This window comes from Hakea prostrata, chromosome 7 (genome assembly GCF_041222555.1).
Source record: "Hakea prostrata isolate BN-2017 chromosome 7, UWA_Hpros_2, whole genome shotgun sequence".
NCBI classification, from domain to species: domain Eukaryota; kingdom Viridiplantae; phylum Streptophyta; class Magnoliopsida; order Proteales; family Proteaceae; genus Hakea; species Hakea prostrata.
Genome location: NC_142606.1, coordinates 69309781 through 69453959, shown reverse-complemented (window position 1 = coordinate 69453959; position 144179 = coordinate 69309781). Strand labels below are relative to the sequence as shown.

Sequence of the window (144179 nt, the reverse complement as noted above, 5' to 3'; positions counted from 1 at the left end):
TCAACTTATTGATTGAGAAATGCGATCCTGGATTAGTTGGGTACAATACCATGATCAAAGGCTACTGTAAATTTGGAATGATGAAGGATGCAATTTTGTGCATTGATAGGATGAGAGAAAGGCACATACTTCCTGATGAATTCACCTATTCAACTATTATAGATGGGTACATCAAACAGGATGACGTAGATGGGGCACTAAAGGTGTTCAGTAATATGATGCATCTAAAATGCGTGCCCAATGTCGTCACATACTCCTCTCTCATTAATGGCTTTTGCCGGAAGGGAGAGCCTGATACAGCTGTTAAGTTCTTGAGAGAAATGCAATCTCATGGATTAGTCCCTAATGTTGTAACATACAGTACTATTATTGGACACTTCTGCAAAGAAGGAAAACTTGCAAAAGCAACTTCATTTTTTGAAGAAATGCTGATTAACAAGTGTGCACCTAATGATTTTACATATCAATATTTGATAAATGGACTCACGAAAAATATATCTGAAGGAGATGACTATCAAGAGAATCCAAAATCTATAGTGTTGGATTTATTTAAGAAGATGATTTCAGATAGATGGGATCCGAGGATGGCTGCTTATAATGCTATTCTTATTTGCCTTTGTCAACATGGGATGCTCAGAACAGCATTGGAGTTGAGAGATAAGATGGTGGGAAAGGGTTACAGTTTGGATCCTGTTACTTTTGCTGCACTGCTACATGGTCTCTGCATTGAAGAAAGATCAAGGGAGTGGAAGAACTTCCTTTCTTGCAATCTAAGCCAGAGGGAGCTCCAAGTTGCTCTTGAGTACTCATTCTTGTTAGATCAATACCTGCCTCATGGAATGATCTCTGAAGCTTCTCAGGTTTTGCAGTTCTTGATTGAGGACTGCAAGCGTGGTAACCAACAAATGAGCAAAGAAGACGTGAATGTTTTGAAAACATCAATAATTTAAGGAGCTGGATAGTGTCACAGCCAATACAATTGTTGCTTTAACAGGCTATTGAGAAGGTGAACCCAAGATGGTCAGGATCTTCAGCCATTTTTTGCATGAAGTGACCGGCTTCGCATATGAACTTCCATGGTCATGCTGGCAACCTGAGTAATGGGTAGACCCTAATTTTAAGAGATGGGAGAGATCTCACATGAAAATATGCAGGAGCTCCAATATGTTGATGCAACAGTGGAAGTCAGTATCATTTTTTGTTATCTTTCTAAAATTTGGATTAACTTTTTTCTATTATTTTGATTAAATTGCAAATGTGTAATTACAGGTTGTGCAATCACCAAGGTTACCACAACTGCACCAGCGTAAGGAATTAATCTCATCTTTAAGTCCATATCATGCCAAACTTGTGGGAGAACATTATCTAGCATGAAAAAGACCAGTCTATGATTGCAGAAAGTCCAGGTAGGCTCCTGATCAATGCTTGGAGTTCACTTATGGTCTTTTTTTGTTAACATGTACAATAAACTTAAAAGTTGATTCTGTGGGGAGGGTTTCTACAGCGTGAAGGTGCAGTTTTGCACCAGGCAGGGACAAGGGTTATGAATTGGTTGATATGGGTAAGCATTTTATGCGAGAGGTTGTGGGTTCATTGGTGGAATTAAGAGGATGACTGAAAAGAGTCTGCACACTGTCATCATGCAATTTCTTTCCCCTTGATTTAAATCTAGCCGTGAAACTTAAAAAGACGTAATGAGGTAGTGGCAGGTCCAAGGGAAGTGATGGTAGGTAGGGTTTTGAATGGGGCTTCTCCCCCTATTATCTTCTTGCATCTCGTGGACAAACTACATCCACCCTCAAATACCCTGGCTCATTAGGTGTGGGATGAGGGTCGATCCATATGGTTGCCATCCAAGGGATTTTGTCGAGCCTTAAAGAGAATGCTTTGTTCGTCTCCCTCCTTAAGTGACAAGAGCCACTTTTCATAGATTTTGAGAGCTGGTTCCTGCTGTAAGCTGAGTAATTGTTACCAAGAGAATTGTGCTTTATTCAGTCCCCAAGAGGGTATTTATGCTTTGCAATCAATGAGTAATTTGTTATGAATAGGAAAGGGAATACAAGTTCTAGAATAACAAGGAAAAACAGCCTGAACTGAATAGGATTTCAAGTACTAACCAGAAACAACTGAACTAGGGAATCCTAAGTGAAATACGTGAGGGGAAATTCCTCTCATTATCTAGTTCTAGCCCTCGCTAGTGCCAGAACTCAAAGGGGCATTGATTCCCAAAACAACCCTAGACAACACCCCACCTCAAGTTGGGGCATGGATATTGTACATGCCCAACTTGGTCGAAATAGGGTGAAAAACATATGTCTGGTTAATCCTTTGGTGAGACATCTACTACTTGTGATCTTCGAACTTCACAAATGACACAGAGATTACACTGCTCTCCTATTTCATTATAAAATGTTTGCCAATCTCTAGATGTTTTGCCTTGTCATGTTACATCGAATTATGGGCAATGCTTATAGTTGCTTTATTGTTACAACTCACATTAGAGGATCATTGGAGGAGGTATTAACATACCAAATCTTCAAGAGACCACATAACCACAATAATTCACTTTATGCTTGGTTTGACAAGTAAGTTTAAAACTTCAGTTGCCTTGACCCCCCCCCCACAAACCTTCAGTTTATAACAAACGTATTAATGGTACTGTTGGGTACTCTTTTATCATTTACACTCTAGTAATGGTCTAGTAATGGAGGCCTTTTGTACTATTTTTTTTTCCTACTCTACGGGGGGGATTGGGGGGGGGGGGGGGGGGGGGGGGGGGGGGGGGGGGGAGGGGGGGGGACCCAAAAAAAAAAGGGGGGGGGGGGGGGGGGGGGGGGGGGGGGTTTTGGGGGGGGGGGGGGGCCTGGGTTTAGGTTCGGCCCCCTTCCCTTTATGCTTGGTTTGACAAGTAAGTTTATTGCAATCTCGCTAGGTATAGTTTCCTTTTTATTGGACAGATCTATGTAATATCTACTTTCCTTTGGGTAGATTCTGTGCAATATTTTGTTTCCTTTTTGGTGTAACTCAGTTAAGGAAAGTAATCCTAAACTGAGATTGGTTTACTAGATTATAATAAAGTGTTTTATGGAGGAGAGATTCATGGGAACTTTCTCCCCCTTTCTCCCATTCTGTTCTCCTTCTTCCTTCTTCTCCTCATTGTCCGTGCTGATCTGACCTTCTAAATTGCTAAAGTTGCTACAATACAAACAAGTAATGAAATATTGTGTTTAGAAGTGTTAGAGCTCCTCATGGATTGTAGAGTAGGTGTAGGGAGCTTCCCAACACAAGCACTAGACTTCACATAGCATAGGTGTAAGTATTTGAATTCTTATTTAATCTTTTATTTTACAGTTATAATTTGGCTAGAACTTGACTGTGTCTTAGAAGTCCTACTGATTGAGTCTGTATTCAGTTTTGGAATCTTAACTAGATTTTTAAGTTTTTATTTCCTTTGTACAGCCATAAGGCTATACCTATATACATGTAATAGCTCCTAAGGAGCTGCCTTTGATTTTTTGAATAAAAGGTTTGTAGTCGGTACCTTCTGGTGACCATGGGCTTTAGGAGCACCACAGCTGACCAACTGCACTAGGCAGTTGTGGTCTGAAGTATTGATATCTATCCCACTTGTCACGTCCCTAGCTTACAGAGTTCCCTAAATATGCCTTGCCCAAAATTTTGTTGAAGCTCTTTCTTGTTGCTGGAATTTCTTGCAAGATCAAAATGTGTTAAGTCACTTGACCTGTTGTTCTTAGCTATTTTAAGTTGAATCCTTTCCATTGCCAGTTCTGCTAATCCTTTGACTTCCCAAACCCTAGCATCTCCCTCTATGATTTTCGTTTTCCGCAAATGCCAGCTCATTCTAACATCTCCATACTGTAATTCAATCATCAGAATCATTCCAGTCCACAGCAACCTCAGACCACCAGCAACACGCAATCCATACTGTTGCCCTGTCTTACTATGAACAACCCTTAGTTTTTGATTTCATCCCTAAGATTTTATTTTCATAATTTTGCAATTACTTTTCATCCAGACGCCAAAACCCTTCAATCTCCTGATCATGTTACTCACTCCAGCACCTTGACCTTCAATTGAAATCTTGTGCACATCTGCCCAGTAGAAGCCTTAAACTTCCAAATTTATCCCTAACTTGCTAATTCCATAATACCTGAAGTACGCTTTAGCCAACCATATAAACATATTGCAATGACATCGTTCTTGTACCATCCTAACAATACATTTGAATTTAATTGCAATATGACCGTAAAAATTCCTAGATTTTCATCTTTTCACTTTTTCAAAGCCTAGGAAAACCCTAATTTTGCTGAGATTCCAAATTCATTATTCAAATGTTATCGACAACACCCCAAATCTTGACTAGACTCTCTATCACTTACTGGTCATAACCATACCACCAAAGCATAATCCTTTATGTGGCCCTATCCTCTTTCCTGACCTAGTCAAACTAGGTTGGTTCGTTCAAGATCCTGGTTTATTGGCTCCTAGTTCATCTCAAGTCAATTTAGGATTATGTCACCCTGACATGCGTTAAAACTATAATACCAAAATGAGAGAAAACTACACAATTACTGCAGCTGTAATTGAAGATATTTCTGCACTGATATGCAATATTAGAACCTATAATAACTAAAGTTAACCCGAGATATATGCTGTACACCATAGATTTGCATTCATGAGTAACTAATATTAGTGTAGACGTGCTCCGCACAAAGAAGTTGTTGGTTTGGAATGCTAGCCCTGCTGGAACGAAAAATTGAAAAAGGGGGGGGGGGGGAGCCGGAATGGAAGCCAAAATCCTTCTTGTATGAATTTTTGTTCTTTATGGAGCACACAGAGCAAGTTTGCTCCTTAAAGTCAATGATAAAATTTTGAAAGTACAAATCTGTGCTGGTAATAAATTTGTTTAAGTAGTCGGTATGTAACTGTTATTTTATATATTATTTTTATAGATTGTGGAAGCAGACTTAATTTTCTGTTCTTTTTATTGCTAGTGTATGGTTCTGCTAGGAATCTGACTATAGTTCTTGATTTGCATCACTAGGTCTCTTTACTTCCCGAAAGATAGTTTCATTGATTCATTTCCAAGCTGTGACCAGTCATTTATGAAGGTATGCTCTTTGATGGGTTTTAAATTTTAACTTTTGCCATTATTCCTGCCATAGGTAATTTGACCATTTCTGCAGAAATAGTCAAGATATGCAGAAATGCTCTAAAATTCTTGTACTTAATGGGGAAATTCTAGAAATGATAGATGCATAGAAAGCATTGTACACAACCAACTGTAGTAGTTCAGACTTCAGATCCTACTGATTGACTTGCAAGCAGGAGTGTGTGGAGCACATGGTTAAGATCTTAATCTCGAGGGGCCCACCTCGCCAACTCACAGTGAGTTGGCTCAATATCTCACCATGCTGGAAGATTCCAACTCGAGGAGTCTTAGGGGTCATTTGGGGCTGAAATTTGCTGTCCAGCCTATTTCAGCCCTTCTAAACAAATTAGTGACCTCAGATTTATTTTGAAAAGGGCACATTTCAGGGACACCCCAAGATATTAACAAAAAGCAGACCCCCAAAATTATGTCAAATTGGCAGACACCCCAAAGTGTCGTGAATATTGCATAATAGCACACTAATAGCACACTATGTTAGTGTTTTCTGTTAAATCATGGTTACATAGTTTTGATATTCCTACAGTACCCCTATATTCTGGAGTTTTACTTTTAAGTGATTTTTTTTAAGGGTAGAAGATATGGATGAAGGAATACCCTCTTCACCCATCTTCCCACCCCGCCTCAGTTGAAGGTAAACCTCCCTCTCTTATGCAACAAAATTATGACCTCAAATAATGGTTCCATTTCTTAGTCTTACTTAGATAAGAGCACAAAAGTGAAAGCTTGTTTTCTTTTCCCCTGAGCAAAACAGGCTAAAGGAATTAACTAAAATGTAAAATAATTTGTAGAACTGATGTAAAACTAGAATCTAAATCTGAACTGATTGAACAACTAAAACCACATAGCATATCTCTTCCCTTCCAATTTTGTAGTTCTAGTTACTGTTCTGAGTCCACCATTTTTCCTCAAATATTCCCTAACAACTCTACTCCAATTTGTCATGGTTCATCTTGAACAAGTTTCTCCGTTTGACATTTGAAAGCAAACCCACTGCTAGTACCATAAAGTTTTAATAAAAAATAATGAAACTGAGGAATTATTGCAACGATTTCCTTTCTGGGATGATCTGATTCAAGAAAAGGACTATCTGAAATACCCTAAACCGTCAAGTTCAACTGCACTAAATCGTTTTCTTCCAGATTCAAAGATCTCAGTCTACCTCCTTCGTGATGCACACACATTTTCTCTTATTTTAATAAGAATCAAGATGGAAAGGGAAAATGTTAGTTGCAGCCTGATGAATTATTTAAGAGTTTCGAAGGTTTCACGGCTTAATGCCACGGAACAAGAAAAGAACAAGGGTCTCATACTGAAGAAGCAGGGGTTTGCTTTGTAAATTTAAAATCTTCTAGCGTGGGTAAATGTAATTTTAAGAAGATCGTTGTACATTATAAGACACGGTTTTTTTCTTCAAATGTTTTAATTTGGTTTTGAATAGGAAATTAATAAAAATACAGAAAAATAGAAGAGGATAGAAAGGTCTTTTCAAGTTTGAACTTAGCGGTCTCAATTTTGTATACTTGTGGGGTGTTTCTGCTTTTCACTATATATCTTATGGTGTCCCTGAACTTTTTCCTCTTAAAAATAGTGTAAAATGTGAGTTCTGCTTTAGACCCGAGTTGGAAATGACAATGCTGAGTCGAAACTTTAAAATGTCCTATAGTACACATCGTACTCTAATACGTAAAGGCTCAGAGTTCAAGATTCAGACAATTCTAATAAATTGCACATGTTCATAGTTCAAACTACAAAGTTCAAATGATAATCCAATCATCAAAGTTAGAACTCGTGAATTGAGGCTTGAAATCCTATGTGCTAAGCAGTCTTGCCTCATCTCACGAAATGGAAAAAGAGATCATGAGATGATGTGATTTCTCCTGCCATGGTGGATCAGTGAGGTTACTCTGCATTAGAATAAGTAGGATTAAAATTTTCCTCTTAGAAGAAAAATATTGCAAAATAAACCAATGCATAGAAGCGTAGTACATTGACAATTTCCCTTTTTCTTGAGTTGCTACTGTTGATTATTATATAGAAATCTTGAAAAATGCTCCACTAGTTCCATCATTCTGTTCATTCCATTCCTTGAACAAAATCTGTTCTAGGTACATCTAAATTCTTGAAGATGAGCAGAAGTAAGTTAGAAATTGTCTGTTATAGTCTTCATTCTGTGTATAAACAGGATGGTTCACTGTAGATCTTGATATGAGGTGCATAAGTGAAATAGGATCAGAGTTATCATATTTCTGGAGCCATACTGATTCTGTTTTGATATCCTCTTGTCTCTTTTCCCCCTCTTTTTACTTTTTTCATGTTTTGGTGGAAGCCCCATTGCATACTCTCTGTGTTACTTATTTATTTACTTTTTACTTCTTTGGTGTTGGCTGATAACTGGTAGTTCACACATCCTCCATTTTTTATGGTGCAAGCTTTTTGTCGACAGTGGACAGACTACTTCTCTCTGTACATAAGATCTTATTCTCTCCTATTTCCAGAAGGAATAGTATGGCCTTGTAGTTGCACATAAGCATTACAGTAACATAATTCTCAAAAACACTGTAATTTATAGCTTTTGTTTTTAACATTATTTTTATTTATTAGTATCTTTTCTCCAATATCATGATAAAGGGCTTCCTTGGAAGTGCTTCAAGCACCTTTGTTTTTTTGGCTAAGTAAATTATTCTCTGTTACATAGTTTCATCATACATCAGTTGAAAGATCCAGTCTCATTTCATCTAAGCCATCAGCTTTTCAGTAGTTGGCCCATTGAATGGTGAATGATAGAAAGATTAAGTGTGAATCATATTCTACATTTATTTGTCTCTTATAGGCTTGATCTTCTATTACAGACATTTTTACAACACATGCAGTCCTAATTCTGTGCATCAAGTTGACAAGCTCTGGAAATTTCTCCAGGATATATAACATATTATTTTCATGGCTGTTGAATGTGGATGCTATCTCTTGACATGATAGAGGGTGCATCCTTAGATTTCATTGGCATTATGAACTATGCCTGATCTATCGGTTCCAGACTTACAAGTGAAATTGCTGTCCCCAATATACCAATGCACAAGTGATCTAATAGATCAAGAGAACAGGATATGGAGAGAAGATCTACTCAACTCAGTTTGCTCCCTTTTCCCTTTTTTTGGTAAACGTTTGCTCCCCTACTGTCAAGACAGCTATCATGAACACTCCACTCCCAATCTTTTCTACTACTGATATGTTAGGAGTAGGGGGAAAACCTCAAATGGGATTTTCACTGTAAAACTGGCATTCCAGATGTTATGCACTGGGAAGGAGGCAAAATCAGCACTTAATTCTTCAATTTTAAGATAGTTGCCAGCAAGGTTTAAAAAATTGGGATTGAATATTCTATCGGTCAGATGATTTTACGAGACATATTGTTAAGTATTGTATTGTATTGGCCAATGTATTTTAATATAGTTTAATAGAAAAATATATCGCTATATATTGTATTGATTGTATCAATATGGATATGTATAAATTAGTATCGTATCATATCATGAGATATTTTAAACCTTGGTTGCGTAAACTTATTGGAGAAGAAGGTAGGATGCCTTGCTGCAGGCGAAATCCTTTATTTGGAGGGCGGCCAAAAATGCTTTAGCAACATGTAATAATTTATAGAAGCTCCACTCCAAGCTGATTACCATTGTTTGGAGTGGAGACAGCAGAGCATGCTTTCCTGTAATGCCCATTTGTATGGTCGATTTGATTTGAAGCAATCTGACTTCGGAATTTCCCATCGACCAACTAAGAGCACACAATGAATTCTTGATAGCATGGTTTAAAGTATCGTTATAATATTAGTCGATATGCATTCACATTGAATATTATCAGAATGCAGATTCTCTCTACCTAACTGCCTGTGCTTCCATCTTCTCCTTCTCACACGTGGACCTGCCTTGGGTTGACAGTCCATTTGGGTTCAGAGGATTTGCACTCATACTGATAATACGATAAATTACTCTTTTTTTATTTTTTTCGAATGACACGTATTGAATTGCACCAAAATGTACCAGTAATTAGACCTTGCTTGACACTCAACCAAAAATCAATCCACCAAGAAACTGGCCACCCCAAAAGGGGATACTCGATGTTGAAGTCAATAGCAATCCCCACTAGGTGGTACAGTCAAGAATTCAAGATTAGCGTTGATGCCTCTAGAAACCTAACTACTTCAAAGACAGGAATTGGTATTATAACTAGAGATGCAATGGATAAATCATATTAGCAAAATCAGATAACCCAAAAGTTGGGGAGATGGCACTTTAAGAAGCATATGCAATCAGAAGTCTGACTATTTGGAAGTATTGGTTTGGATGAAAATCATCTCACTAATTGAGTTTTTTTGGTTGAGTTGGTGAAATACCTTAGAAAGTGAGACAAGTCCCCACCTTTGCTGCTTAAGTCAATCACTGAGAATATCAGGCAGTTTGTTGACTTTCTTATTTATTATAATTTTACACACATATGTATGAGGTTGATTTATAAAATATATATAAAAAAAAAAAACAATCAAGTTCACTGGCTTGGAGGGTCTGTCTACAGAGTATGTGACAACTTGGCCAATTTTCACTGCATGGCTTCGACACATATAATTCCCCAGCCGAGAGTCTTTCACTTGAATAAATCTTACTTGCCGGAAAAAAAAATAAATAAAGATATGTTATTCACCATGGGAAGAAACTTCACTCTTCACTTCTACAGGACAATGACAAAGCTTTTCAAACTAGGAATGTCCCGAAGATTAAAAGTAAAAGCTTAAGAATTATGTCTACATCAAACTGGTGAATATTTTGGGCTCAATTTCAGTGCGATTGCGTAGCACTGAGTTGCCTACGGTTGGGATTTAAGGTGGAAGTCGACCACTTGTTTTTTTTTTTTTTTTTTCAGTCGGTGTTTCAAAAAGTAGAAAAAAAAAAAAAAAAACCAAACCGGTTGTTGAGATTTGATCTTGACCACCACTTTTGATCCTCTCCATTCGTAGCTCAGTGCTGCACATTAATTGCGCAACACTAAAACACAACTAGAATATTTTGAGATATGTGATTAACTTCACAAAATAAAAACAAAGGGAAAATACTAACACAATAAAACTTATTAACAAGGTCTCATGGGAGGATCCAGATCCTTTTCCCACATGTAGAGAAAATTTCCATGTGTAGGTAGAGGATTTAGACTCCAACATAAGATGAATTCAAATTATGTTGGTTTTACTTTATGAAAGTAATAATTGAATAGCTGTTCATTACTCCATAAGCAGATAGGGCTGCAATAGGGCCATGTTGGGCCGGGCTCTTGCAATCCCAAGCCCAACCCTATATATTTTATTCTAAACCCATTCTTGCCCTGACCCTAATTCAGGGCTAAAGATTATTGTCCCTGACCCTAAGCCCTACAGGACCAAGCCAAGCCCATTCCCGCCCAGATTGGCCATGTCCCTAGCCTTAATTGACCCTATACTTGGCCTTGTCCCTGGCCCTGATTGGTCCTGTCTCTAGCCCTAGCCCTGATTAGCCCTATCGTTGTCCCTGTTTCTAATTCATTGAGATCAAGTATCAGGGACAAAATTATGGCTAAAATTAGGCCAGAATCAGGGTAAAAAAGTTAGGACCAAGATCAGGGCAAAAAATCAGGGACGGGTGGGGATAGGTCCAGCTTGCCAAAGAGTAATTCTAGACCCGCCCTTTGACTAGGGCCATAATTATGGCCCTAACCCACTCTCAAGGCCAAAATCTTGAGCCCAAGCCCTATTTGGGCTTAGGGCTAGCTTAGGGCAGGTCAGGGCCGTCAACGCCAAACTTGCAACCCTATAAGCAGAGAACCGTGAAGTTTGGGAGTTGGGAGTGAGGTTGTCATTCTTTATGAGGATATGGTAATTTGGCTGGTTTTGGAAGTAGCAAATGTTGAATTATTCAGATTCATATTGCACAAGACATGCTAGATTAGTCGAGTCAACTCAACTTGCTTTGATGAAAGCAAACTGCACCTGATGACCTGAGTTAGGTGCTAGTGTGCTACTAGGTTTTTGCCTTGTTATAGGGATCAAGCTTCAATCCTACACATTTAATGCACATGATGCATTTAATGAGAAAACAAGCCGTTGGATTAAGATCTCGGGTGAGATTTCGACCGAGATCTCGATCAAACGGTTCTTTTTTTTTCGTAGACAGTCCTGCACATTAAATGCACAGGACTGAAGCAAAATGCTGCTTGTAGAGAAGTTAAAGTTTAAAGAGCAAATTACAGTGACATCCCAAAACAGAACCCCTAAAACACAGACACCCCATTTTTTGTTTAAAAAACACTCGACTCCCATTTTGTTAGAAGTGTTAGTATTGAAATTGGAAAGACCAATGTACCCTTTATGTAACTTTAAAGGTTAAAGATTAAATGGACTATTTTACCCTTGATGTCTTCCACCATCTTCCCTACCTCACCGATCATGGTGGTTATCGTCTTCTACCAGAAAATAGGGGGAAAAAAAGCTTGGAGAAAGCTTTATCTTCTTCTGCAATTGTAATCATGTATCCAAGAAGAAGCATTTCTAAAATGAGGTTTTAAGAATAAATTTGTCTTCACCATTATAAAATAAGAGGTACCAACACACCTTCATTCTTGATTTGTCAGCTAAAATTAGACACTTTGTCATTTAGAAGGCTTGAATCCAATCGATCAGCCAAGAAAAAAAAAGCTTGTAACGAAACTATACTTGGTTGTTGCAATAGGTGTAAAAGTTTTAAAAGCTAAGGGGGAGTGGAGGATGGATTCATACTCTACCCTCTTCATTCCTCAACCCTCAATGTAGAGATTTATAGTTATTTCTTTCTTTGAAAAGCTCTGTTCTACTCCATATAACCTTGACACAAACTAACATTTTGGAAGGGATACCATTTCTCAGCATCATCACTCAACTTATGTTGCCGTGGATCATTTATTTCGGAACTTTCGTAGTCAAGAAGGTCACTGAGGTTTGGAGAAAGATGCACAATAACGGGCCATAGCAAATACACAGAGGATTCGGGTTCGGCAAACTGCCTTGTCCCCGGGGGGTTTCACAACCTCACACCATTCTCCCCCCGGGTTCCCTGCTTCCCTCTTTTCTGGTTATCTCGAAGACTTTTTAGGGGGAATGAGAGCAACTGGACAAATGGCGACTCAGAGAGGGACAATATCCTGGGGTCTTCTTGTTCACTTCGGAACTATGTCTGAGCAACTTCACTTGGTTCGGGATATCGCTCGGCATCGGTTCTCTCTTGGCCGGGGGGCTTGTGCCGGGTTTTCCCTCGGTCCGTCCATCTGCTCGTTGATTTGTCCGTCGTGGGGTTGGGAAATGGGCGCCATGATGTTACCTATGCCCCGCATGTGGCGCTGCCGTTTGCGCTACCAGCTTGAGGGTGTACTTATGATATTGTGCCCATATGGCGCTCGGGGCTCTTGATCTTCTACCTCGTTCATGTTGAGGATCGAGGACTCCTCGTGTCTCATAATCTTACGTTCGGTCTTGGGGAGCTCTGTGAGTATACCATGTGATGTGTGTTCGTTCGCGGGTCGTGGTTGGTTCTTGTCAACCAAATCGAGGCAACACACCAGGGTTACTTGGGCGGGATTTGATTACTGGCGTGGTCCCCGCACGGGGTTGTTATCGTGCTTGAATGGGACCTTACCAATTTGCAAGGGAGGATGCCCTTGATCATTGGTTAGGATAGTTTGCCAATCAATCCAATGGATCAAGTGGTAGACATATATATATATATATATATATATATATATATATATATATATATATATATATATATATATATTATATTATATATTAATTAGTGCAAGCATAGGTACTGAATCGTTTCCTCCATTCCATCTTACAATTGCTCGCCTCGCGGCTCTTAGTGGTGCTCTTCGTTTCCCGGGGTGGTTCCCACCGGCGGGGTTGGCCCCTCTATGCTTGTTTTGCGGTCTTCGCGGTTGGGCATTCTCGCGTGTTGCTGTTTTCCCTTGTATGTTCCATTGGAGGTCGATCTTGGTTCATGGGCGAGCGGTGGTCTTCCAGGCGATGGCCGCTTCTTCGCTGCTGGAATATGGCTTTTGGCTGGGGTGAGTTACTCATTGTGACTCGGGGATGGATCCTGATGAGACACATTCTATGTTCAATCGCAAGGGTCGATCCCACGAGCTGCTTAGTGTCGTTGGGTTGAGCCCCCAGCCTGATGTCTCTCTCTGGCTTCGTGATTGCCCTTCCCGTTTGGCCTGGGTCCCAGCTTGCCCTGGTGTCAGTTCGCTCTCCTTTTCGTCCTGGGCTACCTCTGATGCAACCATTAGCTTTTAGTTACTCATATTAACTATGATTAATTTTTACCCCCAATATTTTTTTTTAACTGTGATCAATTACAATTAATTCAGTTCACAAGATTATCACTAACGTGTTAAATTTTTAAGAAACCCATAAAATTCACTGAATCAGGTTAACTTCAAGCAAGGTGTAGGCGTCTAGGATTTCCACCACCCCTGAAAAAAAAAAAACTCAAGATTTGTTTCCCTGAAATTTGAACTGAGGATTATGATCTTAATAATTCTCCCAGCGTAAGTCTGCAGATTGCAAGTGACAATACCGTCTGATGTTGATGGAACAATTGGCTCCCAGTCCTAACACATAATTAGTCAAAGGGAGAACTGATGGCATATGTTTTGGCCTTTCAGGATATCCATGGGGTACACTGTGGGTCCTTGTGCAGCACTAGCAGTCTTCAGTCTTTTCTTGGGTTGCTGTTTTATTTGATTCAATTGAACAATCAGAGGCAGTTGGACTATACCTAACAAGAGCACTGCTGTTTTCCAAGTATAGACTCCACATTCCCATTTTACAAGTTGATGCCCATCATGAGTTTATACAACTTTAGTGAAGCAGCTAGCGTTGGAGAGAAGGAAGGAAGGAAACCCAAAAACAAGAATAAGGGGAAGCAGTGAGAATAGAAACAGATTTCAGGAAGTCCTGAAAATAAAGAAGAAAGCTGGAGTTGGTTTGGAAGCCTGAACTAGGGTAGAAATGGGAAAATCTCATTACCCAACTGGGATTGGTGACTGTAAATGGATGATGGAGGACCTTCTTATTTTTGGCAGAGCAGAAGTGATGAATGAATGAAAGCAATGATAGAATAGATTTACACAGATGGCAGGCAGGTGAAGCCAGGCAAAGTATCTCCAAGAAGAGTTTCTGTAAAAATATTTCTAAAATTTTCTTACTTTTCTGTACGTGTATTTCAGTATGTTCTTTAGCATATTTTAACGTTTGCATAGCTTAGAATTCCCGAGTCCCCAACTATATTTCCCTTGATTTTTCTTTTGTTTCCGCATTCAAGTTGAAAGGGTAATTCATTCAGAGTCTGTGCTTAAGCAGAGGTTTCTTTCATGAGAATCTGATGGTTTTCACTAACAGGAAGCAGCCTATTTCGTAAGACAGCACCCAAGATATATATATTTAAAAAACCAATTGGACATCTTCTAGTATAATATTGTGTTCAAGGCCGGCCAGTGAGACGATGCGAGATATGCTTCATCCTTTGAGAAGGAAACAGCCCAGATCACCAGCTAAGTGGGGTTGCAGAGATACCCAAAAGGTTTGCCTAGAAGCAGCAACCCCTAAAAGAGTGTGTAATAGCTTATGCACTATTGGGCAGAAGATGAACATGGCAGAGCGATATTCCAAAGCTATGGAATGTAAAAATGCATCAGTAGAGGAGTGTTCTGCCTTAGGGGGAAGCATCCACACAATCTGGTGTGGACGAACCTCGCGGAATTCTTAGGTTTTCGAGACATTGGATTCTCTCCAATGTTTGCGTTACTCAATCCGACATTTAAAACCAACAAGTGTTTGTCTAGAAAAATACTAGAATTCACAACCAATAATATAACAAATAGTGAATTAGAACTGTTATTTGGTTATGCCTGATATGTTTCTTGGATTCTTGTAACCACATTAAATTAATTAAGATGGGAAATTTTTGGTGCCACCTCTAAGTTACCCCCTATTATAAATGCCACCTCTTGAGTTATCTAATTTATCAATTAGACCCCGTATTACTAACACCATTAGTCTTAGTTAGTTTTTATTTATCAATTTCTAATATTACCCTCACATTCTAAGGAAAAAAGATGACAAAGGAGAGAAAAGAAAGAAAAAAACCATGCAATAATAGAAATCATGAAGATGCAAGAATGGGAGAAGAGGAATGCATAGTTGGAGATGGTTGAGGAAGATGAAGATAAGTTGAGAGTAAGGTTTTTCGTTCAAGGGTATTTTTGTCTTCTTGAAAAATTTAACTTGCTTACGTCAGCATATAACTTTGATTACCTAATAGTACTAGGAGCTATCATCCATATGGATTTGGATTTCCCCACTCAAGTGCAAGGTGCACCCAACTTTTCCCTCTCACAACCCATCTGACATAGGCCACTCCTAGGCCCACCTATGTCAGGTGGGCTGTGAGAGGGAAAGTTGGGTGCACCGTGCACCCGGGTGAGGATCTGGACGTTATTCATATCTTTTTCCCGTACAAGGGGTTATAATTGATAAATTCAGTAACTCGAGGTGGCATTGATATTAGGGGGTAATTCAAGGGGTAACCGTGAAAATTTCTTTTTGAAGATTGACATGCTATGACGTATTTTGGTGGGAACCCAAATGATCAGTTTAACATATTTCGAGTGTCACTTATATGCCTTATCATTCTCTCATTAAGTCACGGTGAAAAGTTCTTGCTAGGAGCTTTGTACGTAACACGGTCTTCTAATGGTGTTTCTGAGAGTTCTCCATAGTGATTTTCTTCCTAGTAATGAAAACTTCTTAAGCTTCGCCCACAGAATGAAGTACAGTTGATTGGAGCTTGACCCACGGTGTATCGCTTGTTATCTGCTTTGGATTGTCTTCGTTATTTCTTTGGTATTGGTTGCAACATTATCAGAATGCTCTTCATACACACGAGTTCCTTATCCATATGCATGACTTCTGGACCATTCTAGTGGGGGTCTCAGGTCATTATTTTGATTTGAAAGGATTATAAACATGGAGTTCTTCGACTACTCCTTGAATAGAACCACAAAAGTGCAGCAATGGCGACAAACAAACAACTAAAGTTCAATGGTTGGAATTGGACGCCCACCCAATTGAATGTGAACCTCTTCTTCTTCTGCGGGATTTATGCTGCAAGTGGCCAGCCAGAAGATACTGAACTGTAGCTGAAGCTTGGGTTTAGATTGTTCAGCCATATGGGATGTCTACGAAGAAAGCTAACCTAATAAATAGAATCCTTTTTTGATGAACCTATCCAAATAGTATTAGCACAGGCGAGAAAAACTTTCTTTTCGTTGCAGACAACCCTAACTTCAGATTACTATCTGTGGGTTACGGATGGGACACATCCCCTGGATCCCCGTGAGAAACGCTTACTGGGTAACTTCTGATTATGATCTTTGTTGTTGGCCACCTTCTTGCAGCCCAAGATTCACAGTTGGAGGAGATAGTAGTGGTCAAATGATGTAAGAGAAAATCACTCTTTGATCCATTCTAGCACTAAACACCAGCAAAGTTGATCTTCAATCCAAAGCATGGTACAGGATCCAACGATGGGATATCCCACTAGGTTTCATAGCATGAGATCAAGAGTTTGTTAATAAAATAAACATAAGAAAATTTTGATGCAATACATCTGTGTGTTTTGTATTGAACTCCAATGAGCAATATATATGGAGGGAGTTTCCTAATATGAATATTACATAAAAGCAATATGAATCATGGGGATAGAATTTCTTAATCTTATTTACAGAAATAAGGATTGTATAATAGGAGATGGGATATACATAATCACATGAGGTGTCATGATAAGACTCTCCCGCAAGTTGGAGCGGGAAGATTATGAATTGCCAACTTGGACGAGATGAAGTAAAATTGGTCAAGTCCAAGAACCTTTATGAATAAGTCATCCAATTGAGCAGATGATGAAATTTTTATTGGTTGAATGAGCACTTGTTGTAACTTTTTGCGAACAAAAAAAATCAATCAATTTCAATATGCTTTGTCTTCTCATGAAAACGGGGTTTTCCGCAATGTGAAGGGCTACTTGATTATCACAATAAAATGGTACTAGTGCCTTGATAGGGAAGTCAAAAGCACGGGGAAGAGAAGTCAACCAAGTGACTTCACAAGTACTCATAATCATAGCATTAATAGTTACTTATTTGGCCACAACGGCAAAAGTGTCATGAAAATCAACCCCATCCACTTGGGTATAGCCGCCCTTTGCAAACAAATACGCTTTGTAACTCTTAATAGTCCCATCATAATTTCCTTTAATTTTATAGACCCATGTAGAACCAATTGCCTTATTGCTAGATGGAAATGGAACCAGAGACCAAGTTTGATTATGAGCCAAGGCTGTGATTTCAGCGTTTATTGCATCACGCCAAACTAGGTGCGCATGGCTTCAGCAAAAGTAGATGGTTTTATATCACTAGATAAAGAGGTGAGGGAAAAGTTAAATATGGAGGTGTAAAGCAATTATAACTCAAAAAATTAGAGAGGGGATAAGGTGTATCTGAACCATTCATTGTCTAGGATTTTTAAAACAAGGTAAGGGAGCACTCATAATCTTGCAAATACCAAGGACGTTAACGAGTTCAATGTGGTGTAGGATTTTCAGAACTAGGTGTAGGGACAACAGAGTCAGCTGGGGTTGGATCTTGCACAATAGGATCAACAATTGGTAGATCAAGATCAAGGTTAGGTGTGTTCACCAGAAGAGGAAGAATAGGTGAACCTGGTGCAAAGGAGTGAAGTAAGAAGGATGAAAAAATGTGCTCATGAAAAATAACATCACAAGAGACATATATACATTTAGATTTAAGATAAGAAACACGTAAGGTAGCCCTTTTGACTATATGGGTAACTCATAAAAACACTAGTAGATGCTCATTTGTCAAACTTTTGTTGAATTGAAGTATTTTCATGGAACACCTAGAAACACGAAAGTGGGAGAGGGAATGAGGCTTCCCATACAAAACCTAACAAGGAGACCAATTATGAAGTAATATGGTTGGAAGAAGGTTAACTAACCAATTATGAGAACGCACTCACCCCAATACTCATTAAGCATATAGAATTGAAAATTTATTGTTGAGGAACATAAGCAAATAACGATGTTTCTGCTCTACCACCTCATTTTATTGTGGAGTGGAGACACAACTTAGATTAATGAATGACCCCTATTGTTATAAGAAATGGTAGGCTGATTAAAAAAATTCAGTCACATTATCATATCGAATGCATCGAATGCATGATTGAAATCGAGTTTCGTTCAGTTAGGCAAAAACAATGTAAGATAAGAGCATTCACATCAATATTTAGAAGACATGAGATGAACCTAAGTGCTCCAAGAAAAATCATCGACAATAGTAAGAAAAAAGGAGCAACAGATAAGTATGTTCGATAGGGACCCCACACATCCAAACAGATCAATTCAGAACAAGATGATGTAGTAACAGTGCATAAAGGAAAATGCAACCGAACTTGCTTAGCCAAAGGACATATGGTGCATATGTATTTATTGGAAGAAAAAAAAATACTATAAAAGTATGTTTCAAATGAGTATTTGAGGTGGTACTTGGATGGCCCAAATGGTGATGCCAGAGATCAAAATGAACACCCAAGGAAGTTGTCGAAACAAAATGAGATGGTGGTACTGAGTCAAGGAAGTAGAGCCCCCCATGCATGCCGCTTACCTGTTGCAACAATCCTTTTCAATTATTGGTCCTGAATAACATAAGAATCAACAAAAAAGTGAATGAACAAAGATAAGAGGTCGTAAGTTTAGTAACATGTTAACAAAACACATTTGGAAGATCAGATTCTGGGCAATATATACATAGGGAATTTTCTAATATGACTATTACATAGATGAAACATACAACCATGGGGATAGAATTTCCTAATCTTATTTACGCAAAGAAAGACTGTACAATAGGAGATGGGATATACCGATCGCATGAAGTGTCATAATAAGAGAGTCTGAATCTTCTTGGGACCAAGGGCTACTGTATACTTAAATTATATATAAAGAAGTTACCTTGAGGATGTAGTCGAGATGTGCATAAACTAGCCTATTAAAAAAAAAAAAAAAAATAAAAAAAAAAAAATAAACCAACCTTCCCTTTATAATCAAAAGAATCACAAGATTCAACCTTAAATTGTTGTAATCAAAAGCAACAATCATAGTGAAATTGTCCGTTCTGTGGATGTCCATTTCAATTTCTTTCATATCTCTTACACTATTAAGACAAATACTACAAGAGGATCAATTGAACAAAAGTGGGGTTCCTGTTCCCTGGAAAAGTAGGTAGCAGATATAGTATCGATTCATCTGCGAAGCTATTTAGGTAGCAAGTCATAACTAATCATGAGAATATTAGTTAAGAATGGCAGATGAGATCATCTGAGTAAAGAAAACTTATTCAAAAGAAAAGTGTAATTTTGCATGCCTCTTTTCTGGGTAAAAGATTGATTATATTATACAAAATAGAAAAGTTATTTATTATTCTAGCATGCCCATTGGTTCTAACCTTTCTCCACCTACTTAGAAAATCTAAATTGAGGATGGCACATTGAATCTTTTTCCAACTCTTGAACAATCCCAAAAGGCCTAATTGAATTGGAGTAGATAGTTGACCAAGGGTCATTGTATACTTAAATTTTATATAAAGAAGCTACCTTGAGGATGTAGTCGAGGTGCAGAAAAACTAGTCTGATGAACCTCAAATCCCCCCAAAAAGAAACCCTACCTTCCCTTTATAGTCAAAAGAATACTACAATATCACAAGATTCAACCTTAAATATGATGATAATCAAAGGCAAAGATCATAGTGAAATTATCCTTCTATGGATGTCCATCTCAATTACATTTCTATCTCTTATACTGTTAAGAGGAGTAATACAAGAGGATTGAGTAAAGAGAAGTGGGGTTCTTGTTGCCTAGGAAAGTAGGTAGTGGATATAGTATCGATTCATCAATGATACTATTTAGGTAGCAAGTCATAATTGATCATGAGAATAGGGATTAGTTGAGAATGCCAAAGGAGATAATTTGATTAAAAGTACTAATTCAAAAGAAAAGAGTAAGAAATGTATGCCTCTTTTTTGGGTAAAAGATCTGTTATATTAAATAAAATATAAAAGTTATTTATTATTCCAGAACACCCATTGGCGCTAACCCTTTTCCACCTACTTAGAAAATCTGAAGCAAGGACGGCACATTGCATCTTTTTCCAAATCTTGAGCAATCCCTAAAAGCCAAATTGAATTGAAGTAGACAGCCAACCATTTGCAGCTGATTTCGTGAAGTAATTTGCAATTGAATTTGTTTCTCTATTAACAGTGCATGATTTTCTGTTTAGTAGCACCTAGGTATGGCTGAAGAGCCCACCATCATTGCAACACAAGCCTTGGAGGTTCACAAGTTCTTTCAAATGGTAGGTACATGAAGCTCTTTATTATGTTTGAAATGAAGGGCAAGGGATGCAAATAGATGTATTACTAGTTGAGTTATGGGCAATCCTGTCCCATTACCAACTTGTACTTGATTTGATCCAGAATATGGTTGAGCCATATGGAGTTTTTCAAGAGCTAGCATTGGTGATGTGATTTTGTAGCCCCAGAGTCGGGATACGGACTCTCATCTATAATGGAACCACCAGAAAATCAAAGACATTCACAGAAGGAGGACCACTGGTTGTGCCTTGATAAGCATGATTGTAACGTTGAAAGCAGTCATGGGCTACATCGCCTGGACGATCACATATCTGACACAAGATGGGAGGCTTCTACTATTGCGGATAACCATCAGTAGAAGGAGAATTTGGTGCAGCAATAGTGGGAGGACGAGTGCCATTGGATCTCCCACGGTATGGTCTACCTCTGTTATTTGGGGGACCCCGAAAAGGAGTATGCGGAGGATGAACATTACCAGGCTGAGCATGAGCCAGATTTGCCATTGGTTAAGGTGAATCATAGGCAAGTTCTTCTTTGAGACAAATCTCTTGTGTGAGCAACATTCCACATAATTTGGCATAAGTCACAGGGAAGCCACAAGTAGTGATGGAAGTAACGAAAGTTGAATATTTAGGGCCCTAATCATTTAAAACATGCAAGCATAGGTCATCATCTGACACGACTTTTCTAGCAGCCACAAGTTGATCAATTGTGGATTTGATGTGAAGGGAGGTAGTCATGAATACTGCTCTTACCTCATTTCATATTCTGAAGTGGAGACAAAGCTGCATAATATTGAGCAAACGAGGTTGTGCCATAGGTTCTTTCAAGCTACTGCCATATATCTTTGGTAGTTGTACAACTGATGATTTGATTAAGAGAGGGAGGCAATGAGCTAGCACATAAGAAGCTGACCTTGACAAATCCACTTCTTATAGTTAGAATCTGGTTGATAGAGAGTTGTTGGAGCACCATTATAAGAAGAGGTAGCTACTAAGATGGTAGCGGGTGGGCATGTTGAGGAGCCATCCATGATGTCATATAGTTCATAAGTCTTCAAGAGAGGTACAAGTTGATATAGCAAGTAATTGTTCTCTGTAAGTTTGATGGAGAGATAATTGTTTAGGGAGGGAAACATATTTGGGGCATGGGAGATAACTTGGTTCTCTAATGTCATGTTAGATACTTGAATTAGGGTTAGTAGGGTACGTTGATGAGTTTGAGAAGAGAGAAGAGAGAGAGAGATGTCACCAAGGTTTTACACGGTTCAGTTGAGTAATGCAACCCATGGGAGAGTTTGAGAAACTTTCCACTATATTCAAATGATGTGTTACATGCTCTTTATAGAGAACTCGGCCAGACTAGAGTCTTTGTTCTTCATTTTTCTAGGACTCGGTAGTTGTGATCTTGTGGAGTCCCTATATTGCAAGTCTTGTAGAGTTTGAGTTTACATGAAGTACTTGATAAGAGTTTGAATTACATAAAATGTTGGCCAGGGTTTTAGAAGAATTATGATTATCTTCAAACACTGCTATGGATGAGGTAGAGTCCATGTCACCTTCATGTGCAGATGTGGATAAGTTTAGAGTCATTGTCACGCTCATGCACTTAAGAGTTGGAGGTGGCTAGGGTTTTACTAATTGTAGGCTACTGAGAGGAAACCCTAGCCGCATAAGCTTGAGGAGTGGCAGCTAGGATTTTGTTTGAATCTCCAGCAATATCCTTTAAGGGTCAAAGATTGATACCATGAACCAAAAATAAAATTTTCTTGAATTGACTTGAATTATTTGTTGATACGGATAAGCTTGACTTAGGCATCAGAGTGTCTTGACCAAGACATTCTAGCTCACACTTTGTTATCTCTACTTTTATCCAAGTCCTTCAGGAGGAGAGCGACCCAACAATTCTCAAACAAAGCAATGACAATTATAGGATTCGTTTTTTTAATGTTTGTATCTATATTTAAGCTTGTTCACATTATTTATGAAATCTAGTTCTTTATTTTAGAGTTATTTATGTTTGAGTCACTTGTTGGACTATAACTCATGTTGAGTCACTTAGGTGCCCAAAATTACATTTGAGTGACAAGTGAAACTAACACCGTTAAGCCTAGTTAACTTCCATTATTAAATAACCAAAATATAGTACTCTAGTAAAATTAAAAGAGAAAATGTACAAAAATACCCTTGTTTCTCATATGATACCCAACCCTTAGGGGAATCCCTTCACCTTGTTGGAGATGACCCACCACCACCATGCACCCCCCACTAGAAACCACCAAACACCAATAAAAAGGCCCCCAAACCCTTTCCACCTCTATCATTGGCACCCACTAATGTTGAAAATCACCCAGCACCATCACTACAAATAGAAAACCCTAATTTATTGAATTTATGTAACTTCACAAGAAGAATTTGTGAAGGAAAATGGCGACCCTCAAGAAACAAAAATTCCCTTCTTGCAAATTTGGATGTGGGCTTGGGATCTCTCTCACCATGCCATCAAAGTTAGTATAAGTGTCATATCCATCCAGCCGGTATCCATTCACCAAAATACCCGGGGTGTGATCCACAACCCTACAAATTAGGTCTCAGACAATCACCAACCATTCCACACAATAATCCAATAATGAGCAAGAATAATTCAATGTTATAATATTAATATAAAACAAATGTCAAGTAATAAGGATCTCAAAATTGAATTAGAGCACGAAAGTGATTTCAAATCTAAAGTAAAAAACTGGAAAGGAATAAAGAAAAGTCAAAATTTCCTAAGTGTTACATTAGATATGAGTCCTCAAGTAAAACATAGTTTCGAAACTCAAATATTTACGTCTCACGAACGGTATAGATCAGCTTATGAGTTGAACTAATTCTGGCACGCACAGTCGAGACACAAACATTCTTCACTGTGACTGTCATAGTCCCCAAAATCTTGTACACCGTATAGATCGGTCTTCGGTGTCATGTATTCTTGAATTTTTGAGACATCTGGATCTGCAACAAATTCTAAACAAAAAAATTCTCCAAAGGGTGAGCTCAAAAGAACTTAGTGAGTAATTCACAAACAAATAATCAATATCACAGTCCAAATCAATACATCATATGGTGCAATATGACATGAGAAAAAAAATGCAAGTAGGCAACTATAATCTAACAGATGCTAGTCTCCAATGGGAGACAATAATAAAATAGAACACCAAACTCCCCTAGGTAGGTCTAGTCACCCTGTTCTCTCACAAGTTGGTTACCGGTCTTGAGATCTTGGGTAGGGGGTCAAAGTCAAACTATCACCATGGCTGGGGTTTAGATCACCACTTTCTCACCACACCATTGGCATGAGTACTGGCGTGTCGTGGATATACCTAATCCAATGCAATTTATCTACTTAGTCACATCATACTAGGTCTAGATGCATCCTCTCATGTTTCTCTCATGTTTCTCTCATGTTTCTCTCCTTCTTGGTTCAATATCATTTCCTATCTAGAGTCAATGTTTCCTTCTCGAACTACGCCTTCCCCTTAACCCTATTGGTCATCCACATATAATGGGTAGGAAGCTCTCATGTCCCCTCATGCTTCTCATCTTCTTGGCACCCATGAGCCCAAGCATATTATAAGCAACCCTACCAATGAATGACCCCCACAGTAATGTTGTGTCCCCTTATGCTTCTTGCATTCTTGGGCGCCCACCAACCAAATACCACTGCCACGGGTCACTTGGCATCAATACCCCGCTGACAGGGTGATGATATGATGGGATACCTAACCATACTCTTCTAGACTTCCTAGTCATGGCATCCAGTAATTGTGAAAAGTGCCAAGGGGCATCATAGGATTGTGTCCCATACCACCTCCACTGATGTCCCAAGATAGAAACACCCAAATGGATATTCCCCAATTCACAATCATAATTTACATTCACATAGCAAAAAGGTTCAATCATGTTTTCAATTCATAAATCAATTTAAGTCCATAAAGTCACATGTTGATCCATATGTCAAAAGCATCGTTAATTAATTATATTTTGTAATTTCAGAGTCATATTAATCATTCTTAAACCCTAAAACAACAACATGTCAACATATAAACAAGTTTCACAACAACCAAGAAAGTAACAATAGTTATGTGCAAGTGAACGTCCTCACCTTGTTATTGATTTGTAACCTTGAAAAAGTCCTATTAACATGTTGGTTCAATGTTAGAAATAACCCTAGAGGTATGGCAGTGAAAAGAGAAACAGACGGCCAACACAGTAGGGTGTGGTTTGTTGGGCTGATTTCCTAGGGCAATAAGGGCAATCAACTAGAGCATGGGCTGATCGCTTGGGCTGGTCATCCGGGGTGACCAGGCCATTCAACCAGCCTTTGTGTATGGACAAATTCAACTAGCCTCTGTGTACGGACAAATTTGGCTCGGAGGACCCACTCCGAAAATACTTTGAAAATTCTGAAATCATACTAATTAAAGCATGACCTATCATACTTTAGAGATAAAAAATAATAATAATAAAAATAAAAAAAGCAAAAAGAATGAAAGCCTAATGAATCCTATATTAGGTCTTCTCCGAAATCGATCCGAAAGATTCACGGATGAGCCAAAGTGAGTGGGGATTTACTCTAGAGTAAAGAAAGTAGAAGAAGTAGGTTGATACAACAACTAGAAGCTTTCAACTAGGTCTTGGTAGTAGGAGGAATCAATCATAGAAGAGAACTAGAACGAAGAAGATACTAACCTTTAAGAAAGCAAATCGCCATTTGAAAACCTTGATGGATGCTCTCCACACTGTCTTTCACCTTGAGAGTTCTCTGATAGCTTTAGATCATAATGACATGTTTTAGAACGAAAACACATTAAACATGGCTTCAAAAATTAAATTTCCAAAATTACCCTTTTTTCTCTTAACCAGGCTAGTCGCCCCAAGGCAGGCAACCAGCCCTTGGAACTTTTGTTCTAGGAGCAAAGCCAAGGCCCTGAATGCCCAATCTATGCTATAGAATAGTTCTACCTAATTTTTTGAGACCTTCTACATGTATAATCACAGTATACTATGATTCATCTACCAAATCTATCAACGTCCAAGTTTGATCTCCTTCCAAACTCTGACAGAACTCCCAATTCAGCATCATCTTTATCTAATTCCATTGGTTTAGAATTCAATCCAATGGTCTCTACTTGGATGGACCACAGTTGCCTTCTTCCCGCACTTCAGGTTAGGATTTTGGGGGATTTCACACTAAGCTTTTGGGTTGCTTGCTTTGGTGATTTATGATTTTAAGTAAGATTCTAAAGAATTACAACTTTTTGGGAGATTTTGGACATGTGATCAGGAGTAGGTGAGGAAATGTGAATGGTTTCTGCAGTGAGCAACACTTGGTGGATGGCATGTCACACCCCACCCACCGGATCTGAACTCACCTGAGTACTCGTGGGGGTGATAACACTACAAGGTCTAGGTTCATAGTCAATCCATATATAACAATAATACAACATAGCACAATCCAAGAGAAGGAAAGGGAAATAAAGTATCAATTGTTTAAAATATTGAATGTTATTACAATCATACATAAATTGTAAAATCAAAGTTAGTTAGAATCAAGGTGCGAAATTTCAGCAAATTTTGCCGGTTCACACCTGGGCAAACTCGACGAAATTAGCCGAGATTTTGCCAATAAAAAAAGTCATTCGACCCATAATAAATTCAATGACTCACATCTTGGAAGATGCATCAAATGGGACCCGCCTCATGTATTGTGGTCATCGACAGCTACAAAACCTCCATTACCTAAGTTCCCACTTCCTTACCCATTGAATATTTGACAGTGACACATGAATACAACAAAGGTTGCATTAAATGTGTAAAAGAATTTGAAAAAAAAAAGAGTGGAATAATGAAAAGTTACTTTTGCGTTGTGTGTGGTGTGAACAATCATATTTCTTCATTTTTTTTTCACGGTGGTTGCAAGGATGAAGGCTGAAGTCATATGTGTGCTGGTAGTTCCGGCTTCATATGTGCGATGGTGGTTCCGGCTAAGCAAATATAAAGTTATGCGTGGCTATTTTCAATGGTAGTTTCAATGAAGAAAAAAAGAGACGAACACAGTTCTGAAGATCATTTCTGTTTTTTTTTTTTTCTTTTTTCTCTCTTCTTGATTTCTTCTACCTCCGGTTGTTAGCGATTCTGGCGAATGGAGGTTTGCTTGCGGCGAAATTTCTCCAGTGTGGCGATAAAAGGGGCGATCTTGCCAGTTCGAGAATCGCTAGTGGGGTTTTGGCTTGCCATGAACCGAAACCGCCGAAATTTGGTGATATATCGCCAAATTTCAGCGATATTGCGTACCCTAGTTAGAATCAAATAAGAGTTTAAAGAAATAATTGTTTAACAATGAAAGTCTACATATTCTTGAAGAAGATTAGGAGTCTAAGTAACGTCCTTGCCTATCAAAAAAGTATAGAATATAAGTGAGGCCACTAAGGCGACTACTCGCTCCCATGATATCTCTATAGCCTCAACAAGGCTGGACTCCGTAGGTACAGTCGGAGTACGGGCTGATTCTCCATGTACCTCTATGTCCTCTCCCGCAGGTCCCTCGAAGGACTCTACCAGCCGCCTTGAAGGACTCTAACGGCTGCGGACCCTCCAAGTAAAAGGAGTCCTCATAACCTGCAGTAGAATCTAAAAAGAAATACACATAAAAGAAATGAGTTCCACAAAACTCAGTAAGGTTAATAAAATCTCACATCGGCAATAGTCAAACGCATTTATACACAATAAAATTATAATGAATGATGATAATGATGCAAATATGATCCTAGACTCTAACAAATGTAGTCTCTATGGTAGACACACTTTAAGTTACAACACATCCTCCTCAGAGGAGGTAGTCTAGTCATTCTCTCTCACATCACTCAAGCATGTCTTTTGGGTTCTTTGCGGCAATTGGGTCAAGTCACATCATTCGTGGCTAAGGTTTAGGGGTCACCATTGTCTCACCAACCATTGGTTTGAGAACTGCTGCGCATCAGGATAAGTCTAGTCCAATGCAAAGTCATCTATGTCTCATACTACATGTGAATTGGATACCTTCCCTCATGCCTAGTGCCCTTTTGGTCCGGGTATCCTTCTCACTTAGGAATGTTGTTCCTCATGCCAATCAAGCCCTCTTTTTGGACTAGCATTCCTTAATCCTATGGTCATCCACATATGTTGGGGTGAATGTCTCTCATGTCCATTCAAGGCACTCAAGCCGTCTTTTGGATGCCCAATGAGCCCAACCCTAACATATGCAACCCAACGACTACATGATAACAGTGTGCCTGCATGATGCTCACAAACCCAACCACTACCATCATGGGTCACTCAGCTTCAATTCCCCTGCCGAAAGGGTAGTAGCACTCAATCAGTTTCACTAGCCAAACTCGTCTAGACACATACCTACCATGTATCTAATGAGTCTATGTGAGTATAAAGCCACCGGGAATAATGGTTGAACCCACAACCCCAAGTTGGTATATGTACATGTGTAGGTAGCAATCTACCACCAAATTCCCCTACATCACGTTCACACCATCAATTCAATAAATTGATATCTCGAATAATAGTACAAACATAATTATCAAATTGCCTTTCATCTGTGCAAAGCCTCACACAATTTCATAAGAAAGTACGTGACATTTATAATAATGAGAAACAACATCAAAATAAATGCATAATGTAAGATAATGTCTCCCTCACCTGTCAATGATAAAAATAAATTCCAAAGTCCAAGGAATCCACCAATGGAGAGTCCAATGACCCAAAATAACCCTAAAAAACAGATAGATTTGGTTAGGTATCATTTGGGAATCAACAAGGCATCAAACGAGCCAAAACATACACCCAGATTAGCGGGTGGTAGGATAATCTTGCTAGGGCTGATCGACCACCCGTGGTAGACCACCCCCAAAGGCTGCAACCTAGAGTGTTCGATTTTGAACCCTTCTCAAAATCCACTCACTTGGGGGGTTTTGGGACTTCAATGGGACACTAGTATTGTTCCAAAAAAATAAACCTTCCAATCATCCCAATTAGTTTCCAATCAAAAAGTCCCAAAATGTGATTCTTAGAGAGTCGCATGTGGGTGTCTTAGAGATGTTTGATCGGTCTCAAATGGATGAAATGAGACCAAAAAACACTCAACAAGGACTAAGAGACTTAAATGAAACTCAACAAGCATTTAATACAACTCAACATCTACAACCACCATCATCATTGCAACTTCTCAACATAAATGCTTTAAAAGAAAGGTTGCAAAGAGGTTTTTATGGGTTTTCCTACCTCAACACGTGATTTCCTTCATATTTCGCACTTCAACACCGCCAAATGAGTGAGAATCCTTCAAATTTCCAAGTTCTCCTTCTCTCCCACATTCTCAGCCTCCCTCTTGTGTAAAAATGCATTTATGAGGTGAGAGAACCATAAACTAGGATTTTAAAGACAAATTTCTGAAATTGCCCCAATCCTGGGCTAGGGGTAGTCGATCAAATTGTGCAGCCCACTCCAATCGACCGGCCCTCTATCTCCTTCATGCGAAGATGGATTTCAACGTGCTTTAGAGGGTATGAACCTCTAATCATTGCCCAATCAATCGTATAGTTTACATTGACATTTGAGTCTTCTAGCATTGATTTTTGTGCATACCATAATCTTCTTTTTATGCCTTTCGAACTTTTGCTCTCTTCTTAAACTCCAGAAGGGTGGCCGAGTCTTCTTCTTGTTTATCCAACTCCATAGGTTTGATATCCGAACTTGTGGGCTCAACTTGAATGGTCCAGAGTTGTCTTCTACTATAACTCTGGGTTCATGGAGCTGAAATGACGAGTTAACGGCTTAGGATTTTTTGAGATTTCACATGGTGTTATCTTTGTAAGTAGTTATGTTGCAGACATTGAGAAGCTCCTCATTCTAATGAACAACTCCATCTCTTTACCACATCCTCCTCCCTGGTGAAGAATTTGGATCCTCTCCACCCAGCTTGCTCATACAGTCATACACCCACACTACTCTACCTTGACACCAGCAAGCCTATGAGTGTGGGTCCTACATTCATATGAGTGTGAGTGTATGGCTATATGAGCAAGGGGTGGAAAGGATTTGGACTACTTGGTGAAATTCCTCTTCACCATCCCCACAGAGTAGCCAATTGGGTGAACTAAAGGGGTATCAATCACTTGGTGCCACTGCTCTCAATTTTGGGAATGATTATATCCATAATTTATGTCCTATTTTGGGAGAAACATCGTTTGCTGTGCAAATTGCCTGCAGTGCACAATGGTGTGCTCTCTTGAAATGCCATGTGGAAGATTACAATCCTGTGGTTAGGATTTTTTGAGTTTCATTTACCAAACTGGACTTGTTTTGTTTTGGGTTCACTTTTTACACCCGAATCAAATTCACCAAGCTTTGCGACTTAGCCTGCTGTGCTTTACTAAATACTGCCATCGGGGACTCAAGAACTCCGCTGATAAGACTATTGTCGCCTACAACTCTAGAACCCCTTGATCGCCCCCGCCATGGTCGATTCTAAGACTGCTGCAACTTTGTTGCACAACCCCTCCCTTCTATCTCAGAGAACTAATGCTTTCCTAGTTAACTATAAATTGAAAATTACAACCAGACCTTCCCTTTCTTGAGTGCCACTTTTTAGGCTGTAGTGCATGATTCAGAGATTGAACAAATGATTTGGTGTAATGAAAGCTTCTCAATATCTTAATCCTTGAATTTGTAATTGATTGCACTCCATTAGAACCAAGGTAAAGGATTTAACTATATGAAACTAATTCCACGCATAATTAACCCACTCTGCCTACTTCACAAGGTCTTACTGTGCTTCTTTTTTATTTTTTTATAATAAAGAGGAAGAACTGAGAGCAAACCTCGAGTTCTAAACTTTCCCCAAAATCGTTAAACATATATAAAAGGAATATTGAGGATGGATCTACTATCTCCACAAGGATTTTGGATCAACCATGGGCTAGGATCTTTGGAAAGTGAAAACTGAAAAAGTGTTCTTGGCAACTCTTCCCAACAGGATTTCTCTTCATTTGTATAGGAAAAGTGAAGAAGACGGAATGAGTAGAAAGAAAGAATCTACAGTTTTGAATCATCTATTATAGTAACTAATGTAGCCAGATCTATTGCACTAGAGGTAGATCTCCGACCTCCTCCGAGTGAGTATCCCTACGAAGTGTTCATCTGCCCAAGGAGTCACAGAACCTAAACAAGGAGAGATACAAGGAGATAAAGGGAGGAGAGAGCAAAAGAGTGATCAAAGTAGCTGGGTATGGGTTTAACTCTACGATCGGGTATGTGTGACGGGTTTAAATTTAGAATCCTCATACTTACCCATTCCATTTTAATCCCAGCTGTTAAATTTAATAAAATCCGTCAGCACCACATGCTGCACTGCTATGTACTGCAGACAATCTGCACAGTAGATGATGTTTTCCCCCTTTTATGCTATGTCCAAAGCAATGGGGGAATTTCTATCTCTTTTCCCCTTTCATTTCTTCTTCCATATTTACACTTTGATCATCTACTTGGTCATTGGTGGCATTTTTGTATGTTGTTCTTTCTGTTAATTTATCTAGAGATTGGATATTCTGCTAGATAGACAACTTCTTATGTAGATCTGTCTTCCATTACATAATCATGAACCATGAGGATATTGCTTGGAGCAGAGCTATTTGACGTACCTAATGACATGAACCTAATGGGTGGTTTCCGATGGGGGGGGGGGGGCAGTGGGTGGTGGGGTTTCCGGTTAGGTGAAGAAAGTCCCTTCACCCACCTACATGAAGGGTTGGGATAGGTAAGGGTATTTTAGTAAATTTGCATCTATTAAACACTTTAGGAGTATTTTGGTCTTGGGGGTTATTTTGGTCATTATATGGTTCAAGGGGTAATTTCGTCATATTAAGTCCAAATTTTGAATTTTATAAGGAGTCCCTCATTCCAATCGTTTATTTGTGACCTGAACGTCATTTTGAGCATTTAAGTGACTCAATATGAATTACAGATCAATATAAGTGACTCAAATGCAATAACTATATTTTAATAGACTACAATAGCTCACATAGAACACAGTCTAGCTATCATGGTTAATATTAGGGTTTGGAGTTCAAGCACATCGTTAACTTATCAAACCTGAGCATCTAGTTTGGAATATTGCCCATTGATCTACTACTATTGGCCAGTAATTGTATAAACACTATGAATTATGAGTAAAGAACCCTGTGGATGTGCTTCTCACACAATGGTGGCAACCTCATAGGTAGAGGTAATAAGTCCAAGGAGGTCTTAGATTTGAACCTTCGTCCCCCACTCCTCTTCCCATTCCCTGTGTCTGTGGGCCTCAACCCTTGTGACTAGTCTAAAATAGGGTGGAGGGATGGGAGGATGGGCGGATGGGCAGTTGGGTGGAGAGGATTTACACTAATCTACGACAAGGCCCAATGTAGTACCAGATGTAACTTATTGAAACATAATTTGGGGGTGTAACTGAAACGCCTCAACAGTTAATACAATTGCTCATATAACAGACAAACCAAGTATTATTAGTAACTCTGGGTTGTAATTGCAGAAACACCTATATCTTAGAGAAACATTAATTCTCCACCCGCATGCAGGCTCTAGGATCACTGTCTCTTGCTTGTATTAGCTCATTGTTTTGACTTAAAAGGCTTATAGTCATGGAGAGTTTCTATCATCCCTTGAATGGATCCAATAGCTACAGCAATCGCGACCATCAAGCAGACGTAGCACAATATCTGGAGGGCCACCCACTTTGATGTAAATCTCTTGATCTTCTTCTGCGAAATGTACATTTCTATGGGAAAGTACACCGTAAGTGGCCAGTATCCTATGGCTCCAAGGAATGCAAGTACATCGTTAAAGAAAGGCAATGCCATTGCCAACACAGAGACTAAAACCACATAACCAGTTCTCCATACCATCCGGAGCATATTGAAACTGTAGCAGGACTGTTTGCCGAAAACCCTTAGTGGGTACTCGCTAGTTATGAACTTCGATTGAGGCCACCTTCTGGCAGCCCATGATTCAACTATGGCATACAGTGGTTGAATAAATACCTGCAACACAGCGATGAAGGATTTAGCAGAAGTGTCTCCTTCAGATGTGTTCACATTAAAAGAATTTCACCTCTAGTGATTATTAGATGATAATAGTTGAAGCACCTGAAATGCACCCATTAGATGCACCACAATACATATGTTGCCCACGTCGATCAACCAGGAAGGCTCATAGAACCCAAAGCTTGTTAACAAGTTGCCAGGAGCTTCACTGCCAAGTGCTGCATAGCCAACACAGCCGCAGAGCGCATAAAAAAGGGTTGTTACTGAAACACCTATAAAAGCAGCCTTCTTCATAATCTTGTTTTCTGCAGGAGGTCTTAGAGTATCCTAAGAGATAGCACAAGGCATTGAACACTAAAAGATTAGCGACTTGATTAAATGTTAGAATATTTTTTGAACCTCAGAATCTTGTTCAAGGTTTTGCCTTACTTCGATCTCAATCAAAATTGATGAAAATGAGAAAGCAAATGCAATGTTTCCAAGCCCTCTGAACATCCTCCACACCCTCTGGTTTTCAGTCAAATTCATCATAACTAGTGCTCCCTTCAATGAGGTCTTCCCAACATTTCCTGTTCAAATTACAAGTGAAGCTTTTATTACTCATCTTTTATATATATATATATATATATATATATTTATTTATCAGGTCGGGTCATTCTGCCTAAGTCCTCTACTTTCATTGTAAATCTCACAAATCGGGTCATTCCAATTGTCCACTAAAATATGTCGGTGTGCTTCCCCTCTTCGAAGTTGATGCAAGATAGAATTCGAGTCACAACATAACAAATCATTTTCTACACAATTCTCAAATATATGACAAAATATTTACGAAAAGATACGTGAAAACCTAATCAACAAAATAACCAAAATACCCTTCCAAAAAAAGAGCAGAGAAGCTACTATAAAACCGTTAAACAGTGTCATTTAGAAGAGTTGAAAATTCTGAACCCCACCCAGCACCCAACTAGTGATAATGGTTGCTGCTTTTTAGGGATCCAGGCAATCTTATGCCCAAAATGAGCCCCAAAACAATCTTGGCTGGTGAAATTCGTTGGTCCATTGTTATTATGAAGTAGCTTAAAATCTTCAAAAATATAGTATTGAGGAAAGTGTGAGGGCTCACCTGAGATGATTCTTGCTATGCTGACAAAAACTCCAATGGTTGCATAGATAATGGACATTATTGCTGCAATAAATGAGAGAATGGAGAGCTTGTGGAAGCTTGGAATCTGAGAGAGCATGACCTGACAGATAGCAAATAAGCCTATGAATAAACTGGTGGATACCATGCATGGATCATCATGACCTCTATTGTGGAAGCATCTTGCCTTGATAACAGCCCTAGTAAACAAAAAACAATGAAATCAAGTTCTGCATTATACATTTCAAAGTAGAAGGAAAAAATTAATTTGGTGGTTCAAAGAAGCTTGCCCCATGCTTACGGATGCTGTTACAGCGTAGCCAATGACCACTCCAGACATGTAGATGTATTGGGTGAACCCACAAATCTTGCCCTTCTTTTTACCTGATTATTAAGCATTGTCAGCAAATTAAATGCTAAAATAGGTTTCATGGAATGGAGAAAAATGCACCACCATTGACACCCCAAAAGAAAAAAAAGAAAGAACCACTCTCTGCAGAATTGAACATTGCAAAGAGTGTAGAAGAGACTATACTTAAGCTGGATCGGACAGCCGCCATGTATGTGTAGTTCCTCGTCCCTGTGACTGGATCTGGAAATCTGTAGCAATCGGCCAAGAGAAAGGAAGTGTATAGTGTGAGGGTTGAAAACATGAAGAGAGCTGCAGGCCCAGCAATCCATCCAAGTTGAGCTAACGCCCAGGCGAGTGAGAGAATCCCAGAGCCTATGACACTTGTAATTATATGTGCACTAGCCGTCCACATTGTTCCTGTTGATCAAAGGAAAATTTGAAGAACAAGTATTTGATGAAAACAGCACCAATTTCTTTTTCTCTGAACAAGTTAGTTTGCAGTTCCTTTTCCTTTTCCTGTTAAATGATTTGGGTTTTTCTTTTTTCTTATGCTGAAGGATGATTCATAAAAAAATAAAAAAGAAAGAGATAAAATCACAAGGGGCAAGGCTGCAGGACGCCTAAAACTCAAAACACAATAAGCAAAGCTAGCCCCTCCTACCTTGGACAACATGCCCAATAGAAAGACCAGGCTATTTATTATGTAATGTTAGAACAAACACAAGAAATCATAAACAAAAATAGAAAAAAATCAAAGGAACACACAAATTTAAAATGGTTCACACAACAACAGTGCTAACTCCATGGGCAAAAACAAGAACTTTCACTATACAATAGAGATCTCTCAATCAGTCGCCAGAACAGCATTACAAAAACTCTCACCTAAAACCCTAAGGCAAAAATCTCAAATCTCACATTGACTCTATAATAGAACATAGGGTACATATTCATAGAGTTTAATGGGTAAATGGGTAGACCCAAGCCTCTTGCTTCGGTCATGTATATCCAAATCAGGTAATTCAAGTTGCACACCAAACTATGTTGGTGCAGACAAGGTGTGATTTTTCGCCAAATATCGCCGGTTCGCTACGCAGCGAACCTGCCGAAATGGCGAAATCTCACCTATATTTCGGTGATAAATAGCAAGATGTCGCTCCCCTAGTCTCTGGTCTTGTGGCGTCATTCTATATGTTCTTCTTGTAGGCTTCCTTCCCTTCCAAGACGACAACATCGTCTCCATGTACAAGAAGATCTACAGAGGAGACTTCAAGTGTTCACCCTGGTTCTCTCTTGAAGCATGCCGCCTCATCACGAAGCTGCTTGATCCGTCAAACACTCGAAGAACCGTCTCCAAGCTTATGGAGACTCCCTGGTTCAAGAAATCATTGCCGAAGATGGTATTAACGAAGGAAGAGATGCAATTCAAGAGTTTCAAGGGTGAGGAGGACTGGTTTGATGAATATAGTTTGCAGATTGTTGATAGTAATTGGAACTGTTGTTTCTATTTCTATCTTAATGTCATCTTATATAGGTGTTGTTCTTTTGATCGGTTTTGGTTGAAACCTACACAATAATGGCGTCAAAATAAAATTGGATGAAGTTTTTGTCCAAAACTGTTGTGTATCAGTAGATTCTATGATACTGATATGCATCTATCGAATGGTCATTGTACTTTCTATTTACTCCCGGCATTGGTCATTAGGATAGGGGCACTAGTCGGCGAGGTTCGATCTATCTTCGTTGTTCGAAGAGAAGAAAAGGGAGGAGATGGAGGAGCTGAGATTTGCGACAACAAAGCCAGCGAGCAGCGTGATATCGAAGCTAGAGGAAGTGGGGAAGGCGATGAACTTCAATGTGAAGAAGAGCATGGACAAGAGCGGGGTAGGAGTTGCACATAATCGGAAAATCGAAATTCGTCGATATGCTTTACCTTGGGTGTAGATCAATCATTAATGTTGATTATTGGAATTTAGGTCATATATAACAAATCTTCCCCTTGACTTGAATTCATTCAACTGACGACCACATCGCTGAATAATCTTTATCTTCTACGCTAGCCCCTTCATAGGCTAAGCTCTAATGCAACCAATACTAATCAAGTCCAAGCAATGTTCAAACTTGGCAGTACATAAAAGCTTTGTCAACATATCTACTAGGTTATCTTCAGTACCAATTTTCAACACCGAGCTATTGTCTTCACCGACTATCTCTCTAATATAATGGTATGGAACATCACTGTGCTTAGTCCTTTCACGATACGTCTAATCACTAATCAAGTGAATAGCACTCTTACTATCACAATGGACAATATTCACCTCCTCGTCCATACTAAGGTCTCCATTCAATCATCTAAGCTAGATAACTTATTTCACTGTTTTAGTCACCGTCTTATACTATGCTTATGCAATAGATAATGCAACTATAGCCTATAAAGTAGCCTTCCAACTAATTGCACAACCTCCAAAAGTAAACACATATCTTATGAGTGATTTTTTTTTCTTTTTATCAAAATCACCTACATAATCTATATATATAGCTTGTTAGTCTAATACTAGTCCTCCCAAACTCCAAAAAATTAATACTTTTCCTCTTAAGATACCTAAGTATCCATCTCACTGCTTCTTAGTGAGTTTTACCTACATATGATAAGTATTTGCTCACCGTGCTTAGTACTTGTGAAATGTCAGTCGAGTACACACTATATCATACATAATGGAACCAAATGCACTAGTATATGGGACACATTACATGTAATTCAACTCTTCATTTGTCTGACTTGATAGAGCAACTGCAAGCCTAAAGTGAGATGCAATTCTCCTGCTAACAAGCTTTGTGTCTTTCACGCCAAATCACTTTAATACCTTCTCTATGTGTTTCTATTGAGATAGCCATAACTTCCCTGCCTTTGTATCCCTCTTGGTCTCCATACCAAGAATCTTTTTTGCTTCCTCCAAATTTTCATCTCATCTTAAATTAGTACTTAAGTGTTGCTTTAACCTGATAATTTCATTTATACCTTTACTAGCATTCAACCTACTCAACATATTATAACAAATATATGAATGTACCATCAAAGAGTCTTTTAATGTATATACATTAATAGTTATATTTCCACCTATTGTAGCCAAATGTAGCTATAATAGAATCAAACCTCTCAAATCATTGTCTAGGAGACTACCTCCAACCATATAGATCGAGACTTCTTCAACAAGCAAATGTGGTCCTCTTTTTTTTCTTTTTTCTTTTTTTCTTTTTTTTTTTATAATAAAACCCTCAAGTTGATGCATATAAATCTATTTTTCTAGTTCACCATGCAAGAAGATAGCTTTCACATTGAGTTGATCCAATACAAATTATGCATAAGCAAGCAAAACACAAATGGAACTATATTTAACAACAAATGACCATACTTCATTTAAATCAACTCCTTGTACTTATTTCTAGCCTTTTGCATCCAAGTGTACCTCATGTCTAGCATCTTCAAAACCTGTGGTGGATTATTTCTTTGCAATCTCATTTGCATCCAACAATTTTCTTCCCTCTTAATAGCTTGAGATGCTCCCGTGTATGACTTTTATGAAGAGACAATATCTCCTCATTTTGACCAACAACGACTAGGAAGAATCAACTAAAGAAATAACTTTTGAATATATAATATGCTCGTTGTATTCAATTGTATCAATAACAGACAATGCATTAGTGACAATCTCAAAATGTTGATTCTTTTGTGTTGGCCTAATTTTCCTCTTTGGCCTATTCTAGCAATGATGTACTATTCTTCCCAAAAGCACCTTCTTAAGTAAAAGTGGGATCTAGACTGAAGTTGTTTTTGTTTCCTTTGAAGACAAGTGAAAAACTTCATACTCGACCTTCTCCTTAAAATCATTCTGCATTACATTATTTTGAACATGGGACACCTTTCTAGGGTGCAACATAGCAAATTCATCAAAAATAACATTCATCCTAATGATCAATTTATCATTCTTTGGATCAGAGCACCATAACTTGAATCCTTTTACTTCGTTTTACTCTAGATCCATATTGAACAAATACACCTCTTAGCTCTACATTCCAACTTTCATCATTCACATATGCATAAGTTAGACATAAAAAATCTTTAAATTAGAGTAATGAGCAAATTTATCTGACCAAACCTCCTTTGGAGTTTTGCACTCAATAGCAGTACAAGGAGACAAGGTCACCTACGATATTATTGTATTTATTGCTTTTGCCTGGAACTCCTTGTCCATCTTGTATTTTCAACAACACCTTGCCTTCTCTATTAAGCACCTTGGAATGCTAAGGTTTGGGTTGGAGATTCTCAAGCCTAGTAGGATTGGGTAGGGTTTTGGGTTATGTTTAAGTCTCTATGGATGAGATAGATTTTATGCTAGTCCAACCCAACCTTACCATGCATTGACACCCTATTTCCAACTAATCCACCATGAGATCATCGATATAAAAGTGAATGTTGCTAAGAATAACAAAATAATTTCAAAATGTTCTAAGTGCCCAATAAAATAGTTTGAGTTTCGTTGATTCATATACTGTGATTTGTTAGCTGAGTTTAAATCTAGAAGATGTGCTTGTATTGTGTGCGTGTATCTATGCACCCTATGCTTAAAACCGAATGGCGGTCAACATGACAGACCACTACTGTATCTGTGCTGTGGTCCGACCAGGTTAAGTGGTCCACGAAAAAAGATATTTTGGGTGTGACCAAGTTAAATGGTCCATGACAAAGGCATCTTTTAATTTCTCCGTGGGGGGGCTTTTGGTTGACAAAACAGTTCTGCTCTTGGTCCGACCGGGTTGAGTGGTCCATGAGAAAGGTGTCACTGTAATTTCCTTGTCAGGGCTTGCCGTTTTCTGGCCCTTGTTTGGTTGTTGGCAAGCTTTATCCCATAACAGTTCTTTGTATCAGAGTATTGACCGCTCGATCAGATAACAGCTCTCAGTATGAATTTCATCCGTTGGATTTGTGCTTTTAAACCCTCCTACGTTGGAGAAGGTTCAAGTTCCATTCTACCAGAGAAAAACGGGTTCACATCCTCCACAATTCTCACCCTCTACAATTTGTTGTAATTCCTATTTAGGATTGTGACATGTGGCAGTTAGTTATCTAAGGGTAAGGATTAGAATCCACTTAGGAACTAAATCTAATAAATTCCTATATTTTCTCCCAATTCCGTTTTCTTCTTGTCTTGAGGCTTAATTTTAAGGTTTTGTTAGATCCAGATCCCAATTGGGTTCTAATTCTAAACATTCGATAATTAACTATCACGTGTCACAATCCTAGATAGGAATTATAGGAAATTATAGGGGTTGGGAATTGTAGAGATTGTGAACCTGAGAGAAATCATTCAAACCATCACCAGACTAAACCATGCAGAGAAAACAATCCCAAGAACATTACCATCTCTCTACAAGCTTACCCAATCACTCTCTTTGAACTCGGAAATCTCCTTTTCCGTTCAATTCTTGAGTTTTATGATGTTATACTTAGGAATGTATACACAATAAATTTGCATCGGATAGTGGTAATACAATATCCGCATCATATTATATTCGGATAAATACAAATAATATCCTATCAATTTTTGGACGAATTCAGTCGGATTTAGATGATATTTAGAAAATCATCTTTTTTTAAATAGATTCCTCTAAATCTGTATGGATATAGATTGACTATAAATTTTGACCACTTGGTGTCACATTTACCATTTTATTTGTGAGGATTATGTTCAAAATTTAAGAATTTAGCAATTGTTTCCCTACCTATTTAAGATAATTATTCACATATCTCAAGAAAACAAAAATTAAAAAATAAATTCCAAACAACAATTAGTCGAAAAGTGATATTGCCATATATGCATCCTATTAGTAATTATTAGGGGTGTCAAAACCTAACCCGAACCATTAAAACCGGACCGACCCAGCCCGCTATAGCTTGAAACAACCCAAACCAAAGCTTAATAGGTTGTATTTGGGCTGAACAACCTCAACCCACAATGGTTTGGGCTGGGCCTGGCCAGCCCGTGTGTGGCCCGCTAGCCCGAACCATTTGGCCCAAAACCAACCCCAACCCGGACCAGCCTGTTAAACCCGTTATAAATAAATAAAATAAATTAAATTTAAATGTAAAACACAAGAAAACCCCCAAGTATCCATTTGTTTTCCTTAATTGGTTTGATTTAGAATATGCAAACAACAAGCTTGTCAAAGCCTTTGCCATTTGGAAGATGGGATTAGTAAATATTTAGCAAGTGTATTATCATTTGAAAATATTTTAATGCTTTATTTTGATCCATACAATTGTCAAGAAGGGGAGAAAAAATAAGCAGAGACAACCCACTAAAATTCATTAATATGCCAGTTTTCTTTTGTATATTAGTTCTATAAGTTTTATTTATTTGTAGAAAAAAAATTTGATTTTAAACACCCAAAACAAAAGACTTGGAGATAACTTAATGCTTATATATGTTCACGTACTCTTGATAAATTTCACATAACAACAAGGTAATCAAAACATACCGCTAGTAAACCCGAACACCAATCGTTAGTAAACCCAATTCTAAATCGTTAGATCAAACCGTTAGTCAGCCCGAACCCAAACCGCACCGGCCCGAAACCGTTATTTTCTTAATGGGCCGTGTTTGGGCTGAGTGTTTTTCAACCCGAAACCGGCCGAACCCAAACCATTGACATCCCTAGTAATTATTCAAATACATATGCAAATTCGAAAATGAACTCCAGCCATCCACTAACGGCCCTAGGTTCTACTGCATCAAACCAGAACTATATCGCAAAAAACTTGTGTCTCTCCCTTGAGCAAATTGATCATGAGACCGGTGCATGATGAAACATCTATTTGAAATGAAATTTCCCAGAGCCCCCAGAATGAATTATGACCTCAGGTGGTTCTATGATCAAGATTACACAGACAGACGGACGGACAGGCACACACAAAAGAGAGAGAACTTTGCAGCGGCAAACAGTTAGAAAAAAGAAAGGAAGTAAACCAGGAAGAGGAACAAGGAGACATACCTGTTCTTGTGAGCTTACCATCGTCGTCCATGTCAAGGTTCCATGCTTTGATTTGATGAACATCAGATTCCATCTCCATCTCCATTCTCCTCTTCTTCACTCTCTTGGCTCTTATTGCTTAAAGTTTACACCAGAGACCCAATGAAAACTGAAACTGCAAGAGCATGAATCTCCTCAGTTTTCCCTTCTCTCTCTCATGGGTCTATGTAAAGAAGATGCAGATTTGAAGAGCATTAAATTGATGCCTTTGATTTCTGGGTTAATGTAGGATAATTAATGTAGATTTATAATAGATGCAAATCCTAATAAAGGAATCCTTACATAGTTACATCAAAGTTTTGGTTGTCTGGTTACAAATGGCGGATTTCATGCAGAAACGTCATTCAAAGCATTCTTAATAACATGAAAGCCGTACGTGAAACGTTCTGGTTGTCTTGTGAAAGCTAAATCCTTCCTTCTCCCATATATTGCTGCTGTGGAAACTTTCAGCCGGAAATGGCTGGAATCCACTTTGAACAGTGGACCCCACTCTCCAGTGGCCTCTTCAAATTTTGCCCATCGTTGTGGGGATAGGTTCGTAGGAGACTGGATCATCATCCGTCAGGGGAGCACTCTGTGCTCACCGACGACTTTATCATCACAAATCATGTGGGACTCACAAGTAAACAAAGTTTTAAAATAATAAAATAAAAGGTAAATATCACTTACCTATCCTCTTTGTTGGACAAATAGCACTTACATCCCCTCTTAGTTGGATAATATCATTTACTTCCCCTCTTATCTAACAAATATATCAAACACCTCCCCTCTTTAACTTTATCAGTATATGTTAGGGGGAGAAAAAGGGGTTGAGTTAGCAAATATATCAAACACCTCCCCATCACTCAACCCGTGGGTGCTCCCCCGATGGGTAGATGATCCGTACTCAGTTGGTAGCCATCTGCACCCTGAGGTTGAGTAGGGTTGCTTAATTTTTGTGCATTTAAAAAAATAATAATAATAAAATTAAGGGTTAATTACAATTCCCCCGTATTATGATTTTATTATTAATTAAACCCAGTTTTTTTTTTTTTTTTTTGTGCCGGGCCGCGGGGCCGCCCCCCCGGCCCCCCCCCCCGGCCCCCCCCGGGGGGGGGGGGGGGGCCCGGCCCCGCGCCGCCGCCCGTTTTTACAAAATTGCTATTACCCCTGTCTTATAATGCTGTTAAGTTTGAATATGCATTGTTTACTTTTCCTTTCATTAAAATTTTAAAAAAAAAAAAAAATCAGAAGTTGATGCTACCTTCATTTATATTAAAAAAAATTAAAAAAATTAAATATCAGTTTTATCCTTTATTTCAAGTTTCATTCGTTCTGCGAAAAAATAATAAAATAAAACACCATTCATAATTTGTCCTGTGAAGTAGTTAATTAAAAAGAAGGAAACCATGGCTTCTGTCTAGAATCCAAATCAACAACCTTTAAATTTTCACATCCAAAAGTTCTTCAAACCCTCGACGAATCCTTCTTCTCCTAACCCTAGTAATCCAAACAAACAAGCTTATCTTCTTATCCTTTGCCTTCTTGGTCCTTTCTCCTAAGCACCTCAGAGTACCCCATTTCATCATCCTCATTTCCTCCCTTCTTTTAAACATGAGCGGCTCTCAGGTTTAATAACTAATAAGCATGGATCATCACTGAAGGATATGGTGCTAATCCCACTTGCAGTTGACTAGTAGTAATTAAAAAGCATGGATTTTTTAGAATAATGAGTTTAATACTCTAGTGGGTTTGAGCCGTAGAAAAGACTTAATAATTATGATGACTTCATGAGGGATGAACCATTAATGTTCTGCAGAACTCGGTAGCTTTCTCTTTAAAACTGGGCCAGGACTCCATATTAATGCAGTCATCAACTAATATTAATCAAGGGATCCTAACTCTATATTTAGGTTGAAGCATCGGATTTTCATGAACAGTTAATCAATTTTGTTGATCAGATGGGCTTGATTTGGTGAGATTAATCTGGGGTTTTAATTATTTGGCTTGTTTTGAAGTTTGAAATCTGGGGTTTTTGCACGTCTTTGTACTGAATCCATGGGCAATACCAACACAATGAAATATACTTCGCAAAGGTTTTCAGTTTTCACTTAAGATTCTTTGAAGATTATGACCCAATGGTTGCTATTAATAGATGTTGCTTTCGTCCAAAACTGCAAATTGCAAGGATAGGATAGAAAAGAACGCTTTTGGAGCAGTGAAATCTTGTGAACATATAGAAACAAACGAAAACCTACCATTCTTAGTCTATTTGTTATAACAGTCTCTTAGCCGCTACAGGCTGTTGTAGACGATTTGCAAATTCTCAAATTCAGAGAGAATAAGGAGTTAACGAAGTGAGTGAAGTTAATGATTAAGTGGAAGATACATTCGGTGATTTTCAGTTCTTGAGTTGAATTTGATCTTCTCTCCTCTTTAGTTTCTATTTTGAATTTTATTTAATCACTTTTTTTTTATTTGATTGTTTATTTTTAGATAAAAAAATGAATTTATGGTTAATCTTTTTCCTAGTTAAATTATGGGTAGTACTTTAACTTGACAAAAGGATAAATAAGTAAAGAAATAAGTCTAGGATTATTTTGGAATTTTGAGAAAATATAAAGATGTCAGTAAACTAACAGAGCTTAACGGTAGGGGGTATTAGTAATTGCAACAAGTTAAAGGTTGGATTATTAATTTTAAAAAATATAAAAAATAAAGTAGTATTAAAAATAAAATATAGGACACCAATAATTATCTTTAAAATTAAATAACAATTAGATACGTGAAAATAAGTTATCCACGGAAGATGAGCAACAAAAGCTAAAAGATAAGTTGGTGTGGCTGTATGGCAACATTCCTCTATTTTTGGGGGTGGGGATGGGGTGGGGTGGGGGTGAGGTAAACTGAAATGGTTCAAAACATGTAATATGGTTTATTTCTCAGCTTCCCCCCCTTTTTCGAAACAAATTGGTACTTTGGTATTTTGATTATACTTTGAGAAACACAAAAACAAAACGTTTCTCTTGAAAAGGTAGAAAGGCATTCTTGTGTTTTTGACATAAAAACATTGTCAAAAACATAAACTCCTATTTGAAATCCTAAAAGTTCAAAGTTTTTTCCTTATTTTATTCATTTTTTTTTATAGAAACTTTTTATTTTTTTGGAATAATTGTACATGATTTAGCACCCAAAAATAGTTAAAATATGATTTCGAAACTCGAAAATCTCCATATCACAAACAGTATAAATCAACTCATGAATCAAATTAATTTCAGTAAACACAGTCGAGACCATGGTAAAAAAATTCGAGGGAAACTTAAGTTTTGACCGGATGAAAATGGGAAACTTAGGTGGAAACTTGGAAAATTTTTAACCTGAGGACTTTTTCGTACAAGTTTCGACAAATTTTAAAGAGTATTTTGGGGTGGGATTCTGTATTTAAACTAATTAGAGTATAAAAATCACATTGGTTATATTTTGCTAAAAAAATCAATGCAAATATGTCATTCAATGTACATAACATTAATATAGAGTTGTCTGAAAAATACATTATAAACTTAACTACTTAAGCACATAACATTCAATATATAATTTCTAACTTCAAAATAGTTGACAATAAAAGGAAAATACAACTTATAAGAGGAGTGCCAATAGTGGATTCATCCTGTGAGCTGAGTAGTACTATGCTTATAACATCCTCTCCTCCAATCAACAAACATAGACATCCCATGACATTTTATACCTATGGTTGTCAAGGTAATCGACAACTGTAACTTTATGAGTCTAGTCATCAACATGCTTAAGATAACCAGCCTGAGGGAATACGCACTTTGGATAGGGAAGTCATGATGGATGGGGTATTTGTCGTAGTATTTGGGGAAACATGAAATAAACAAAAAAATTGAAAATTTTGGAAAGCTACAAAATTTACAGGAAAAAGTCCCAAGTTTCCACTTAAATTTCTCAAGTCTCCATGAAATTTCTCAAGTTCCCACAAAATTTTGAAATTTTTTTCTCATGAACCAGTTGGTCCAACTGGTTTGAACCAAGTTTCGACAGGTTTCAAGGTTTTGACAAGTTTTGACGAAATTTTGACAGTTTCGATCGAAACTTAGGACTTTTTTTCGGTCTTCTTGAGTTTCGTTTTGCATTTTCCAAAATGCAATATTTCGGTCGAAATTTCACACATTTCGACCGAATTTTGTACCATGGTCGAGACATGAACATTCTTCACTGTGAAAGTCATTGTCCCCCAAAATCTTGTACACCATCGATTGCCGGTGTCTCGTATTCTTGAATTTTTTTGACATCTCAATCTGCAACAAACTCTAAAACAACAAATTTCTCGAAAGATGAGCTCAAAAGAAACTCAGCGAGTAGTTCACAAATAAATAACCAATATCACAATCTAAATCAATATATCATATAATGCAGCATAACATGAAGTGAAATGCAACAATGCAACTACACTTTAACGGTTACTAGTTTCTATATGGTAGACACGCATTAAGATAAAACACCAGCCACCTATAGGTAGGTCTTGTCACTTTGATCTCTCACAAGTTAGTTACTAGTCTTGAGATCCTAGGTAAGTGGGAAACAGACTGCAAGAATTCATTAGAGTGGGAAATAGAGGATTTCAAGGAATCAACATAGGAGAGGAGAGATCATGGATCATCAATGGCTTCTGTGAAATCTTGGTAGCGTGTCTTACAAGCATCCTCAATGTAGGGTTGGTAGAGTGGTAAGATCCATACTTCTCAGTGGAGAAAGGTCATGGGTTCGACCCTTGCGGAAGACAAAGCTTCCTCTGGGGATGTAATCGAGATGCGCAAAAGCTGGCCCAGATGAACCTCAAACACAAAAAAAAAACATCCTCAATATCAAATTCTTTCAAACAGCCAAAGTGACGGAGGGTGTGAAGGAGGGTTTACCAGAGGCGAAGGCTTTCCGTACAAAGTGCACTAAATCCTCGGCATTGCAGATCACGGAGGAGAGAAGATTTTTGACACTTGCATCATCGCTTTCTCTTGTTGTTGCCTCTATGGGAGAAACCATGCATTACCATGGCATCTATCTTGCTTGTAGATTGACGCAGGAAATTTAGCACCTAGCGAGCAAGAGAGAGAGCTGAAGATGTTTGAGTGTTTGGAGCTCAGAAAGACAAAGATCACTAGAGGCATTTGAAAGGGAAGTCCTCTAATGGGCTTGGGTTGGGGCTCTCCTCCTCAGGCACAATTTTGTTTAATCTGTTTCTGAAGCAACAAACATGTCTGAGGTGTCTTGTAAAAACTGTTTTTTGAGTGAGATTTGTAATCAGTTTGTTTTTCAAGCATAAGAACGAACCAATTTAAGTGGTTTCTTGTTTTCAAGGAACATAAAGAGAAAGGAAAAAAACATTTTCTAAGAGCATTATCAAACATGTCTTTACTGTACCATGTACTACCGTCCTTCGCATAGGGAGGAGGTTCATGTAAAAAACTCTCAAGTAAATGTTTATGCGAGTTTTTTGAATCAACTACTCTATTTTGTATACATGCCTACTCCATTATAAAAATATGAGACCCCATTTTATGTTTAAAAAACATTCTAACTCCCATTCGGTTAGAACTGTTAGTTTTGAAATCAGAAAGACCAATGTACCCTTTATGTAACTCTAAAGGTTAAAGATTAAATGGACTAGTCTTCCACTGTCATCCCTATCTCACCCATCAAGGTGGTTATAGGGGTGTAAATGGATAACCGAAATTCGCTTCCGAATTTGCATCCACATCCGTTTAGGGGTATCCGAATCCGTCCGATTACTAGTAAGATACGGATATGGTATGCCCCTTTCTTACAGGTTATTATCCGTCCGAGAAAATTATCCAATTAAGTTAGTTATTTGAATTTGTTTTCTTATTTTTATAGACCTTTTACTTGAGATATGTAACTATTTTTTTAGATTCTCAACTAAAATAAATACCAAAGTTACTAAACTCTTAAATTTCAAACCTAGCCCTCACAAATAAAATGGTAAAGATGTTAACAAGATAGTCAAAAACTTGTATTCAATCTGTATTCATACCCATTTAGAAAAATCTATTTAATAAAATAATTATCCGATTATCATCCGAATCCGACTGAATCTGTCCAAAAACCAATAGGATAATATTCGAATCCGTCTGAATATAATAGGATGCGGATATGGTATTACTACTATCCGATCCGAATCCGATCCATTTACACCCCTACCGTGTCGTTATCGTCTCTCTAGAAAATGGAGGGAGGGGGGGAGCTTGGAGAAAGCTTTATCTTCTTCTACAATTGTAATTGTTGTATTATTTTTAATATAATAAAATAATATATGTTTCATTTTATTGGATTTATAAGTGCACGAAACTTTCCTTAATTTATTTTAGGAAAGTGTTTTTTATATAGTCCCACATTGAAAATCGAGGTGTCGGAATCCAAGTTAATTAATAGGTACCACCTATTAACTTTAATTTATAATAATGAGACACACCAATGCGTGTGTAGTATATGAGCGAGGACGGTGTACCGTCCAAGCGCGCTTGCGCGCGACATGGGTTGTTTAGGGTGCACGCACTTAGCACCACTTAGCACTTAGCACTTAGCACGCTTCGAGAGAGATCAGATCTGAACCGTGTACTTTGATCAACGGCAGATCTAGCCATCTAGGGCGATGGAAGTAGATCCATAAATATCTTTTTGATGATTCAATATGGACCGTTAGATCGTGCGGCCAAACGATCCGACGGCTCATATTTGAATGTCAGCATTCGTATCCCTACAGAGAGGTGCACCCAAACAAATAGAGTCATGAACTGTTCAGAAGAGGCACCTCAATGCCTATAAATGCCTTTTAGCTTCACAACAGCAGAAGATACGAAAATTTCTCTGTTCTTGAGTTTTGTCTGTGCTTTGCAAAACTTGTGAAATTCAACTCAAAGTTGGGCTTCTTTGTATCCTAGGAGACAGTTCACAGTACCTCATAACACCTTGATATGAGGGCGAATTACATCTTAAGGAAAGCGACGTTGTAACGCGCCTAAAAGTTCCTACTTCCATATTGTGATCTCTTGTTCCTTTCTTTTACAGTAATCATGTATGTAAGAAGAAACATTTCTAAAATGAGGTTTTAAGAATAAATTTGTCATTCACCATTATAAAATAAGAGGTACCAACACACCTTCATTCTTGATTCGGTAGCTAAAATTAGAGACACTGTCATTTAGAAGGCTTGAATCCAATCGATCAGCCAAGAAAAAACACTTGTTGACGAAAATATACTTGGTTGTTGCAGTAGGCGTAAAAGTTTTAAAAGCTAAGGGAGAGAGTCAAAGACCTGGAGGATAATACTCTACCCTCTTCGTTCCTCAACCCTCAATGTAGAGATTTGCAGTTATTTCCTTATTTGAAAAGCTCTGTTCTGCTCCATATAACCTTGACATAGACTACCAGTTTGGAAGACATACCATTTCTCAGCATCATCACTCAACTTATGCTTATTTCGGGAACTTTGCTGCTTAGTCAAAGAAGGTCACCTTGAGGTTCCTCAGGGGTCACTTGAGCTTCAGTCGACCCTCGCAGGGGCGGAACCAGAATTCAACATTGGGGGGCTGAAGAATGAAAGTCCATATCACATTCTTGTGGAAAAATACTAATGTATTTTCACCACACATATTGTGTGGCTCTTATAAGACCCACTAGTGTCCCACCTCCGAATTACTTTGTCGGGCCACACACATTTGAAAAAACTAGGTAAATTATTAATAATGATACTTGTTTTCCAACAAAATATAGGTAAATTGAAGCAGCAATAAAAAAAAATGACACATGACTTTAAACCAAAAAAGTTATATGCAAATCAAAATTTTCTTTGATAGGAGATGCAAACCCTTTTTTTTTCTTTCTTTTTTTTTTTTTTTTTTTTTTTTTTTTTTTAGGACCAGCCTTATAGAAAAGAAAGAGAATAAATAGGAAGAAAATATGAGACATGAGAGAATAAATAGGGATTGAGGAGTTAGTTTTTAATTAGGAATTACCTTTATGCCTATTATTTTACCTTTAAAAGTTGTTCTCAATATTGAGGGGGGGCAAATAGTGATATTTCACATGTGGGAAGAGAAAATTGAAAAAACTAAAGAAATTAATCAAAATTTTCAAAAAATTGGGAGGGGGGGATGGCCCCCTCTAGCCCCAATGTAGGTCCACCTCTAGGCACTCATTGGCTTGTTTCATCAATGTTCTCGTCAAACATATAAGTTCTCTTCTCTTTGGCAAAACAACCAACGGTACCGAAACAATATTCCCGGCAAAGATCCCAATTATTGCCCTTGAACAAGATGAAAACCATAGATTTTGATCAATTTAAATTGAGGGTAATTTTGGAATTAAAACAATGAAATTGTTGTTTAATAGAATTTGTAATGGATTGGACTAATGTATTCAATGTAAAGCCAACTTTGGGGTGCATGTGCTTATGAAACATAAAATTGAGTGTCAGTGTTTTAAGAGTTCTATTTTGGGGTGTCGTTGCAATTTGCTCAAATTTAAACCATCAAAACTTGCCACACCATCAAATTTAAGTTGATCTTATTCGCTTTTTGTTTGTTATCCTGTTATATTCACTGTGCTGTAACGCCATCAAAACGGACAGGGTTCTTGACATTGTTTGGTTACAAATTACGAAATTTATATCTTGGAATGTTAGAGGGTTAAATGGAAATTTCACCTTGCAATGCATTGCTAAAAGTCTTAAGAAACATAAACCTAATTTGGTTTTTTTTTCTGTGAGACAAAATGTTTTTCTTACCCCTCACTCTAGCAATAAAATCATCAAGATCATTATTGAATAGGTTCCAATGTTTTTGGTAAAACCAAACAGTAAAGCCATCAAAGCTTGAAGCTTTATGTGGTCCTAGTGAGAAAATCATTTTTTTTTAGTTCCTCCATGGATGGGGGAACAGGGATCCCTGCCAACAGTTCACTTGTGGGTAAACATAGGAACAAACATTCAATAAAAGAGGAATCTAATGGATCAAAGGAGGAAAATAAATTTTGCATGAATTTAGAGAAAGCAAAAGCAATTTCAGAGGGGGAAGAGATAGACTTACCATTATATTCCAAAGACTCAATTTTTCTCGTGGATGTGAATTTTAGGGGATAAATGATAGAATCTTGTATTTCTATCCTCATCCGCAATATATTAGCTTGAGGATTTTTAAAGCCAAAACTATTTTTCAGCCAACAAGGCCCATGATAGGATTTGCTTCTTGGAAGCAATGAGATCCCAATTTGAATTAGGCAAGCTTTCAAAATACTCAATTTCAATGGATGTATTATGGAATAAATTATCAATGTTGCCAAAAGTTTATCTATTCCAATGTTGAAACTTGCAATCAAACCTAAACTTTGCAGGATGGAGTGTGGGTTTATTTTGGGGTGGACAATTACAATATATCAACACGGGAATCTTAGAGAACGGTGACATCATCAAAGCTGCTATCATTGGACTTTGTACAGGAATAAATCAAACCCACTCTTCTCTAGTCAAGTTAACAAACATCTTGTGCAACTTGCAAGAAATCATGGATCTTTTTTGACACTCGAAGTACAATCAGTGGCTGATTGCTCATGTCCCTATTTTGGCACATCTAATTTCTTGTATAAACCATATGAACATTAGTGTTTTTTTAACCCCAACTTGCAATTGTGGTTCACTTCCTTAGCATATAGATCCTCAATGACTCTAAAAAATGTTTGAACTATAGTAGACCTAACTAAATTATGTAACCTAGCAACATAGCTTTTATTTCTCTAAACTTAAATAAAAATAAAAAGAAAAAGAAAGAAAAGAAAAGAATAAAAAGAAAAAGAAAGAAAAGAAGAAGAAAAAGAAGAAGAAGACATGCCACACCCACTTGGCAGCACTGTACCATATAATACCACATGAAAGTCATGGACTGAGACCTGAAAACAGAGAACAGAGAACAGAGAACAGAGCACAGAGCAGAGGGGTTCTGCCTTCTCCTCTGCCTTCTCAGGTTTCAGTTTCAAACTTTAAACCTCCCACATAACACCAGAAGCGCTCTCATCATCTAACTGGAACACCCCAAAATTAACCTTATCGAAAGAGTCAAAAATGTAAGTGGGCAGAGGAAGGCTTGAGAGAGGTGAAAATGCTATTGCAGAACAAGTTAAAACAGAAAAGTAGTAAAGAGCAAATCGTACCATCAGATTCTTCTCAGGGTCTCAGACATCAACACTACAAGGATTAAGGTCTCCCCCTCTTGAGTGAGTGACCCTCCGTAAGGTGAAAATGCAACTGCAAAACAAGTTAAAAGAGAAAAGTAGTAAACAGCAAATCGTACTATCAGATTCTTCTCAGGGTCTCAGACTTTTAAGTCTTCAGAGTTGACTCCCAACACTACAACGATTAAGGTCTCCCCTCTTGAGTGACTGACCCTCAGTAACTCTCTCTCTCTCTCGTTTATTAAATTCCGTGAAGATGCAGAGATTTCAGATCAGAAGAGCATATGAGAAACAAAAGGAAGAAGGTGCAGTGATAATAGAGAACAGACTCAAAGAGAGAGGTGGCAGTATCATCATCAGAGCCATTGGTTTATCCATGTACAGATGATCCTGCAACAATTAGACTATATAAACAAGATCAATACAACCCACAAGATATCTCGTTCCTCCCCACCTCTCTCTCTCTCTCTCTCTCTCTCTCTCTCTCTCTCGTTGTCTCAGTGTCAGACTTGGGTTTCTGTTAACAGCAGCCAGCTTAATAAGGACCTTGTTTCTTCTAGTTGAGCTTTTTGGGTATACGTTTCTTTCTTGCTTCTCCACGATGAACACAAGAGATGGGTCTCCTTTTACGACATCTCAATGGCAAGAACTTGAACTTCAAGCTCTCATATTCAAGTATATAGCCTCTGGAGTTCCCATTCCACCTGATCTCATCTTCCCTATCAAAAGAAGCACGGACTCTCTTGTCTCTTCAAGGCTGTTCCCTCACCAACCCAGTAAGCAAAAAACCTTTTTTCTTCTGTAAGACTGTTTCTGTTAGTCACTCTTCACTGTTAAAAACTCTTTATTTGGCATAAGAATTGAAATGAGTTTTGGATACTCGTGATTGCAGTTGGATGGAATTGTTTTCAGGTGAGTTATGGCAGGAAAATAGACACGGAACCAGGGAGATGCAGGAGAACAGATGGGAAGAAATGGAGGTGCTCCAAGGAAGCATATCCAGACTCAAAGTACTGCGAGAAACACATCAGCAGAGGAAGAAACCGTTCAAGAAAGCCTGTGGAAGTTACAGCATCAAACCCTTCCACACCCATGTCATCAATCTCTAGAAATCAGTTCAACACCACCATGATCCCTTACTCCCTTTCATCTGTTTCATCTCCAGTTGCAGCTGAAAATCATAACCACCACCATCCTTACGCTTCACTGTATCCCTTCCATTATCATCACTCTTCTTCTAGACATCCAGGCATGTATTTCTCTCCCCAAAACAATTCTTCACATTTACTTTTAGACACAGGATCCTACTCTCACGCGGATAAAGGTTACAGGTTTGTATTCCAACATTTTTATTCGACTCTTCTTTCTCTTTCTTTTCTCATTTTCATAACCAAAGAGGTTTCTTTGTATGAAGAAGCAGGTATTCTGATGGAGTTGGGGGAGTTGTGGATGAGATTGCCTTTTCTAAAGTCTCAGAGGCTGTTAGAAATGTCCCTCATTTGCACTTTGATAATCCATGGCGCTTCACGCCGCTGAGAATGAGTTCCTCCTCTCCAACTCAATCAACACTGAAGAGTTGCTCAGCTTTGCAAAGCGAGTACACTCAAATGCAGTTGCAGAACTTAACTGATATCTCTGAACGTCAACAAGAGCACCAGCGTCAAGGGCAACAACACTTTGCTTTTGGTGCCGAGTTCAAATCTGAAAGACCCAACAAAGTAGAAAGGGAAGAAGGATCCCAGCAGCAGCAGCTGCTCCAATTCTTTGATGAATGGCCTCCGAAGAACAGGGATTACTCCACAACCCAGCTCTCAATTTCAATTGCCATGCCATCTCCTGACCTTCCAGTGTAACACCCGAATAAAAAAAGGTGTTTTTCCTTCTTCTTTCTCCAACATCTCCTTGTAGACAGATATCTTATGGTTATGCTGTATTTTGTTTGAATTCTCCATCATCTCTGACCTTCCAAACGTGCCATTTTTTTCCCTTTTTTTTTTGCAGATGCTTGAAGTTGAACAGGTGAACAGACAGAGATGATACCAAGAAAACCGCTCAGTTCTGTTGCAGGAGTCAGGAAGATGGCCTTCTTTTACAACTGTTTTGTCATTTGTGTGTGTGTGTTCAACTATTGATTCCCAGTTTTTTCATTAGTAAATCAGAATCTTTTGGTTTTGGAGATTCCAAATGGACGTGTGTTAATATCTTAAAAATTGAAGTTTCTCATTATTTATGTGATGAGGCTATCTGGAGCCGCCATGACTCGGACCAAGTAGGCCAATGGTGGATGGTAGTCAAGAGTTCATGAACTCTGCACCATCTTCGTCTCCATCCCTGCTTCTGAACACAAGTTGGAGGGAGTGGGAACTTGTGCGCCACTGAAACCTTCCTGACGTTTCTGCTACGTTATCCATTCAATAAAAGTGATACTCTGGAAGGATGAACAGATAGAGATACCTAAGAAGCTATCCACTTTCTTGGTAGATAAGTTGGTTTCCCCTGAACAATACTTTCCCTGTCTTACATGCTTCACCCAACCCACAGGTGAGTTCCATTCCCTATAGGGGACTCCCACTCCTCTACTCTCCACTGAAAACAAAACGGGCTTAATTGTGCAGAACAGCTTCATATAAATCGTTGTTTTCTGAGACAGAAGGTTAAGAGAGCTCAACTTGCTGCAACTACAAAATCATGAAAGCAAACATACAGTACTACCAAATCAATATAAGAATATAACTCTATCGTCAGTGTGTTCCAAAATCCCGGTGATGAACGAAGTCCCTCCAACTTGCTCTAGTTGGGATTAGGTTGGATAGATAACGATAACAAATTTTTCTTATGTGCTAAATGGATGTATGAGCATAACCTGGTACAATAAGGTCCTGGGAGGTGTGGAATGGAACTGGAAACCTTCAGCATTTCAAGCTTTATGGCCAGCCTCAGACTTGAGCCCATATCATCACATACTGCCTGCACTATTTTTTACCATTCACAAAGCAACTTGAGGCACATCTTCAAACTGGCTGTCCAAGTTTCTACCATTCACAAGGAGCTAAAGATGGAAAATTTGATAGATAGAATATGAATCGTAAACTTAACTGCGTGCATACACTTCAAACCATATACAAAGCTGGTAACAAGATTGCAGGTAACAGGACATCTTTGAAGCTGATACAACACTGAAGAATAAGATCTGCGACGAGAAGTCCGACGAATATGAAACAACTCGTTGTAACCAAGTTTACCGAGCACCTTGCCTCTGCTTTCGCTCCTTTGACTGCTGTAACGGCTGCTTGTGGTTCATGAACATCAACCATTGCTTCCACTTAGGCTTCTGTTCACTACTCGGATGCTTCCTTTGCCTCTCAATCCCTTCTTTCTTTATCCTTATCTGCATCGGGATTTTTTTCTAGAACTCTAAGGCATGTCCCTGGACAAGGTGGTGCTGGTGAAAGACCTGGTAAAATACCAAAGCAGTGGTGCATTAAGTGCATGAAGTCGGAACATAGGCAGATGTGCAAAACCTCAGAACATCCAGTATACAACAACAACAACAACAACAACAATAGCCTTGTCCCAACTAAATGGGGTATGCAATGCCCCATTTCGGAACATCCAGTATGATGATACAAAATTATATGCAATGGTTTGAGCTAGAAACAACTGCTCCTTCCTAGGCTTGTGTGTATGTGAGGGATCAAGCTCATCAGAGTGGACACACTACCCGCCTACAGACCACAAAGGAAACTTGCAATTACCCCTAGGATGTGTGCAGCCATCCCTGCTGTCGGGTACCCCATTGGACTTTCCACGCAGTGGAGATAAGTCCAACCTTTTTCCTCACAATCTTGTCAAGTTCAACATGCCTTTTCTGCAGGAAAACAGGTACAGGAGATCTTCACCTGCACATAAGTAGTAGTAGTAGTAGTAGCAGCTCAGTAGATACTTCACAGTTTCTTCTCTAATATGAGGAACAAACAAAGATCCCCAATTCACCCAAGTGGAAGCACATTCACCTTCCAACAGTGACGAAGGGAACTTCCATTGCCAAATTTCTTAATAGCAATATATGACAAACAATTTTTCTAACATTCAAATCCTTACCACCAAAGAGTTTAGGATAAGAGTCAATCCTTCAGTCCTGTGTATTCAGAGCTTGCTAACTCATCCTTTATATAGCATCCAACATTAGTGGAATATATGGTACACGTCATCTGATAAAGCAAAAGCCTCAACCAGGTCTATATTGTAGGTTGGGAATAAACTTGTCCAAGTAAAGACCGATCAAAGGTAATCAAATCCCAGGTAACCCAAGATGTCAACGTCCATGGCTGCAATCCTCCATGTGGAGGATAGCTATACTTCCAAAGAACTGCAGCAACAATTTCTTATCTAAACCACTGTACTAACCATGCATCCTCTGTCCAAACTTGGAAGCTAAAAGAATCCCATGCTTCCTGTGGTCCTTAGAAAGCCTTCAACTTTTGCTTGGGAGAATTTCTTTGACCTTCTAGTTTATTTTTTCTCCCTTCTACTCAGACCTGTTTTTATTTATTTGCAAATAATCACCAAACATTTAAGCTTGATTTAAGCCGTGAATGTTTAGCATCAAACACTATTGCAATTAGTCCGTGTACAACAATTAAGTAAGCTTTAGTAAGTTAAGTTTAGGGTTCAAACTTAGGAGGTCTAGACCAGCATAATCAATTTCAGACCTGGAAACCAAGACCTAGCCTACTGCACACTTTCCTAACCAAGTGGGAGATTCCTTAGTTTCTTTATCTGGCAATAGGATTCAATAGACACTTTTTTGTCAATCTACAATTGGACAACTCACACTAAAGACAGTACATATATCAACAAATTTCAGTATTACAATATGGCAGAAAAACCTATTCAGTAGGTATACAACAAGGTATTGAGATTTTACATCTCCCAACAATGGTCTAGGAAGATTCCAACTATGAACAACTAAACAACCAAAAGTTTTAAGATCTATTGCAGGATAGAAAAACAAGTCTTAAGTTGCTAGAAATCAACAGTCATCAGAAATAGCAACCAATTTCCTTGAATGAACTTTATGTTTCAATCAAGCGGGATATCTGATATGGTTGAATAACACCTCAGATCTCAACCAAATTTAATGGCTAGATATTGATAATCAATAAGTCTCGGACTTACTCACAGGTACAGACCAACCTAGCAAATGAACCAGCATCAAACTACCATCAAAGGAAGGCTTTGAAGAATGCACTTGCTGTCGATAGGAATTCTAGTTCACGGATGTATCTCCATTGCTTAGGTCTTGAAGGTGTCATCAAAAAACATTAACGATACTGAACCACAGGGTACTTGTCTCCAGCCAACAACCGATGAAGCAGCAATGTGCTGCAGCAGCACGGAACCTACAGTTGAATCTCATTTGTGAAGAAAAAGCAAAGAACAATAAACAGAAACATGGATATCAATTAGGAGTAAGGAACAACAGCCACTAATCTCACTCATATCGATGCTTCTTACCTTACACAGGAGTCTCTCCTAAACTTAAGGCAGTCACAGGCAAACACCAGAATCAAGCTTCATTCGAAAGTGTTCGGAGGACTCCGATGCTCCATTACATATTTAATGAAAGTTCAAAACTAAAAAGGGAACAAAACATTTAGGAAGTCCCTTACAACTCAATATAGGGATTTAGTACAAGAAAACCCAATAGTAACTAAATATTAGTGTTTAACGCAAAATAGGTAGTCCAGAAAACAAAATATTAGAACAAAATCTCAGCTATAGATCCCACAATCTAGTTTTGACTGAACCAGAAAACATCAAGCCGCATGGCTAGGCTAGCTCAGGGAAAAGGCCCATGAACCTGGTCCACCTTACTGGTGTCATTGACCTAGCCACTCCGGTTCCTGAAAATATATTTCAAGCCCAAGAACCTTTGTACATCATCCCTCCCTAGCTTATGATCATCATACTCCAACAAATAAGGGAAAGATATTTAGTGTTCACAAAGATCCAGATTAAGATGTCTAAAATCACTGGCATGGATATGCATACAGTTGAAGTTCATGCCACGCTTTCCATCAGACAACTGAAGAGTAGTAACCTTTGATGCCCCATCATAGTGAACATGCCGTCAAGATATCATCCATTTCAACTATGACTAGGAATGCAAATTTGGGCTGCAAAGAGTTTATTAGGAAAGCAATAACAATGGCATCATCAAAGAGCTACTTTTCCAAGGGGCACCAGCCATAGAAGACTTTGCTATGCACCCATAAGATATCACAGCAATCCAAACACATCAAGAGCAAGACTACAATAAGTATTTTCTCAATCCAGTTTGACAGAGCCAACAAGAAATGTGGAAAAGTCACAATGTTGATTATGACTCATTTCTGTGAAATTCAAGCTGACACTCAGCAGGGGGGGGGGGGATCAATTTATCATAAAACTTCCTCTGATCTACAATGCTTATTTAATTAAATCAAGATTGGATGGAACTATCCCGTAACCAATCAGACAAACACGTCCACCACACACTACTATGTGGCATAGTATACCAAACAACATCCCACCACTCTGCAAACACACACTTTGATACATGCAATGAAAAGTAAAGCAAACACATGACACCAAATTTATGTGGTTCAACCAAGCTGCCTACATCCAAGGAGTGATACCCTACCTAGGGTTTCGTGTATTACTCAATACACTACCTAATGTTCTTTAGTGCAACAACAGTCTAAGGACTCCAATCCTTGCTTCAATATGAGATGCAACTCAGACAAGAACAACAATCCCAACCTCCCAGACAAGCCCTAAGTTGCTAGGTTTACAATATAAAATCAGAAATATCAAATTCCCCCATAAGTAATGCAACAACAGTCTAAGGACTCCGATGCTTGCTTCAATATGAGATGCAACTCAGACAAGAACAACAATCCCAACCTCCCAGACAAGCCCTAAGTTGCTAGGTTTACAATATAAAATCAAAAATATCAAATTCCCCCAATTACTTATATGGTCTATATTCTTCACCTTTTAAACACCCCTAGAAAAACAAACTAGGGTTTCAAGAATCAGATTACCTATCAATTCGTCCCAGCAACCATGACTCCTCTAATCAAAGGATTTTGCGCCTTTGTACACTTTGACTGCTCAAACAATCTTCAAACTGGCATCATCAAGCATCAAACAGAGATTTTATCAATTTCTTGACCTCATAAGATGTTGAAACTGATTTCAATGGCCTCCTCTAAGGGGGAGGGGGAGGAAGAAGAAGAAGAAGAAAAAAAGGAGCTTGTCCATAAAGCCATTAAAACAAGTTAGTTATGGCCAACTAAAATTTGACTGTCTAAATCCTGATCATAGTGTGTTTCAGAATTTTTCCGCGAAAGTTCAGGGGCTTTTCCGTCTGTGTAGTGACGATGCTCCAAGACCTCATGCACTCAGGCCAATATGACCCCTCGAGATGGAATGTTTTCCACGCAATCCATTACTTCATGAGTGCCTTTGCCAGATCCATTGAAATGAAATCTTTTTTTCTAGGCTGTCCATTAAATATCAGATTTTACTCTTCAAACCAACCAAAATTCCCTAAACAGAGTCTTCCCTACAAAATCTTCATTTTATACCCAAAAAAAAAAATCCCAAAATTACCTCTTTGACTAGAGCAACTTGAACCAGAAGAGTTCTATAGAGAATAAACAACAGAAGCAATGCTAACTTTGCCAAAACACTTCCAATCTCTTCCATTTTGCTCCATTTTCATGTAACCATACAAAAATTCCAAAACTTCTTCATCTGATATCCAAACGAAACGAAACAAGTTATGTTAGAACCACAACTCAACAAGATACAGTTCCAGTGAAGAGTGTTTGACCTAGTCTATCAATAAGGCTTTTAAAAATGGCCCTAAACACATTGCCACTGCATGAACCCATGCTTCTCCAACTTTTGATGCATCAAGCCTGCACCTCCTGCTTTGGGCCTCTATCAAACACTGTATAATGACCTAATAAAGGTCCAAAAACTGTGCCACAAGTCAAGTTGATCTTGTAACTTTACAAAATGACCAACCTACCCAGCCACTCTATAGTTAACTGTTTGACAATTCTAACTCTTCTAACACATCACAATCCACTGCCACATCATTAATATGACTATAAATGTTGCTCACAAAGAGAACACAACTCCGTAGGGCTCTATGAGCCCCAACAATCTCTTTGGTAGGTACAGAGATGATACTATTTCCATCAACGATGGTTTAGGTTGAAGAAGGGTGTAGAACTAGGAAGGACTGAGAAGATTGAGAGAAGAACACAGAAAGACCAAAATAAGGTTGACAACAGAAACAACATCCTTACAAAAACAAACCAAGCTTCAAGACCCTAAAAATATCAATCTAACCCCAAAATTTGAAAATCTCAGTCTAAAACCCTGAGAGACCATCTATTTAGTGGAATAAAATGGGGTGGGAGAAGTGTATATTTCAATCAAATTTCAAAAGTTGAGTTTGTTTGGTTCACTAGCATAGGAGAATGAGCAAACAAGCTTCCTTAATTTAAGGAACTTGTCTGCTGATATGGACTCACTTTTTCCCACCCCATGCCTAGAAGTCCTATCATTTAGGATGGGATTTTGTGGAAAATGTAAACTAAACTTGTGAAGCTCACATATTCTACTTTTCCCTCATTTTTCCATCCTTCACATTTTGATCTCCTCACCCCACTTTCACATCCCACCCCTTTTTCTCCTGCAAACAAACATTCTCAGATGGATTTCAAGAATGAGTCTCTCAATTTATTATTTGAGGAAATCTGAGAACCCAATAATGTAGGGAAAGACCCTTCTTGGTCTAGATAAGCTTTTTTTTATTTTTTGGATGAATAAATAAATATATTAAAGCGGAAAGGACAAACAAACAAGTTCTTTAATTAGAAGACTGAAAAGAAGAATTGAGACCACAGGAGACAACAATAAACCTGTTCATTGGGGTATCAACAGGGGGATGGGGAATAGCTAACAGTCTAGATGAGACATCGAAATAGATGCCATTCCAAATCGTATCTATAGAGCGAGATTTGGAAGTCCCATCTACGAAGGTTACGCTCCCACCAAAGGTTATGGATCAAGGCACAGAACACTAGCTTTCCGATCCAATCGCAAATGGAGGTTCCTGAAAAGTTTCTCAAAATCCATCACCAGTCTCGCTCAAACCCAAAGGAACGCCTCGAAAGTGGCCATGTGGAGGTAATGGCTTTTCCCCCAGATAAATCTAGAGAAAGCGCAAGAGAAAAAAAGGTGCTCAAGGTTTTCCATTCCAGACCAACAGAGGATGCAGTTGGGGTTGACGGGGATGTGGCGGTCAATGAGGAAGGATTGTGTGGGAAGGGTGAGGTTTAGGGCTCTCCAAAGGGTAAGGGAGTGACAGGGGATATGGTTTTTTAACCAAACCAAGGGGGGCCAGAGGGTTTAGGGTTGTGGGATCTAAGAAGGTTCCAGGCCGTAGAGGTGGAGAAGGATTTGGTAGGAGAAGGGAGCCAAATGGTGATGTCTCACGGGGAACTGGAGAGGGGAGGGAGGGGTCCCAAACCTGTGTGAGAATGGGCAGGGGGGAAGGGATCCAGGATCCGTTTGAGATGAAGGCTGGCAAGGGGGTGGATTTGGGGATACGGGTATCATAGACAGTGCAGGGACCAAAGGTAAAAGGTTTTATTATATAGGAATAAAAGGAAAAAGCAAGCTAGAGATGAAGAAAAGAAGAAAGTGAGAGCCTAAAAGGTAAAATGGAGAGGAAAGGAAGAGTCAATGTCTACTAGGTTCCAGGTTTAGGGCCAAAATCCTAAAGACTAGTTGTACAAAAGAGAGCTAAGGAAAATAATGATTTATCGAATTCCTAGTAGAACTCAACCAACACTCCCCCTCAAGTTGAGGCATAGATATTAGTCATGCCCAACTTGCCTACAATAGGAAGGAAATCTCCTTCCTTCAAACCCTTAATGAAAATATCAGCCACTTGGTCTCCAAACCTCACAAAAGGTTTGCAGATGAGTCCTTGTTCTAGCTTTTCTTTAACAAAAAACCTATCAATTTCAATGTGTTTAGTTCAATCATGTTGCACTGGATCATTGGCAATACTAATAGCAGCCTTGTTATCACAATATAACATCATAGGGTTTGGAACTTGGACTCCAATATCTTCTAAAAGACCTTTTCAACTATAGTAGCTCACAAACTCCACGAACCATAGCTCTATTCAACTTTTGTACTAAATAAAGCTACCACATTTTATTTCTTACTCCTCCAAGTAACTAGATTACCTCCAACAAATGTACAGTAACCTAAAATTGACTTTCTATTAAGATACTCAGCCCAATCTGCATCAGCATATGCTTATACCCTTAGATTATCAGTGGGTGACAAAAGTATTCTTTTTCTAGGGGTTCCCATAAAATATTGCAGTATTCTAATAATAGCCTTCATATGAGCTAAATATGGATCATGCATAAACTAGCTCACTATCCCCACGACATAAGCAATGTCTGGCATGGTATGGGACAAGTAAATGAGCTTCCCTACCAACCTTTGATATCTTCCTTTGTGCACTAGTTCTCCTTCCTTCTCTTTAAGTTTAGCTTCAGCCTCAATAGGGGTATCAACTGCTTTACACCTCAACATTCCCACTTCTAATGATAAATCTAGGCCATATTCCTCTGGGATAGGTATATACCCTTCTTTGATTGAGCCACCTCAGTCCCTAGGAAGTATTGTAACTTCCCTAAATCTTTAATTTCAAACCCTTTGCCAATAAAATTCTTCAACCTTTGTATTTCCTCACCATCATTCCCTGTGACGACAATATCATCCACATAAATAATTAGAAGTGTGATTTTAGTACCTTATGTCTTAACAAAGAATGTATGATTAGCATTGCTTTGTTTGTACCCAATAAAGGTCACTGTCTTCTGGAGGCGTCCAAACCAGCATCTGGGAAATTGTTTTAACCTATAAATTGACATCTTCAACCGACAACTTTTCCCTATAGTATTTTCTTCAAAGAAACCATGATGGGGATCTCTACATAGACTTCTTCTTCCAACTCCCCATGCAATAAGGCATTCTTTACATCTAGTTCATGCAAATTCCAGTCATTGTTCACAGCTATAGACAACAGAACTCTAACAGTGTTCACTTTGGCAACAAGGGAAAAAGTTTCCTAATAATTAATCCCATAAGTCTAAGTAAACCCCTTTGCAACTAGTCTAGCCTTTAACCTGTTGATTGATCCATTCATATTTTCTTTAACCACAAACACCCATTTATAGCCCACGGTTTTTTTTCCTAAAGGAAGTGTAATCAGCTCCTAAGTATCATTTTTCTTCATTGCTTGCATTTCCTCTACTATAATTGCCTTCCATATCTTACAAACATAGGCTTCTTGCCAACCTTTAGGCACAAAAATAGATGATAGAGAGATATAAAGCAAGGTAAGAGTCAAACAAGGAGTTATAAGAAACACATTTAGCTATGGGATGCCAAGAAAAAGATTTAACTCCTTTTCTAACAGCAATGGGAAGACCAGAAGAAGATACCTCATGGGGAACAATAAAACCTGATTCTTGAGCAAAAGTGGTAACATGTCATCTTTCTCCACATGCTCTAGTTGATTTTAATTCTTCCTCTGATAAGTCTGCACCTTCTTATTCTGGTCAATCTTGTTTTGAAAGACCTCAATAATGTGCCTTATATGAGTGGTCTCCCCCTGACCAAGTTCTTCACATGGTTTAGAAAACAGAGGGGGAGAATTACAGTCCTCAGGAATATTGGTGGAAGTCTCCCCCTAGTCAGGAAACTCTTCTTAAACTCCTAGGTTGTGTTGTGGTGGTGTGTCGGAGTCTATATGTGCAATAGGAAGGTCTAGAGTTGGAAATAATACCTCTCCTTTAGGACTCTCCCCAAGAGAAGTGTATATAGTAAGGGCAAGACTCATTAAAAATTACATCCATTGACACAATGATTTTTCTGGAAGGAGGATAATAACATTTGTACTCCTCCTAAGTAGCAGAATATCCCAAAACTATGTAACACAAGCTACGGGGAGCCAGCTTACTCGCGGGACTGTGATTTTGGCATAACACACACATCCAAAGTAAGGGGGTCAATCGACACGGTTTCAGTACGGTACCAACTTTGAATACCGAAAACCAGAATCTTACCATACGTCCGTACCGAATTTACATGGTATGGTACGGTTTTAGTATTTGCAAAAACGGTTCAGTACGATTACGGTATTAAATTGGTGCGGGAAAATAGTTTAAACACGATATCTAATGCGGTACAATTTTGGTACGAACAAACCCATGCCACTTTTGTTATTAGTTCATTAAGATCCTAACGAAATTGTGATCAAACAATTGATAGAATTTGATATTAATAGGGATAAAGCAAGTAAATCTAATTAATAAAGACAAAGCAAGTAAATCTAAGAAGAGAAGTGAAGGACGAAACGAAAAACTAAAGCAGGGATTAGGGATAAGGTAAAGGTAAAGTGTTTTAATTGTAAAATTACATTTACATCCCTTAATTTGGTACTGTATCAATTCGGTACGGTTTTGGTACATACCAACAATATGAGTACTTGAAACCAGAACCGTATCGAAGAAATTCGGTTTCAGTACGTACCGTACTGAATTTTGAACGAAGCGGTTTTATATGGCGTGGTTACGGTTAAACGATTTCGGTACGCAATTGACACCCATAATCCAAAGACCTTTAGGGGAATAACAAAGGAAGAGGCTCCCTAACAAATCTCATTTGGACATTTAAAACCAAGTATCCTACTGAACATCCTATTCATAAGGTAAGAGGCAGTGAGTATAGCATCACTTCAATATTAGTAGGGACATTCATAACAAGCATAATTGAATGGGCTATCACTAATAGATGTCGGTTCTTCCTTTCGGCAATCCCGTTTTGGGTAACCGTATCAACACAGTTGATCTGGTGTATTATGCCATAGTCAGAAAGATATCTCTGAAATTCACCATCAATAGACTCCGCACCATTGTCACTACAAAGGATTTTTACAGTAGCATTGAACTAAGTTTTAATCATACTATGAAAGTCACGAAAACCTAAAAAAACCTCATTTTTGTGTTTTAAAAGATAAATACATGTCGAACGAGAGTGACAATCAATAAAAATAACAAAGTACCTATGGCCAGTAATAGACACGTCGGCAGGGGGCCCACACATTAGTATGAATTAACACAAAATGAATGAATTCCCTATTATAAAGAAAAGGTAAATAGGTAGAACGAGTCTGCTTCACAAAAATGCAGGTTTCACACAAAAAAATCGTCCTTATTACAAAAAGAGACTAAATCGGAAAATACTTTCCTAAGAGTTCCTAAAGGGGGGTGACTTAGCCTACGACGCCACTGATGAAGGTCTGACATCACCGAATGGACCTGATAAGAAAATGCAGCCAGAGCATAAGTAGATCCTCCAATCAGCTCCAACAAATAAAGTCTTTTCTCTAGTTTACCACGTCCAATCTCCTTCCCAGTTATCAGATCCTAGAAGACATAGTAAGATGGGAAAAATGTCACTTTACAATTCAAGTCATGTGTAAGACTATTGATATAGAGCAAGTTAGTAAAGAAGGAAAGAACATGTACAACTTTAGACAAAGAAAGTGATGGAGAATGTTGAATAGTTTATTATCCAGTAATAGAAGAATAAGAGTCATCAGCAATTCAAACTTTATCTTTCTTGGAAGTGGGCAAATAATATAAAAAAAATGAGGGTGAACTTGTCATATGATATGTGGCTCCTGTATCAATAATCCAAGCAGCTTAAACGGAAGAAACATGGAATCCTATAAAAGTTTTACCTAAAGTAGCAAGGTAGGAGTTGGTATGGGTAGTAGAGGAAACAGTAGTAGAGGCTACACTGGCAATAGAAAACTGCCAAATACGTCGCAGAGTAGCTAACTCCTGCTATGAAAAACCAATGTCTACAGAGGATGTTGTGGAAACCGTCTTAGAAAGATTAGCCTTCAATTTTCCCCTTCTCTATGCCATTTTCTGCTCAAAATCAGCAGGTTTCCCATGGAGCTTCCAACAGTCAGTTAGCCTAGGTATGATATGGTTTGTGACAGTGCTCACACTTGACAATCTCCTTAGTCGAATCAGATTTGGTGGTAACAGACTGTAGGGCTGATTTCTCCATTGAAGTATGAAGCATGGCTAATCGACGGCTTTCCTCACATAAAATTGTTCTAGTGTAGAAAGGAGAGAGTGACTCAAAACTTGTACCCTAATTTGATCATACTCCACAGTCAAACCTTCCAAAAAATCATATACTCGAATTTTATCAACATGCTTCCTATAAATAGCCACATCATCTAGATTAGTGGGGTGATAATCCCCATAATGATCCAAATCCTGCCAAAGAGATCGAAACTCCGCATAATACTGGGCTATAGTCAGTTTCTTTTGGGTAGTCACATGAAGCTTCTTCCATAGTTCATAAACTTGTGCATAATTCCCCAACTGTCCATATGCTTCTATAGTAGCCTTCTAAATCTGGGTTGCACTATCAAGTAATAAATATCCACGATCAATACTTGGATTTATGGAATTCAAAAGGAATGACATGATAAGAGAGTCATTCAAGATCCATTTATCCTGTGAAATGCATGTGGTGGTAGTTTGATAGTGGTGCCCATAATGTGTCCAATAAGTCCTCTTCTGGCAATAGTTAGGTAAGCAGATCGGGACTAGATCAAATAATTTGTTCCATTAAATCTTACCGAAAGAAGAGGAAAAGTGGCATAATGTTCAAAGCCAGTGGGAGCAGTATTACCATCGATGGTTGCCATGTCAAAAAACTGTCTACAGTTCTTCAGTCTTCACCCTTTCGAAGCCACTGAAACATCGCAGAATGGAAGAGCCTGACCACCTAAACGCATCTAAGGAGTTATATGATTCATAGGATAAAGGCAAAGGACAGCCATCCTTCTTCTTTTTCTTTTTCCTTATTTTTTCTTTTTTTTGGGTGTTGTGCAAGGAAAAAATTAAAGATCGGCTACTTTAGAGGGAAAATAAAGAAAATGAAGCATGGTTCAATGGTTGGGTTTAATGGGTTTTTAGGGAAGAAGAAGATGGGTTGGGTTCGATGGGGTATTCTGGTTACAAACTTGTGGTTGCAAAGGAGAGGCGATGAATGCAATTGGTACAAAGAGGAAGAGGATGGGTGCAAAGTTGCAAGCGATGGGGTTTTTTGTGGTCGGAAAGGAGAAGCGATGGGTGCAGAATTGCAGGTCTTTGACGATGAAAGCAGCGATGGGCTTCGATGGTGATGGTGATGATCGACGGTGATTGTAGCGATGAGCTTCGATGGTGATGGTGGTGTAGCCGAGATAGAGTGGTAAATAACTTCGTTCTTCTCTTTTTCTTTTTCTTCTCTCTTCCTTGTTTTTCCTTCTTCCCCTAATCGATTTTTGGCTCTGATGCCATGTTGAGAAAACAGATTGTGATAGAATGGCTTGTGTGATCCCCTTTATTTATAATAAAATGGAAAGAGCACTATTACATAGATACCCTAACTTGGGTAGCAATAAATAGAAAAATGCATGAACCAAAACTCTAACAAAATCAAACTCCTAGCAAAACTCAACCAACAGTAAGAGAACACAACCATGCTCGGCACTGTAGGGAATTTCAAATATTACCCAAAATAGCCTTAAAGCTCCCATTACACAATCATTCAAGCTAATGATGCTGGTCACTCTAATCTAATCACAAATCCATAGCAACAATCTGAAATAAGAAATCAGTTAGTCATCTTCCCTGTCTAATCCTGTGCAAGATTTAAAATATTAAATTTATCCATGTACTCAACATGAACTCTCCACCAAAAGGTTTTGGCATGTAATTCTCCTTTAGCTCCTCCATTTGCTCCCATGTAAGTGGTTTCTCACGAACAACACATTAACTAATCCTCATAGTGATGCCACCCTTCCCTTGTTCTTCTACCCACTAAAATGCAGCAGGAGATTCAATTTCAGTATCATCAAAGGCTGAACCAGTTAATGTAATCATCAGTGCAGCAACACAATCTTAGGACTGTTGTGGGTTGTGTCGTCCAGAGAATTCATTCAGTTCCAGCTTCACTTTATAGGTATCATGGACTGTTTTAGTGTTGTATCATGTTCAAAGAGTGCTGGGACATGTAACTCATAAGTGGCTGGTGTATGTATGAACCTTATGCAGTGAGAGGACTAGGTCTGGGAGCATTATGGGCTCTGTATTGCTGTTGTCCCACTATTTATGAAGCCAAGGACTCCACATATTCCCCTGGGTGATCCATTCCTTCTGACAGTTGTTGGACCATCACATCAAAAGGGAATAAGTAATCTAGATCTTGGTTTAGGGTACTGCTCAGCATGGATTTGATAACAAAATTAGGTACCACTAGGATTCAATTACACTTGTGACCCCAGAGATAATAGGATCACTCACACTAAAGACAGTACATTATATCATTCCATTCCAGCAGTTGAAAATGACAGGAACACCTACCAATAGGTGTACTGCAAGGTATTTGAGTTGTTAACACCCATATTCAGCATGCTTGGTATTCAGGTTTGCAATAGGTCCATGGACTATGGTTGTAGTACATTCTTAAGGAACTACACAACATGCTTGTTGTTCAGGTTTGCAGAAGCTACCACCAGACAACTCATAGAAACTTCTGCCAAAAATCATTTAAGCATCTAAATGTAACACCTAAGATTCAAAAATTATACTATTTAATGTAATATTAAAACTCAAGGTCTGTTGATGTCCTATGTCTAAGTTACATGATAAATCCTCACTGAAATCAGGAACATCAATAGCCCAACGATTTTACGTACTTATGCATCAAATGAGCAGCATCAAAATTTCAATGGGGAGAAATGATGGCAGAGATAGGAAGACATGCTTGTGAAGTCTAATGGTCAGTTTGACTCTTGTAATCCCACAGATTCTATCACAAAAAGGATATTAGGTCTCCAAGGAAATCAAAATCAAGCCAGTGGTTGCATTTTATTCCCGTAGTAGTTTCTTACTAATAGGCTCAACAAGTGGTATTAACCATAAGAGAATTGACCAAGTAGAAAATCTAGAGTGTGACTATTAGCATAGAGAGTCCAGTAGTCAGTAACTTTAGTAATTGCTGGTGAAGTATTATGCATGTACATGGCCTTGTGTAGCTTGGGGGTACACAGGATCATGTACACCTTAGTCAAGTTCCTAGTTAAATTTCCCACCTTTTAACTTTTACCATTTACCCTTATGCTTAGAGTACAAGTAATTTAGATTACCAAATATATTCAGTTAACTAACTTAGATTATCAAATATTCTCAGATTATTTGTTTTGATATTTTGTAAAATTCTGGGATTCTTTCACCGGATCAATAAATAAAGGATCTTAGGGGAGAGTTGCTGCATCTTACACTGTTGAGAAACATGACTATGGTAGAATGGCTTGAATTGATCAGTGTGATCTCAAGCCCTCTATTTATCATAAAGTGGAAAGAGCACTATTACATAAATACCCAAACTTGGGTAACAAGAAAATAGAAAAATTACATGAACAAAAACTCTAATAGTGTTGAACTCCTAGTAGGATTCAACCAACACTCCCCCTCAAGTTGAGGCAAAGATGTTAGTCATGCGCAACTTGCCCACAATAGGAAGGAAATCTCCTTCCTTCAAATCCTTTGTAAAAATATATGTCACTTGGTCTCCAGACCTCACCAAAGGCATGTAGATAAGCCATTATTCCTTTCCTTTGACAAAAAACCTGTCAATTTCGATGTGCTTAGTTCCATCATGTTGCACAGGATTATTGGCAATACTAATGGCAGTCTTATTGTCACAATATAGCATCATACGGTTTGAAACTTGGACTCTAATATCTTCTAGCAAGTCTTTCAATCATAGTAGCTTACAAACTCCACGATCTATAGCTCTATGTTCATCTTCAGTACTAGATAAAGCTACCACATTTTGTTTCTTACTTCTCCGAGTAACTAGATTACCTCCAACAAATGTACAATAACCTAAAATTGACTTCCGGTCAGGTCCAACCCAGTCTGCATTAGTGTATGCTTCTACTATTATATTATCAGTGGGTGACAAAAGTATTCCTTTTCTAGGAGTTCCCTTCAACTACTGCAGTATTCTAGTAATAGCCTTCATATAAGCTAAATATAGATCATGCATAAACTGGCTTACTATCCCCATGGCATAAGCAATGTCTAGCATGGTGTGGGACAAGTAAATGAGCTTGCCTACCAACCTTTGATATCTTTCTTTGTCCATTGGTTCTCCTTCCTTCTCCTTAAGTTTAGCTCCAGCTTCAATAGGGGTATTAACTGCTTTACACCCCCAACAATCCCACTTCTGATAATAAATCTAGGACATACTTTCTTTGGAATAGGTATATATCCCTTCTTTGATCAAGCCACCTCAATTCCTAAGAAGTATTGTAACTTCCCTAAATCTTTAATCTCAAACTCTCTGTCAATAAAGTCCTTTAACCTTTGAATTTCCTCTCCATCATTCCCTGTGATGACAATACCGTCTACATAAACAATGAGAAGTGTGATATTAGTACCTGACTTCTTGAAAAACATGTATGATCAACATTACTTTGCTTGTACCCAATAGAAGTCATTGCCTTCAAAAGGCATCCAAACTAGCATCTAGGAGACTGTTTTAACCCATAAATTGACCTCTTCAACTAACAAACATTCCTTGCAATATTATCATTGGAGAAACCAAGTGGGATTTCCATATAGACTTCTTCCTCTAACTCCCTATATAAGAAGGCATTATTTACATCTAGTTGGTACAAGTTCCAGTTTTTGTTCACAGCTACAGACAATAGAACTCTAATAGTGTTTAGTTTCGCATTAGGGGCAAAAGTCTCCTGATAATCAATCCCATAGGCCTAGGTAAACCCCTTTACAACTAGTTTAGCCTTCAACCTGTTAACTGATCCATCCATATTTTGTTTAGCCACAAACACCCATTTGCAGCCCACGGATTTTTTTCCTGGAGGAAGTGTAACCAGCTCCCAAGTACCATTTTTCTTCATTGCTTGCATTCCCTCTACCATAGTTGTCTTTCATCTCTTATCATCATAGGTGGAAACCAAAATTTAGGAACCGATATACATAATAAAGAGGATATAAAAACACGGAAAGAGTCAAACAAAGAGTCATAAGAAACATATTTAGCTATGGGATGTTGAGTACAAGACCCAACTCCTTTTCTAACAGCAATAGGAAGATCAGAAGAAGATACCTCTGCAAGAACAATAGAATCTGATTTTGGAGCAAGAGACTAAAGTGGTAACGTGTCACATTTCTCCACCTACTTTGGTCGGTTGTAGTTCTTCCTCTAACAAGTATGCGCCTCCTAATCTAGTCAATCTTGTTTTGAAAGACCTCAATAGTGTGCCTCACAGAAGTGGTCTCCCCCTGACCAAGTTCTTCACATGGTTTAGAAAAACAAAGGGGATGAATTAGAGTCTTCAAGTATACTGACCGAAGTCTCCCCCTAGTCAAGAAACTCTTTTTGAACTCTTAAGTTGTGTTGTGGTGGTGTGTAGAAGTCTTTGTTTGTGATAGGAAGGTTTAGAGTTGAAAAGAACACCTCTCCTCTAGGACTCTCACCCTCGAGTGGTGTATAGTAAGGGCAAGACTCATTAAAAATTACATCCATGGATACAATGGTTTCCCTGGAAAAAGAATGATATTATTTGTACCCTATCTGAGTAGCAGAATACCCAAAATATATGCAGCGTAGGCCGCGGGGAGCTAGCTTACTCTGATGGGCTATGAATCTAGCATAACACACACATCCAACAACCTTTGGGGGAATAATAATAGAAGAGGCTCCCTGAAGAATCTCATTAAGACATTTAAAACCAAGTATCCTACTATGCATCTAATTCATCAGGTAAAAGGCAATGAGTATAGCATCACTCCAGTATTGGTCAGGGACATTCATAGCAATCATAATTGAACAAGTTATCTCTAAAAGATGCTAATTATTCCTTTCGGCAACCCCATTTTGGGCAGTCGTATCAACAAAACTGGTCTGGTGTATTATGCCAGAATCAAAGAAAAATCTCTGAAATTCACCATCAATATACTTTGTGCCATGGTCACCTGCAAGGATCTTCACAATGGCATTAAACTAAGTTTTAATCATACTATGAAAATCACGAAACATCGGAAAACCTCATTTTTTTTGTTTTATTAGATAAATCCATGTAGAACGAAAGTGACAATCAACAAAGTAACAAAGTACCTATGAATAATAAGAGACACACGTCGGCAAAGACCCCACACATTAGTATGAATTAGCACAGAAGGAATAGATTTTTTATTATGAAGAGAAGGTAAATAGGTAGAACCGAGTCGCTTCGCAAAAATGCAAGCTTCACAAAAAAAAAATCGTCCTTATTACAAAAAGAGACTAAATCAGAAAATACTTTCCTAAGAGCTCCTAAAGGGGGGTGACCTAGCCTACGATGCCACTGATAAAGGTCTGACATTACTGAATGGACCTAATAAGAAGATGCAGCCAAAGCAGAAGTAGATCCTCCAATCAATTCCAGTAGATAAAGTCCTTTCTCTAGTTTACCACGTCCAATCTCCTTCCCCGTTACCAGGTCCTAAAAGACATAGTAAGATGGAAAAAATGTCACTTTACAATTCAAGTCATGTGTGAGACTACTGACACAGAGCAAGTTAGTAAAGAAAGAAGGAACATGTAAAACTTTAGACAAAGAAAGTGATGGAGAATGCTGAATGGTCCATTTTCCAGCAATGGAAGAATAAAAGCCATCAGCAATTCAAACTTTATCTTTCCTAGAAGTGGGCGAATATAATGTAAGAAAAAGGAGGGTGAACTTGTCATATGATCTGTGGCTCCTGTATCAATAATCCAAGCAGCTTAAACGGAAGAAACATGGAAGCCTGTAAAAGTTTACCTAAAGTAACAAGATAGGAGTTGGTATGGGTAGTAGAGGAAGTAGTGGTAGAGGTTGTACCGGCAATAGAAGACTGCAAAATACGTCGCAAAGTAATTAACTCCTCCTATGAAAAACCAATGTCTGCAGAGGGTGTTGTGGAAACCGTCGCATAAAAATTAGCCTTCGGTTTTCCCCTCCTTTGTGCCCTTTTCTACTTAAAATCAGCAAGTTTCCCATGGAGCTTCTAACAATTGGCTTTGGTATGATATGGTTTGTGACAATGCTCACACATGACAATCTCCTTAGCTAAATCAAACTTAGTGCTAACAGACTATAAGGTTGATTTCTCCACAATAGGAACATCAAGCATGGCTAATCGATGGTTTTCCTCACACTGAACAAGGGCATACGATTGTTCTAGTGTAGGAAATGGAGAACGACTCAACACTTACACTTTGATATGATCATATTCCACATTTAAACCTGCTAAGAAGTCATATACCCAAATCTTATAAACATGCTTCCTATAAGTAGCCACATCATCCGGATTAGTGAGGTGATAGTCCCCATAATGATCCAATTCCTGCCAAAGATATCACAACTCAACATAATATTGAGCCACAGTCTTTTCCTTTTGGGTAGTCTCATAAAGCTTCTTCTGTAGCTCATACACCTGTGCATCATTCCCCAATTGTCCATATGTTTTAATAGTAGCCTTCCAGATTTAAACTACAGTATCAAGTAATAGGTATCCACTAGCAATATTTGGATTCATGAAATTCAAAAGGAATGACATAATAAGAGAGTCATTCGAGATCTATTTATCCTGTAAAACACCTGTGGTGGCATGTTTGATAGTAGCGCCCATAAAGTGTCCAACAAGTCCTCTTCCGGTAATAGTTAAATAGGCAAATCAAGATCAGATCAAACAACTTGTTCCATCAAATCTTACCAAAAGAGGATGAAGAGTGGGGTAATGTTCGTAGCCAATTGAGGTAGTAATACCATCGGTGGTTGCCATGCAAAAAAAATGTATATAGTTCTTCAATCGTCACCCTTTTAAAACAACTAAAATGTCGCAGAATGGAATAGCTGGACCACCCAAACAAATCTAGGGAGTTATAGGGTCCATAGTATAAGTAACACCATTAATTTTTTTTTCAAACGAGACCCTTAAATATATGAGAAAGCACAAATAAAACCCTGTATACATGCAAAATTACAATTAGACCCCTGAAGATATGGAAAATTGCAGATAAACCCCTGGAAATATTAATAATTGCATATAGACCCCTTAAAATATGGATAATTACAAATAGACCCCTAAATATTGATCATTTCATATAGGCCCCTGGAAATATTTGAATTCTCAAAGCGACCCCTACATTTATACAAAATTAAAATTAGACCCCTAGTTTGATTTGGTCCATGATTTCGGTTCAATGGTTTAATGGTTCAAGGGTTGTAAAGAGGTTGTTTATGTAGTCGATTCAAAAAACGAAGGGACGATGGCTGAAAAAATTCTTTAGTTTTCAACAACAGTGGCAAAATCAAGAGAACAATGGTGGTGCTGTTCTGGTGGGCAAAACTATGAGTTGCAAGGGGTCACAAGAGGGTTGCAGGTGGTCTGGAGGCAAAACGACTGGTTGCAGGTGCATTGATGAGTTGGAGGTGAGTCGTTAGGGGCTGGAGTGGGTATAGGTGCAGGTGCGATGCTGGCTTCAGGTCTACGATGAGTCGTTAAGGGCTGGAATGGGTATATGTGCAGGTGCAATGGTGGTTTCAAGTTTGGTCTCAGGTCTGTGATGATGTTCGGTTGCAGGTGGTGTAGCAGCAGCGGTAATGGAAGACGGAGAATTGATGCGATGGTGGTTTCAGCAGCTGTTGTTTTCTCTCTTGTTTTTCTTCCCTAATCGAACTTAGGCTCTGATGCCATGTTGAGAAACATGACTATGGTAGAATGGCTTGAATTGATCAGTGTGATCTCAAGCCTTCTATTTATAATAAAGTAGAAACAACACTATTACATAAATACCCTTACTTGTAACAAGAAAATAGAAAATTAGATTAACAAAAACTCTAATAGAGTTGAACTCTTAGTAGGACTCAACCAACCTACACAACTCCCCCCCTTCTCCAATTCTCTTTGCTCTATTCTCATCCTCTTCCTTTCTTGTCTTCTTCCTATTAGTTTCACAGGTTGATTATGTAAGATGGTATCCGAGCTATGAAGCTAAATCTAGATCTGGCCTTGATGTTTGCCAAATTCATATCACCATAACTAAATTAAGTGGTATATCAAACTACTTATTATGGGCTCAAGCAGTGGAAGCTTATATTTATGCTAAAGGAAAAATAAAATACATTAAGAAACCTCCCCCCCCCCCCCTTTTTAAAGTTGATCTGAAAGATACTATTATTGTCACAGCCCATGATGAATGGATGCAAGGGAATTCAGATGTGAAAATCTGGTCATGGAGTGGTGTTGAACCCCATATTGTTGCCAATGTGATGTTTCATACATTGGCTAAAGGAATGAGGATAATCTTGCTGAGAGTTACTCGCATACCTATGAACTATACAAGAGATTGTTCCAATTTTACCGAGGGGATAGGATCACAACACCAATAACCTTTTTTGGTACAAGAATACCCAAGAAAAATCAATTTGATTGCATGTCAGAAATGTTTGTTAGTTCCTGGTTGTAAAATATGGACAACGCAAAAACACCCAAAAATACATGGAGGTAAGAAAATTGTGCCTTTCTAGGGTGAAGAACATTAAAGAGTATTTGGTTAGCCAGCACAGAAGAAGGCATGTGGTTGATTAGAGAACATGCAGTTAGAATAGCATCACACCAAAAATATTTTGGAACCTTCACTTGGCACATGATGGAACAAGCTGTCTATAAAAAATAACAGTTCTTACATTCTAGCACTCCATTTTGTTGAAGAGTATAATAACCTGTTTGATGTATCACCATTTTGAACATATTAAAGAACAATGTCAGAACAAAAATTTTAAAGGAGACGTCCAATTAGGATTTTATTTCATTCTATTAACTCTGAAAAACATAGACAAATTGTGACTGTTTCTTTAACAAAATGCTCAAGTCAACCTAGAATGGTCATCAACAAAGTTCACAAAATAATGAAAGCCTAATCTATTTCGAACACAAGAAGATCCCCAAATATCTGAATGGGCTAAAGAAAATAAAGATTGACTACAAGTAGGGAGGATGACCTCCGATGCTTTCCCAATTCACATGCTTCACACTGCAAAGAAGACATTGATCAATAACTAGGAACCCTTAGGTGAAGTTTTCACAAGGGTGGCCAAGATGATAATACCCTTGAAGTGGACGTATATGTAGATGTAGTAGTTGCAGTAGAAGGTTCAATGCCATTTTGATAGGAAAAGTCTGACTGTTCAATCCCTCACCAATCATCCTCCTAGTCTGCAGATCCTAAAAGATACAATAGGAAGGATAGAAAGTGATAAAGCTCAGTTGTTTATTAATTCATTGTTTGGTCCTAAGTTAAAGAGTGGTTGTCACAAGCTATGCATGGGTGATTTCTAAACTCCATCTTGAGTGGGAGTACAAGTATTTAGATTGTGCAATATATTTAGTTAAGCAACTTAGCTTGTCAAAAATTCTCAGATTATTTATTTCCATATTTGCAATATTGTGGGATTCTTTTCCCAGATCAATAAATAACAGATCGTTGGGGAGAGCTGCTGCATCTTGCTCAACTCTCCCTCCTCTCCAATTCTCTTTTCTCTTCTCTTCTCCTAACCTTTTCTTGTCTTCCTCTTCTCTGGTTCTTGGTCCTGGTTTCGTAGGTTTGATTATTGAAACAGCAGTGAAATGAAGGAAGGACTAAATAGCACTGGCTAACTCATTGTTTTCGGTATCAGTAATAGTTGTGAAAGTTTCCCATAACACATGACAGAAAATTATATTAGTTCCATACAAGGAAAAGGTACCTCGTATGATGTTGCAAATGCAAAATCAAACAAGAAAAGCCTTACTCCAGGCTTCAGTTGTTCACAGTTGGTGATTACATAAAGTCATCCAGGACCTTGTAGAAGATTTAAAAACCATAAACTAGATGCAGATTTTTTTCACTGTTTGCGTTCAATGTAAAAATCACCATTATATGAAGCAAGATTGAGATTTATCATCATGATATGTTAGATGGGCAAGGTACAGATGAAAACAAAGTTAAAATACCACAAAACTACAGAAAGAAGAAACCTTTGTTCTGCTTTGAATTACAAATGCCGTAGGGAAGAAAGAAAAAGAGGACATAAAAATGTCAATCAATTTTACCAATTTACAGAATGGAGAACAGCCCGCCCCAGATAACCGAACATCCGTCTGACCTTCTCCGTTCGCCCATCAATCAGTGAAAAGTTTCAATCCCAATCAAGAAATCAAAACTCGAATATGCTCTGCACTTGGGAAGCATCAACCATGGTGAACAATAGAGAGAACCTTTTGTTACTCCCAAATCAATCAACAAAGCTAATTCTAACGTTTTTCAAATTTTGAAATCTGCCGTCTCTTAAAAACTAGAAACCCCACCACAGCGACCTGCAATACGATGGCAATGGCAGCAAACAAAAATCCGATCTTCTTCCCCAGATTGATTTTTGTAACAGTAGCACTCGCATTGAGATGTTGAGGAGGTGGAGGCCCAGAGACTGTTGAATTTGCGACTCCAGGCAAGCGGGTTCCTTCTCGCCGTCGGGGCGGCGGTGGAGGCCGCGAGGATGACCGTGGCGGTGGCGGTGGTGAATGCAGCGGTGGCGGTGGTGGTGGCGAATGCAGCGGTGGTGGTGGCGGTGGCGAATGCAGCGGTGGCGGCGGTGGTGATGAAGGCGAGGATGGAGGGGGAGGGGGAGGGGAAGTATAAGGAGGAGGAGGAGGAGAGAAGAAGGAGGAGGTGGGGATGCCGGAGGTGGAGGAGACGGTGATGGAGGCGGAGGTGGAACGACTGGCACAGCCGAAGAAGAAGCGTTCATGAGATTGAATTGCTCCTGCGATAAAGACCCTGTGATCTCGAAGAACATCAATAACAAGGTCACCAACGTCCGTTCCATGAAGAAGACCACAACCAAGATCAAAAACTACAATTGGTGTCAAGGGCAGTTAGAGTTAGTCGCCGGAAACTAGCATCTGGGTTTCGCTGTTCTTCCTCCTTTCTTTCTCAAAACAAGAACAACAAAGAAGAATCCCGTCGAACCCACCTGAAGAAGAAGTGCAGAACTAATTCAGGTTTCTTTAAATCATTCCGGAGAATCTTGGTCTGAGTCTTGCATCTGGGTTGTGTTCATGAAATGAAATGGATCTCACTTCAGGGGAATCTCTTCTTCCAACCTGTAAGGGGCAGGAAGGGAGAACCCATGAAAGTGACTTCTTTGCTGTTCTTGGCCTTCTATAAGATCCCAAGACCCCTGAAGACAATAATGATCTGCACAGGTTTCAACAGGTACCAAATTTGGGTGGTGATTAGCGAAGACACCACCTCTCTTAACGATTTGCAAGTTTTCCGTTTTCTTCAAAAATTGGATTTTGGGTTTGTTATCTGAGCATCAAACATCTCTCTTCTCTTAACGAATGAATGTCTCAACGATTATGACGATGCTATATTTATTTTCAGTTTCAAAAGAAATTGTTTTTCTTTTCTTGCTCTTCCAGATGACACAACTGCCAACCTGGTTAACTCTCAATTACCAATTACCAATCCTGAAATGGCTTGAAATAGTGAGTTGTTATGAGGAAGGCTTCCTTTACAGCTGCGTTTAGTGTCACAATTGTCATTCTTTTCTGATGCCTTTACACTTCACAAATCCATCTTACTCTCCCAACTCTGCTTGCATTATTGATCGCTCTCTTCAAACGGCCACCCATGTTCCTAAACTTAGTCAACAGTTATTTCTATGGTTTTAATATTTTCTTTAGAACTTACAAACCTTAAGCTGAGAATCAATGGTGTGGGTAGGGTTTGAAATATTCCTATCCATAATTATACCAGTCAGGTAATTTTAAGAGACGTATATTGTGGTATATTAACATGTGTCGTATTGATTGTATCAAATATGAATACATATTGACTAATATCATACACTATTGTGTATTTCAAACCTTCACGGTGGATATCATCAGCGCTTCAAATAATTGAATTGGATAATCCTTTGAATGGCATTAAAATCTGCCATGGCCGATCCTAATTTAGGCAAAACCAATTTTTCAAGTTAACAAAACTTCATTCAGGAGGAGCCAGAGTGGGAGAGTGGCCAATGTCCACCAACCAATGAGAGGAACACGACCGATCCATCGATAGGGCCTTCTGGGCTAAAAAGTCACTAGCTCAACCCTTAATTCAAAGTTTGAATCCTTGATAAACGTCTTCTTCAGTATACTAAAAATGATCTCTTTCAAAACTCACAGTAGAAACTACTATTTTTTTAGGAAAACATTTGACATCTTCAAAAAACCCACAATAGAACTGACTTATACATGGAACAACACATTAAACCAAAGGAGAGGATTCTAGACAAGCGTTGTAAATGAATTTATACAAATACAGAATGAATTTATACAGATACAAACACCAATGGCAGTGCAGAGAAAGGAATCATGTCTGAAATGACACATAATTGGAAATGACAATGAAGATGCCACAAAACTAATTATGAGAGAGGGAGTTTCTTTTTTTTTTTTTTTTTTTCCCTCTTACTCTGAAGGAATATTTTCCCTAGAAACAAATAGAAACTACTCAATCATATCTCCCAATCATCCAATCATTCAGAGGGTTAACATTCCACAGTGTGCCACATGAAAATTAGGAGATAATTAGTTTCATGATGATACGTGTTTGATTTCAAAGTCTAACAAAGATGAGATGCATCTCCTCATAATTTTGTATCAGTCAAAAAGGTGATGACATTGAAGGACAAAAAGTTATTTATGTTACAAAAGCACTAAGGCCCGAAAGAATGGCCATCTTCCACTGCATGGTTGGCGGAACTATGTTGCTCCCCACCCCTTCCCCCCACCCCTTGCCCGCTTTGAATAAGATTGCTGTTTACCCAAAAAAAAAAAGCCATTTACATGCATTGCATTTCGACTAATCCCCAACGAGGAGCTTACCAATCAAGTGTATAAGTTTTGAATTTAAAAAGAAAAAAAAAAAAGAAGAAAAAAAACACAAAGGAAAGTGGTGTTAATAGTCACTCTTGTTCCTTCTAATATATAATATTCTCGAATAAAGAGATTGATCACAAAATTCTCAAAATACAACCGCAATCAATGCAGGTAAATACAATGTGGCACAGCCCCTAGTCCAGACATCAGTTTTCAGCTCTATTCAATGATGAACTTCAAATTGATCTGCAGAAGCCCGCATACTTCTGAACTGGAACAGCAATTTACTGGAATCAAATGTCATCTCTGCATGGGTGTGAACTCCCAACGTGCCCCCCTCTTTCCACCTCCCAAAGGAAAATGTAAAAATGAATGACGGGAGAAGGGTACCGGTCCCAAAGGTTTCCGCTCAAGATTCCTGTGCCTAAATGAATGACATTCTCTACAAATTCTGAGGGAGCATGAAGGACATATTTGACATGGCAGCAGGGCTCAGCCTTCAACCTCAATCATCATCTTCATCTTCATCTCTATTAGGCTTGTTACTTCCTCCGATTTCTCCTTCACTTTCAGGCAACTCGGTGGAATTCTCTCTATTTGGACTCGACTCTGGTAGTCTGTCTGCTGGCTCATCCTCATCAGACTCCGACAATGCCCATTTCCGCCGATTTGCAGAGGGTGCGCCCTTCACCCAAAAAAGTGGATTCAGATACATAGCCAAGAAAAAAAGGCACATTAACTCATGAAAAAATGACAAAGCCGAGAAACTTCCAATTAACTTAGGTCAACACAATCACAGTTCCAGGCTTCCACCATGTGTCTTAATGTGCCAGCACCATACGACTGCTGCTTAAAGCCTGAAACCACCCCCACCCCAAACAAAAAAAACCCGGAGGGAACCCTCCCACCTCGTCTTCTTTTTTCTAGCTCCCCGTGTATGTGGGAAGCAAGGAACCAAGAGAATAACAGTATTGCAGTCAATATCACACAACATTGTATCAACACTGGTGACATTTTCAGCTCAACTGATGAGGGTTCTCCAAAAGCTGCAAATGACCTAATGTTGCCCTATTAAGTCTAGATAACTGATAATTAAACATGGGTAGAGAAGAGATCAATGTTACTACCTCATCCTCAGCGTCAGAATCTTCAAGCCCAGCTGCTACAAGAAGATCCTGAGGATTGCCTGCCGCAATATCTTCATTGTCATTCATCTCATTGGTTTCAACTTCATGATCGTTCATGGTGGTCGCATCTTCATGCTCAATTTCTTCTTGATCATCCATAATTTCAGCTTCAGATTCATCCATGTCATAGCGTGACTTTGAACCCTTGTCATTCCTTCTCTTCTTCCCACTTCTCCTCCTCCTTTTTTCATTATGCCCACCATCTTCATCTTCAGCCTGAGACCTGTCTTTACGCTTAGAGGCAGGTGTAGTACTCTTCCATTGCTCCTACAAATACATGAAATCCAGAAGTTGTGTAAGCAGACAATTTCAGTGTGTCCAAAGCAATGTTTGGGAAAAGTCACAATCATAAGCTCAATACAGTAAGAAAACCCAAGCCAGCTTGGAAGCAGAAAAACATGGAGCATCTATGTCAAAACTACCGGACAAGCAAGAACATGCTTGCAGTTTGTTTCTGTTTCCTCAACAACCATAATAATATCCTCCACACGGCAAATTAGTTGCTAGATTTCATCATAGCCCACAACAGTAGATGCAGTGAATAATTATTCATGAGATCAATTAATTGATATCTATTATTTTATCTTTTTCCCCCCTTCGTATTTATGATTAGTAATTGTAACATGAAAAGATCTTTTATAATCTTCAAAATATTTATGGATAAGCAACAATTGTATTGACGCTTAACATTAATAAAGTCAGTATCACACGAGGCATTTTCTCTCATCAGTCCCACCGTTCACAAGACCCTATCTCAGTCTGTTGAAATTGAAAAAAAAATATATCATTTTCAATTAATTTATGCAAATTTTTTAAAGAATCCTCAATGGTGACATTCTTAACAGAACCAAATAACAAATAAAACTGATGTAGCTCATAAACGCAATAGGAACTATGTAAGACAGGAATGCCCCAACATACCTTTATACGTTCAAAATGCTCCTCTTGTTGCATCACTTGCTTTAGCTCGTCTTCTTGTTTTCTTCTTTCCAACTGCATTTAGCCAATAGATTCAGGGAAAAACTAAATCAGAATGTGATCCAAAGATGTGCCTCATGCATCGAATAGTAACAGTAATAGCAGACCTGGAATTTTCTCTGCTCTTCAGCCTTACGACGGGCGTCCTCAGCCAATGAAACCTGACGTGCAACTTCCAGTCTCTGCCGGTTTTGCTGCTCTTCACGTTCCGCGGCTTCACAGTGAACCTTTGCAGCATCAAGTAAGTGCTTACAGTAGCCAACATGGGTCTCAATCTTTCGTTCATCAAACCCATGAAAGTTTTGGCTGGAGGCTGCAGACAACTGACTAAATACTCTCACAGCATTCTTTAATTCCGCAACAGTTGCACGTACCTGCAGTATCAATAAACAGTCTCAAGAAGCAGTCATCCACAGAAATACAAATAAATAGCACATCAATGCAACAAGCACTGATTTAAGGCATAATAATTTGAACAAAGATACTATTTCACAATTTGGTTCAGTTAACAGCTCAAAAAACTACACTGATGTATCCAAAGATGAAGCAGCAACATATTTAATGACTTGCATTAGTAGTTCCTTCAACTGGAGTCATACAATCTACAGATGAAGATTTATACTGTTCAATAAATAGTGGAGAAAGTGAAAACAAAAATCGCCTTGGAAAATAACTTCCGCAGGATCAGACTACTCAATAAATTTGTAAGTGAGGCAACAGCAGCAGCTTATTTCCATCACTTGGTGGACTGGTGTTTAAAGAGAAGCTTCTCCACATAACAGGCACCTGAACAACATAGAAACCTAGCAGCCTTAAAAACAACTAACCGTGTATCCTTTTCCTTTTTCCCACAAGGGGACTGGGTTGTATTGGGCCGTGTTGGGCTTGGGGTTGTTTAGATGTTGGGCCTACTGCATGATTGCTTGCTCTATAATCTCAGGCATCTATCTTTGTTGAAAACATGGACTGAGGTTTCCTAATTAGAATAGGATTGATTATGTTTCCTCATAAGTCTAGAGTTTTATTTCAATATTTCATTTTCCTACTTAGTATAGGACTTAACTAGGTTGTAACTATAAATACCCTATTGAGGTCTTGTAAATAATATACTTTCAGATGAGCAATTCCTCACATTACAACATGGTATTAGAGCAAGGTTTTGTTTTCATCCCACAGAGGTGCTGTAGAAATTTTTTTTGAAGTCGCTATTCACGTGTTTGTTTTCTTTTCGGGTGTCTTGGAACTATATATTGGGTGATTAAGTGCATGTCTAGGAAAATTTTGTCTAAGGAGTCTGGTATTTAAACGGACCGGTTGTATCCCTCCAGTCTTTCCTGGAAATTTCCTGGTGTACTTTGATTCAACAATATACCAATTGGAGGTAACTTGAGGAGATACTTTTCATGTGAATTAGTGGGAGTAATTTTGAAAATATTTCAGGGACTTTTTCGTAATTTTGAAAAAGTTTCAGGGATTTTTTTGCAATTTGCAACAATTTTAGGGGACTTTTTCGTAAATTTTGAAAAAGTTAAGGGACTTTTTTAATAATTTCTCCTTGCAGTTATGGCTGATCCCATATCTCCTTTATCTGGTACATCTGAAGAGTCTCCCATGTCTTCCATTCATAAGGATCGTGAGTTTTCTCCGCTTCAGATAACCAATGTGAAACTTAATGGGACAAATTATCTTAGATGGTCTCGATCAGTTTCCCTAGCTGTTGGGGCTTGTGGTCTTACTAGCCATCTTGATGGGACTTCTACAAAACCTTCCACACCTGGTCTGCAACTTTCCAAGTGGTATACAGATGAATGCTTGGTCATGGGTTTTCTCATCAACTCCATTGAATCTAGCATAGCAAAGAGTTATCTCCTCCTTCCTGATGCGGCAACTATTTGAAAAGTTACTAAAGATACATACTCCAGAGTTGGCAATGAGGCATAGTGCTTTGAAATTAGATGGAAAATCAATCAGTTACAGCAAAAGGACCTTCCTCTTTCTCAATACTATAACACTCTTCGGGGATATTACCAAACTTTAGATTTCTATGGGAAGTTTATACCGAAGAATGCTGAAGATGCTATCGCCTATCAACAATGGGAAGATAAACAGATAGTTTATGATTTTTTTACAGGATTGAATATAGAATTTGATCAAATTCACGCACAGATCCTTTCGAAAGAGACTTTCCCTTCTCTGGCTCAAGCCTATGCCATGGTAGATACCGAGAACAGTCGAAGGACAGCTATGGTACACACTCAAACATCTGATAGATCTGCATTGGTGGCTGGTTATGGCAATAATAAATCTAGTTCTGGTAATTTTCGCCCTTCAATAAAGTGCAAGTATTGTGGAAAAAGCGTCATACAAAGGACAAGTGTTGGAAGTTGCATGGACGTCCAACAAATTCCCGTGGAGGAGGTAGAAATGGAATCAAGGGCAGCAATCAAACATCTGCAAATCAAGCTAGTTCTAACACCTTGAGTACTCCAACACTTCTTTCCTCAGATGAGCTCCAACACCTTCACCAATTGATGTCCAGACTTGACTCATCTTCTCCGAGACAGGACTTCCAAGATCTGAGTATAGCCTCTGTCATCGTGATCCACAAATCCCCACAGGTGTTGATCCACAAATCCCCACAGGTATTTTGGGTTCTCACAATGTCAATTGACTTATCCCTCCTCGGTAATCTACTCTGGAGCAACCAACCATATGACAGGCTCATCTACTTTGTTTCAAACTTATTCATCTGTCCCTATTGCTCAGGATGTTCGAACGGCTGATGGGTCTCTCTCCCCTATCTCTGGGAAAGGATCTATTATCTGTTCGCCTTCTCTTACCTTATCTAATGTCATGCATGTTCCTAAGTTTTCGACTAATCTTTTTTCTATTATTATCCTTACTCGTGATATAAACTGCAAAATAACTTTATTTCCTTCTCATTGTGTGTTTCAGGACTTGAAAACAGGGCTCACGATTGGCAATGGTAGATAGAAAAGGGGGCTCTACTTAATGGATGGGTCCCCATCAGCTCTTTCTACGGTCTCTAGTTCCACCTCCCCTGCACTTTTTACCTTATTACAGTGGCATAGTCGTCTTGGCCACGTTCCTTTACCTATTTTGTCCAAATTATTTCCTGATCTGATTAAAAGGTGCAATTTAAATGATTTTTATTGAGAGGCATGTATTTTGGCCAAACAGACCAGGCATGTTTTACCCTATTTCAGATAATCGTAGTAAAATTCCTTTTTCAGTCATTCACTCTGATTTATGGGGTCCTTCTCGGACCGTGTCTGTATCTGGTCATAGATGGTTTGTTACCTTTATTGACTGTTGTACTAGGACCACATGGGTTTTACTTACTTCACCAAAAAAGTGACGTTTTCTCGTGCTTCCAAAATTTGCATAATATGTTTAGGACTCAGTTTGGGGCAACAATCAAAATCCTTCGTATGGATAACAGAACTGAGTACTTGGGTGGCGCATTCCTTTCCTACTTAACAAACCATGGCATCATACACCAAACTAGTTGCGTCGACACTCCACCTCAAAATGGGGTTGCCGAACGCAAGAATAGACATCTACTTGAGGTAGCACGTTCCCTCATGTTTTCTATGCATGTGCCTCTTCGGTTTTGGGGTGAAGCCATTCTTACTGCGGCATATCTAATTAACCGAATGCCTTCCCGAGTCTTAGATCAACGCTGTCCCCTTGAGGTTCTTTTAGGTACAGCAATCTTTACAGTCTCACCTAAGGTTTTTGGATGTGTTGCCTTTGTCCGGAACCACCATGTTCATGGAAAGTTAGATCCTCATGGGTTAAAGTGCATTTTCTTGGGTTATCCTCCTACACAGAAGGGGTATAAGTGTTATCATCCTAGTTCTCGTCGTTTTTTCGTCTCTATGGATGTTGCTTTCCAGGAACAAATTCCCTTTTTTTCCCTACACCTCTTCAGGGGGAGAGTTTTAGTGAAGAGGTTCCAATGTTGATTCCTCCTTTCGATATTTCTCCTGAGATTCCTACAGATGATCCTCCTCTGGAAGATGGAATGACCGGATAGGAACAGTTGGAGGATGATATATAGGGGGAGACTAGACCTCTGAAGACCTATCAAAAAAAGCAACAAGTGACCCCTTCTGAACCAAGCCAGTCAAAAGCTTTGGTTCCTGGCCCCGAACAATCCATTCCTCCAGGTGAGTCTGTCTTTGACCCTTCTTCTAATCATACTTTAGACTTACCAATTGCATTAAGAAAACAGCCTCGAACTTGCACCAAACATCCTATTTCCAATTATGTTTCATATCAGTCTCCATCTCCAAAATTTCAAAGTTTTATTTCCTCTTTGTCCTCTACTTCTATTCCTAACACTTGGCAGGAGGCATTATCTCACTCAAATTGGAAAGAAGCTATGGATGAGGAAATGCAAGCTCTGGAAAAAAACAAAACGTGGGACTTGGTGACTTTGCCCATAGGAAAGCAGACTGTTGGGTGCAAATGGGTGTTTGTGATCAAGTAAAAGGTAGATAAGACTGTTGAAAGGTACAAGGCAAGATTGGTGGCCAAAGGTTTCACTCAGACTTATGGCGTTGACTACCAGGAGACATTTGCCCCTGTTGCCAAGATGAACACAATTCGTACTATTATTTCATGTGCAACTAATAAAGGGTGGAGTTTACAACAATTAGATGTGAAGAATGCATTTTTGCATGGAGAACTCCAAGAAGAGGTATATATGGATATACCACCCGGGTATTCTACTACAGAGACTTATAGGAAAGTGTGCAAGTTAAAGAGGGCTTTATATGGGCTGAAGCAATCTCCAAGAGCGTGGTTTGGAAGGTTCCATAAGGCAATAATATCTAATGGCTATAAGCAGAGCAATGCAGACCACACTTTGTTTATTAAAAGAGATGATTGTTACACTACTATACTTTTAGTATATGTGGATGATATTGTGATCACAGGCATTAGTGAGGATAAGATTTCAGCATTAAAGACTTTTTTGGGAACTGAATTTGAGATCAAAGATATGGGAAAACTAAGATATTTCCTAGGTTTAGAGTTGGCATATTCTACTAGTGGTGTATCTCTATCCCAGAGGAAGTATACATTGGATCTTCTTGAGGAAACTAGAATGCTAGGATGTAAGCCTGCTGAGACTCCTATTGAGCCTAACCTACACTTGAAGGCAAAGGAAGGAGAACCAGTTGACAAGATAAGGTATCAAAAATTAGTGGGAAAGTTGATCTATCTATGTCACACTAGACCTGACATCACATTTGCAGTTAGTCTTGTTAGCCAGTATATGCATGATCCCTATTCCTCACATTTGGATGCAGTATATCGGATCTTGAGATACTTGAAGACTACTCCAGGAAAAGGAATTTTAATTTCAGCTCATGGACATTTGAAGATTAAGGCATATACAAATGCAAATTGGGCAGGATGTCTAGATGATAAGAGGTCTACCTCTGGTATTGTGTATATGTGGGAGGTAACCTTGTGACTTGGAGAAGCAAGAAACAGGCTGTAGTTGCACGGTCCAGTGCCGAGGCCGAGTTTAGGGCGATTGCTCAAGGCATTTGTGAGGTACTATGGCTTAAAGGGCTGCTTCAAGAGGTTGGGACAGATTTGGAGGTTCCTATACAGTTATATTCAGATAGTAAGTCAGCAATCAACATAGCTCATAACCCAGTACAGCATGATAGGACTAAGCATGTGGAGATTGACAAACATTTCATCAAAGAGAAGCTTGAGGCTGGGCTGATCCATATCACCTTTGTTACTTCAAACAAGCAACGGGCTGATGTGCTCACAAAGAGCTTGAGCACGAAGATATTCAATTACATTATGAGCAAGTTAGGCATGATAAATATATATGCTTAAACTTGAAGGGGAGTGTTGAAAACACGGACTAAGGTTTCCTAATTAGAATAAGATTATGTTTCCTCATAAGTCTAGATTTTTATTTCTATATTTCATTTTCCTACTTTGTATAAGACTTAACTAGGTTGTAACTATAAATACCCTATTAGAGGAGCAATTCCTCACATTACAACAATCTTAGATAGATAAACGTCTTCCAACAACAAAGATTACAAATAATTTAATAAAATCTACAATTTCTAAAAGCATCATCCTTTTATTATTGTGAAATCCCAAAAGAATTATCCAATCTCCAATCTCACCAATATATTGGATCACAATTTTCTTAAGAATGCAACAGAAATTTTCACCATCAGGCTGATGCATAAATGCCACTCGGGTTTAATCAATAAAAAAATTCACTTCCCCGATGAAGGTATTTGAAGCTCCTAAGCCACATCAAACATCACAGGGAAGGAAGTTCCTAATAACATAGGTTTCAATTCGAGGACACATCATAATACGTCCAACAAACACGGGCAAGACTAGAATTAGAAATAAAACAAATATTTAGATGAGAAAAATTCATGAAAAAAAAAAAACCTCATCCGCGGTTCTCTTTGTCTTCTGTAATGTAGATGCTGAGAATTTTTGCATCGCAACACCTGCATCAAATCGTAATGTATAATTTGATGGTGCCAAATGTATAGCCCTAAGCAGTGTCTTCTTGCAATCTTGCCATTGTTCAGCCTCATAATGGGTACGAGCTAGATAAAGAAGAACTTGGGTATCTGTATTATAATAAAACTTCCGCAAGCAATTTTGATACTGCAAGCCAACAAAAATCTTAACCATAAATGAAGGGAGAAAAAAATAGGGAATAGGAACAAATATAATTTAAGGATGACAAAGACCCACCATTTTGACAGCCAAAGAAAAATGTCCTTGAGCAAAATAAACATGTGCTAAATTTATCCAAACATCCGGCATCTGGACGAAAATGCTTCCACTTGCAGCTTCTTGAACCTGTAACTCATTTGAAGAGAATTTGAATAAATATCAACTGTTACACAGCCATAATAGATCAGGAAATAAAGAACAAATTCCTGACCTGTGTAAAAATATCCTTTGAAACATCAAAGTGGCCTTTTTCTGCCAAAACCACTGCTGCACCATTTGCAGCATATAGATTTGCAGGACGTTGAACCAAAACCTATCAAGAATGGAGAATTAGATATATTTTACAGAAGATAGGTGTCTTTCCACAAGGAAATGGTAGAATTCACAGCAGAAAGCACAAGTAATAAGGATATAATCAAGAATGAGCACAAAACATCAAGGAATCATAGATTTACCTAAGCATCCATCAATATGTCATAGTGAATTTGCACCAATTGAAACTTAGCAGGCATTGGACAGTCCATGTTAGAAAGGACCAAATGAACCTCTTTGGTCAGGCATTAGCCCCAAAAGAATATTTCATCAGTTTTCAAACAGTATTTCACAATCATTTAAATTACTTAAACTCATCACTAACCTCCTGCTATCTTTTTCTTGGCCAAAATTTGAATAGTTACACTAGTGTGGGATGCTGCATGTTCATCCATGTTTTACAGAAGGCAAGTGGTGATTAAATATACCAGCCACAAAATTTAAATTTGCCCACAATAAGACAATCTATATGTATTGCAAAACTGTAGGAGATATCTTATCCTGTCAGAAATTAACTAAATGAATAACTGATTAAAGAAGTTGTTATAAGCGATCTAGGATGAAATAGTTGGGGCCTAAATAAAAAGGTTGACTCCCCATTTGGTCTCCACAGTTTCAAATGTTTGAATAACCAGCCATTTTCCCCAGAGCCTTAACTAAGAATCAGAAAATATTGAAAATCATCAAATAGAAACTGTGAACCTTGTAAATTGTTAAGTTTCTAACTTGTATGCAAACAATTCTTCATTCAGGAGGGGAGAAGCTACGGATGGAAATAAAAGAAAGTTTTTGGGATATATTCAAAAGAGAAAATAAAGATTCTAGCAAACGTAATGTTATATACTTATTTATCATTACTTTGTTTGTTTTGTGGGGGGAGGGGGTTCTAAAATAAAATCCCAGACAGTGGTGAAGCGGACCCAATGTATCATGGAATAATGACATTTCATAAAAGAGAATTCAAGGTTTCAACCATCTTATTTAATATTTTTCTTTTTTTTCCAGGGGGCGGGGGGGGGGGAGGGCAGGCGCACGGGAGGTAGATAGAGGAAATACTCTCCTTGGTCTCACTTGAAACTCCTCAAAAACATGCAGGTTATTCCACCCAATACCATGCAAATGGACAACATAGTAAAAGAAATATATCAAAGTCAACCATATTTAGTTAGAAAAATAAGCACAACTCCAAAGCACCCTAACAACATGAAGGTAAAGATACATTGAAGAAAAATATTATATTGGGGGTTTGGGCGGAAGGGAGTTGGAAAAGGAGAAAATGCAGCATACTTTGGAATAGAGTTCCTTAGACTTTTCTAAATGAGTCGCTTCCAGTTTGGGACCTTTCTTCTCTGAACGAACAGCTGCAAAGTAATTCCAATTCCCCTAACAAAATCCAAAACCGCCAAAAATGAGGTAAAACTGCAATGAGAAAGAAATAAAAGAATGGCATAATCTGAAAGACTACAAGCAATAAAAACCATCTTTTGGCTCACTCTTTCGTTTTGGTCAAACATTTCAATTTCAACCAGCACTAGAACCAAGGGACCTCATCTTGGATGTGCGTTGGGAGGAAACAAAGAAGGGCCTAGAGTAAATCCTTGTTGCAACTTGCAAGCTTGCAGTGCAATTGTAATCGTAGTTCAAGGTCTGAGAACAGGAGACTTCAAAATCTCATCTGAGATCTCGTTCAAGTAAGATCTCAGTTCAGCTCACTCCTTAAATATACCTTATCTCGGTTAGACGAGCCTGGCTCAACTCAATTTCTTCCCCCCCCCCCCCCCCCCTTCTGGTTTTGGTGACTTTGCCAGATATTTTGCCAGAAACTTGGTCTTGTACCAAGTTCACATCAATAAGTTGTTTAGCTCATTGATTTTACTCTTGCAGTCTCATGGTATAACTTATAAGTACACCAATGTAATAATGTGAAATTTTGAACATTTGGACATGTTTGATGTATTATTTGACTTTAAGCCTTCATTTTTCATTTATATCAAGTAATGGTCGTGTATTTCAAGTTTTATAAGTCTACACGTTCACTCCTACAGCATACCAGATTCAATGTAAGAATCGAGTTAGAACTCATATATACGCCAATTATTTCAAAGATCTAAGGTCACCACTGTGATTAGAAGGTCTAAAATAGGCTAAATAACAAAGTCCCACTCAAATGGGAACCGAGTTAGCTCGAGTTTAGCTGGCAAAATTTACCATATCTTGGCCGAGATCTCAACTTTTGGAGGGACCAAGGACCCTGTCAAGACCGAGATCTCAAACCATAATTGTAATTCCTTACCTTCCCCAACAAACTTCTAACGATCATCACCACGTCATTATACTGATGTAGGTCTAGAAACCTACATTCACAAGAGGAAGCTCAACAAGAGCTCCTAAGGTTGCTATCTAGCAGTAGTAGGGTGAAGGTACTCCCACATCTTTTTGCAATTCTTCTTGTTTGGTTAGGCTTGGTTCAGTCTGTTGGTTCAAATGGTCCAATTTAAAGTGAAATTTGCCCATACTAAAATATAAAGGCAGGAGATGAGGTAGCTTCAGTTGAAAAAGGGTCAGTTCTCCCAAGATCTTTAAAGAGAACCAACTCAAATGAGACCAAGAAAAGATTTCTTGAAATTTAGATTATGGGCTGTGGAGGGGTCTTTTTGATAGGTACTGTGATAGGATGATATGCAGAATGGCTTAGTAATAATATATGGGATGGTTAGGTCTGGTCTAGGGGATACAAACTAGGTTTTGAGGGGTATCAAGGATTACTTGGCCATAGGTGGATTTTGAAGATATCGGGTGGATATTTTAGAGATCGGGAACTGAGGTCTATGGGTGTTAAAATGGGTTGATACTTGGAGAGAATGTTGGTAATGACAAAGGGGTATGATCAAGGTTCAATGTGTAGGCGATATATCGCCATGTTGCTGGGGGGCGACACGACTCCCCCCAACGAAACGATTTATTCCAAAAACCGCCCATATATCGCCAATTTTTCGGCGATATATTGTGAAAAGACGATTCTTTCAGTAATATATCGCCAAATTCACCATATTTAATAAAATTTCATTCAATTTTTCACTAATTTTTCATTCGACCTCTATAGGCTTCAAGGGCGCTACCCCCACACCCCCGGCGGGGCGGCCTCCCTGGACCCCCCCACTCACCGGGGAGTGGGACCCCGTGTCCGTCAGCAACAGAATGTGAAACATGAGCCATACTCAACATAATTGTATAACGAATTGTAGACTTTAATACTTCTCTTCACTAGTTGTGTATTTGTGTTCTCTTTGCATGTTTACATTAGTTTATATGAGTTTTCCAAACTTCCAGTTTTGCTCGCATATAGCCGGAACTTTAGATAAAAAGATGTTTTAGGCCAAAATAATGCTCCCAATGTGTTTATTGGCCTCATATTAGGCTACACAATAAAATTGGCCTCAGATTAGGCTACACAAAAAATTCAAGCCAAAACGACCCTAACTACCCCCCAAAACCAAGGTCAAATTTTCACAGACACCCTGCCAAAAGTCGCCAACATGTCGGTGAAATGTCGTCATGTCACTGGTGTCAATAGCCAGCAACACAACATTTTGCCGACATGTTGAACCTTAGGTATGATATCCCAACTTTGATTGGGTTTTGATGGCAAAATTGGAGGAAATGAGGGTCTTGTTTGAGGATTCTAGGTAGAATGGAAGTCCCAAAAGAACATTTATATCTTGGAATTGGATGGTCATAATGGAGTCAAATTTCGGTCTAAGGTCAATAAGTTGGAGGGGGGTAACCTATTTGGCAACGCAAACGAACTAACCTATTGCTCCATAAACTTATTTGGCAACGCAAACGAACTAACCTGCAAACATAGAAAATTCGACCGAAATTGTCGAAATTTCAGTCGAAATGTCTAAATTTTTCAAAAACTAAACGAAATTTCAATTATTTGGAGAAGTTACAAATTTCGACTGAAATTTCAGAGATTTCGACCATTTCGGAGGTTTTGACCAAAATTTCAACCATTTCAACATTCTAACTTGTTTTTCCTCGGTTTTTGTTGAGTTTTATCCAATTTTCACCTAATTTCCACCAATCATTTGCCTACAAGCACCTCTTTTACTCATCTTTTACCTCCAAACACCTCCTAAGCCACAACAGCTACAAAGAAAACTCCGGTAGCAATAGAATGTGAAGCATGAGCCATACCCAACAGTTCCAAACTTCCCCTTTTTTTATTTTTGTTTTGTTCATGCCTTAAATGATCTTGTATTGGCTTGAAATTAATATATGTTTAGCCTAGGACTATAATCTATGATTGTGTTTTGTTGAACTTATGTTTTTACTATTTGCTACCATTTTTCATTTTCTTATTTTAATAATTATTTTCTAAAATTATGTATTTTTATTTTATGAGTAATATGATATATAGGCTTCAACTTAATATATGTGAGACACCATCACTTGATCTAGTTGGTCATTTTATTTTGTTGACTTGTTGTATATGTAACCATTCTACCAAACAATTCATGAATGTTGATGATTCTATACTTGTATGCAATACAGTTTGTACTTGTCAGAACCAGACATTTGGTAGTATACTTGCATGATAAATTTCCAATGCTTTTTTTTGGCAAAATACTAGTACCATTGTATATATTATGCTTTAAATAGGTAAGAGGCAATAAATCAGACGAAATGGACATCATATAAGGCCCGAAACCTAAGGTCGAAATTTCAAAAAAAAATCACATGTTTCGACCAAAACTTCGGTCAAAACCTAAAAATTTCGGCCTTTTCTTGGGTCGAAATCTTGGTTTCGACATAAATTTTTTTCCTTGCCTGCAAAAACATGCTAGACCGGGTTGGTCGATTAATGTCTCCGAGATCAAGTCAGGTGAAGCACACATCCTTAAAAGATAGAACAATAGTTATAGAGATCTCAGAGCTAGCAGAAGTACTAAAAGAGTGTGTGCCTGATCATGAGAATGTATTAGATTTATATAGGTTTTAGATAGTTACCTTGATCGTGTGATCCATCCGCCTAACACTTGCTGATAGTCAGATTTATGACACTCCTAAGCTGAGTAGTCATTGAGTTCGACCAAAACTCTATGCCTAATCCCGACTCCATGTTAGACCAAAGGTCTTCTCCATAAGTTAAGGGAGAGTTAGTTTTAATTCTTCCAACGTATGTTTAGTTTTAATTCTTCCAATGTACGTTACTTGACGTGTACGTCACGTTGCTCGGTTCACGCATGTTCGACCAGGTTCCGACTAGTCTGGTTCATTCACGGTAGACGGTAGACCCTGGTCGGTCTATTTCAGGTCAACCATGTCAGTATCTAAATTGTGGAATAGATGAGACGCTAAATTGGTGCAGACTTGACCTTGAATTATGGATGTCTTGGGAAGTCTGAAAGTTCAAGCAAATTCAAGAAAAATAAACAAGGGGGGGGGGGGGGAGAGGAAAGGCGACAGAAGAAGGGGCATGGGGTGGCTGCCAAATACCTTGAAAAGAAAGGGGGGCAGCTTAGTAGATACCTAGGTCAAACGGAATGGCACCTTGAAATCTGTCTATTCAGCCATTGCAAGGGTTTGGCTTGGCTTTACCAAGAACCTTAACAAAATATTCAACTCTTGGACTTTCTCTGACCGGTTGACAAAACCAGGGAGCAACACACATAAGCCAGATGCCCTTGAAATCGTCTATCGCCTTGCGGGGGCTGCTCCGCCTAACAAAATATTCAACTCTTGGACTTTCTCTGACCGAAGTTGACATAAACCAAGAGTTGTAGCAACACACATAAAAGCACTAAGGCTTGAAGAAAAGAGAATCTCTTAATCAACTGTAGTATAATCTAACCAATAGAGGGCTATTTATAGCCTTACATAACAAGTCCAAGTTTCACTAGGACTTAAATCTGACTGATTTTAACTAGAACAGTAGCTAACCTACATCCAATTCACAAATAATGCATTCGGTTGCTTAATTCCATCAATACTTGTGTTGATTCTGATTTCAAATCCATGGAATCTGAATCCACTTGATCGTAGTTCATTAATTTTTTAACTTCTGGTTACCTTGATCCTATGAACTGAATCATCTTTGGAACGACCATGATATTTTGAGTAAAGGATGATTTTTTTTTAAAAATAAAAATAAAAACTAAAGTCAGTTTGGAGAAATCCATGAATTTAACCTCAAACCATGAAATCCAAATAATTCTAATTTTTAGACAAAACTCATAACTCCACATGATTCTTGATTCTTATGTGAACCGTTTAACGAATGGTTACTAAAAATCAGATTCATGATTCAACAGATTTGAATTCCATGGAATCACATAACCAAAGGCAGTATAGCAAGCCTAATAATGGTCTGAATTACATGAATTAGATTGACTTAAAATAAAAATAAAAATAAAAATTTTTAAAAATAAATGAACTTGCTGTCCTTGACTTTAAATTGGGCAGAATTACTAAACTGTCACTCAAAAACAATAATGATTTATAGTGTTTGCTGGACAACAAGCGTAAAGGCCTCACCCGAGCAGCAAGTCTAAGAGCCCTAATTAGGGGCTGCATCAGCAACAGGAGAGTCTTTCAGTTTTTCTTTCATTACATCCTATTAGGATCCACACTCTCCATGCATGGAACAGAAATATGTTTTTTGTATTTTAAGGCCACCATATTTTCTCACTCTGTGTTCCCCCACAATCTTCGAAGCTTCATTTTTGGCTGCATAATTGATGCAGTAAAGAATGCCTAAAAGGCTCAATTGGGCTTTCAAGTACATAAGTTTGGCCCATGGGTAGGTTTTGATATACATAAAGCTTCTTATTTTTGGTTTTATTGATGTAATGGGCCTAATATAAGCCCACAAACTCGGGGCAATGTCATCAATACACAGGATTAGTTGTCAATTTCAGTATGAGTCAGTTTTTGAATTACATTAGGATACTCAATAACTGGATAGAACTATGTTATGAGTTTATGCATCCTCCACTAATTAGACAGATTGATGAATAGAATCCCTCTCCTTCCCTCCCTCCCTCCTTCCTTAAAACTGCTAGTTGAATCATCCCCATCCCCAATTCTCCTTCTAACTTTTAAGTTCCCCAACAATTAATTACCTGTTCTACCCTTTTTATATTCGTACTCCCAAAAAACCCAAATTTCAAACTCAGAACTACATCAATCTGACCATTAGAATAGTCTCAAACTTAAGGGATCATCCCCATGTATCATGATTCATGACCTAAGTTCTCTCCAAGTTTTACCCCATCCCAATAAGTAGTCATCCTATAACTCAACAAGCTACCCCATCCATCCAAAGAAGCCACTATTCTAAATCTCTTGAAAGCTGTCAAACCACCATAACTTCTGTTCTTATGTATCCCAATCAACAAAACCAAGATCTGAAAACCCCAAGCCCTTACTTTTTGAGTTGAGATCCTGGAAATCAGACCTGTAGTTGAAAATCTTCAATCTAGGCTACATCAATAATATCTCACTCTATCTCATTAATCCTTTGTTAGGCTTTACAGGATCTTTTTTTACTATCCTTAATGGCTACATGGATCTCATCATCTCACAACCAAGGCACCAACTCTCCCTAGGGGCCAGCCACGTACACTTAGAGTACACTTAGATAACAACTATTTCATCATCCAAAATATAGCTAACCAATTACCTTTAAAAAATCTAACTGGACCATATCTCAACGAGCTATTAAGAATAACCCCAGCCTATTACTATATGAAATCATGTAAGAGCAATATATTTATATAGAAGGGAAAAATACATCAAAAGTAACAGCCATACCAGGGAAAGAGTAGCATATGAATCCTTCCCATCAGTAGCATCTCTTGCAGCCCGGAAGGTATCTTTTGCTTTGACCCAGTCATCACTCTTAAGCTCCAAGCTTCCAAGCATAGACAATGCATTTGGGCACTTATCATCAACCTTTAGAGCATCCCCAATCTGCAACCATTAATCATTTCATTGTTGAGTTAATAGCTCAAGCCTAGAAAAAAGAACATAACTAGGCAATGTCATAGGGGCAATAACGTACCAGCTCTATGCTTAGCTGAATGTTATTCCTTAATTTTGCTATAGCAGCTAGTCTCAGATAAGCATCTATGTAGTCTGGATACTGTTTGAAAAACAAAAATGTCAGACAAATTTTCCAATTTCAAATTTGAGAACATAGAAGAACTTTTTTTCCTAGTGTAATACTTCCATTCATTCAGTTTTTACAATCCAGTCCCCTAAGGGATGGGGCGAAAGAACAGCTAAACTAAAGTTGCATCTCAACCAAATGGCTTGGTCGCACAACAAATGCAAAAAAAAAAACATCCAACATAATGTTCAGAATTTGCATATGGCCACAACGGCCAAATCTGAGAAATTCCACCCATACTTGGCGTGTGTACTGAAGCTGTCCAACAAATAATGTGTGCATGGCTTTATTTCAAAAACCTAAAAAATAAATGGAAGATACTAGGCAGATCACACAAGACACACCACATATCAAAATGTTAACATCCTTTAAACGAATTCAGTATAAGAATTGGAAAATTTAAGGATTAAAACTGTTAAACTGGAATGGAAATTTGTTCTTGCCATTTTTAAGATGCCTGGATTTCCTGATAAACGGATTAATCTTGTTGCTGCTCTTATCTCCTCTACTTCTTTCTCTATCTTTGACCTCTTCTCTCCTGAGAGAGGTCTTAGACAAGGCAGCACCCATAGCCAATATCTCTTTATTTGTGCAATGAAAGGTTTTTCTAGAATTTGAATGAATATAGAGATGTTGGGGCTTTTAGAGGAATCAAAGTTGCAAGATCTGCTCCGGAGGTAACTCACTGTACTTTGCTGATGATGTTTGTTGTTTTTTGTAGAGCTTCTCTAGATGATCTCTTTCTATTAAGGCTGCTCTTGATCTTTTCTCTGATTTATCTGGACAATAAGTCAATTTTGCTAAAAGTGGGCATCATTTTAGTTCTAATGTCCCTAAGAATGTCCAACTACATCTTTGCAAAGCCATTAACACTAATCTTATGAATCCTTCAAACAAATATTTAGGCTCTTTCCTTTTCCATACAGATCTACCTGTAGAGATCTCCATTTCATAGTTGAAGTTGCTTCAAAGCTTAAATCTTGGAAATCTCAACACCTGTGTTATGCTGGTAGAAGGGTTTTAGTCAAATCTGTCCTTTCCTCTATTCCTTCATATCAAAATGGCATATTTTTCTCTTCCCAAACATATCTGTTCTAAGCTTGACTCTATATCAAATAAGTTCTGGGAATGGAAACTCTGATAAGATGATCAACCCTATCTCCATTTCCTGGAATAAATCTTGCCTCCCTGTTTCTCACGGTGGTCTTGGGTTTCGAAAAGGTAAAGATCACAACAGAGCCTTCCTTCGTAAACTCTCTTGGAGATTGATTTCCAAGCCTGGTTCTCTTTGGGCTAGGCTTCTTAAAAGCAAATACTTTCCTTCAGCTTCTCTCTTTGATTCTTCTTCCCTGAATAAAAGTGTATCTAGAATTTGGAATTCTATTAGATCAGTTGCTCCTGATCTTAAGCAAATTTTTTTCAGATCTATAGGTAATGGTTCTTCTATCTCTTTCGCTTCTGACCCCTGGATTCTTGGGATTAAAGGCAATTCTATCCCTTCCGCTTTTAACCTACCTTCCTCTCATAATCTTGTTCGCTCCTTTATCTCCAACCTCTCTTGGAATAGGCAAGCCCTTTCAAACTTCTTCCCCCTCCCCCCATTTTGCTGATAAATCTCAAGTATACCCATTCCTCCTCAGGAGGATAAATGGATCTGTACTCTCTCCCCATCTGGTAAGTTCTCTACCTCTAAAGCTTTCTCCAAGTTCTCCATTACCTCCCATGTTAGACCAGATGCAAGAAAATGATGGGTAGTTTTTTGGAAAATCCACATTCTCCCTCAATATAAATGCTTCTTCTGGAGACTTTTAAACAATGGGATCTCTTCATTAGGTATGCATGAGAATGGGGCTCTGTCCTTTTTGTATGAAAGAACAGGAGTCTTGCTGGCATTTATTTTTTTATGTTCTTGGGTGTCTCATGTCTGGAATGCTGGCCCTTTGCGTCTTTTCTCTTCTTTCTTCGCAAGGTCTTCTGCTTTTTATCTCTGCTTATCTTTTTGCAAGTCCCAAAATTGAAACAATCAGTGGCTTAATTGGTTCTATACAGGTTATATTTTATCTTTTTATTGCTTATGGGATGCTTGTAATAGAATTCTTTTCAGGAATCAAAACACCTCCCCCCTCTGTTCTTCATATCACGCTCTACTGGCTAAATAATTCTTATAACATGTATTTTCCTTCTAATGATATTACAGCTAGACCACTGCAATACCCCCTTCCCTTTCCTCTGAATGACCTTAGTCTTCTAATTTTTTAAATTTGGGTTGCAGGTTCTGAAGTAGATCGCAAGAAAGGAGGACTGGAGCTTTTGTTTTGTGTCTGGAGGATCTTGTTTAAAGTCTGGCACTGGAAACTAGAAAGGAATTCATCTGGGACCTTTCATGCCTTGTTCCTCATGCTCTTTATATGCTGGCCTTAATTCTCATCTTGGAAGACTACAAGCTTGTAAATATTAGATCTAACAGCTCTAAGCTAGAACTTCTTCACCGGAATCTAAAATTACATGGCCATATTATCTCACATACCTAAGCTTAGTCTCATAGCTTCTAGATGTAAAAATGTGGGTTCTTTGTTTGATACCTTTTCTACCCCTATGATGCAACTGGCCTTGCTGAAAAGGCTCAGGATGTCCAGTTTTGTACTTTTTCCTTTTATCAATTCCCAAAAAAAATTATGTTGCTTTTTATAATTATTTGAAATGGTCTGTTCCTTCAACTACTAGTCACCAAGTAATCCTGTGTATCTGTCATTATATGGGATGGCTTATTTTATTGATGATCTGGAATCAATATATCACACAAAATGATTATCAGAGATACAAAACCCTTTTTCTTCACATCACATCACATCACCATTCTGAACCAAGTAATATCCCTCTCATAGACTTGCAACAGTAATCATGCTTCTCTTTTCACAAGGGTTCACTCTTCCATCATCATCCTTAGCTATCTCAAATGAAACAACAGAAACAGAAAGACATACACACAGAAATAGAGATAGACAGATCATGGGGGAGGAGAGAGAGACCTTATACAAGATCAGCCGGTATAAAAGACTTGCTTTTTCAGTATCATAATTTTGCTCCAACAATCTAGCAAGGTTAAATACTGTCGTGACTTTATCCCAAGGTAGTTCAACTGAAGTGCCATCTTCATCAAGTTGTTGAAATAATTGCATATCTTTGTATTGGCAGGTAGCGGCACCTGAGTCTACAGTTGGATTATGTATTTTACCATTCATGATAGCAAGCCAAATGCCATCACCTAGTGCCTCCTTGAAAGTCTGCTCAGCCAACTGAAAAAAAAGAACAATGAAGTTAGCCTTGGAGATATTGTCAGAAAGCAAAATTTGTAGATATGATATGGACTTTCCTTCTGCCTGGAGGTGAGGTACTTGACGTCAAGGAAGAAAATTCGACCGAAACAGGGATTTCAACCTTGCAAAAGGCCGAAATTTTGATGTTTCAGTCGAAACTGAACATTTTTTCTAGAAATTGGAGCTTCAATTTCGGGCCTCATATGGACTCAAAATGATTTAAATTCTTGCATACTACCTATTTCAAGCATAATAAACAAAATGAAACTAGTATTTTTCCAAAAAAAAAAAATAAAACATTGAAAAGTTATCATTCTAGTATGCTAACAAATGATTGGTTCCGACAAGTGTAAACTATATTGCATACAGTGCATAGAATCATCAGCATACATTAATTGTTTGGTAGAATGGTTACATATACAACAAGCCAACAAAATAAAATGACCGACTAGATCAAGCGATGGTGTCCCACATATATTAAGTTGGAGCTTATATATCATATATACATAAAATAAAAATACATAATTTTAGAAAATAATTATTAAAATCAAAAAATGAAAAAATGGTTGCAAATAATAAAAAGATAAGTTTAACAAAACACAATCATAGATCATAGTCCTAGGCTAAACATATATTAATTTCAAGGCAATACAAGATCATTTAAGGCATGAACAAAACAAAAATAAAAAAGGGGAAGTTTGGAAATGTTGGGTGTGGCTCATACTTCACATTCTATTGTTGCTGAAGTGTTTTTGGTAGCTGTTGTGGCTTAAGAGGTGTTTGGAGGTAAAAAAATGAGCAAAAGAGGTGTTTGAAGGCAAAGGAGTTGTAGAAATTAGGTGAAAATGTAATAGAAATCAACAAAAACTAAGGAAAAACAAGTTTGAATGTTGAAATGGTCGAAATTGTCGAAATTTTGGTCGAAACCTCCGAAATGGTCGAAATCTCCGAAATTTCGGTCGAAATTTGACACTTTTTTGAAATAATTGGAATTCCGTTTTGTTTTTGAAAAATGCAAACAGTTTGACCGAAATTTCGACAATTTCAGTCGAATTTTCTTCTATACTTGACGTCATGTGGATATTAGAACAGTGACATTATTTGCCCCAGAAAGGGGACCAGAAACAGTTAGAAAGAAATAATCAGAGTGAAATGCAGGTAACAAGTAAAAATATGCATATTATTACACCCTAATTTGACTTGTGACTAGAATATATTGTTAAAAAGTTATATACAACCTACTGTTACAGACCTCAAACTCCCCCCGCTCAAAATGAAGGACTCCAATATTGTTGAGAAGATCTATTGGTACCTCTTCACCTCCCTTTTTAAGAAGACCACGTGCCTACCAGATCATAGTAAAGTCTTAATCATATGAGGAAGCAACAGCCACAAAGTCCAGAAAAAACTTAACAAATAAATCTTGGAAACTGAAAATGTAAGAAAAAAAAAATATACATATATATATATATACACACACATTAAAGAATGAGAAGCAGACTTCAATGATGCTGACTGCAGATAAATTCACTAGGAATACTAAAACAGCATAGGTCTCCTAATGTGGGTTCTTGCTGTGTCCCTAGTAATAACTCATTGATATATTTATCACTAAGAGGCATCCTATTCATTTCTGCTAAAAATAATTGGTCACTGTACACAAAAAATTTAGTTTCGGGAAGGTTACGTGAGTGAAACTGGTTTTCAGGCCTCTGCCATAGATTTGGCTGTTTGTAAGTGATTCAAAAAGGTAGATCTCAAATATCTCTGATTTGTCTGTGTGCTTGGAAGAGGAAGAAGGGAGAGGTCAGGCAAGAGGGGTTTATGTGAAGAGAACATCTTCACTCTAAATCAAGCACAAGCCACAAGCATGCATATTAAACTCACTTTAAACATCCCAGACTGAGAAATGAAAAAATCCTAGAAATTGATATGAAGTACGGCAGCACAAGGAGTATTAGTCCCTTCAAGGGACTCTTTGATATCATTGTAATTTTTATTTTATTTTTTTGGGACGGGAGGCTACATTTGGTATCATTGGTGGAGATTGTTTCTATTTACAGAAAATTGGATAACAGACCTGATAATGTGTTTTGGCCACAAAATTCTAAAATGGTCATCAATGCAGGGAATTTGATGAACATGTGCTCACGAATCTCAAAACCTAAGGGTGGGAGTAGCTTGTCAAGGTGCTAGGCAAAACCATCTAGACGAGCAATGCAACAGCCTAGGCAACCAAGGCACCAGATCAACCAATGCACCCAGACATGATCTAGAACCAGAGGAAGGGGGTTTCGGGGGAAGATTTACACTGCTTATTGTAAAATAGAAGTGATCATCCTATTAACCAATATAAAGAAAGCAACCATCAGATTTTTCTATTGTCTTCAACCCAACACAAAAGACAACTCAAACATAATATCTCTCACATAGTAAAGCCCCAGACATAGAGGAACCTGATTTGCTAGAAGCATTGGATGCTTACAACCTCTAGGTCTAAAATGGGGCCCTAAGGGGATGCATGGTAACATTCATAAAGAATGTTTCTAGTGATTTTTTATCTCATTTTTGGAACAGAAACTATCCAAATCGTGTATGAGTGTTCCGGTCTGTTTTGTGTTTCTATGGAAAGAACCAAGTTTTAAGCACCACCAACCTGGTGTTTCTCAAACAAGAACATTTCACTTGACAAGGAGAGGAACAAAACACACCACGGTGGTATTCTTTTCATTTCGTGTCATAATATTACCAAACCCTAAAAGGGATACTACTCTGTGTTTCATAGGATGAGGAACCCCTATGCGAAGATGGAGAAACACCTTCGCTCACTCACCTCTCGTCTCAATAAAGCTGATGTCTCCGTGAGAGAGAATTCCGAAGCTGTAGTAAACTTTGGACGTTCTTCAATTCTTTCTTGGCTTTTCATTTTCTTTCTTCGTCCAGCGACCAATCTTGCTTATTCACCTGCAGGTAAAATGAATTAATCTAGGGTTTCCTACGTTTTACTGCTGCTTTCGGTGGAGTTGGAAGCTTAATGAAGTTGCTACCATTCTCCATTGTGGTTCGCTGAAGATATAGGAATTTTTCTTTTTATTTCTATCATTTTTATGTCCATTTATATTTTTACATACATTAAATCCTGCCTTTTCCCTTGCCCAACACTATACTTGATCATTTTTTCAGGAATTTTCAGTATCTAGTCATTAAATAATTGGTTGAACTTGCAATTAACAGGTACAGAGATGACTGGTCCTGACAGCAGCCAGGATTAATGGACTTGGAAAGGTACTGATTTCAAACACTAATATCACAGTTCCTTTTATCAAATTGTTGGTGATATTTATAATTTGAAAATAAAGACTTTGGGTAGAGAAATTTAAATTTTATTTAAGTTGGGATCATATGTAGACTAAATTTAAATTTTATTGAAGTTAGGATCATAGGTAGACTAAATTTAAATTTTATTGAAGTTAGGATCATATTGGATACCTATTTCTGTTACTGCAATTAAAAAGCATCACATGATGATTATTTATTGATTTATCTTTTGGTGGGGCCATAGAGCTCGGGGAGAAGGAGATGACAAAGTTGAGAGCTGAACCCATGCCTCAAAATTGATACTATGTACACTTCGCCAGTACAATGCACACGTTGCACACTTGCACAGGCACCTTTCTTCTGAAAAAAAAAATCACAGGCACCTTTCTTGTGGAAAAAAAAAATCTATGTAATGGATACTTCAAATTTCATCCTATTCAGGTCATCCATCTCCACCTCCATAGTTGTCAAGGCGTCGCCTAAGCGTCACCTAGGCGTCCGGGCACCTTCGAAGCGCCTCAAATCGGTGTCGCCTCATTTTCAGGGAATAAGGCGACCGCCTTGGGGTATGAGGCATTGCCTAAGCGTCACCTCAAGAGCCTCGGACACCTTATACCCCAAGGCATCCGCTTTTTTTTTTTTCTTTTTTAAATCACATGAAAGATGCCAAATCGAAGGCATATATTGAATTACTTATTAGATTCCAATTGTAAAGTATCTATTGTTTGAACCTATATGCACATTTATAATGACGCTACATGTGATCAAATGTTAAAAAAAGAAAAAAAATAAACAAACTCGAAAGAGAATAAACTCTTGGCTCAAGTCTCACACTCTCATTCTCACTCTAATCCCTAATCTCTTTCTCTCTTCCTCTCTTCTTCTCTTCCATTCTTGCGACGACACTCTGGCAAGCAGAGGCCAACGACAGATGACTTCTTCTCTTCCTTTCTTCCTGCAACTTTTTATTTAGGACCTACTATGTGTGGTTTGTAGTATGTTGGATGACTTAAGGTAGGCTAATATTAGTTTTTTTATTATATAAGATATGATAGATTTATAATGAATTGGAGTGAATGAAATGTACACTAAAAATTTCACTTAAAACGCCTCAACCGCCTCAAAGGCGCCTTGGAGGGCGCCTCATCGACTCATTGCCTCAACTAGCCTAAACCGCCTTGCATCGCCTCGTCGCCGTGACAACTATGTCCACCTCAGCTTATCCTTGATGACAAATTTCAATCCTATCTATTCATAAATCTGATGAAAATAACTTCCTTGTCCAGCATGCATTAACACTTTGCAGGTCATCTGCCTCCACCTCAGCTTAACTCCGATGCATAATTTCAATCCCCTCAGTAGACCAACTAAACCATTTGGGTTCAGGAATGGAGCTTGCTAGCGTTAATTATAGAAAATAAGAATGACAACCTATTAGGAGTGAAGTAACAGAACACATTACCCCCCAAACAAATATATTTGAATGGAATATAACCCCATAAAGAATGGTTAACTGTTAACTTATAGCAGTGCATCTGAACTTTATTGAGGAAATGTTTTCTTATGCAAAATCAGAAATGGTAGAAGGATTCAAAACAACTATTGTTTGGAGGGTTGTCAAAATTTAGTGAGCCCATGATGCTCCCTAATTCAATCTTCTCCATCATGTAATCTCGGATTAATTCTGGTGTAGTCCATCCACAGTCACCTACAGATATGAATTCCTTCCATATTCGAGAAACATATTCATGTTGGAATCCTCCAGAACATTATCCTTGCCCACACTTATAAATATTTTCTGATATATGAAACTGTGAATCTTAGCTATCATCATACTGGAAACCTGTTGTTGGTGCTCACTTATATTCTATTAGTCCTGGAAAATCAAGTTTTAATGTTCTTATGACTCATCTTTTCCTCAAGAAGATCTTTGCCTGGATGGTGTCACTACCCAAGTTATAATGTCTTATAGTGTTGATTGTTAGTAACCATCTGGGCCAGCTGTCAATTTTTCTATCTGATTAGTCATTAATTTAATGCATAAAGATGCTCTTTGTTTGTTATTTTTAGATACATTATACCCTTAAGTCTCAAATCTCAAAATTGGTAATGGATTTTAATCCACCCCTCAACTTCTTAGTTGACTTGAGTTTTTGGTCAAAAAACATTACAATAACTCGTCATTCTAGAAAGATCTTTGACCATAAAATTGTCGAATGTTCCATTCTCATCTATGATGATCTTTGCAAAGAAAATGCAATTCCTATTGGATTTATTCTTGCTTCATTTATATGAGATCAATCTAGTATTGTGAAGATGTTGATGAGTTAAACCACTTACACTTCAATATATTCTTCCTGCTGCATCACTCACAACTGAGAATGTCAGGGCCCATATGAAGTTGGTTTGTTAAATATATATACAAGTGAACAGGTCTCCCTGCCGTTAAACCAAATGATATAGTGTTGTTTCTAATTGCTCCTAATTAAGATAGCGCAAGTTTGAAGAGTTTGAAGCAATTTCTAGAAGGACTTGGAATTCGGCAATTTCTAGAAACAAGAACAAAGTATTGTTTTTCATTTTCTTTCCTTGTTTATTCATGATCCTTATGATCTATTTCTTCAAATGCTTTCAGAGTTCATTTGGCGTATTAGATACCGTTGTAGTTAGAACAGAAAGTTGCATGTTTCAACTCTATGAGAGGACCCAAACAGGGTCTGTAGCACTGTATAGAAATTTTACAATAGGAGAGCAATTTCAGCTCTTCTTTCTCCTTTCCACTTTAAGAAAAATAAGATCCAAGAGGACCCAAACAGGGCTTGCTTTGTCTCTCTTTGGTCAAAAAAATCCTCCGCTCAATAACAACAAACAAGGTGATCCTCTTTATAAAATGTCTCATGATTAACAATTGGGATGAAGCACTTCTACTATCTGATAGAACATGTCACATGGTTTGTTCATCTCTCTCTGTCGACTTTCTGTATTAGTTTTATATTTAATCTATTTCATGCCTTTGCCCCATGGTGGGAATATAGACATTCTCATAGTCTTGGCATCTTTACTTAACAACTCTATTTTATGGATCTTTGGCTCAATTAGGAGAAAACTAGGAACATGAGCATGTTTCAAGGGAATGCCGGATCAAATCCAGCAAGATTTTTTTGATTCAATTATAGTCTTAGATTATACATGAATATATCACAAAGATTAAATCACTTATTAAAACTATCAATTATGTGCCTCATATGGGGCTTAAAATTCAATGGGTTAGTAAAATTAGAAAGGTTTCTATTTAACACAACCCGTACAACTTATGGTTTTCCTTTCATTACAGAAAAGTTATTTTCTAGTGTAACTATACATGATTTCAGGACCTAGAAACAGGGAAAAGGCATATACACAAAACTTGTGGCTCAGCTAAAAACAGAAAGACACAGAAATGTTACCATACAATCCCTAATATGTCAACCTATGTGCAACTCGATCAGCAATGACCTAACAGTATAGCATCAATAGTTAAAATAGAAAAGGAGCTCCCTAAAGGAAACAGGAACAATGATACCCATCCACAAAGAGTGGCAAAGTTAAAATCCTGGTGTGGGAAATAAAGCATAAGCTCTTACAGTACGAAAGGCATCAAGTGCTGCTCCTGCATCAGATGAAATTAACAATTCACCAAGCTCCAGAAATGCCTGCATGATGGTTCAACTGTTAATGATGATATTAACTTAAAAAAGGAGAAAGCATGCCAGCCAGTCACATGCTGCGGCATGTACCTGTGACCAGGCACAGCTAGGTGAATGAATAGGCAGGGGAGAACCAGCCATTTTGCACCCAGTTGTTTCCGGATGCAGATAGAGGCCAGAGAACACAACCAACTGGTGGTCCCTTTCCCTCTATGTAATATTTTTTCTTTAAAAGACAATTATGCATAAATGCTGTGTATGCAAAGGTAGTGTTCCAACTGTATCTCAAAGGTAAATATAAGCCCAAAAAAAGGCAAAATTCCAACAAAGATGGAGGAAAAGAATTGCATATCGTCGTACTCAAGCACTCTCAAGCCAGAACACGCTAAGAAGCCCTATGTTTTCTCACGAATTGACTGTCCACTCTACACCCCCCCCCCTCCCGGGGCTGCTGAAAAACATTATAGGCCAGCACAGTTCAGTTTGCTCTGAAAGCAGAGCTCACAGCTTGACTTGAATAACTGCAAGTCAATGTACTTGCAGAAGGAACAAATTCATTCCATTCCCTCAGTTTTCCTTCACACCCCTCCCCCCACCCCCAAAAGAAATGCTTATTCATTGACAAAAAATAAAAAAAAGTAAAGCGTGATCAATTTACAAAATATTGTTGGCCATCCATTCTCACGTTGGTAGTTCTGAAAGTAAAATCTCTTATCAATATGCCAGATTTTCTTCTGAGTCCATTAATTAAAGTTCTGGGAATGTGTGATTCGGGAACAGATGTTGTTCGGCTGTTTAAATCTCTACACCAGCACCATTAGATGTACAGTAGGCGTAGGGATAGGGAGGGGTGTTTTAATTTTGAATTAGTCCATGATCCCAGTAATTTTTTATTTTTAATTCAAATTATGACTTCTACAGAAATTTTAATTCAAATATGACTTCTATATACTCTTTACGTGAAAGTAATCCTAGTTTATCTTTTAGTAGTTTTAAAATGTGTGTCAGCTACTGTGGTGATAGCCATGGATATAAGATTTGATGAACAAGAGTTTTTGTTTTGAATGATCGAGTAGCCTTGTTCAGTCCCCCCCGCCCTTCCCTCCTATGAATTCTTCAATCTCCCAAAGCTACCATATTCAATTCTCTTGAAGCTTTCTTCCATTGCTGGAAATTTCTGCAAGCTGAAAGATATCTTCAAGTGAGGAAATTTTGGATCAAACACTCATCTGCATACTTAGAGGCCTGGGTAATCGATCAAAACCTAGCAAACCCTGCCAAAGTTTATTCCTGAGAAACCATAAATCCTGCCTTGGCCTAATGGCCAGGACAAAGCTCCTACAGTTGGATCAGACAACCTCTCGGCTCTAGGAAATGTCAATCCAAACCCCTGTTCCAATTCCTATTATAGATCCTAGATTCCCTTCAGAAATTTAGAATTTAAGATACAAATATACTGTTTCTCCAAAATATGCCACATCCAAGGTGCAGCCTTACTCGAATAAGGCTTAGGCTTCCAGGATCTCTACGGTTAGATAACTTTCAGGCCCAAATCTTGATTCCAGGTCTTATGGGATGGTCTTTGAATGGGTTCCCCAATGGGATTTAAACCACTGGCCTCCAAATTCCTGGTTGGATTAATTGTGATGAAGTAGTATCAAAGATGATGAATGTTAGTTCTGGAGAAATTTAAAATGATGGAATATATGGTGGGATGGGGAACGTTCTTGAGGTATGGGATGAGAAGTCATAGGACTGGAGTGAAACTTGGAGGGGATGTAGGTAATGATATAGGGATATGAACCACCCACACACACACACACACACACAAAAAAAAAAAAAGTTTAGCTGGGTTTGGACTACTAAATTAGAAGTTACGAGGATTCTTGTCTTGAGGGAGTACAAAAATTCAAAAAAGATATTTCTATCTTGAAATTTGATGGTCAAAATGAGGTCAATAGGGGCATAAGGTCACTAGGGTTGGGAGACGATGCACATAAAACATTGGGAAGATCTAACAGTTAGATTAGCGTATAGATCTGACATTGGATTTTTGGAGATTTTGGAACTCCAAATATTCAAGAAAAATGAAAAACGGTGATATGAGAAGGAGAATGGAGTGTAGGCAGCAGAAACCTGGACAGAGCCTTGAGGATGGAATACTCAGATGGAGAATGAAGGTGGAACTCTGATCTTCAACCAATCACAGATGTCTAGGCTTGATTTCACCTTTAGGACCCTTCTCAGCCTTGGATCTTCAATTCCCAATTATCAAAACCAGAATTTACAAACAAATACACGAGGAAATACTTAAAGAGAAGCTTTCTTATTCAATATTCAAACATGTTCTCTCCCCCATCGAATGGAGGGGTCTATTTATACATAATATGCTAGAGCCATAATCTGGTATGGACTCCAAGTTGGACTACCACTCGAAATTAGGAACCAACTCAAAATAGAAACTCATTTAGACCAGGACACTTAAAACTAAATTAGAAATATAAAGAAGAGACTAATATCCCCTTATAACTTAAGTTGGAGAGAATTTCCATAAGTGGACCAATTAAACAAACTAATTACCTATTTACATACTTAGCGTAGGCACTAAACCTTTGGGCCCATTGAATGGGCCCACGACCTCCACATAAACCTATTAAATTTTGCTGCTTGTTTGAAGTCATATTTAAATAGAAAAATTGTTTGCTTCCTACATGATGGTTGTTTGATTCTTACAGATTCATCGAGTTGCATAAAGGAAAAAGTAGCAACCCCTAATTTTTGACAATCAATTTTCTCCCATCGATCCTAATTATGCCTCTGCTTCTGCTAAATTCCTTAGACAGAAACCTTTCTTCCTCTTTAGCAGCAAGCATTTTGAACTTAAACTTTCAGCTAACTTTTTTTTTTACCCGAAAAAAAAAAAAAAAAAAAAAGAAAAGAAGAAGAAGAAGAAAGAAAAAAGAAAGAAAGAAAGAAAAGAAAAGAAAGAAAGAAAGAAAGAAAAGAAAGAAAAGAAAGAAAGAAAGAAAGAAAGTATGATCTATTAAACCTTGGAGGCGGAAGCCTGGAAGGGGAGACTGAAGAAGATGGGAGGAAGGAACCAAGAGATGGTAATATAGGGTTCAGCAAACCGCAACTCAGATGATATAGTTTTGGTTTGGTTTCATTCATACAAGTCTCGGTTCATGTAGGTTTATTTTACTTAAGTGATTTATTGAGCACATGTTTAAAATCAACGACCAGTATATAATGATTACAGACGGCACTCATCCAGCAACTGGATGGATTGGATGTATGCATCCCCTGGATGGAGAGGATTTGGATGCAAAGTACATAGGCATAATTCTCATACGCGTCTCACTGCCACTGTTATTTTGCCCACGGAATAATATCTGATACAAAAATTAAAATAATAAAACAAAATTTATTACCTGTGCATCACGTGGATCGATTCTTGCTGCTTTCCTCAGAATCTCCAAGGCCTTTTCAGTCTGGCCAAGTTGAACATAAATATGACCAACAGCCTGTCATAGGATGGAGGACAAACATCAACTAACTGGAGGATACATGCAGAAAACTAAAGAGAGTAACAGTTGTCTTCTCACGCACTTTTAAGCTTTCACAATTTTCTGGGTAAACCTCCAAAACCTTCTCAAAGTTAGAAAGAGAACTTTTAAAGTCTCCTAACTTAAGTTGGACTTGCCCCAGACCTATTCCACAACAAACCAAACCACCATGAGGCATGTCATAAATGAGGATCAAAGCTAGAAAGATAATGATTAAAACAAAAAGATGATAGCTGCAAACCAATTATCCTTAACCATCATGGTCTGAAATAATTGCATTGTGTCAGTAAAATTTGAAGACAAAAGGTACAATGGCCATGCTGTATTCCAAGTGTTTATAAGAAAACAATATTAATATATATATATATATATTTGCTGCCCACAGTAAGCATAAATTAACAACAGATCTTGAGCCTAAAGAGAAAAATTAAAAAGCAAGAAATTGGAAAGCGAGAATGTTATGCAGAAAAAGGAATGGATGATAAACCGTTGGACAAATCACATATTGATCAATGCAGTTGTGTACGAAACACATTGTCATAACCTTTACCTAATGGTTTGTTGAATAACTGAATGACACCCTTATATAGGAAGTCTGGTTGTGGACTTTGTTTCTTATTCCTTGAAATATTTCAACAGGGAAGAAACAGTCATTTGTTAACAGTAACAATGAAGAAATTGTCTTCTTCGTTTTTCAAGCTCTTCTCTGGTTAATTGAAATGTCAGTCACAAAATCAGTCTTCTTCTGTCTCTGGTTATCTTCTTCTGTCTGTGGTTATCCTCTCCACATTTTTCATGTAACCCTAAAACCTTGAACTTGAACCTGAAAATCTCTCCCTAATGGATTAACCCTTGCTATATGATTCACCGGTCTGAGGATGAAAATAGTGTTGGAAAAAAAATGCCCCTTGGATATATATATATATATATTTCTATTATATATATATATATTTTTTTTTTTTTTTTTTATTTTCTTTTTTTTTTCAATTGGGGGAGACCCCCCGGGGGGGGGGGTTCGGAGATTTAGAAGCAGCAAGCAGAAGAGGACACCAACTGCTAGAAGGTCATCATCACTTTTGCCATTCACTGTTCATGTCCCTTTAAGAGAAACATGTGTTTCTTCCTGTGAAACTAGAATGTTCTTTGCACTGCAGGTCCTTCCATAAGGCGACCTCCTGGTCCACCCTCACTCCAATTGCCAGACCTGCATAAAATCCCCCCCCCCCCAAAAATACAAGTACAAACTGGGGCTTTCCATGCACCTCAAATAGCTCATCAACAAAAAAGGCACTGAATAGAATGAGAAGGCCCACCCGCCCATCCTTCACACTGAAGCTTCTAATGTCGAATACATGTCATACATAAACAGTAACAACACTGGATCACTTACTGGTTTATGTCATGACTATAGTCTTTAAGATGGCTTCTACCAGTCCTTCAAACAGGTTAAAATTACTCTCTTCATTCACTAGAAAAATAACATAGGGCAACGGGTCATGACATATGCTCACCCACAAAGAGATGAAGATGATAGTAATACTTGTCAAGGCACCACCAAGGCATCCAGGCAGAATTTTTGGGGTCCAGGAACTTTACCGCCTTAGTGGTAGCCAACAACTTGCCTTTATTAACGCCAAATACCATTTAAATTTAATTAAAATGTTACTATTTAAAAAGCAACTACTGAATCCAATAAAAATAGTTATTAAAAAAATTCCAGAAGGATAAAAGAACCAATCCCCCAGTTCAGAAACAAAATGTAGGTCTCTACTGGTAGCCTGAAAATTTCAAGTTTCTAGTCTTCCTCAAATCTAAAAGTTCCGAAAAATCTTGATATAGTAAGTTATTGCTAAAAACTAATAGAGTAGAAAAATATTTAATTTTTATTGTTCAGATTAATTCTGACACCACTAGCACATGCATAAAAGGTTTGTCTGAAACTTCCTAGGGTTCCTGTCCAATTGCTTTATTTTCAAATTTAATTGCTACACTCAAATTTGAATTGCTCTATTGAGTCTACTTGATAGGACGTTCTATCCCATGTGAGAGGTGTATTTCATATGTAATTTTCATATTTTAGAACTTGTCTTCAATTAGGAATTTTAATCTTGTACAGGTCAAACTATAAGACCTGGTAGTTGCTGAGTTCTAGTAGTATTGGGATTCAAATACAAGCAGTAGTTTAAATCATGGAATTAAAATACAATTATAAATAAAAAGAGCAAGTCCAACTAGGAAATCCAGCCCCCATCATTTATAAATAAACCCCTCCACTCGATGGGAGAGGCAGCTCTGGTTATTGAGTAATAGAGCTTCCCATCCAAGCACTATGTGTGTGCTTTAAGATTGAATCAGTCAACTAGTTTGAGGATTCAAGCAGTAGTAAGCCTGATTGTTTCAATATTTGTACAATCAACCCTAGGAAGTTTCTAAGTGAAGTCTGGCTCCGATCCTTGATAGTGGCTGTAGGAGACAGCCTTCGACCTTCATCAACAGCAGCATTACAGCTTCAGCCAGGCTCCACTTAAGGTCCAAACCAGGTATTATTGGAAGCCCTCATTAATCACCTTCTCCTATCACATCTTTTACTATTTTTCTTGAATTCTCAGAGTTCCTAAAATTCAACATCAGTTCTACGCTCCCAGACATTAGATGCATCACCTCCAACCCTAATGACCTTAATCCCAATTACAGCCCTAACTGAACAGCAAAACTTAGATCTGTCATTCCTTATCACCCTATTTTCCATGATTCCATCCTAAATCAAGAAACCCAATATCTCCCAGTCCACCCATCAAAAATCATTGACACTTAAAGTGATTATTCAAAGGAACAAAATACAAACTCCTTCCAAGTTTTATCCCATTCCCTTAAGTTTTCAATGCATCTCAAATCTACCCCATCTCAACAAAAGACCCAACTACCAGGGTTAACCATCAATATCCCATCAAACAAACTAAAGCCAAACCATGGAATTAAAATACAATTGTTGGGAAAGACTTGGGGAATCACATGTTAAAACCACCCAACCGTCGAAACCTAAACCCTAGTTTTGGGCCTGGAATTCAAGTCTAGCGCTAGAGATCCTTGAAGCAGCACATCACTTAATGCCACCAGAGGGAGGAGGTTTCCAAATACAAGAGGAGTTCTGCAATGAGACACCATTTGCATGTAGTAAATAGATCGACTTTAACATTGACAGTTAAGTTCTCAGAATGCTTGCTGGGATTCAGGGAAAACCTCAACAAGAGTCCATACACTGTGGTTGAAAATCAATTTGTTCCTCGCAAGGAACCAGCAGGAAAAAGGAAGAGCTAAGCTCCCTTAAAGTGACCGCACTTCTGGGACAACCTGTCCGGACAAAGTGAACTTGTTTGCTGGAAAGAATGAAAGCTCACTGCCAAATCATGTGGTTTCTGCATAGGAGCACTCAAATAGCTTGTTTCTTCCATTCTTATGTCTTTTAGTTCTTTATTTTTGATGACTAGATGTGGCCTAATATTGATTTTGAAAACTCGATGCAAATTAATTTTTTATGACTTGGTGCATGTCTTAATGTTGAACTTGGACTGACTTGACATGGCTTGTTGATTGCTAATGGCTAGGTCTATGTTGTAACACGTTAACTAATAACAGAAAAGAGGGGAGATAAGTGACGATGATAATAATAATACCACTAGGGCAACTTGTTGCCTAAGCACTTACACACCCCTCCACCACCTTGCCTCCTGGAAAACTATGGTTGGTTTTGTCTTCCCCCCCCCCCCCTTTTTTTTCTTATGAAAGGTAAACTAAATTACTAAGATCGCATTACCTCCTTGCACCTTCACTTTTGAGATTTTGTAGAATGGAATACAAGGGCCAAAAGGCTCAGCTAAGATCAATTTAACACCTCCCTGGATGTTAACAAGAATAACTTTAATTAATAGCTCAAGGTTCCAGGTAAAGCAGTTATAAAACAGTACCGTAGACAGCTGGGGGAGTGGTGTTATCTGTTAATATAAATCCACCATAACCCTTACTTAATAGCTCAGGTGTCAGCATAAGCAGTTGTGACATTCACTAACTTAAACATGGTTTCTAACCCCCCCCCCCCCTTATCTTTTTTTCCTCCCTAAACCTAAATCACAGAAGCAAAAAATCAGATCCAAAGTCCAAACAAATAAGAGTACAAACAGATAACAACATGCAAGCATCACAACTATATGTGCTAAAACAAGATAGACTTCCTTTTTTTATAAAATGTAATACTAACCATAGTATGGCAATACAAATTCATGAGGTTTATTGATTTCCTTGACAGAAGCCATGTAGTACAGTCCAGCCTTTTCAAAATCCCCCTGCAGTCAAATAGGATAATATTTTTACCCCCAGCAAAACAAAAAGGTCATCAAGATTGCTACTAAGAGATGAAATCCTAAAGCAAAATAAAGCATCAAAAGTGAACATCCGGAGTTGAGCTATATCAGACCTTGCTATGGTAAGATCGTGCCAGATTGTAGTATGAATGTGCCTTCATTGGGCCGTGGTTGGTAACAGCAAGCGCAGTCTCAGTAAGTTGCTCAACAAGAAAATGTTGACCAGTGAAGAAGAAGTGATTTGCTAAATAATTCAATGCCACTGCACAGTAGGGGTATATCTCAAAAGCTTTTTGCATATTTTCCATGGCCTTTTGAATTCCACCAGCTGCGTAGATAAAAAGAAGGCTCATCAGAAAATAAGATACATTGAAACTTCACTTGAGCAGGAAAAACAGAAAGTACTGCAAACTAAAAATTGCACGGTTTAACTGCTGCATGGCTTACCTTCATTTGTGTGCAAGTCCATGATCCCAAGTGCCACAAGAGCCTCAACATTTTCAGGATCTAACTACAGTTACCAAATTGAGGAACAAAACCTCACCAAATTAGTTTAATTTCTGTTTTTGATGAAGAATAAATAATCAACAAGGACAAATTGAAGCCATGATAGATCACTTGCCTGCAAAACCCGCCGAAAGGCCTGTCGAGCTTTTTCTAACTGGCCCATTTTGTAGCGACAAAGGCCTATACCAAGCCTTACAGCTGCAGGGCAATTAGGATACACTTGCAAGGCCCTCTTAATCAACATTTGTACATACAAACTAAGTCAGTTACAATAATCAGGTTGAAAATCATGTCCACAAATAGTATTTCAACACTATCATCAAGTGAGCATGAAGAATAAGGTTAAACTGCTTTTATTAACGAATAGATAAAACATACAAATATTCATAAATTAAAAGGGAAACTCAACTATGATGTTGATAACAAAGAAATGCATCATAACTTAAGTGCTCTCTATGTTAGCCCTTAAAGAATTCTAACACTTTTTCATAAATCACATCTGGCCATGAACGATTAGCCCACATATGAATCAATCTTTTAAGTCACTGAGTTATGACCTTTAAACCTCAGCTTGGTGAAGCACAAGAATCAATCTTTAAAAATATAGCTCACAAGCTGAGAAAGATAACAAATAATGTTTCAACTAGGTAGAGATATGAGGAGCAGACAAACCTTATATAACTCCAGTGAATCAGAGAAACGACCACGATTAAACTGAACACAAGCCTGCAGTAGATGGTAATTTGATTGAAATCCAGGGGGGGGGGGGGGAGAAGAATCAGATTAAACTTGATAGACTTGGACTTGTAATTCAAATCCAAAAGCCGTTCTTGTTTGTACGATAGGAATACAACATATTAAATACTACAAAGCTATCATACACTATACCTGATTTATATTGGATAGGATACAACACCCCACCCCCACCCCCACCCCCACCCCCAAAAAAAAAGGATGCTGATCACCAAAATAGAACAACCAAACATACCTGACCAAGAAGAGCGGGAACATTATCACGGTCTCCATCAAGAACAATCTTAAATGCAGCAGAGGCTTGCTCGATATCTCCCTTAGCCAGTAAAAGCTGACCTGCAATCAATACAAACAACTGTGTTTAATGTATTATTATAGTTATTGAGAACAAGAATCTTTGAATTTTTGCCACTCATAGTGAAAAATTGAAGCTACATCTAAAACTCAAGATGCACGCCATTATAAGCTACAAAAACAAACTTAAGGAGCCAAAGAACACGTAGGAAGCACAATTAAGTCCAGACTGGGCTTGAAGGGAGCACAATACTTACTTGTTTGCACCCCATTTACCCAAGCCCAAGCAATCAAATGATTGGACCATGCTGAAGCAGGTTAGGGTGATTGGGGTTGACCGCTGTCAACCTTACTGTCAACCTCAGACATCCAACCTTTAAATGTCCAGTACACTGGTTAACTTCATCCAAAACTCTCGATGCATTAATATCTACTTCAATGCCCTTAAGCTGTTTCAATTTCAAATTGTTCCTCACCTGCAGGTTACCCTCTCATTTATTTTCTTCCGCAAACCATTGAATTCTCATACTTATTCCACCTTTCCTCCCTCATGTTTGCCTAAGGCTCTGAAGGTACATAAATTATCATCAGCAAGGAGACCCCAGCAACTAAAATTGACAAACTGAATAATACACTTAAGTTGATTGGGTTCCTTATGCCACAAGCAGAACCAGAGACATCTCAACATGGCCAACAGGTGGGTCAAGAAAAACTTAAATTATCTCATACTGTTTCCAAAAAAACATGCAAACCAATGATTAACCTTCATATGACCTGTGTCAACAACCTTTCTTCTCCCTCCACTACTGGTCTTTTCATTTGGAGAGTTCATTATGTTGAAAGCAGATGTGCAGGATCCAAAACAATAACAACGAAGTGAGGAACCATGTCTTCAAGTTGAAGATATCGCTATAATCTGGCCATGCCTCCTCCATAGCTTCCAGGCTTGATAGGTTACTTGTGATTTAAGCCTGGGTCTCCCTCTTCCCTTTCTCCCATGCTTCCAAACCCCCCCCCCCCAAAAAAAAAAAAAAGGGACTCTCTAACCACTTCCATTGCCACCTTCACATTCAGACTCTACCCTCCTTTGGCCCTACCCTCTTCAAGTTCTTCGACATGTGGTCCTTAAACCCATCTTTCCTCCCCACAGTCCAAGAGGCCTAGGTAAAATCGGTCCACTGTCACTCCCTCTCCTTGGTGGTCTTCACCAAAAGCTTTCACAACTCCAAACTTGCCCTCAAATCCTAGAACTCTTCCACCTCCAGGAACATCTCCTCCTTTGTCTCTGCTTGTCGTTCCAAACTCACTCATATCCAATCTCTTCTCCAGCCAAACTCCCCCAATCCTACCCTCATTGATGAAGAGACCTGTCAGTTGAGTTGACTACTCTCAACTCCCAGAAAGGGAGTTTCCTTCATCAGAATTTCAAGATCAAATGGCTTAAGCTTAGAGACTCCAATACCCCCTTCTTCCACCAATCTCTCAAATCTCACCATAAATACAACACCATCCCGACTCCCCTTTCTGCTACGTAGTCTGATTTCGAATGTTGCTGGTATCAAGCAGGAGGTAGTTTCCTTTTCTCTCTTGTCCCCCATCATACCCTTCAAGCCATTCCCACCAACTTTGGAATCTTCATTGCCATCAACCCTCACAAACCCAACCACTCTTGGCACCAACAACTTTGGCAAGAGTTTTTTTCAAGCCTCCTAGAGCTTCCTTGAAGAGTATTTCATCAATGTTGCCCGTAGGCCGTAGCTTCTTCTTTAACCCACCCGTACTATCCTCCATCAACCAAGCCTTCCTCAGTCTCATCCCTAAGAAGCTTGGTGCCTCCTTCGTCTTGGCAAACTCCTCCAAAAATATATTACCAAAATTCTCGCCAAGCATATCCAAATTGCCATTCCCTCCCTCTTTAGAAAGAACAATCCACCTTCATCTCTGGTAGAAGCATTGTTAACAACATCCTCCTTTCAGCAAAAACTATTTAAGGGTTTGATCGCTCTTTGCACTCCCTTGCTGCCCTTTTGAAAATTGACCTCTACAAAGCCTTTGACTCCCTCAGATGGGACTTCCTCCTTAATGTCCTCTCCTTGATGAGATTCCTTCAGTCCTTTGTCCATCGGTCAGAGTCTCCATCTCCACCCCCTCCTTCTCTGTCATCACTACTAACTCTCTAGTGTCTTTCCTCTCGTGCTGGTATGCATCAAGACTGTCCTCTTTCCCTTGCCCTTGAAGTCCTATTCAGAACCATACACTTCAAAACTGATCAACATCTCATCACTCCTATCCTTAAACGTAAAGCCCTCAACCTAACCAATTTTGCCTTTGCGATTTAATGATATCCTCCAAAGTCTCCTCTTTAGTCTCTCTTGTCTTGGCGGGACCCCCACAACCAAGGCCCCCACCTGCTCACGGCTTCCTCTAGGATGATATCCTCCAAAGTCTCCTCTTTAAGTCTCTCTTGTTCTTGGCTGGTGACTCCGACACAACCAAGGCCTCCCACCTATAGCTCACGAGCTTCTCTCTAGGCTCCTTCCCGGTCACATACCTCATCCTTGGTAGGCTCACTAACCATCATTGCTCCCTATAGCTTGACCAAATCCATGAAAAGCTCTAACTTTAGAAAAGCAAGTTGCTCTCCTTTGCCCGTAGCAATGTCTTGATCAAATTTGTCCTTCAATCCTCCTACCTGTATTGATGTGGTATCTTCACAATCCCTAAAGCCACAAGTCGTGCCAAGGAAGCCCCTTTTTGTGCCTTCCTTTGGGAAGGCCAAGAATCTTCCTGCTTCTACCACCCCATTAGTTGGTCCTCTGTTTGCCTCCCCAAAATGGAAGGTGGACTTGGTTTTTGCCGCAACCGCAATTACAATGATGCCAACTTGTTGAAACTCATCTGGAAGATTTCCACCAAGCCTGATTCCATTTGGGTCAATTGGGTTTACTTCTACTTGCTATTATCTGACTCCATTTAGACTGCCCCCCCCCCCGAGGACCCTCAAACCCATATTGGGTCTGGAGGAAGCTTCTCCTCCAAAGACCTCTTGCTCTTCTTGCCATCTCCACTCAAGTAACTGACAATACCTTCAAACTACTTTTGGCTAGACCCTTTGCATCCTTTAGGTGTCCTATACAACCTTCTAGGCCCTTGCTAGGTGTATGCAACTAGAATCCCTAAATTGATTTTTCTCTCTAAATTTATATCTAACAACTCTTGGATTCCCCCCCCCCAAGTCGCACCCAGGTCCACTCCATTGTTCCCCCTTTGCACCCCATCCCTCAAGATCATACTATCTGGCACCCCACCCACTAGCACCTTCTCCTCCTTTAATTAGGATCTTGCCTGAACTCCTAATCAACCGGTTACTTCACACCCTCTGGTTTGGTTTGCTAGCCATGTTCCTCGAGATGCCTTCACTATCTGGAGTACCTTCAACCTTTCTTTCCCTACCAAAACATTCCTCACCAACAATACAAACACCTCTTGGTCAACCTCAACTGCATCCTTTGTTGGACCAGCCCATGTTAACCATCATTTTTCTCTTGCCTCCTCCTCCCACTCTTTATGGGGGAAGCCATCACCTCCATGGTACAAAATTCAGTCGAAATGTGCGAAATTTCGACATTTTGGAAAATGCAAAACGGAAACTCATGAGGACCGAAAAAAAGTCCTCAATTTCGTCGAAACTTGTCGAGATTTTGTCAAAACTTGTCGAAACCTCGAAACTTGGTTCAACCCAGTTGGACCAGCTGGTTCATGAGGAAAAAAATTCCCAAATTTCGTGGAAAACTTGGGAAATTTCGTGGAAACTTGGGACTTTTTCCTGTAAATTTTGTAGCTTTCCCAAATTTTTAATTTTTTTGTTTATTTCATGTTTCCACAAATACTCCCTCCATCAGGACTTCCCTATCCAAAGAGCGTATTCCCTCAGGCTGGTTATCTTAAGCATGTTGATGACCAGACTCATAAAGTTATAGTTGTCGATTACCTTGACAACCATAGGCATAAAATGTCATGGGATGTCTATGTTCGTTGGTTGGAGGAAAGGATGTTACAGGTATAGTACTACTCAGCTCACAGGATGAATCCACTCTTGGCACTCCTCTTAGCACTAAGTTGTATTTTCCTTTTATTGTCAACTATTTTGAAGTTAGAAATTATATATTGAATGTTATGTGCTTAAGTAGTTAAGTTTATAATGTACTTTTCGGACAACTCTACATTGATGTTCTGTACATTGAATGACATATCTACATTGATTTTTTTAGCAAAATACAACCAATGTGTTCTTTATACTCTAATTAGCTTAAATACAGAATCCCACCCCAAAATACTCTCTAAAACCTATTGAAACTTGTACGGAAAAGTCCTCGGTTTCCTCGAAATGTCCCAAGTTTCCACTTAAGTTTCCCATTTTCACCCGGTCGAAACTTGAGTTTCCCTCAAATTTTTTACCATGATCGCCTCCATTTGGAGCCGCTCTAGACGTTCTTTTAGTGTCTCCAGAGACCAATTATGGCTTTTGAGATCCTTTCCCAACACATACTTTCTGTGATTCGGTTGGCAAGTCAGTATTTGCTGCTACAATCTCCAACTTACGGTGGGAACGAAACATTAGGAGATGGACTTCTAACTCAAAATCTCTAGACTTGATTTGGAAAGCCATTTGCTATGATGTCTCAATTAAGCTTCAAACACTTCCCCATCCCCTCCCCATTTCTGGATACCCCAAGAAACAGGGTGATTGTTGTTACCTATCTAGGCTCTCTCTTTTCACCGCCAAGTCAACTATAGCCCCACCACCCCACCCCCTTTTTCCCCTCTACTTGTATTGTTGTACATTCCTGCTTTCTCCTCCTTTTGGGGTTTTGGAAATGTAAAAGAGGAACTTTGTTCTATCTATAAGAGACCATACTTTGGGACAGTCCTCTCACTACTTTGCCTCCCCTCCTCCACTTTCTTCCTCTTCTCATAATATCTCTATCATCACTAAAGTTCCTCTCTCTACTTCCAATGCAACCCACTATCTCTCCCCTACAGGCACCAACCGATCAAACAATTGTCTACTGCATTTCCTGGTAGTCTGCTCTCCATCTTATTCACACATCATCCTTCGTTTTACAATACCTCACATCTATCACACATAAACATATCGAATCACCCCCTTAACCCACAAAGACATCTTCACCGTGCATTACTTGAACCAAGCAATAGTGAGAGGGTCAAAAAATAATGCCTCCCATGAATGGTTAGGGCATGCACAACCGAGGAGTAGAGATGAGAGGGGTATGCACCAAAAAGGGAAAGGGGGGAGGAGATGAAGAGAAGGTGGGGATCCGGGTACAAGCAATAGACAGGTCATAGTACTAAAGGGAAAGAGGCATACCATTTGCAATGGGGAGAGAGAAAGAGAGAGAGGTGGGAGTTGTAATGGAGATAATTGGGTTGCAACAGACCAAGCAACTAAGATGTAGAAGAGATCTAACAACCTATAAGATGCCAGTGTTTAAGATTTTATGTATTCACCAAGCCATAGATCCCTCTCCTTATATAAACCCCTCTTTCCAAATGTAACTTCATCTCAACATTTCATAATGTAGTCCTAGATTGAGAGGAGATCAATAGTAGCAGTTTCCAACTCAAATCTGGCTGCAAAGAAAATGGTTATGAAAACTTAGTTTAACATGCTGGGAACTGAATCAAAGTCTCTCTTTAGGTTTTTGGTTGGTCATACTCATATCAACCAACATTAATGGGGTATGTTCAGAACAGGATACGACAAGGTTGTTTCAAATTTGATACAAATTGGATGGTTAAAAGTTAATTTCTGAAAAGTTAAGGTTTTAGGGACATTTATTGGGGTAAAACAATGATCTATTGTAAGGCTAGGTGTATGTGATGCCAATCTTGGAGGGTTCTAACGGTCAGATTGGGCAGAATTTACGTCAAGAATTAGGGTTTAAAGGGGCTGGGTCTAGAGTTTTATAATCTGAGGTGGCTGGGTAGAGGATCCAATTCGGATCTAATGGAAGGGAAGTGGCAATCTAAAGATGGAGGTGATCTAATGGTTAAATATAGCTGGGCAGAATTATCCCAAAAAGACCCAACTTGTATCTTCTAGAAAATTCTATGGACACATTGAGACCTTCAATAGTGGCGGCTTGTGGACATCTGAAAATTGATGGAGATCCTTGGTGAAGTAATTTTCATCCTAGTTGAAAGGTACTGATGCAGATCCACTCCCAATTTTGGACTATTTTCCTCAGAATAGGCCTATGATTAGGTTGCACAGGTTAGGGCCTTTGATCCCATGGGTTTATGCCGCAATTGACCTCCTTTATGGGCCTAGAATAGGGCAAAAGGGCTATGCACAGGGGCCACAAAGGCTATCAATCTCCTCATAGATTGTTTATCACAATGGATGTGGTTTTTCCCAACAAGTTCCTTCTTATACTTCTGAATCACCTCTTCAGGGAAGCGAGATTTTAAGTGATGTGGTGTTTCCTAGTTGCTCCTTGTTGGATGGCAATTTGGGAAACAGAAAAATAGACTCGGGCTAAATCTCGAACTGAGGTTTTCTAGTTTTAGAGTCCATATTGGCTCTTTCTTCTCTGTTTTGAGTTCGATTGTAACTACTACTCCTATGCTATAAATATAGAGTTTTCACTGGAGTTACTCACTTGATTCAGACTCCTCTCATTCTCAATCTTCTTCTTCTTCCTTTATCTGATTTCTGCAGTTCTTTCCTTTGTCTTCTTTATCTCAATCTCTCTTTCTTTACACTTTCAAACTATAATTTACACTCCTTTGGATGTACCATCAGAAATGATCTTGAAGGATGACACAATTAAAAAAGGCATAACTAGACAAGAACAACATCCATGGTTGAAGCCTCGAAGGAGCATAGAGCCTAGGAACCTCATATTACCAGAAGATAAAGAGCCCACATTCAGGGGAAGCAACCTCACATTCCAATAAAAATCTCCTATTAAAGCAAGTTTTCAAGCCCACAATCTCTCTAACCAATTGGACTTACCGGATTAGAGACCCATACCAGGTAAGTTCATTCCTACTAATAGTTTTACAGCTACCATAGTTCAAAAACTCGATGAAATTTCAGATATCTCAAGTATTTCAATGTGGCCAAAACAAAATGCCACTTTGAAATTTTAAAAAATAAAAATAAAAAAATACAATATTGCTATCGGAATTTCAGTTTTCAATTCAAAATCTCAACAGATTCAGATGTTTCAGGCGAAATCTTGAAGATTTTGGTAATTGAGAGTGAGTCCTATTCAAAGGGATGTGCTGATTCATCTCTTCTGGGCGACATCTACCAAACCCACCAGCCATACACATGCTACCTATGGTATTGAATGAGTCACACCACAATAAATATGTGTTTCTTCAAGGTTTGGTAATTCATATCCTAGAATAGGTTACTTTTAGTATGTTGGCAATGCAACATACATGTATATTGTGGAGGACTATGCTCATTTCTTCTTGCAATCTATGACATGGCATGCATATGTCCTACCATTACAGAAAAATGCATGTTGCCTACATCAGACTTATAGGGGTGTATCAATCTAAGACAACAAAGTAGTTTATTAAGCCTAAAATAGGTTTCATATGGAGCTACAGGCCTTATTTTGGCCTAAAACCACCAAAACTTGGTAGATAAATACCATAACTCAGTGAAATTAGATATTTCAGATTTTGCAGTTTTTGACCAACACACGAAAGGAAACACAAGATTTTAAACCTTGCTTGCTATTTGTCTATTATGACAAATATCACCATCTTGATCACTTATGTGGATGATATTAGCATCACATGGAGCAGTACTGAAAAAATCTCTTCGCTGGAGACTTTTGTGCGAACAGAGTTTGAGATAAGAGAGATGGGAACATTAAGGTATTTTCTGGGTATACAATTGGCCTACTCTGCACAAACGAACACTCTGTCAAAGGAAATACACTACTGACCTAGTGACAGGGACAGGTATGCTTGGGTCTAAGCCTGCTGAAGCTCTGGCTGAGCCTAATTCTCTACAAAGTAAAAATAGTAAACCTAATGAAGGAAGCTACCATAGGTTAGTCTGAAGACTGATATCTGTCACATACTAGACCAAACAAATCTTTATAGAATCTGAAGACACTGGAAGGCAGCTTTAAGGAAAAGAATTTTGATCTCTCCTCATAAATATCCGCACATTGAATCCTATATAAATCCAGAGTGGCTGGTTGTCCAGATGATCACAGATCTTCTTTAGGATATAGCAATTATGTTGGTTGTAACCTTGTCACGTGGAGAAGGGTAAAAGCAAACAGTTGTACCAAGGTCAAGAGCTAAAGCACGATCATGGCCCACGGAATGTGTGAGTTACCATAGCTAAAAGGGCTAGTAAGATCTTTGTGTCAATGTAGACCTATGCACCTATAATCTGATAGTAGATCTGCAACCAGTTGCCCACAATCCAGTTAAGCATAATAGAACCAAATATGTGGAGACTGATCAGCATTTTATCGGAAAAAAAATTTTAACAGAGGTCTCATTTGTATGTCACATGTTCCTTCTGATAGTTAGTAAGTTGATGTAGAGTTTTATTTCTATCGTTAGCAAGTATGGTCAACATTTACACACCAACTTGAAAAGTGTTGATGTATGGGTGCAAGGGGATATTTGTCCATAGAGTTTTATTTATGTTGCCCTAAGAGTATCTGTAACTATTACTCTTCTTGTCAAACTAAAAATAAAGATGAGCTGTAACATCAACATAAGTTCAATTTCCCAATTATTGTTCAGTGACTTAAAAGCATCAACCCACCAACAAAGCCTTCACTAACCCAATTTATGTCAAGAATATATATTTTCTTTATAAAAATAATAGTGCCATACGAAACTATGTGGAACCAGGGTAGCGCACTGAAAAGAGCACAACTGTAATAAGAAAACAGCAACCAAAGAAAGATAATGAGCACACACATAGCCTGAAAGCAATAAGAGATCATAAAAAGTGAAGGAGCTGACCTTTTCCAACCCACGTAGAAGGTTCGTGCATGTCAATTCTAGAAGCTTTGTTGTAGTATTGTGTTGCTAAAATAAAATGATCCTCCTTTTCTCTTTGTTTTGTTTCAATTTTACCAAGATAACTGTAATAGGCGCCTAAGGCATTTAGAATGGCAATCCGCTCATATCTTACGTCAGCATAATAGTCATCAATTTCTACAACAAAGAAATGCCAGAACCAAACATCAGAAAAAAAAAAATTTGCAGAACCAAAACCAAGGACCAAGAACATAACTGTGTGGACCAGGACCCTACAGAAACCAGTGTCTTCCTTTAAAATGAAAATATTTGAAGAAAAGAGCTGCAAATAGAATGAAGAGTACCAGGACTAGACCCTTCTTCCAAAATTTGTTTGAATTGTTCAGTTTTGCCCTGTTTGAAGTACTCCCTCTGCATATCCCAAAAATGAAAGCAAATTATAGCAATTTTATACAGGTATGAGGGCAGAACTTGACAACAACCAGCAACCAATGTGAGGTACAGAAAATAACAAAAGTATCGCTATGCTCACTAAATGAAATGATGGAAATACAAAATCTAGAGATGTATACCCATTGAAACGTTAGCAAGTGTTAGTAGGAAACATCAAAATTCAAATATTAGTTTTTAAGACTATTAGTCAAGGATGAAAGAATACGTATTAGGCATTGTATCCGACATGATTTCAATAGACATATCATATCACATCAGAAAGACAATACATGCATGAAAATACATAAATGTACTCAAGGTACATAAAAATGCAGTTTTGGTGTGCAAAAAACCTAATTATGCAGGGATAATTACTATTGCCCCCTTGCACTTGGTTTTATTACTAATCAAACCTCATTCTTTATGAAATTACTATTGCCCCCCTCACTTCTAACAGTGTTAAGAGGCTGTTAACATTGAATATGTAATGTCTATTTTTCCCTTAATTAAAACTAAGAACTCAAAAAGACGACATTATCCTCATTTATAGAAACCATATTGAATGCCAATTATATCCATATAATTTTATATTTTAGAATCAATTTTGGATTTGAAAGAGTACCAGTCGTCTCCATTTAAAATGTGATGAAGACCCAGATCAAGAAAGTTTGTGAATGAATTAGTTATTGAGATCTTGCTTTTTTGTCCCTAACTCCATCAAAATGTGCAGCGTAGTGAAGATAAACTGTTTCGTAGTATAAATTTAAGTTCAAATAGCAAGAGTACTGATTTGGGAGAAAAGACGAATCTTTGTGTGTGTGTGTTGTAATTCTTGGAATTTACACAAAGAACAAAACAACATTGATCTTTGCTACAACATGATATTTGTTAATGACGGACTTACTGTTACACTAAAAAATATAAATCACATGGATTTTCAAGTAAGGTTCATCTTCAATGGAAGTATTGTCCTAAAATTATTTTTCTTTTGTTTTCTTCCAAAAATTTAATTCAAGGATTGGTGGGACCACACACTTATGGTTGTTCCAACTCTCAAGTCAACTTAAATTTTTCACAATCACAATGATGGAAATTTTACAAACAAATTAACATATAAGACGTTAGTTGATAGGAAATTTGGTAACATGCACCATGGTTAGCATATATTAGGTGATTTTTAATTTCCAACTTGGAATTAAATTTGATCTTCCTTTATTTTGAGTTTTATTCAATCACATCTTTCTTTATTCGGTGGTTTCATTTTAGGGAAGAAAAATCACATTCTTCCTTTATTCAGTGGTTTCATTTTAGAGAAGAAACTGAATTTAAGGTTAATTTTTTTTGCTAATTAAGTAGTATCATAACCTAACAAAAGGGTAAATAAGTAAAAAAATAACTCCAAGGTTATTTTTGAAATTTTGAGAAAATATATAGAAGCCACGTCGTCAGTAAACAAACGGAGCTTAACGGTAGGGGGCATTGGTAATTGTAGACAAAGTTAAAGGTTGGATTAGTAATTTTAAAAAGTACAGGGTATAAAGTAGTAATAAAATCAAAGTCCAGGGGGGGCAATAGTAATTATCCCTATTATGTAATATGCAAATATATATAGTGAGACTATTTAGCACCGATTTAAGAATAAGTATCAAGTATTCCATCGGAGGTGTGACTTAAGAGACATATCATATTGCATCAAAGAGACAGCAGACATGCATGAAAAATAGTCAATAAATGCATAGGTGTACTTGTGAATTGTGATACATAAAAAATACGGTTTTCAAGCATAAAAAACATTATTATGTAATATGTGCATGTGTGTGCATATATAGTTATGCATAACCCATAAATACAAACAAAAAGAACAAAAAAACTGCTTTGAGCACTGTAAGTGCTCCAGACTAGTTCAATTGGTGAAGATTAGCATCATTTCCCATTTTACAAGGTTTTCTCCAACTCATTTCAAAGGAGAAAACAAGCTTCAAAGGCCTCTACCAGCTCTAAGTTTAGTATCTCTCTCACACTACCAAGTTTAAAGTAGGCGTGACAATAACTTTAAAGGAAAATCCAGCTGAACCTCCCCCTCCCTCCTCTAGAGTGTCTTGCTCAGTTCCTTAATACAACCATTAGTTATTGTTAGTAGCTCTAGATAACCTTAGAATCCACAAATCATCTCTAAACATCAACTGGAACCATGGAACCAATTTATTTATCACCACTATTTGATAAATCAAAAGAACGCCCATCTTAAAGCTATTTCAACTATCTGCTAGAGGAAGGATCCACAAGATGGTAGCTACCTTAACAGTTTAAATATGGAGAAAAGATGCATTTGTTGGTTCACGTGATATGTGTTATGTAAACGATGGGCAAGAAGATACACTACTGCAGAAGACAAGCATAGTAGCAATAAAGCAAGAGAAACCCATTGGGCGTAGAATTAGTGACTGAATAACAAAAGCAGAATTAACTGCACGTTTTGTGTCCAGGGGATTGTCTTCCTTACTACTAGCCTGTATTGAGAACTCTGCATTATACTTAAAAACCAATTATGGCATAAGTAATGTGTTATTACTCCACCCGAAATCCATCAGCTGATCTTAGGAGAATTGAGAAAGATGACCAAACTCCATAGTTAGAAAAACTGAAGCTGCCTCACCGTGCATCAAACTTAATTGGCATCTACTAGCTAATACCACCCCTACTTCCTACGCTTTTTCTCATCAATAACAATTACAGGTTCCATGTTTTGAATTCAGAATTCCCGGAGACAAACATTGTCAGTTCAACGAAAATCATGTCCAACCTGCGACCAAGTAGTTAAATAAAAACCATTGTACTTCACATGTCATATATACAACAATTTCCGCACAATCATACTTCTCAAAGAAAAAAATTAAAAAACTTTGTTGTAACCAATATAGGAACTTAGAAGCACACAAAAGTAAGAAAGAAAGAGTCAGAGCTAGACCGCAATAATGAGCCAGAGGTCGAGGGGAGCTTGTTCGGCCTTGAGGATGTCCAGAATATCGGAAGCGTCCCTAGGTAGTTGGTCGAGAGTAACCCTAACCTCCTCTTCAGAGTTTTGCACGGGAATGTAAACGCACGCCATTGATTCAGGAAACTATAATACCAGTAGTTCAGGTAAGATATATCTACAAGACAAATAAAAACCCTAGCTTTTCCCTCTCTCTTCCGCTAGCAAGTGTAAGCACCAGTAGATGCTTCATGGAAAAGCCAACTGCAATAATAAAAAATAAAAATAAGAAAGGGAGAACATGCAAACCAAGTAGTGTTTTCCGGCAACCAAGTCAATTGTCAGTCGTCACCGTCCAACCCTCAAGATCGGAATTGAGGTTGGGGGCCGGGAGGGGGGTGGCAAGAAAGTCAGGAAAGAGGGAAGTCGTTAAACCCGTATCAGAGACACTGGGAAGTCGGCTGAACCAGACGATTTTCTTTTCTTTTTTTTTTTTTTGTTAGAAGATTGAATTATATTTTTAAGAAAGGTAAATAACTAAATATCACCTCTCTTTTTTTCTTTTTCTTTTTACATAAATTTGCTGGAGCATGGTACTCAAACAAAGGAGTCCGGATCAGCTCCCCCGACGGGGAGCACAAAGTGTTCCCACTGTTTTGTGTGGTCGGGAACCTGTCGGGGAGCACTCTATGCTACCCCGACAGGGTGAGGATCCGGATTCCCAAACATAGCGTAGTTGTGTTGTATTCTCGCTTCAACCACTATACTAGACTAAATATTACTAATCAGCCAAGGTTTAGAGGATTTAGGCAAGTAGGTTAAAAGTTCAGAATCGTTGCTACATATTTCCTTGATCTCAATATTCATCGTTTTAGATTTGTCTAAACCCTCCTGGATTGCTACCAAAACTGCCTCCACCACATCTACATTATCAATATTTCTATACCTGCAATATTGTATGTGACCGCTACTATATATCTCCATGCTCCAACCTGCGCTACCTATCCATTCGTTAGATAACCTTGCACAAAGTAACATCGGATGATAAGTATCATGCATTAAAAAAATGGGTCTAAGTCGATTAAAAGTTGCAGGTGCATGAGGTTTTCGCTGTAGAGCTGTAGGTTCAATGATTGGTGCTGAGATTTATAAATCTAAAATCCATTTTGAGATTTGCCCTAAAACATTTATAGGATTTGGTTGAGTTTTTTGAAAATTGTAAGATTTATTTCTTTCCATATAAAGTAACAAGTAATTGTCAATACAAAAAGAAACCAAGTATTTGATTGCCTATCAATTTGGTTGATGGAATGAAATGCTTGACAAAGATGTAGTATAGATTGTGTTGTGGATATGTAGCCAGAGAATCCCCTCGGGAGGAAACACAAGCCCACTCAGGTAGGTGAATATCACCCCCTCGGGAATGTGTGTATCACCCCCTCAAGAGGACTTGAAGATCCCCTCAAGAAGACTTGAAGAGCCCCCTTGGGACAAAACACACACCCACTCGGGTAAGTGTGTATCACCCCCTCGGGAAGACTTGAAGAGCCCCCTCAGGATGAAACACACACCCACTCGCATGATATGGTTGTTGAATTGACTTCAATGAGTTTTGTTAAAGTCGTTCATCTATATGTATGTTTTTTAAATTATTTTACAGGTTATGAGGACCCCATTCAAATGGAGGATCCGTAGCCGGGAGATTATCATGAATGAACGATTGGAGAGGAAGTGGATGCGCACGGAGGTTCATGCCCATGCCAAGACTATTCTTATGGAGCTGGACTCTAGTAGGAATTTAGTAGGGCTTTGGGAATTGATAGTGTCATGAAATACACTATTTTACATTTATACCCTTATATCCTTCGAGAAAGGATAAGACATTTTCTATCAAAACACTTAATTATTTCCACTACAAAACTCTTATTTTCTTTCAAACTCTAATATTCTTTTGATAACATTAGTTAACTTTTAACTTTAGTTAATGGATGACTATAAACATTAACATTTCAGATTTTATAACTTAGTATTTAAACTTGATTTATTCTTGTCATTGGATTACGTTATATCATATGTTTGTGTGAGTTTGTCGCTGAACCTTGGTCATGTAGTGTATCACCCCCACGAGTATTTAGGTGTGACCGGACCTAGTTGGCTAGAGTGTGACAGAGAATCTCCTCCCCACTTCTTTCCCCTCCGCCACCCAACTCTGCCCATCTCAACCTATATCCAAGCCTTGGTCCTCTCTCTTTGCCCCTCCCATTCAACCCTCTTAAGCTAGCCTTCCCCTGATTCCCCTCTCTTCAGAGGATGGTCAAACCTTTGTTTTTTGCCCAAGCTAAGTATTAGACAAGGAAGCCTCTCTATGGAGCTACTATATCATTAGCCATTTCCTAGGCTCTTGGCCCCCTCTTTTCATATTGTCGAGTCTTCTATATTCAAGCAATGGAAGGTTGTTTGGGACTCGAAACCTTCTTGTTTGACCATATATAGTTTATTCCTCTTCAAATTTTCAGCTGAAGCATACAAGACTGAGGTCCTCTAAGGAGGGCTTTAGGTAGTGAGGAAGAAACCCATCTTTCTTTGGTAGTGGCATCGTGAGTTGTAGCTTGTTTGCAAAATAAAAGTAACCACAAACACACAATATCATGTAGCTGACGAGTCGATCTTAGGGAGATATACCACTGTAAAATGTATAATGAATATTATTGTATTTATTAGGGATAATTACTATTGGCCCCCTGTACTTTGATTTTATTACTACTGTATCCCCTGTACTTTTCAAAATTACTAATCCAACCTTCAACTCTGTCTATAATTACTATTGCCCCCTACTGTTAAGTTCTGTTAGTTAACTGATGATGTGGTATTTTTATATTTTCTCAAAAACCCCAAAATACCCTTATACTTATCTTTCTACTTATTTACCCTTTTGTCAAGTTACGTAGTACCCTTAATTAACCTGTGGAAAAAAAAATAACTATAATTCGTTTTATTCTCAAAAATAGAAAGAAAAAAAAACCCCATAAAATAAAGAAATAATGATTGAATAAAACTCAAATAGAAACCGAAGAGGAAGAAAAATCGAATTCAACTCAAATTGGAAACTTAATATCACCTAAAATTTTATCAAAATAAATGAAATTTAGTGAAGTGGGAAACTAAATTGGATTTGGATTTTGCTCATTTATTTAATTCAAAATAGATGAAATTTCGTGAGGTGGGAAACCAAATTGGATTTGGATTTTGCCCATTTCATTAATTCAAAATAAATGAAGTTTAGGGTAAAATTGACATTTAATCTGATTTTATAAATGGGGTAGAATCGTCTTTTGATTTCTTAATTTTAATGTAGGGCAAATTAAACATTACATATTCAAACTTAACGGCAACTTAACACCGTTATAAGGAAGGGGGGCAACAATAATTTTGTAAAGAACATGGTTTTATTAGTAATAAAATCAAACTACAAGGTGCAACAATAATTATCCCTATTTATTATGATCCATATTTTCAACTTTTCCACCAATACTTTCATTTTCTCTTTCTTGTTTCCCCACCTCACTACCTTTCTATCTTTCCCACCCCTATCTTTTTTTTTTTTTTTTTTTTTTTTTTTTTTTTGGAGAAAAGGAGACTTTATATTAATAGAAATAAATAAAATACAAACAATAATACAGGATTAGGTTCTAAAGAACCTACGACCCTGTCGCTCTTCTACAACATATTGAGAGAGCTGAGCAGGCAAAGAGAGAGGATCCAACAAAATTTCTTGGTCCGACGTTGCCAATCCGGCTAAAAAATCCGCGCACCTATTAGTCTCCCTAACACCATGCACCAAAATATACTCCTGAAACAAGGATCTCAAGTGAAGAATATCCTCAATAATGTGTAGTATCCCCCAATGTGGGCGATAAGTACCCAGTAAAGTCCTAATTGCCACTTCAGAATCTGAATGCACCAAAACCTTATTGCAGCCGTATTGTTGCGCAAATTGCAAGCCACACCGAATTGCAAGCATCTCAGCATGAAAAACACCCACATTAGCACAACCACCAGAACAAGCAAAAATAACATCACCTCTACAATTTCGAGCCATAGCACCATACCCTCCAATATGTCCCCGGAGAGAACCATCACAGTTGATCAGGATCCAACCCCATGGCGGCGGTAACCAATAATGAACAGAACTCTTAACCTGAGCAAAAGAAACCGAAATACCCCAACTAGAGAAGAATTGTCTTTGTCTCGGGCAATCCTCCACCACTAGCTTTGCAAATTGAAACCGTAATCGGGTCATCTTAGCCACTAAGTAAAAGATGTCAAGGTCACTCCGAGAGCCCTTCTGAAAGGTACGATTATTCCTTTCCTGCCACAAAAAGTAAATCATGGTAACAAAGCTGAATCGTCTCACATCATTCAAGCTATCGGATCCCCTGAAATGCTCAATGCACCATTGCAAGGCATCTGCCCACGAGAGAGGACCTGGATCCTTGAGCCCATGAAGGATCATGAGACGGCTCCAAACACCAAAAGAGAAACGATCGGTCACTTCTCCTTCTTTTCCTTTCTTTTTCTATTATCCAATATCCATCATATTACCGGTGGATCTCACCCTTTTATCTTTCCCATCCTTTTTTTTTTCTTTATTGTAAACAAACGATCTCTAACCCTTTGATTTTTCTCTTTTATTTTATTATTATTCATCTTTTAACAAAAAAAACTGTAGTGTTGATAGCAATCAAACAATGTCGAATGCAAAAATCTGCAACTGCCAACAGATTTAGTCTCTCTCACATACACACCCTACCCTTTGCAATTGTTTTATCGTGAGAACTCATAGTTCATAAGTTCAGGTATGGATACGCATGGCAATTAATCAGTCTACATGGCAAGTAATATTTTGCAATAACTCGATCCAATAAGTTGTGTACGACAATTGTATTTTACATGGTTAATACGCGTTTTAATACAATTGATTTTTATAAGTGCGAGAGCAAAAATATGGGGGATGATATGAGTCTGGATCATCTCCCCTAATGAATAGCACTTTGTGCTCTACGGACACTTCTCAGCCATAAAATTGGGTGGGGCCCACAGGTAAAAATATATTTAAAAGGAGCGAAACTCATAGTAGTACCCATAGTCCCCTGTATTTTGTGTCCGAAAAGCGTTTGGAGAGCATTAAGTGCTCCCCATAGTGCTCCCCATCAGGGTCACAGATCCAAACTGCGGTGAGATGGGGTTTTAGTCTACGTAAAAATCAAGAGCAAACTAATTTTTGCAATTAAATTCAAAGTTTTCATGCCTACATAACCAAAAGCCTTTTAACCCAAAAAAATAAGTTTGAGACCCATTTTTATTCTTTAGATCTTTACATCTAAATAAATAAGACAAATATATAAAAAATATCTGTCCTGTAACTCATTAAATCCACAAAACAATGTTTAAAACATAAAAAAATCATTTGTGCATGATATATTATGTTTGTTTAATTTTTATTGTCAAACAATTCCAATATGTCCTTGTACTCTGATGTTATTTGATGCAATGTGTGCATGTCCTCTTTTTTTCTTTTTTTTTTGCAATAATCTATGATAACTTTCCTTACCCTTTATATATTCTCATATAAAAATATATTTGTTTCTATGATCAAAGGTTCTAAAATAAGTATACATCCCTTCTATTTGCCCTAAACCATGAATTTTGTATTATTTTAGTGACCACTGCACCCAATTGCAACTTGCAATGCCTATTGGCCCTACATTTTAATGATGCAACCATTACTCTTAGGCCATCCTCAATATTATGAATATATTTAAAGCATCAAAATTTGTTTTGCATGGTTTTTTCAATTCCTTGTTGCTTTTCACATTATGACATTTTATGGAAAATGAACTAAATAACTTACAAATATATTAAATCAACCAATAAAGGTGACGGTTGATTATGGCAAGTTGTGAGTATTTTGATTTGCGAATGAAGAAGCATGAAGAGAAAAAGGAACACAATAGGAATGAGGGTTTTGTGAACACATATAAGGATTAAGGTTTTTTATGGTTTTTTATTTATTAAATAAAACATAAAACCAATTAGTATGCCATTTAATACACTAATTAGTAAGAAAATAGCTATGGGTAGGTTTCCAAGTCGGGGTATGACATTAAGTGTGTGATGTCCCGCTTCTTTTATATTATTATTTTATCATTGAGTTGGAATGTTTCAATTCTCAAGATTACTAAAAGATCATGGTGGTTGGACCACGTGTCAAGATGGTTTAACCAAATAGTTCGAGCGTAATTAAATGATAGCTTAAATAGAATAGAATTTGATTCCAATTAGTATTTTGGTCGAGATTTGACATCACTTATGGGTCTCACAATAATACACCCCCTCTTCCTCCCACACTGACGTGGATATCAAAAGTGGGTGATATGTCATGCATATACATCATAGGTATTTGTTAAAGTAATATGGTGAAGAAAGAGAAGTGAAAAGATAGAACTATGTGGATGCGGTTCTGCATAAATAAAGAGACTATAGAGAGAAGAGAGGTGAGAGAAAGTGAAGAAAAAGAGTAGAGAGAGAGAAGAGAGAAATTAAGAGGAGAAAGAGGGAGTTGAAAGAGACGGGAAGAGAGAGAGAGCTAAAGGGACAAGAGGAGAGAGAAGAGAGAGAAGAGAGATAACGCAAACAGAAAAAGACAAAGAGGAGAGGAAAGAGAAAGTAAAGAGAGAGAAAGAGAGGGAAAGCCTGTTTGGTTTCTGCGTACTCGGAATAGCCGATAATCATCTTAAATACAGGAGAAAGGGCAGGCTTTCACTAAGTCAAGATCAATAAATGTATATGGAATACGAACAGATAAGTGATATTGACCAACCGGTGTATGTTATAAGTGTGTGATTCCACTTAATAGACAAGTAGCATTCACATGTTAATACAAAATTTATCTTATTTATTCACTGATGCAATCTATAGAAAGTACATGATATATTGTTTTGTGAATAAAATAAAAATGCATGGAATTGAATGACAGCTTAAGAACTTGATTGGAGTGTTTGAATTGAAATGATAATAATATGCTTGAAGTGTTAAATTATGAATTTGAAATGATGCATATGATTGTTAAATTTAGAATTATCATGTTCTCTTATTTAAATGATTGGATTGTATGAATTGTTTTAAGTTTTATTCATATAAGACTAAGTGATGATTAAAATGCAAGAGGTACATTGAAATAAATAGGGTATAGTAATGCAATACTAAAATTGAATATAAGAAAAATAAAGAAAATTGAGGAAATAGTAAGAATAAATAAATAAATGAAATGTTAATGGCTTCTGTAAGTCCTGGTACTTAGTGTGCCCAAATAATATGGTATGAAGCAAGACTGAAAAGTGAAAAGAAAATGGATGAAATAATAAGAATAAATAAATAAATAAAATATTAATGGCTTCTGTAAGTCCTGGTACTTAGTGTACCTAAATGGAAGGACATGTAGCAAGACTGAAAAGTGGAAAGATAGACTAGATAGATGATGACCTCCTATGGAGAACACCTAACCTTGTACCAAAAGGCTGAAAAGAGAATCTCTTAATGAGAACCTCTAAGACTGAGACTGAGACTGATGCAACTTGTGTGGTTTAAACTGAAGGTGTCTTTTATACAGATAGTGCTTAGGCTAGGTGTAAATAAAAAAAAAAAAGAAAAAGAAAAAAGAAAATTGGAATGCATAATGCTATATAACTTTGATGTGATAATCGATGCATAATGAATTGTCTGACTTACTTACATGGTTGTTTATATTATTTATTGGGCCGCGAAGCTCGCTATTGTAAATGTTGACAAGTCCCCAAATATATGACAAGGACAAGGGTGTTGCCACCCAATAACGCCTTTAAAGTAGAAAATGAAAAGTCTTTTTATTTTTGTTACAACTAATGTTTTCTTAAATGGATTTGTGAATGTATATATTTATTTTGAGGCTGTATGTACTTAACTAGATATTGTTGAAAACTCAAATATAAACATAACAAGGACTATATACATATATTTACAAGTCAAACTGTCAAATAGGTTATCAGTTTTCGTCATTGAAAACACTTAGTTTAGTATTGTTTTTAGTGGGCTATAAACAAATTCAAATTGAGAGGAACAGTCATGTGCCCTGGTTGAATGTCTATAATGTGGACTCCATCAAGCCTTGAAAACTGCAGTCGTGACAAAGCGTATGCTTAATATACAAGAAAATTTTTTTTTTTTAATTATACGCTCAGAGGCGCATATTAATATAGCAATTAATACGCAAATTTAGTAACTGCGGTGAGAACTGATTTTTACAATTTTTCCACAATTTTTCCACCCCATTTCTTGTAAAAATCCTACATTTTTATGTGTGACTGTATAAAATGAAAAAATGAAATACAAATATTATCTTATTTATCATGATACCTACATTTTCGATTTTTCTATAAAATCCTTTCATTTTCCCTATTGCTCTTCTACGAACTGTAGGTCTCACATTTTTTTATCTTTTCCATTCTTCTTTTTATGAGAATGTGGTGGCTGAATAGCAGTGCACGTTGCTCAGTTGAACGCTCATAGAAATACTGCAGTCAAATTTAGTAAGATTAAATTTGGATCATCATCATCAATGGTTCAAATATAATTTAATAAATTTAATGGTAGGATTTACTTGGCCGGTTCAGCTACATTTATGCCTTTTCTTTCTATTACAAAACAAATGGTATGGTACCTTTCGTTTTTATGTCTTCCCTATTTATTTGACAAAAAAAATATCTGTGATGTGGATAACAATAAAAAATGCCCACTGCAGAATGTGCAACAGCCATTAGATTAGTCTCTCTCACGTACACACCCTGCACCCTGCAATCGTTTCCTTGTGAGAACTGATTTTTTGCAGGACATCTTGATGAGCCTCTGTTCCATTCATCAACGCTTGATACAGAAAGGTCTCAATCCAAGCGGTTCTTGAAGAAGGATCTAAAGAGATGTCAAGCTGGTGGGACCACGTCCACATTGTAACCCTTTTTCTGTATATAGGTCGGCCAAGCGAATTTTGAAACGGTGGCGAACTGTTCGGTGTCTTATAGTCTTGTTTGCTCATCTCTCTATTAAATATTTTGACTTGAAAATTTTTCCTTCTCAGTTCTTTTCCAAGCCTGCAACAGCTGAGGTGGGCGGAACAAATTTCGAGGCAACATTAGAAGAAGGTTGAGAAAAATGAAACTAGAGAATCCAAATTTACATAACTTTTCCGGTTAGCGAAAAGTTTATTTTAAAAAATGGAAAAAACTAGATTTCGTGATAATTGATAATGGGTTTCATGGGTTTTTCGATTTCTGTTCTCTAACCTACTAGATAAAACAGATTGGGCTTTGAAGTTTGAGCTCACAAAACGAACAAGAGAGAGACTTTGTGTTTATTAGTAGAAAAATGAGTAACTGGTTGGGGTTTTCTCTGACTCCACACCTGAGTATCGACGAAGGTTTTGGTGGAGATGGAGAGGGAGGTTACTCTTCACACATGTCGGTCATGCCCTTGCGTTCTGATGGTTCTCTTTGTGTTTTGGATGCTTTCAGGCGTTCTAATGGTGGAGGTACCATGAAGCGCTGCAACTATAATCTATTAGCACTTATCATTTCTATTTCTCTCTTTCATGGGTTTAACCTTTACTGTTTCTTTCACTTTTTTTACTCTCTTTTAAATTTTTTTCTTTGTTTTTCATTTTTCTGCTTGTGCATGTTTCATATCTGCAAAAGGAAGTGTTCTTCATTTTTATGTCATTTTTCTTGTCATTTATGGTTTGAGATAACAAAATAAACCTGTTATTTGATATGGGTTTTTATCATAGATTGGAGATTCGAGAGCAGCATGGGTACTGCAACTAATCCTGATAGAGAAGGACCTAAACTTGAAGATTTCTTGGGCGGTTACTCTAACCCATCTCAAGAAAACCACAATGTCTATTTCCCAAGCGAGCAAGAACCTATTCATCAAAGTGATGAGACTCCCGAGAATGGTTGTGGGATCAATATGAATGTACCTCCAAGCTTCAACACTAATGGTGAAGGAGAAAATTTTCCAAACCCATCACCATTAATCCAATCTTACCATTATAACGATGACACCCACGCTTTGATCCCCTCTGTTCCTCTCCATGTTCCTCTCGAGAATGGAACTTCAATTTCTGGGTTCAAGTCATGGTTGCGTCAAACACCATTCTCAGGTGACAAATCATCCTCTGAAGCAAACAACTCTAATTTTGACTCACTCTCGCTGTCTGTAAGCCATGTCTCTGAGTCTGGAACTGCCATAGCTGCTGCACCTTCTTCGTCCTCAGGCTCTGAGAACCGGAAACGCTCTGTTGCCAAAGCTCTCATCCGAGAACCGGTTCCACGTAAATCAATTGATACATTCGGACAAAGAACTTCTCAGTATCGTGGTGTCACAAGGTTAGCTGCTCTTTCTTTGGAATCATTTTTATTTTGTTTTGGGGTTTGAGATATGTTCTTCCTCTTCATTTGGAGCCATCTTTAAATTATTATTATTATTCTTTTGTGGGTGATACAATAAAATAGGCATAGATGGACTGGGAGATACGAAGCACATCTATGGGATAACAGTTGCAGGAAGGAAGGACAAACAAGGAAAGGAAGACAAGGTGAGAGGAACGAAGAATCTATCTCTAAATCTCCCTTTCTTTCCCTTTCTGCCGTTTTAAATGTCTGAGCTGAAGCATGTTAGTGTTTTCGTGAAGGAATATACTAATAGCTCTGTTTCTTCTTCTTATCTGTTGGGCTTTCTCTGGTGGTTCAATTCATTGCTTCTACATTGGAGCAGTTTACCTTGGTAAGCGGTAGTAAAAGCTTCTATTTCCATTTTCATGTCTTTTCGTTTTGTCAGATTACTTGATCTTTCTCAGGGAGTAAATATTTACTACTTTTAATGTGAAGTTGTAAACTGTAGTTCTGTGAAGAAGAAGAAGAAGAAGAAGAAGATATTGGATGCTGTGCAATGTTTATTTATTCATTTTCTTTTTTTAAAGTTTTATGTAATGTTGATTTGATTAGGTGGGTATGACAAGGAAGAAAAAGCAGCTAGAGCGTATGACTTGGCTGCACTAAAGTACTGGGGTCCTACTACTCATATTAATTTTTCGGTAAGGATTGCCACAAAGGGGTTTCTATGGTGAACCCCACCCATCATTGTCCCTCGTCATTTTCATTCTCAGTGCAAATCTGGAAACTCAACTTTGAGACTTGTTCCAACCAATTTCTTTGTATGGTAACATGTCTATGCAACTTTGTTTTCAATTTCAGTTGAGCACTTATGAGAAAGAGCTTGAAGAAATGAAGAACATGACCAGGCAGGAATTTGTTGCCAGCTTAAGAAGGTCCTTTTCTACTTTTCTTTCTTTGGGAAGAGGACAGTAAGAGTTAAATTGATCTGAATAGTGCTGTAAATGTTGAGAAATTATCTTGTCTCTATAAATACTTTAAAAAAGTTAAATAATTAATGGGGGGAACTGGAAAGGAAGCAATGTAATGGATGTCCATTTTCATCTATTTGTTGTATGTATACAGGAAAAGCAGTGGCTTCTCTAGAGGAGCTTCTATGTACAGAGGGGTGACAAGGTCCTGTCAGAATACCTTTATTGTTGAAGACTCCATTATTTACTGCTTTTCAGTAATTAGACATTTAATCTGTCCATGACTTCTCTGTGTAGGTGACACTCCCTTTAATTTTATTCTTAAGCTTGTGTCTTAACTTTAACAGACATCATCAGCATGGACGGTGGCAAGCAAGAATAGGAAGGGTTGCAGGAAACAAGGACTTGTACCTTGGAACATTCAGTGAGTGTTGAGCTTCATATTTTTGTCTTCTCCCTCTCCCCCGTTTCGTGTTTTCTTTTCCTCTTTTTATGCTCATTCTTAAATTGCTAGGACAGGGGGCAACATAAACTGGTTTAACTTACTAAATCATTAGAATTTGTTTACTAGCAATTGAGCTGTGGTGAAGCTTGAACGAATGTAGAAATTATTTGCTTTTACTGGTTATGGATAATCTTCGTTGATGAATTGTCACTCTTTTAGGAGGTGGATTATAATTTTAACGAGGATGTGTGAATGACAATATTTTTAGGAGTGTTACATGTGAAATAACATTGCCCTTGTTGGAAAAAATTTTGTATGTATGTTATGTATTAAATGTAAATGTTTATTAGGCACCTAGGTGGGTGCATGTAATATAGGGGGAGAAATATGTACTGCGAGACACTTGGGTCTTGTTATTGGACTTTTCATGCATTATTGTAGGTTGTAGTCTCCATAGAATGATATATCAACTCTTGTTTGATTGATTTTTAAGATGTTATTTGAAGTCCAGGATCAATGGTAATTTATGCTATGGATTGAATAAATTTATATGAAATGTGCCAAGGCATTGAACAGCCTCTCAGCAAAAACTGTTGGGGCAAGGCGAAAATTGCCCCCGGGCCTCGCTTGTGTGGAAGCCTATGGCTCTGGGTATTTGCTCTTTGCCCGTTATATATTGTGCCACAAACCGTAGATGTTCTTGGTATCGATTCATGTCTTGTAGTTGTTATGCACTTGTGGTATATTAGCCTTTCAGATCTGACACTACCCTAGCATCTCTAAATACGGGTGGTAGTGTTATTGTGGCATTTCTCTTTCTGACTTGGACCTGTATTATGGGAGCAGCCCTCCCATGGTGGTGGGGTATTTTGGGAGTCAAAGCTGGAAGGACCGGCCAAACCACAGAAATTGCCAGAAATACATACCAATTAGTTGTTTGGGGAAGAGGGGGGGGGGGGTCACAGTGTAACTGTATGTATTATGTACGTAGGTAATGTAGGAGACAAATACAAGTATGAGAACCTAGGTTGCACTGATGACTTGGGTTGGGTTGGTCATGGTTGTACAAATGTAGGTTTTTGGAGTTTGGACTTTTAATGGGTACATCATTAAATGGGAGTTTGGTTTTATGTATAACAAGGTATCAAAAGTTAGATAAGTTCTAAATTAATAAAAGTTGGATTGATCTTGTGATGAGTATTTGAATGTATTCTGAACTGGGTCGAAAAAAAGAAGAATGTAAGGCTACTACTATATAGCTGCTTAAGGTGAAAAATGAAGGATCTCTTTATCTTCTTATTTTGTTTTCAGGCACTCAGGAGGAAGCTGCAGAAGCATATGATATTGCCGCAATCAAGTTCAGAGGGACAGGTGCAGTGACAAATTTTGATATTAGCAAGTATGATGTCAAGCGTATTTGCTCCAGCAGCACTCTCATTACGAGTGAACTAGCAAAACGCTCGCCGAGGGAAACTGCTGTGGTTGTTGCTGAAGACAACAGCTCTTCTGCAAACTCCTCTGCACCACCTCTACCATCTCAATCACATCTTGCCATTTCGAATGGTGAGTCGGATGATTTGGGAGATGTGATATGGGCCAACAGCACAGAAGTTCAGCAGCAACATAACCTTAATTCCAGTAACACTTTGTCTTCAATGAGCAACCCAAGTTCTTCAAGTCTGCAAAGCTCAAAGCAGTCTGGTGCATTGCAGAACGAGTATGGAATTGGAGGAGGAGAATTCTCGCAAGCATTCTTCTCCTCATTGCATGATGATCCTAAATATGAAGATGACACCAAAGGTGGTGGTGGTGGTGAAGAAGATCACAGTGCAAGCAACAGTGGAGGAGGAAATATGGATTGGATGGCAGCAAGTAGGCCAACGAATCTATCAACAGTTCATCAACTTCCCATGTTCGCTTTGTGGAATGACTGACAGTGAGATTGGGAGAAATCAGAGATAGAATGAAGAAGAATTAGTTAGACATTTTGAAATGGTATACTGGGAATACGTATTCAGTAGGGTTGTTAAAAAAATTTCATTCTGTACACGGAACTCGAAAACTCTGTATTGTTAGTTCTGACCGTTCCTTACTTCTAACTGGTAATCGGAGATTTTGGTTTTCTAGACTTTAGCATTTCATGTTGCCATTTGCACGAGATATTGAGGCATGCCATGGCTATGGAAGGCTCAACCTTTAATTGGCTTGGAATCTGATTGGTTATTACTTTGTCACCCTAAGTTATCTTTTAATATTAATGCCATCCTTTTAAGTTGTTGAATTTATCAATTGGATCTCTATTATTAATACAGTTTGTAATACATTACTTATAATTAATTTTGTTTAAAAATTTTGTGAGAATTTATAATTGGGAGATGAAGAAATTGAAAAATGAGACATTTTATTTTTCAAAAAATTTAATTTGTTGATATTAACAATTAATTATAATTTCTTAATAATAAAGGGGTGTTAGTTACATGTTTTCATCTTATAAAGGATCTTATTGATAAATTGAAGAACTTACGCACAATGATGTAGGTTCATTCTCATTTTTTATTATGCTTATTTAAAAAAAATAATTACAAGACATCATTATTCAATGATAATGAATAAGTGAGAAAAGAAAAAAGAAGAAAAAAAATAAGAATTTTTATAAAAAGAATGTGTATTGATTATTTTATCCTTATCTTAACTGTAAAATTAAG

General features: G+C 38.1%; 5 protein-coding genes and 1 pseudogene across 6 annotated transcripts in view; 3 read left to right on the top strand and 3 right to left on the bottom strand.

Moving 5' to 3' along the window:
• Nucleotides 1-8446, top strand: part of LOC149011875 (Pentatricopeptide repeat (PPR) superfamily protein) — a 9965-nt gene extending 1519 nt beyond the window's left edge. The window contains exons 1-4 of the mRNA XM_089163810.1: nt 1-1184; nt 1270-1406; nt 5066-5132; nt 7624-8446. The exon at nt 1-1184 is cut by the window's left edge and continues 1519 nt beyond it. Of these exons, the coding sequence (XP_089019936.1) occupies nt 1-950 (950 nt within the window). The 3' untranslated portion in view covers nt 951-1184; nt 1270-1406; nt 5066-5132; nt 7624-8446. The remainder of the gene's footprint in view (nt 1185-1269; nt 1407-5065; nt 5133-7623) is intronic.
• Nucleotides 8447-32454: 24008 nt separating this feature from the next.
• On the bottom strand, nt 32455-51686 carry LOC149011874 (amino acid permease 8-like). Its single transcript, XM_089162782.1, has 9 exons — nt 51519-51686; nt 51365-51422; nt 41427-41543; nt 34563-34796; nt 34318-34411; nt 34010-34227; nt 33316-33455; nt 32989-33213; nt 32455-32883 (listed from the first exon to the last, which is right to left on the bottom strand). Exons 1-9 carry the CDS (start codon nt 51684-51686, stop codon nt 32455-32457), a joined length of 1683 nt encoding a protein of 560 aa, XP_089018908.1.
• Nucleotides 51687-52208: 522 nt separating this feature from the next.
• LOC149011873 (growth-regulating factor 4-like) lies at nt 52209-53983 on the top strand. The gene is made up of 4 exons (XM_089164342.1): nt 52209-52480; nt 52597-53035; nt 53125-53574; nt 53706-53983. Exons 1-3 carry the CDS (start codon nt 52306-52308, stop codon nt 53555-53557), a joined length of 1047 nt encoding a protein of 348 aa, XP_089020468.1. The 5' UTR covers nt 52209-52305; the 3' UTR covers nt 53558-53574; nt 53706-53983.
• A 4151-nt stretch (nt 53984-58134) lies between these two features.
• On the bottom strand, nt 58135-78519 carry LOC149011872 (uncharacterized; annotated as a pseudogene). The gene is made up of 2 exons (XR_016174773.1): nt 77081-78519; nt 58135-65284 (listed from the first exon to the last, which is right to left on the bottom strand). The product of XR_016174773.1 is annotated as an uncharacterized LOC149011872 (transcript).
• Nucleotides 78520-79951: 1432 nt separating this feature from the next.
• ELF8 (binding protein) lies at nt 79952-130054 on the bottom strand. The gene is made up of 25 exons (XM_089162901.1): nt 129887-130054; nt 129572-129724; nt 126516-126582; nt 126154-126348; nt 117059-117159; nt 116743-116796; nt 116186-116302; nt 116011-116074; nt 115677-115891; nt 115461-115545; nt 111249-111349; nt 111071-111163; nt 107577-107645; nt 101888-101980; nt 100348-100614; nt 97211-97291; nt 96961-97119; nt 90430-90525; nt 89042-89143; nt 88849-88956; nt 88534-88758; nt 82173-82439; nt 82009-82080; nt 81028-81354; nt 79952-80585 (listed from the first exon to the last, which is right to left on the bottom strand). Exons 2-25 carry the CDS (start codon nt 129710-129712, stop codon nt 80406-80408), a joined length of 3279 nt encoding a protein of 1092 aa, XP_089019027.1. The 5' UTR covers nt 129713-129724; nt 129887-130054; the 3' UTR covers nt 79952-80405.
• Nucleotides 130055-139000: 8946 nt separating this feature from the next.
• LOC149011870 (AP2-like ethylene-responsive transcription factor AIL1) lies at nt 139001-143525 on the top strand. The gene is made up of 9 exons (XM_089163212.1): nt 139001-139196; nt 139452-140052; nt 140179-140261; nt 140441-140449; nt 140671-140759; nt 140920-140993; nt 141184-141234; nt 141377-141453; nt 142786-143525. Exons 1-9 carry the CDS (start codon nt 139034-139036, stop codon nt 143406-143408), a joined length of 1770 nt encoding a protein of 589 aa, XP_089019338.1. The 5' UTR covers nt 139001-139033; the 3' UTR covers nt 143409-143525.
• Nucleotides 143526-144179: the final 654 nt, after the last annotated feature.

Bases quoted from the DNA above. Each gene is read 5' to 3' on its own strand.
- LOC149011874 (XM_089162782.1), bottom strand. From the start codon at position 51,686: ATGGTACGATTTGCTCTTTACTACTTTTCTGTTTTAACTTGTTCTGCA. The intron at 41,544-51,364 runs GCATGTCTTCTT...GTAAACTTTAAG, and splicing joins AGTGCTGCCAAGTGGGTGTG to CAATAAGAGCCAAGAGAGTG. The intron at 32,884-32,988 runs GTGCTTCAACTA...GCTGTGTTGCAG, and splicing joins ATCTAATGGGTGCATTTCAG to GTATTTATTCAACCACTGTA.
- LOC149011873 (XM_089164342.1), top strand. From the start codon at position 52,306: ATGAACACAAGAGATGGGTCTCCTTTTACGACATCTCAATGGCAAGAA. The intron at 52,481-52,596 runs GTAAGCAAAAAA...TCGTGATTGCAG, and splicing joins GCTGTTCCCTCACCAACCCA to TTGGATGGAATTGTTTTCAG. The intron at 53,036-53,124 runs GTTTGTATTCCA...ATGAAGAAGCAG, and splicing joins CACGCGGATAAAGGTTACAG to GTATTCTGATGGAGTTGGGG.
- ELF8 (XM_089162901.1), bottom strand. From the start codon at position 129,712: ATGGCGTGCGTTTACATTCCCGTGCAAAACTCTGAAGAGGAGGTTAGG. The intron at 97,292-100,347 runs GTCTCTCTCTCC...TTTTTCAAACAG, and splicing joins ACCGGCTGATCTTGTATAAG to TATCCAGACTACATAGATGC. The intron at 82,440-88,533 runs GTTTTTTTTTTT...TTGATACTGCAG, and splicing joins CAAAGAGAACCGCGGATGAG to GTACGTGCAACTGTTGCGGA.
- LOC149011870 (XM_089163212.1), top strand. From the start codon at position 139,034: ATGAGTAACTGGTTGGGGTTTTCTCTGACTCCACACCTGAGTATCGAC. The intron at 140,760-140,919 runs GTAAGGATTGCC...TTTCAATTTCAG, and splicing joins CTACTCATATTAATTTTTCG to TTGAGCACTTATGAGAAAGA. The intron at 141,235-141,376 runs GTCCTGTCAGAA...TAACTTTAACAG, and splicing joins ATGTACAGAGGGGTGACAAG to ACATCATCAGCATGGACGGT.